General features: G+C 39.0%; 2 protein-coding genes across 3 annotated transcripts; one reads left to right on the top strand and one right to left on the bottom strand.

Annotated features, from left to right (window-relative positions):
• Positions 1-23,322: 23,322 nt before the first annotated feature.
• Positions 23,323-79,843, bottom strand: B3GLCT (beta 3-glucosyltransferase). Its single transcript, XM_029960908.1, has 15 exons — positions 79,681-79,843; positions 71,727-71,806; positions 69,345-69,384; positions 66,296-66,405; positions 53,207-53,283; positions 49,313-49,424; positions 44,910-45,046; positions 43,530-43,593; positions 37,710-37,841; positions 36,872-36,941; positions 32,618-32,731; positions 30,675-30,774; positions 29,588-29,707; positions 28,273-28,417; positions 23,323-25,127 (listed from the first exon to the last, which is right to left on the bottom strand). Exons 1-15 carry the CDS (start codon positions 79,841-79,843, stop codon positions 24,960-24,962), a joined length of 1,632 nt encoding a protein of 543 aa, XP_029816768.1. The 3' UTR covers positions 23,323-24,959.
• Positions 79,844-101,454: 21,611 nt separating this feature from the next.
• HSPH1 (heat shock protein family H (Hsp110) member 1) lies at positions 101,455-124,207 on the top strand. Of its 2 annotated transcripts, XM_008926146.2 has the most exons (17): positions 101,455-101,582; positions 107,474-107,614; positions 109,361-109,483; positions 110,715-110,814; positions 111,582-111,715; positions 112,212-112,456; positions 113,366-113,594; positions 114,494-114,600; positions 115,992-116,125; positions 118,155-118,360; positions 119,143-119,274; positions 120,015-120,152; positions 120,554-120,679; positions 121,208-121,315; positions 121,423-121,542; positions 122,702-122,863; positions 123,346-124,207. In XM_008926146.2, exons 2-17 carry the CDS (start codon positions 107,588-107,590, stop codon positions 123,544-123,546), a joined length of 2,292 nt encoding a protein of 763 aa, XP_008924394.2. In that variant the 5' UTR covers positions 101,455-101,582; positions 107,474-107,587; the 3' UTR covers positions 123,547-124,207. The 2 variants fall into 2 exon arrangements, with proteins under 2 accessions (XP_008924394.2, XP_008924395.2); XM_008926147.2 differs by lacking the exon at positions 119,143-119,274.
• The last annotated feature ends 19,972 nt before the right edge of the window (positions 124,208-144,179 follow it).

Genomic DNA, 144,179 nt, shown 5'->3' with positions numbered 1-144,179 from the left:
GGTCCAAAATTGTAAGCAAAGAAAATTAGAACTCAAACTACCTGGTGACATTGGTGAATACATATTACTTGCATTTCTGAAGTGTAAAGAAAACTTGTGTGTAAAAAGCACAAGAATAATAGATATCTTCTGATAATAATCCTGCATTTCTGACACAGAATTATTTTTCTTCCTCTAATATCATACAGTGAGTGCTGGAGGAAGCTGCAGCAATAACAAAGACAGAAGGATATATTCCACTAATTTAATTAAAAATTACCAAAAGAGATTGACTTTATCAATGCCAGTGCAAGTATAATAACTCCTGAAGGAAAAATCCTATATTTATTCTTTATGAAAAAAGAGAGACACAAAGAAAAAATATAAATTATATCAAATTAAAAAATTGATTTAATTTCTTTTTTTAAATTAAAAAAGGATTTTAAGAGTGGCTAGCTGGTCTTATTACAAATTAAAAAGTGGTGTTAAATAATTCCTATTTTTATTTATAGAACTCTCTGAGCAGCTGAATTATTTATACACTGTACCACTGCAGGATGTTATCCAGCCATTTTGCTCATGCTACAGTCTCATATCCCAAATCTGAACCCTATGACAGCTGTCTAACAGTCCTAGAAAATTTTTTGGCATGTTCATGTATTAAAGAACATCTCTGTCAACAAGAGATAGAAAAATATCTGCTCCCATAACAAAATATTCTCTCAACCAAAAAACTCACATCTACATTTCTCCCCAGTGCTTCCTCAGCCAAGAAAGCTTATGTGTGTGTGGTGTTTCAGTCATATTGTTACTCCCCAGGCTGTGAATCACCATAAATTGCTGATATTCAAGACAGAATAGGCATTCAGGAAGGACATAATAAGAAAAAGAAAAGCTTTCATTTGCACAGTGGTAGCAGGGGGTTTCCCGTGGTATTCTGATAAACACAGAGTACTCAGCACTGTGGTGCCTTCAGTCATCAATTTTTACAACATCATTTTGTATATTTAGGTATCTTTATAAATGCCAGAAATGTTCTTCTTTCTTTCTGTACAAGAGGGTTTGGGGTAGTTTTACTCAGTTCAGTAAACAGTTAAACAATGGTTTCATCAATCTCCAGTTAGAAGACCCTTTGCACAGTCCTTCCTCTCCACTCCAGGGATGGGCAGTTCCATGCATTATTTTGGGGACAGTTGATGTCACATCCTGACATGGTCTTATAGAAAGTAAATTATTCTGCATAGTTTATTTTGTGACTTTCTGGGATTATCACTGTTTTTTGCACTGGAATGCTGGGTCTGTAGTTCAGAAAATGTTAAAGCCAGCAAGGTTTTGCTGGTATTTCTCCACATTTTCAGCAGGTCTGAGTTATTTCAATTTGGTATTTTCTTCTTTTATGCACATATGAACAGAGCCTGAGCTCTGTCACTGAGCATTTGCTGTCAGTAAATGCTTCAGTGTCTGTAGAGGTAAATCCTAAAGAGGCTTGAAGACACTGAATGTAATAGACAAAAATTATCTAGTAGGCAGATGTTCAGAAAGACTTGGCATAGTTAAAATAGTGTGCTTTGAAGTTATTTTTAATAGCAGCATTCTTCGTGGCTATGAAAATGGCAAAACAAATTTATCAAGGTTGCAAGAACACTGCAAGACAGCACCACAGGCGCCCACCCAGATTTAACCTGAGCAAAAGTCAAGACAGTGTTTTTAACTAAAGTAGCTGAGAGAACATCCTGAACCAAGTACTGAACTGCTGTGACCGGTGCTGGAAAGGAGGACCAAAGCCTTATTTTTAAGAAGCACCTGGAAAATGTGTTTAACATACAAGTAATCACAGAAATGGCCATTGAAGCTGCATTTATAAGGAGGTTTGTTAGAACAGTGTGCCAATAGAAGTGGCCACCAGCATTCCAAGAGGATTGAATCTCCAAAGGACACAGAGGGAGCCAACCAGCAGACCAAGAGGATGGCATTGAAGGTACTAGGGAAAACACTGTTTCAAGATGAGCACAGGACTAGTTTTACAATGTGGTTGAGAGGAGCCATTTCAGAGGTGCTCAGGCAGAACACCAGGCAGATTTGGGGGAAATTCTGTAGGCAACTATAAGTGGCACAGTCTAGAACAAGTTAGCCTGCGGATGAATAGGAGGAAATCTATGGAGCAGTCAAGTTATGCCCTGACCCACAGGCAGATGATCTTCGCAAAATGCATTTTTACAACCAGACCAGGTTTTATTCAGCCAGGCCTGAAAGCTGGGAATAGCAGAGATAGAACGAGGGATTGATGCTTATTTTTGATGTACATCTGAACTCAGGGGAAAAGTGTCACTCATCCTGCCTTTCTGTGAATGGCAGGTGAGAAATTTGTTCCAGCTCTTTCATAAAGTCCTGCACAATTTCTCCTATAGCAGCCTCAACTCCCAAGTCATTGAGTTTCCAGCTGTCTGGAAAGCACCAGTCAATTTTTCATATCTACTCTGCTACCCAGGTAAACTACTATGTTAAGAAGTTTTGATGATCTATTTGGTCAACACGGACACGCCTCTGACACTCCTTCATTCCACCACATTTTTTACATTCTACTCTAGATGAAATAACCCAATCCATGGAGATCAAGCAGCAAAGAGACAAAGAATGACTCCTGTGCCCCAGTTCTCCCTTACTTTCCTCCTTTACTACTCATTCATTGAGAGGCAGACTGAGCTCTTTCATGTCCATAATTTAGTAACCTGATCTGTTGTAAATGCCTCTCATTCTTCAGGATTGGATCAGCAGACAATGTACTGAGAAATGGAAGGACCTGCATAGTTCAGACCACTGTGCAGATGGGATCAGGGTCTTGAATGTGGACAGAACTTGACATTTGTTGAAGTCAAATATACAAATAACATTTGGAACACGCATCTCAAGGAAGGGATAAATGCTTGTAAGAGCAAAGTTGCAGCTGTTGATTGAAGGTGAATTCTACAAAATCAGGTGACTATTCACCTCAAAGAGAATAGAATATGAAGTGAGCTTGTGAAAAACAAGAAATGCCCTTTGGAATTCAGAAAGTAGGAGCATAAAGTAAAAAACATTAAAAATGGAATTAAATCAGGCTTTTTGGTGGAGATTTAAATAGAAACTGAGAGGTTTTTGATCATGTAAATGAAAGAAGAAATTTTTGGGCTGTTCTGTAGTGAGGCAAGATTTATGGAAAATCCTGGACTATCACAAAGTGAAGGGGATGTCCCGTCCCAGCTGGGTTCTCAGGAAGCCAAAGTAGCGACTCCGTGAAACAGACTCCTTCAACTTCCGTAGGTGTTATTGATAGAATCATAGAACAGTTTGAGTTGGAAACTACCTTACAGATCTCCTACTCCTGCCATGGGCAGGAGTACCTTCCACTAGACCAGGTTGCTCAAAGCTCCATCTAATCTGGCCTTGAACACTCCCAGGGATTGGACATAAACAACTTCTCCAGGAATCTTGAATCAGTGCTTCACCACCCTCATAGTCAAGAATTTCTTCTTAACATCTAAATCTATTTTCAGTTTAAAAGCATTCCCCCTTCCTATTACTAAATGCCCTTGTAAAAAGTTCTAGATGTCTGTTTCACAACTGCAGTACTAAGTATATTCAATTTCAGAAATCATGTCTGTGTTCCAGGAAATAAATAAATGTCAGTGGTTTTTGTTTCAAGGTTACATCTATGCTGCTGTGAAGCAGGCTTGAGGGGCAACTCACTGACCCATATTCCAGTGGAGGTGTCTGCTCCAGGCTGGAGCAGATGGTGCCTTTTCTTGGAGCCATGTCCCTCCTGCTCTACGACAGAAGGCTCCAAAGACCAAAGGATGGCATAAGAGGAGATTGTAGCATGAAGCTGAGGATCTCTGGCTTGTGCAGAGAGGCCAAAACACTGTGCTACAGATCAGACAAAGACAGGCTTCCCAGGGAAAGAGGACTTGCCTAGGGACCAGGCAACAATACATTGCCTTTCAGACATGGAGTTAGCTGGAAATAAGAACTTGCCCTTGAGCACACCTTCAAGGGTGGGCAGGGGAAAGTTACACATTATGTACATACAGACACATGTATAGCAAAAAAAAAAAGAAATATTTTTATATCAATCTATCCGACCTAACCACTAATTTTTATTTTTAAAAATTCAATTTTTATTTGAATGATACTTGCCTTTTTTGAGTTTAAAAGGTTTCAGTCTTTTGAAGGGACCTTACTGTATGAGGCAGTCCAGAAAAAAACACCATGGAGTGCACATGTAGGCTGAGGGACAAATGAATCAGTAATACCCTGTACTAGTACAGACCTCACTATCTAGGAACATAAGGGAATCAAATTTTTGTAGGTAAGGATAACCGTCCTTCAGGAGACCATCTGGTAGACTTGGAAGACTAAGAAAATTTTGAGCACAGAAACCCTGTTTTAGGTTCTGAAATGGCACCTCCTGGCCCTTCATGGTTTTGGAAACTATTGTACCTAAAAACATTTTTGCATTTTACCTACTGGGCTAATACAGATGTAGTATTAACTTTACCTCACTCAAATAAGCCAGGCTTTGCTCCAGGACTCTTCTTATAGAAGATGCAAACATGAGCTTGTATTGGAATGAAGTCATGTGGTTTTTTTACACAATAGCCACACTGGTACAAGCAGGATGCTGCTGTTTCGATTAATCCTACCTTAACACACTGATGTGGCACATATTGTCGGGGAGAGCTGTCCTGGCCTACAGCCACACTAAGCTCTTTTCCAGCACAAGTTTTCAACGGCTCACTGAGTTGTCAAAGCTGTTGAAAGACCCAGTTGAAATTACAGGGATTCAATTAAAGCTATGACATATACTACTGAAAGAGTTTTGAGTTTTGTTTCTTTTTTTTTTTTTTTTTCTGAGTGCTCGATTGCCCTGCTTTGAGGTAAAAGCTTTGTGTTTCTAAGATGCAGAACAATTTTTAACAGGAAGAGCGTGGTGACTGTGTGCATTACCACCAATCTCTTCCATGGCTACCCTAGGGTGCTTGCAATGGAAGCACCAAAGCAGACAAGAATGTGGAGAGAAAGGTAGCCTTAGACCAGCTGAGGAAAAGATGATTTCCAGAGAATAAAAAAAGCTAATGGGAAAAAGCACTGACATAATTTCCTGAAAGTGTATTTTATTTATGACGTTGCTTAGCAAACACAGTATCTTTAATAAAATTAATTTGACTGTTTTACTTAAAAAGAGTGGACATTAATTGCGAAAGGTAAATGACAGGGAGTTTATTTGGGGGCTTAAAGTAATTCCTAAGAGCTGAGCACAGGTTTATGTTTGTTTAGATTTATGTGTAGAAACGGGGAGTCAACTTTGACACTGTCATGTGTCACTGTGGGGCTGAAACAGCATTATTGTGCTCTGGGGCTGCACAGGTCACATAACAAAGAATAATTTAGACGCATGTTAAAGGTAGCTCAAGCAAATGACTTTACACACTTCAACAGGATCAGCAGATTTAGTTGGATTAGCCAAACGATTGAGTGAACAGATTATAAACAATCCCTTAGAAATGCTGTATTTCAAGTTTCCTGACTGTTTACATTATACAGGAGATGCATTGATTATCAAAGGATGAGTCAGCTTCTCCTCTCAGCTAATGGAATATGTTGGGTGTAGAAGGATTGTGGGGGATAATACATTTCGTGCCTGCATTTTAAGATCTCTACCAGGAAAAATTGCAAAGGACTATTAGTGATTTTAAAAGGAAAGAGAGAGGTGAAAATGGAGGAAATGAAAGATCCTAAATGCCTTAATAGCAGTATGAAAAGTTTAAGAAGACAAGTTGAGAGCCTGCTTTCCTTGTGATGGCTGGGACTGCTGATGGGGGCCAGTGCTGGGTGACTTCCCAAGGCTTTAGGGGATGGATGTTCACAGTTCTCTGGGACACTTACAGAAAAGCCAGTATAAAACTGATGAATGAGATTTTAGCAAACATTGCTCTATATAAATTTATTTTCGTAGAATTTTCATTATTATTATCTTCATGTGAAATTGGGCAGCTGAGCTACTGGGAATCAGTTTGAAGGCATCTTATGCTTGAGCTAAGCATCTTGTCAGCCAAATGGAAGGGATGATCATGTCCTACCTGGTTTTACGCTCAGTATTAAAGACACGGACACTCGACAGGACACCTGACAGGACACCAGGCCCAATATACCACTGATTATATTTTCCCACAAGATTTTTTGTAATCCTGTAATAGGATTATCAGAGGCTTTTCTGATATTTTATGATTGAATTCAGTGTTGAATTCAGTTAGTTTCAACTGTTAGAATAATTTTCACACACTTTGCACCAGACATTTTGAAAGGTTAGATGTAATTGCTTATTTATGCAAAGCCAGAAATACTTGGTGAACATAACCAAACCATTTTAGAATATTGTTCATATGTTCTATTTTCTGAAGTAAAACAATTCTTTGCAGCAGTTTTAGCAAAATAGAGCCAAATGCAGGAGCTATAAAGTTGAGTAGAGGAGAATGTAACTAATAATTTCTAAGATTTGGATCTGTAGGATACCTTTTATAACTCTTGAGTCTGTTTTACCTGGTACTGTGCCTTATAGCACAGCTACTGGAAGTGTTGTAACTGAGACTTCTTACAAAGGATATGCTCTTCATGACATATTCAGTGACATTTCCCCTTGGCTAATTAGCAGCAAGCATTAATTCTTTTGAAAATACGCAGTCAAGATACTCTGTGAAAATGAGCTGATTTCAGATCTACTTCATGTAAAATATTATTATTTACCTGAACTTTAGTTGAAGAACCCCAGACCAAATTCTCAGTTAGGGTAGGTTAAATAAAAACTAAAGAAAAGCTCAGTGAAGAACCAATTAGATAGACTTGTAGGAACATTTTTGATCTGGTATTGTTAAGGATGTGATCTTCAAAGATGCTAAGCATCTATGCACAGCTCCCACTAACATCTTGAAAACTGCAAGTTATGGCTTTGCCATGGGACCACTGGAGTTGGCAAAAAAACATGGTCTGGGGCCTGCTCTTTCTTTCAGGAAATAGGAGGTCTTTTGCTTTCTAGAGTCTAAGTTTAAATTCTTGCTTTCAAACATTGACTCAGGATTTCACTTATCTGTGGATCTATGGATAAATTTTGTGTGAGACTGTATTCCTGTGGTCAAAGCTCCATAGGTCTCAGTCCTCTTAAAAGAGCTCTGCAGTAAGTGATCTCATATATTTAGGGCAGAGGGGAAAAAAAGAAAAACGACAGAAGGTCTCCCAAATCTAGCTGATCTCATCAGATAAATCAGACACACTGGAAACAGAGCTGCTGGATTTTATGAGAGGCCTCTCCCTTCTCCAGGAACACCAAAATTACATTGTCTTCACTTCTGGATCCCTGCCTCTGCCCCTTCTCCATCTCACTAGTCACTTCTATCCTACAACTAGCAGGTTCCCCTTCATTTTCACATCAACTGCATTTGTGACTTCACCTCTTACATTAACCTATCCCCAGTGTAGCTTTTCCACTCATAATTTCTTCCTCTTTTTCTTCTTCTGTCTTGCCTCAGTACATTTCGGTGGTTCTTGTTGCTGAGGAAACTCTGCCCTTTTCCTCAGACAAAGGGAAAACACCTCCAGGGCTCTTCTGATTTTTCTCTCTTGTGTCACTCAACTTCTTTTATTTCTCTGTGATGCTGTTTGAGGAAGAAAAGTAATAATGAGATTAAGACACTAGGAAAAAAAGTGAAGAAGAACACAAGACCAGAAGGCCTTGAGCAGCTGAATGTGTCCCCATCATTTTTCCAAGTCAGGTCCCGTGAAAATGGTGCCATGAGTTGCTTTCCCATCTGCTGGGAAGGGAGAGCAGCCAGCCTTGTTCCCTTCACCACAAGGCAGGACTCTGCCTCTTTCATGTTATGAAAGAGTGGCATGGTCAGACTCACCCTGTCAAAGGTTAAACCCCTGCTATACACTGCTATCTGTACAAGAATAAGACCGCAGATTTAGGCAAATAAACAATTTTTTCCTCACACAGCTTAACTGTTTTGGACATGTCATAGGATGCTAATTTGAGTAACTGAGTACAAGGATAATTAGCAATCGTGTCAGTGATAGTACATTTATTCAAATTAAGTCAAACATGAGTAATTTGTGGATGGTGGTTTTTTTTAGCCAGCAGAGATGAGAATCATTTAGCAGCTAATTTTAGACTTCTGTGAAAGAGAAAAACAAGTTCTAGAGGCTATTCCTGCTTTACATGTTAAGAAGACCCTGGGCTTCCCTGAATGATGTTTTAACATAATACAGGAAACTAATTTCCTCCTCTTGCTGTCCAGTTATAGAAGAAAAGGTTTTGATCTAAATGTTCTCCTACTTTCTTTTTCCTCCCACTCACTCTGTGGGTGGGATGTCTGCCCTCCACACCAAGGGTAAGGAACCATAGCAAAGCTTGTTGCAGGCAATAGACGCTGTTAAGTTTACAGCCATTTTATTTCCTGGACATGGAAGGTGCTTGGGTTGACATATGACCCTTAGTGAGATTTTTTTGGATAATGTTATAGTTTCTCACTAGCGAAATCCCTGCACATGAACTCCTGTGAGATTCTTCCAAGTAATTTTCCCCCTCATGTTTCACTGCTCCTCTGGCAAAAGGGTGTGGTGAACCCAGGCAGAGAAGTACTGCGGCTGTGCGGTCGATGGATGAACTCCAGACAAGTTCCTTGCTAATCAGTCTTCAGTTTGCTATGGGAACATGTGATGGTGATCTTCCTCTTCTCAGGTGAGACCTTTGTACCTGGCTTTTGTACTGACCACCTCCATCCAGGTGTACAGCCTGCTTGCCCTGGGTTTGCTGTGCTGTGCTGGTCCACGGTGTCTGCATGGATCAACAGCCTGTACTGGGGTTTGCACAGCATGGTTTGGAGGCCTCACACATGGCAAGAAACCCTGGCCCTGGGTGCACTTCCCAAGGCAGGGTGCACACAGCAGCCAGTGCCAACCTTGCACATGAGACCCCCACTCCACCGAAGGTTTCTTTTCTGCTTTCTTGATACCTTCCTCTGTCAGATCCGTCTGCTTTGCTGAGGGCTTTGGAGGGACAGGGATTCCTAGGGCTCTGGTCAGGTTGTTGCTGCTGTCTGCATGCCCAGAGTGGCCAGGGTGCAAGACCCAACTGCTCTGTTCCTCTCAAGAGCAGCTGGGACTAAAGACACACTTTTACCTTCCCATCTGTCCCCTGACTCTAATCTGTGCCCTGAAAACCACCTCCTGTCACACAGGGATCCTTCCTGAGGCACTAGGATCAGGTTGGATCTGGAATGAGCTGCCCTGAAGCTTTGCTCAGCTTTGAGGCAGAAACAAGCATCTTCTTCACTTAGAGTAACCAGTTGTTTTGTGTATGTGCCAAGCATTGCCCCAGGAATCAAACTAAAGAACACATTAGTTAAATCGAAAGATCATATAGCAAGTAAATTAGAATTTAATGAGTCCTATCCATTTACTCCTTTATAATGTGTAATATTCCCTTATAATGTGTAGTATAATAATATAATGAAAATAAGTCAATACAACAAAACAACCCTCTTTCAGGCAATGTTTCCAAGCAGAGATTTTTTCAAAGAGTTCTATCCACCCAGTCTCCGATGAAAACCCATGTGTGCCAATGGTGCTGGTACAGTGGGGACATAAGCAAGCTGAGGATGGTGTTCGGCATTGCTCTGATTTGGATGAAGGGGACAGCATGTCTTCTGCATCAGGACTGCCTCTGTCTGGTGTTCTCTCATCAGGTTCAGTTTACCTCGAGGGAAAAAACACTGGCTTTGTAGATCTTGGAGAGCTTTAAGGTCTCTTCCATGATTTTTCTTACAGGGTAACAGAGTCAACCTCTGTTCTGTATACCTCTATTAACTGCTTTAAGAGAGATTCACATCTTGAAAAGAAACACACAAAACGTGCAAACAGACATAGGTTATTTAAAGACAGATGCTTCAGTAATAACTATGTGCAAAGAATAACAGAGTCACAAACCCTAAACACCACATCCTCATGGAAGTCTCTGTGGATGTAACCCTAAGACCACATTAGCCTAATGGGGCTAAGTACATCCAATGGTTTCATCATTTTGCAGTCCAAAACTCACTTTCACCCTTCCTGTCCTCTGTTTGGTCCAGCCCTGGGAATTTTGCCACTGAGAACCAGACTGGCTCATAATATTTGGATCATCAAATTTTTCTGGGACCTTGGGAAAACTGTTACCACATGCACTGAGTTGCAGACATCTGACAGTGAAAATTTTGGATAGATTTGGCCTAACAATGAAAAAACACGATATCGGTGATGGTTTGTACTAATTAAATCTACCTTCCTAGAATTAGGCCATATGTGATATTGATTCATTCAATCACAGGGTTTCCTACTGCGGATATAATGATAATGCAAAGGCAGCAAGCTGAGTGGCTCTCAGCAGCATATCAGAGCAAAATACACAGCAGACACACACCACCAAGAGACAGAAGATTGCAAAAAAAGTGTTAGTCCGAGCTCTAGAAGTACCACTTACATGATCATGAAAGCTCCAAAAGGGAGTGCTTTGTGTGCTGTTTTAAAAAAGCAAAAATCTCTTCAGCTTCCCATGCCCAAGGCTCTGTTATATAGGTAATTGCTCACTGAAACCAGTGACTATTTCTGTTGCATTTTCTGGGTGAAACTGAAGACGAAGCAGTCGCTCAAGTGAGCAGGAGAAGGGCTGATCCCTGTAGGGGTCTGGGGAGAGACAATTTCTTGCATGCACAAGCTTAAGAACAGTGCCAGTGGCCCCAGGCACAGGCATTTATCACCCTGTCGGGCACAAGGCATCACTTCTCACTACGAAACCACAAAAGTTACATGCTCTTTGATAACTGAGCACTGGGAAAATGTCAGTGACCTTTAGAGGTTTGGATTCACTCCAGTTTGCACTACAATGGTGAGGGAGGATGTTGCAGGGATGCTGCCTCCTGCGCTGTTCCACCAAACTGAGCAGTGATGAGCTAGAAGATCCAAACTGCAGCAAATGCTGGCCTTAAACTTACGTTTGTCATCCCATTTCAGGGCAAAAGTTGAGATGTATAATTTTGATGGATGTCAAAATAAATCACTTCAGCATTTGCAGAATCAGAGTGCTTTGTTTTGTCACACTGAATTGATCTTGTTGCTAAGTTCATTTGATATTTTCCACTGCTTCATGGGAATTTCAGCTCAGGGCCGATGATTACCTGATTGATTTCTGTGGGCAAGAGGATGGAACGAATTCAGTGTGGTGTGCCCTCCAAACATGCTGTGTAGCATGTCCAAAGGGTTGTTCGCAGGGACATACCATTTTCTACAAACCCTGTCCCATGAGAGGAATGAAAAGAGAAAAGAAGCCAGGAGTCCCTGAATCCTGCAAACTCAAGACAGTTCATGACAGTTCACAGAACACTGTGAATTGCTTCAAATCTGTATAAAAAACAAATTTTCCCCAGGAAAACACTGGAGTTTTTCTAAGAATTATTTTTCTTTTAAATGCCTTTCTGATCAAAGTTTTCTGGTCAACTCTAGTTTTGAATTAAAAAAGTATAATAAGAAATTTAATTACTTGAAATCTTCATAGATTTACCAACTTGGACTTTCAAGTAAGGTAAGAAAATTTTTCTGAGGACAGAAACATAGGTAAATTTATGCCCATTTTCAAATTAATAATTTTAGATTTAGATAAAAACATCAACTGCTGCTTCCTTAGATAAAACATTATCTTCTCCCTTAGGACCAGATGAATGTACAGAAGTGAATAGGAGATGTGAGCTGCAAATGCATCACTAAATTTCCAGTAGTGCCTTAAATAGATTTAGTTTTGTGAGACTCTGTAGAGTTGGGTGAAGTTTTTCAGTGAAAAATGGCAAAAATCCCTTGCTTTTGTTCAGATTTATTGAAATGAGCAGGAAACCCGAGGAACCGTTGTGAGATCCACTTTCTTCCCATAAAGCATAACGTAAGAGAGACTGCACAATAACCCCAGAGCTTGAACAGCATTCAGAGAAAAAAAGGACTCCAAAGCTACCAGGCCATAGGTATTCTGCTCTCCTTTACTTGATTAAAGAGCTGTTTCAAAGCAACTCTAAGGATTTCAATAAATCTGCTTGCAGAGACACCCACAGGCATGAAGGAGGTTTCAAGATGGCTTCCTTAAGGAGTTCTGGTCCTGAGCTCATTCCCATTATCCCAGTAAGGGTGGAAGGTGGTTATTTAAATATGACATCAAGAGAAATTCCCATTTGAGCAAAACCTTAGCTTGCACGGCCCATAAAAGATGAACTGAACAGATAGTACCTCTCTCCCTTTGAACACAAATATGAGTCCTGGGATAGGTTTGAGATTTTTACATTTGGGGGGGGAACCTTACACACCAGCTCCTCAAAGCAAAGCATCCTCTGAGCCTGATTTTTGTTTGCCATAGGCCATGAGGTGGTCACAGGGCTGGCTCTGGCAAACAGCCTTACAATAATAGTGTGAGATAAGACCATCGGGCAGCACTGCCTTACACAAAGCTGAAGATGCGGCTTCTATCTATCTATCTTCCTTTCTTGCTTTGAAGGCAAACAATTCACCTCAGCTTTGAATCTTGAGTTGAAATTTGTCTTTTCTTAGCCTTTTGAAATATTTTAATCCATTTCTTCCCAACAGCCAGATACAATTAGAATTACTACTAATGGGTTACAATACATTAGGTTTTATGACTCAGTGACTGACACTCTTCGTATCATATAGGTTTTCATTTACATACATTCTGTTTGTCTCGATTCCTAAATCTCAAATTTATTAGCAAAGAAGAGCTGGCAGAGCTGATATAAGGAGCAGTATTTAAAATACATTTGTCAGCCAAAATGATTCTGTGATGTAAAATGCCTCTCTGGGGGTTTCACAAAAAAAGCCATATCAAAAAGCGTTTTTACAGGAGTTGTGAAATTACCCTTCTCATGTATATGTACACAAATGCATACGTGTACCAAACAAGTCCCAAGGACTCATCTATCATGCAGAAATAAAATTTACTTTAACCAAATGTACAGTTCTCTGAAGCTACAGATTATTCCAGTGGCCAGAAAACTAAGGTAAAATAAAATGGAGACCCACATTTCACTGAAGGTTTTTTTATTTCAGGTGTCTAGCTTTAGGTATCTATGGCTTTATTTTCAAATATACTGCAATCCAGGACTTTCTATGGATTGAACTATACTTTAACAACCATGAAACTGGGGTACCAATTGACATCCACAGCTATTCCATCTCACCAGGCACAAAGTAACTTGCCTGATATCACAGAGGGTTTTGCAGAAAAACCTCAGAACATATCTAATTCATATTCTCTCAGTCTCTGTGGAGTTTCATCACCTTTGCCAGGACTGCAGCACAGAACAGTGCTCTGGAAGAAGGTGATTAAATACCCCTGAGCAATAGGCACATGCAGGAAGAATTGCCACAGTCCTGGAAAATCATCTGGGAAGGCATTTTATAGCATGACCCAAAATGTTCAAGGAGACAGAGACTGTCTGGAAATCTGCAGGTGGAGAAGAGAAGAAACTTTTATGACTGAGTGCTATTAAGAAACTGTGACAAATGATAAATTATAACTGGGGCCTGGTTTTGAATGGAATTGTGCTTAGAGTCATAACTAAATCATCACCAAGAAAGGGATATCAGTGAAAGCCATCATGATGAAATACAATTGAGTATTCAGTCTTTGAATACTTGGGCTTATGTAAATTTTTTCTAATATTTAAGCATGATTTGGAGTAAAGTTCTTTATTTTATCTATACAGTAACATTTTGATTTATAAATGTCAAGGAAAGCCATGAACTCCAAGACATGCAGAGAATTGGTTTTGCTTTTTAAAAAATTAAATAGGTTGGTCCCTTCCTTGCTGCACTTTTTTTCTAAGTAGCCCTTAAGGGAACTTACTGTAACAACAGAGTAGCTGGTCTCACACAATCTGCCTTGGGGCTCCTTTTGTTTTCACTGCAAGTATTAGAGCTCCTCCTGCCCCTAAAGCACATATCCCCTCCTTTCTCTGCTTTCCATGATCACTCAGTCCCACAAAGTCCATGTGGGTCATTCACCCCTTCCCAGGGATGCTGCCATGTCTCCTTCAAGTGAAGTCCCATCTTACCCACCTCACTCTTCCCCCAGACTGTGCACCCAGTCCTCCAGCAGGGCATAGGGCTCTCATTCTGCAGCACATAGGACCAGACGGTAACTAAGTCCTTTCAGCCTTAAAGCCTATATGGTGATATCCATAGGGAGTAGACAATTGAACATGGGAATTTCATGTATGTTTGAGTACCCAAAGCTGCTGCGTGGCACCAGGCACGGCCAGGTTGATGCAGGGTCAAGCCTGAGCAGAAGGACCTCGGGGCTGTCAGTCCTTTCTACGCTCACGAATGAAGACAGGCACTTGGTGCACTGAGCTGGAGGTTCTCAGTCATAGCAGAAAGCAAAACAGCCTCATTTTCTGGGAAATGGATGTTAAAAGGAATTGCATTGGCTATGGCGAATTTTTCTTCCAGTTTTGCAGAGAAATGATACCACTGCAGTATGCACAGGTACTGGGTGCACAGGAATTAAGGAAAGACAAAATAGCATCTATGTGTTGGTTTTTAACAGCCTGCAAAACTCTCCCCTTTTCATTGGGTTTTTATAGCACTGAGTTCTGCCTCCTCCTGTAAAGTTCTCCAGCTCTGAGTGTGTTCACCAGGCATTGATAATTCTTCCTTCACAGTAACACTTGGGCCAAATCTCCTAACTGTGTTCAGCAGTTACATATAGGGACCTTAAAAATGGGTAAGGGACTGGCTATTACAAATACCAAAGGCAGATTTACAAAGACACTGCCAAGGGTCCAAGTGCTGGTAAGCAAGAAAATACCAAGTTTTTTCTTTTTTCAGAATATTCCTTGCAGCAGGCACCAGTGAAAGTGCTGACACACAGAGGACATGGGCTGCCTCTTTGCATTGCCCCTGTCAACAGATGCCACATCTGTCTTTTCCGTGGGAGCAAAATGTAGTAAAATACGCTGGGGGAGAAAAGCATTGAGAAAGAAAGGAAGAAACAGGAAAGCGCAGGGAAGTAAAATTTAAGACCACAGGAAAAAGAGTTTCCAAGAACCTTATACGACATGGGATTTGTTAAATACCAGTTCTGAGTGCTGAATGCTGTGAAAGTTTAAAGTGTTTTAGGAGGAACCAATGAACTTGCAATTATCCCTGCAGGATGGTTGAAATGTGTAGAGTTTTGCAGCAGGCCTGTGAAGAAGCCCCACCAGGTTAATCCACCTCTGTTGCTTCTACAGAACATTTCCCTGTGCCTGTCTGACAGGGCTGATCCACAATCCTTGACAAATATCTAGAGAAAGAAAAAATTATGTTTTTCAGCCTGTGAGTAAATCTCCCTTTTTATCTCCCTTATTCATGAAGAAAATTGAGACAATTGCCCAGCAACAATGATAATGTTTGTTATTAAATAGCTTATTGTTTAAAATTCTTGTTTCCTGCTGCTAGGAAAAGCAAACTCTCATAATTTTCTATTCAATAATCTCTTCTAGTGAGTGATTTAAACCTAAGTCTTTGCCCTGGTTTTGTTTGTTTTGTTAATCACACCATGGTTTTAGATCAGCTGCCAGGGCAGGATGGTGCTGGTCAGGAATGGCAGTGGCACACAGATGTCAGAGGCATGAGGCTTGCTCTAGAAGGGGTGCTGCAGGCACCACAAAGTCAAGGTATGGCCATTGGTCATCTCAGGGGCAGTTCTGCTCCCAGAGAAGTCAACAACATGAGCTCAGTGGTTGCTCTGAGGGAAGTGATATCTTGCTAAGTAATAAAGGATTCGTGGATAATGGTGAGATTTTGCCCAGGGAGCTCTACATGCCTGTGGGCACATACCTTGTAGTAGTATGCTGAGTTACACTTGGAAGTTTTATACTCCTTTGAACCTATTTTGAAAACAAATTAGAAGTTCACAAAGTTATTTGAAGCTATTTGTCTCCTCCTTTATAAATATTTAAATATATTTGGTAATTTCAGAACAAAGAGAGCTCTTATGCAATGTTTGGATGTGTACATCTTGAATAATTAATTGCACGCTGAAAAGGATGATTCAGTTAACTCAAATGTGATCTGTATTTGTCTAATGTGGGATGTTTCTGTTTGTGCAATAATCATTCAATGAGATAAATTAAAAAGAATGCATTTAAAAATAAATTCTAAGATGATGGAATTAAGGAAGTCTTGTAAAGTTCCTCACCATGACCTTAGATGTAAAAGCCTAAAATTCACTAATGAATACCACATTTATTTTTTTTACTTCTGGCTCACAGTTACTGTGAGAGGGGATAAACGGTCCTCTATCGCAGAGAGATGCTCTATGTCCACAGCAACACAAACAGAACTTTGCTAAACATTTCTCAGTAGAAAAGATGGGTAGCTGCAGCCTCGTCACCTGCATAGGGTCCTCAACTATCTTTATCTCAACAGCTACAGCAGCTACTCAGCCAGCAGAAAGGAAGACCTGGGATCTGTAGCCTGATTCTCTGGGTGTTTACATGTAAAACAGAACATCTTCAACAGCAACCTGTCCACCACTGCAGCTCTGTGAGTCCAGTGGCTTCAGGTAGCATGGAGGGTTTCTGCTTAAAGCTTAGAGATGGGTGCTCAGGCTCCCTCTCAGATGACTCCCCCTCTGAGGATGCTGTAAGCACCATATGCTTGGGTAATGGAAACTTTGTGTTCTGGGGAGTATGAAAATCTCTTATCATCATGAGTAGGTGCAGGATCATCTTGTGTGTAAACCCCAGGGCAGGGCTGAAAATCTTGATGTTGTCATACCATCATGATGCTCTGGCTGTTCTCACTAACAGGTACTTGAGTATCTGAATAGTTTAGACAGAAATAGTGGCCGTATGAAGTTGAAGTCTTGAATTTTAATGCTTGTATCCCTTTGGCGTGCTTCAGCACAGGTGAAAAGGGCACTTCAGAAAGGGATTTGGCCAACCAAGACACTGGGAACACCTGAGAAAATTATGCTGAACTGTATAAATCATTACGTCTATGCTCCTCTGTATCATACCATTATTTCCCACCCCAGGAATAGTACAATGTAAATACAGGATCTTAATGGTGGTGACTGTATCAAATCAGCTCCTCAGAGCTATTAACACTGAGGTTTGAGAGAATCATAGGTCTTTGAAATAGGTCATATAAACATACATATGTAGAAGAACATATATCCTCAAATTCTCTTTAGGCACACACTCCATAGAGATTGCAGCTGAAATTTTTTTATTTCTGGTTGGGAGGAGAATACATCATGATTATTTGTAAATCTGCAATTAATAACTATTTTTTCACTAATCAGGAGAACTTAATGGAGGAAAGAACTCTTCTTGCAAGCGGGCAGCAATTCAGTGCTCTTTTGCTGGTTCTGGTATGCTCTGTGTTCCGTGATGGAGCTGCTGTGGAACAAATCGTCTGCTCCTGAAGTGCTTTGAATTTAGAAACTTCAGTCCCACTGGGGCATTGCTGGAGAACTGTACTCATTTTTTTCTCATAATGGAAGCAATTTCGTATGAACACTTAGGGAGATATCTGTGTGAACCGGTCTGTTAGATGTTTTGAACTCTCTGCTCAGTCTCAGCAGCAAACACTTTTCTTCTATTCTTTGCACTGGGAGACAGGCTCATGGAGAAGACTCAGTGTGACGTCCCAAATAACCAACAGAGCAAAGTGTGCACTTCTACGAGCAGGCTGCCTGTGTGTGGCAGGACAAGGGTACTTCCACAATGGAGTGTCAGGGAAGCCACAGAGCAAGTGAGTTTTGGAGGAAATCTCTTCCCCAGCACCTCCAGTGTTACACCTCCACCATCCAAGCGATACAATCTCAAGGAAGGCTGCATAGATATAGCATAGATATTATGCTAGATGCTGGCAATAAGCCCTGCAAGGGGAAAAGTGTTAATTGAAAACTGACTCTCCTTAACACTTAGCATGCAAATGATTTAAAACCTGCAAATCACAGCAGAAACTGCCTATCGATTTTTGGTAGGATAAGGGCACCAGGAGGAACATGTCACATAACTAATCGCTGGTACTGGGGGACTGATGTGTAGAACTGGAGAGCTGGGTACGGTGATGGGTACCTAGAGGCAAAACCAAGCAGGAAAGTGAGGAAATAGGAGAAAGAGCCTGAGCAGTGATGTGAGGTAAGCGATGCAGACAGATTGAGCAGCTTCCCACAGGGGCATGATCTGTGGATAACCCAGCTTGAGGGAATGTGCCATGTGCAGGGTGACAGGGCACTGAGGAGCTTGTGAGGCTCTCCAGCTCCCAATGCTGCTGGCACCAGCCTTGCAGGGAAGAGAAATAGGACTTTGAGTGGGGAAATTGCTTTGCATAGCTGTGTGGGTGGGATGAACTCCTGGGCATGGGGACTCACAGAGGTTTTTGTGCTGCTGCTGACAGGAACTTTAAAAAGCAGCAGCATTTTGTATAAATGTTACATTTGAATGTCTTTGACATTTTCCCCTCAGTGCTAATTATTCCCAGCAGCTTCTCACCATGCAGCGAATGCCTGGCACTGTGACAATTATTAAAAACCTGTAAACAGACAAGTGGAAAGTGCCTGGAGTCACCTTGCCATGTTAAACTGTTAAACAAGTAAAAATAAATTGGATCTGAACCCCACTTCTGCAGCTTCAGAGGCTTCTCAGAGGCAGAGGCTCAATAAGTACCTGATGAGAAGGTACAGATTAGATGGCGCTGTCGTCTTCTTGATGGAGCTGAGTGACGGGACAAGAGGTAATAGGTACAAATTGAAACACAGGGAAGTTCAATCAAATATAATAAAAGCCTTTTATACTATGAGGATGGTCAAACACTGTCATAGGCTGCCTAAAGAGGTGGTGGGGTCTCCATCCTTGGAGACACTCAAAAGCCATGGTAGATCAGGAGGGCTGGACCACATGACCTCCAGAGGAGTCTGGGCTATTCTTCAATTCTGATTTCTCTGCAAATGTGTTGTTCTGTTGAGAAATAGCTCAGACAGGCACTCCCTGAAGGAAGTGAAGTACAAGGGATCTGCTCACCCAGAAGCAGGTAGTACAGTATTGGCTCCATTCTTCTCAGGGACTGTGTGATCACTACTGATGGTAGTCAATTAAATACTCGTCTGGAGTAGGTATTTCAGCCTAGCTAGAGCTGGGCTCCATCTTCCTTTTCTCAAGCCAGGAGCTATAGCACAGCTCTGTTCACAGGTCCAGCTGTAAAAGCACTTTGCAGGACATACAGAGAACAAGAGAAAATTAGAGACAAGACTAAGAAACTTCCCTTCTTTGAGCTTCAGATTTCAAGCATCAGGTCTCCCAAGAGCAGGGTTTGGACAACGGCGGCATTGTACTGGCTCAAGGCTGTTTCCACACAGCTACTTCCCTCATCTCTCTGTTTGCTGTGCTTTTAGTAGTAATTTACTAACTTTAGAGCCATGTGGCACCAAGAGTATCAAAAGACATCACAAACCCTGGGGAGAAGATATCACTTCTGAATTGCCAGAATTGTCTGAATTAATATTTATATCTAAATTCAAGTCTTATGGGCCCATGTATTGTCTGGACCAGGAGCTAGTGGAAGCATTGCTCCATGGACTATCTGCACAGGTCTCCTTGTGCCATATTGGCCAGAGCTGTGCTGAAGTTGCCATTTGCATAACAGCATTCAAGAACATTTGGTCTCAGCCAGATGTGTAGCCTAAAATGTCCATTCCTTTCAACATGCAAAGCCAGAAAACCATGGTATAGCAAAGCACAAGGAGGAAAAAACAGGAGGTGGGGGAGGTGGGGTGTGGAGCTCTAAGTCTTAAGAGAACTGGGAAGTTACTGCTTCTTTGGTCCTCAGACAGTCATCCAAACAATTTGAGTGATGGCAGGCAGCGCTTACTAGAGCACTGGCAACCTGAAAGGACCCTATGCAGTCCTGTAGGGAAGCTCAGCACAGCTTTGCCAAGCCCAACCCAATTCCTTAATACCTCTGGGTATACTCTAGACACTACTCTGGAAGCAGTACTTCACAGTAGCTCATCCAGGGGGCGCAGTGCCTGTAGAATTAGGACTAACACATGGTTCTTGCTATGAGGACCTTGATGGACTTCAGTATAAACTGTCTGATTAGGCCTTCATCTGGAGGATGTCCCAACTAGAATCCAGTGAAATGCCCAGTGCATTGTCCAAACCTCACAAGGCCCATCCCCTTTGTCTTTGCCCATGGTCTAATACTGTTACATTTCCAAAGGAATTTTAAGAGTGAATGACAAAGATGGCTGAGATCGTGTGTTGTAACATTGGCTATGGTTGGTGTTGGCTTCTTATTTCCATCTCTTTTCTTTCCACTATTTGAGTTAGATCTGAGTGCACAGCACATGTAACAGCTCACTTCATTAATATTTTCACAGGAAGAGAAGGCACCTTAACACTTCATCCCATGGCATCAGTGAGCAACAGATGTTCCTACAAAGTCACAACTGTTGGAAATATATCCAAGAGAAGTTGGTATAAACTAGTTGATGATGCACAATAATCTTCCCAGCAGATAACTTCCTTTTTTGGCTTGTTATTATGATAATTAACAAACTGCTTATACCATAATCTTTTTTTTTAAAAGTCAAGTCTGTAAAATATTAACAACCTAGTGTTTTTAACTTTTTTGGAGTTTTTCTGTGTAAGAGTCAGGCTCTTAAGCCTTCAGACTTAAAAACATTGCTTTAAAATCTTATTTCTCATGGAAATAGCTTAGTATTAATTTTTTTTAGCTTACAAAACCAGCATGTATATAGGTTTTCCATAAAGAATGTTCCACTAAACTCCATTGACGTAATTTCCTATCACTCCTCTCCAGTCTGTTTTCCAAACCAGTTCTTCCTTTCTTTGACTTTGAATCCTTTAGGCCTCTGTATGCATTTGCATAATGCCTACTTACCTTAAATAAATTATTTCTACTGTGTCTTTCCCCCTAGTTTCAGAACTAATCAGTGCACAAACACTCCACCAAAGCTGTTTCATTCTTGCCATGCAAATGCAGGTTCTGGCAGAAGAAATCTCATTAACTGATTTCAGTGGAGGCACTGCTGCTTCCTGACTGACAAGGGCACAAATAAACAAGTCAAGGGAATCTGCAAAAGCACCTAGATGCAAACAGATAGTTCACCTCTCTCTGCTTCCTCTAGTTCCACAGATTTCTTCCTGTAAGCCACCAGACTGAGATTTGAAAAGCATGAGGATTTTTCTTCTCAGGACAAAATATAAATCAAGTAGTTACACAATGGCTAGCGCTACGAGACTGTGTATGAAAAAAGCTACTCTTTATACATACACTTAACATGAAATAAATTGAAACAGAAAAATTGGTTACCTACAACTCAATATCAAATCTTTTTTTTTTCCTGAATGCAACAATTACTTAAAAGATATTATCTTCAATGTGACTGGGGAGGTAAATTTGTTCTATGCCAACACAGTAGATGTGTACACCAGTTTAGTGGGGAGAGTGAAACAACCATGCTGCTGTGACCTGGGACCTCAGAGTTGCACTGGACAGCATTAATGGAGCAGAATCAAAGTACTCTTAGTTTTCTCAGCAATTGTACGATGAGGTGACATCATCGAGGAGCATTTTGTTCAGAATTCTAAATTTCTCCTTTAGTTTCATATCAACAATAAGCAGAAGCAATTGCATTAAGGCAAAGTCAAATATACTTACTATCATGGAGTGCAATGAACAAAACCTCCAGAGTTTTAGAATGTTGCAAAAAGCAAACCTCTTACTACTTTTCCATGGTTTTTGGTAATGAAGTGGCATTACTAGCTTTGGAGGCACTTCACAGTAGACTGTTATAGCAGTCCTTACACTGTGTTGATCTCACCTTCCAGGAATCTAGTTGAATGGTGTCTGAGGCCTCTGGCTGAGACATTCTAGTTACAGTCATGATAACAAAAACCATAAAAAATTAAAGAACTGAAAATAAGGTAACTAAGACTCCTCCTCCAGTCAGTAGCCATTAGAGCTGTTTTTAGGGTAGTCTTCCAGCACAAAATGAAATTTACCCAGCTTGCAAGCTGCCTCAAGACTCTTGCCCATTATCCTAACTGCAGAGGAAGAGATCAAGGTCAGATCTTTTTGGGTCCCTCCATGCCTGGGCCATCTGCAGATGCAGGGAAGTAAAAACAGATTCAGAGTCCTCATTCTCACTTGTGATCAAATGTGGGCCTCAAATACTGCATCACTCATCATTTATATATATGCTATACTGAAGGCATTTGACAGTATTTCAAGGGGTTTTTTGGCTTCTGAAAGCAGATTAACCAACCAACCAAATTATCAAAAGAATTCTGTGAAAGAAAGATCCTAACACATGGCAATTTTTTATGTTATAAACATTAAAAACAGTCAATTTTCTTTTTTATGTCACAATCCTGGAATGTCTCAGAAAAGGAAACTTCAATCAATTTTGCAGTCCCATTTTAATCTGCCTGTTACGAAGTGAGTTGTGAATGCCCCTTCTATTGGTTTGCTTTAACATGACACCATTTATAATCCACTTGAATTTCATTAGAAACATCAGTACTGTTCAGGCTCATTAACACACCACTTTGTCTTTAGGTTTCAAGTAGTAATGGTCATCCTGAGTCTTCTGAAACTAAAGTTAATATAGAAGGTTTTACATCTTGTTTATAGAAACTCTTTGGGATCCTCTCCTTGAAAAAATCTAATTTTTTTTACTTGGTGGGCTAAAAGGTCTCTTTTGTCATGCTGCTTGTGTCAGGGTTGCATATAATTAGCTGTGTCTCAAAAGTCAGAGTTTTGGGGGCAGAATAGTTGAGTAAATTATGGCTTTGTTGCTTTCAAAACTGAAGACTAAAATCAGAAGTCTAATGGTTACTAATACCTCCTGAATCCTTGCAGTAAACCCCAGGGCTAACAGCAAGGGAAAAAATGAATTTTATGATGGCTACTATTACATATGTCAGATCAGAAATAAAAGTCCAAGTAAGTAGTCAATCAGTGAGTCAATGGTTCCCCAGCTTTAAATAAGACAGCAGCCTACAAGTAAAACACAGCCTGGACCCAAAGCTAATCATCTTTTGTTGATCTGATCTGCCTCTACCAGGTCCAAGGAGAGATTAAATATCACCAGCTGGAAGTTGGAACTGTCTGGACTGTGTTGCAAGACTTTTGGAAAATTTGATAATGACATATATTTTGTGATATCATCAAGATTCCCAATCACATGAGATGTTAATTGAAAAAGCATTTTCCATTTGCACAAAACCAGAGACTGAAAATTAACTTAATCTGGGGAAGTATGTCTGGACAGAACATGAAAAAAAAAAGTTGCCTTTCAGTACAACTGACAGTAAATACAATTAAAGTGGTAAAATTATTTCACAGGCGCTTAAAGAATCCTGTACTTGGTTTGCAAAGACAAAGAAAGTGCAAAAGGTTAAAGAATGTTTTTATTCAGCTTTCAGCTGTCACAGTTCTAAACAGTAAACATAATTAACAATTCACCCATGGTACTGGAGAACATAGTTCCGGTATCAGTAAAACGTCTACTGTTTAAGGCACTGATAGTGTGGGAAGAAAAAAAGCATGGACTGCTCCTACTTAACCAGAAATTGATTCTATGATAAATATGTGCTTGCTATTCAATGCTTAAAATTCCACAAGCTACATTTACAAACAAACGTGTATAGAACTTCGGTAATTACCAAAACTGGAATCGGTGGCTCCCCTACTTTGACTCTAGAGCAAGTATTGTTTTTCTTTGGAGTGGAATCAATTTTACAACCTACTAAAAGAAACCAAAACACAAGTTACTTCAGCAGTATGGCTTTAAGACCCTGTATTTGGTAACAATATAGCAAGCCAAGTTAAATAACAGCATATAAGTGTCATATACTGTCATCTTAAAAGAAGCAGTTTTACAATATAAAAATTAGTTCAGAACATACTAAAGCCAGTTTTTGTACAAACATTTTTACAAAACTGAATTACTAAAAAAAAATTCAAGAACATTTTAAATATGAATCACTCTTTACATGTTGTATGCATAAAATCACTTATCTTGGTGACATAAATTAGGAATACTACAAACTTTTTAAAGGTGTTATCCATATGCTATTGAAATGCACACATCAGAAATACTGAAGTGTTAGTTCTGAAAAAATCCTTAAGAGTCACATTTATACTTGCCAAATAGATGCACAGTGACTTAGGTTTCAAGAGGAGCCACAGTGACCTCCCGTGGCCACTTAAGAAATCCCGGTCCTTAACCTTTTTTTTTCCATTTTGTACAAGACATTCCACACAAATGCCAATAAACTTAAAATGTACAACAGTGGGTCGTGCCTGGTCCAACTACCTCAGAAAATTACAGTATTTCTATATGAAATGAGCATAAAGGAGCACAGCCTTCACACAATCTAGAGCCTGGTCACAGAAAAAAAGTCAACTTTTCTCTATGATTTATTAAGAAAATGTTTCAGAACATTTTAGAGAACTGTTTTCTGTAGGTCAGTGAGAGATGATGTTCAATAGATGTTCAACACATATTCAATGTTAGGCTCCCAAATACATAACTTCAGCTGTTGAGAGAATAAAGGAAGGAAATGTAAATTGATGCTGTCTGACCCAAGTCCAAATCAGAACACAGGTAAAGTTGTACAAGACATTTTAAATGTGTATCAAGTTCATTGATATACAAAAGCAAAAGAACCCCAAAGTCATTTAAGTGCCTTCTTCCATTGTTCTGAGGAGGTTCAACCAACAGGAACAAAACACTGCCTTCTTACGTCATGAACAGAAGAAGAAAGTGGAAACAAAACAAAAATCACAGTACTGACTGTCTGTCATCTGCAGAACTTACATTCTTCTACTGTTTATAAATCTTCTCTGTTATATCCAACTTTTTTTCCATTATGTGATTCTTCTGTGTTTGGTGCCAGCCATGTGAAATACACCTTCACCGGATCAATATTCCAATGCTTGTGAAATGATACCGGAATTTGGTGAGAAAGGTAGTCTTTTGGATAGTCCATTGGCCTTGCCTAAGGTGAAAGAATAAAGCAAAACCACTCATACTCAGTGATCAAGAATAATTTTAAAAAGAGAAAGTATCACCGTTCAGTGGCCTCTGTAACATAACAAAGTGATGTAGCACTGATAAAACATGCAAGATGGCAAGAAAGGGTTTTTTACGTCATTCTATTAAATCCATTGATAGGCATTAGTTTAAATCTTCAACTCGCACTGCAGTCATCACGCTATGAATGAAGTACACTGATATTAAATATGTCCTATTTCTTGGGATTAAATGGTCATCTATGAAAACAAGTGACAGTGTAGTTTGTATTGCATCTTTTTTAATAAGCAGGTTTGGCTCAGTAATGACAAAATAATTTTAAGTCATATTCTCTTCCTCCTCCTCTTAATGAGAGTTGCCAGCCCTGCCAGCGTGGTTGTAGGATCCTAATAAGCCCATAAACAGCCAAAACACATGAAGTTTTACGCTAGGTAAAGGTTTCAAATGTGGGATACATTGTGGTGCCAGAAAACTGCATTGTTATTCTTTATCAGGCTGTATCAAACCAGACAGAATTACAACACAACTCCATGATGCAGCTGCTGTCTAAAGGCACCATGAGTGTTTCATTTTCTCTGGCAGTTTAATGGCTCATAAGTGCATCATCATATAAAAAAGCCCCACCTTTATTGGCTCCTGATAAAATAACTACATTTTGTCATCATAAATAGAGTCTTTGTAAAGAGAAATGCACAAAAGGCAAACTTTTGTTGTTTTTTCTAGATGTAAAGTGCACAAAGAAAATCGAGTGATTTGGATACCAAATAATTGATCTAATGCCTAAGCTAGTAACTGATTCAATACTGCACACTTCACCTACTTATGGTGGCATTTATGAATTCTATATGCAGTGTTCTTCATGTAGTTCTGTATATACTCCAATCATAAAATTAGGCAACAGAATTTGACATTAAGAAATCTGAATGTGTTGCTGGTGGCTTTTTAAATTTTGATATTTAAACCACAGAGTGCTTATTTTTAAAAACTCCACTGGAGAAATCAAGAGGCAGCCTATATCCCTCAAGACTTTTGAAACACAATTTGAAGAACATGTAGGTTTCAAAAATCTGAAGAATTTACTTTGGATAAAGGCAATTTTTAGATATCTGGGACCAAAGATTTTTGCTGTTTGAAAAAATCAAACAGCTTTGTATTGAGCTGTACACAAAATTTTGGTGTTTTGTATAATTTTTATTACATTGCTCTCTGAGAATCATATAGCTTTATAGGTGGTTAAACTTAAAAGATATAAATTCCCTGAATTTCTTCTTATCTCCCTACACTTTGTGGAATCTATTATTGTAATATTTGCTCTTTTTTTCTTTTCTTTTCTTTTCTTTTCTAGAATTTGTATTTGGTATTTTAGAAAACCCATATACTTGTTCGTGGACAGACCGAACATTTAAGATCACAATCCTGGCTGCTACTCAACATGGGAAGGTTCTTGTTCTCTTTAAGAGACTCATCATGTCAAAAGCCTCTGGAACAAGTTACAGAACACATATGTATCTATCTTAGCATGTAGCCAACAGGAAAACAGTAGGAGTGAGCAAACACTGTTACATCACACTCTACGGACAAAGATATCTTTGCTTCTGTTTCATAATAAATATCTAAGAACAATTTCGAATTCATGTACTTCAAGGAACATCACACATCATATTTCAGTCAAGCCTCAAAAAAATTATTTTCTGGTTGACAGAAAATCCAAAATTGGTTTTCTCATTTTTTTCTCATTTGCATAATAGTGCAATTTGCAGAATAAGCACATTTAATTTTTATTCAGTAGTTTTCTCCTCAGGGTTAATTTTTGTTCAAGGTATGTCAAATTAGAATTTGCTATAAGCAAGAGTGATGAATTACAAATCAAGTGCAATTTTCTATGTGGAAAATCAAACTGCTAGGATTTCACTTTTACAGTGATTCAGTATCGATTCAGTGTCAATTCAGTATCAAATGCACACCAGCAAGAATTACAAGGAGGTGCTTTGTTTTTTTTATCTATAAAATGAGTTCTGTTCTTTCCAACTTCACTTTAAGTAGGTTGGTTTGGTTTTTTTTTTAAACATCTGTGCAAGCACAAACTATTCAATAACTGTTGATTTTATAAGATGCATTACATGCTTTCTTTTTATGCTTAAAAGAGTAAGCAATGATAAACAAAACAGGAAAGTAAACAGATATGATTTTTTTTTATATGGACAAGGAATTAAAGTATTGAATATTGTATTCTCAGTCTTCACATTTCTCTAAATAGAAAATGTAATCAGAAAGAGAACTTTACATAGGAAAAACTGGTAATTCAAATGAACACCCCCTCTTCCACTGACAGCTACGTGGAACCACATGGTAATTTACTAATTCTCAAGTAGCCTGTTATCTTAATCTCAGTTCATATTCAGATAAACAGGTCTTCCCAGTTTTTAAACTGGACCAACACTTGAAAAATACCAAACACTACACTGATTTACATGCTGATTTTTAAAAAATTGTGCACTTTAAAAAAAAAAAATCTTTAGTGCTTCTTGTTAATGCCATGGAAGGATTTGGTTGACAAGCCAGAAAATCTCTACAGGCCTCAATGTATTGTGTTTTCCACCCTGACACTGCAGTTAGCTTGTTAAATATTGTGGGATCTATCTTCACTAATGGGATATTTCAGAATAGTAAATATTGAATCAATAAAAAAGTTGGGTAAGTAGACAAGGCAGATTTATTGAAAAATTTCATGGTCAGTTCTCCATTACCTGAAGAAAAAAGTATTGTATTGTGTTTTTTTTTTCTTTTCTTAAAGGACATATGACAACTATTCAAAGCATGTGGCTCCTAATTCTATTTGTTTTTCAAAATACCCACCTCTGCATTTTTTATAACATGTAGTTATAGGTTAACTGAAATACCATAACTATTAAAGCATTATAGTAATCCATGCTTTCAGAATGTTCTTATCTGCCTGATCAATCTTGTTCTGCAGGGAAACAAGGTATAGCAGCAGCATCTTGGTTACTGTTATTACATATTATTCAAGTTTGCAGTACTTGTGAGTTCCGTTTTATATGTACACTTAAAAAATGCAGTATATTTTAAATACTTAGAAATAACTCTCTGACCTGATGAAAAAGTGAACTATGTGTTATAGGGACTCCTAGGCCACTGAAACACATCCCAAGGACCATATCATCAGGCGCGTCCATGCTGTAACACCGGCATTTACTAGCAAGTAGTTTCTGAACAGCTATTCTGCTGAAAACCATCCTGAATAAAAAAAAGCACATGAAATATGTAAGACAATAGCTATTAAAGAAGTCAAATACTGTAATTAATAAATATTGCTAAATGACATAAAGCTGCAAGACCAAATGTAGCCCTCTGATACAACACATTGGAAATTTTTAAATCTGAGAAGTCGGAACTGACAAACAGTGCAAGAGGCATTTTCTGAAAGATAATTACTTTACAGAATGTAAATTAATTATACAAATTATGCCAATTATAGTTATTCCAACGATAACTTAGCTATCCACCATTTTTACCACAGCTGATAATTCCTCCTAAATTTGGCTCGGATGCGAAAGAGGTGTTCTCTGTCTTACTCAAATGTACTCTCGAGTTAGTTATCATGTAGCCATTAACTGAAAAGAAGTTTAAACTTAGACTGTCATTCCCTGAATCATCTATTAGACAGATTTCCCTCCATAACTGAAAAAATGTTCCTTTAAGCCATTGCAAGGTTTTTCTGTTCATCCTAACTTTGCTGCTCATCTAAATATCAATGAGAGCCTAGAGCTGTTAGATCAGTATCACTAAAATAAGCCTTAAATAGATCAGGAACATGTTGATATCTTAAGTTCAACATCTGAGGGACTACAATCTTGTCTAGTGTTCCATAGATGCCTTTAAGTTCCTCTATCCACCCAGTCCAATCAGAATAAAGGGTACTCTAGCTACTACAAATAATATTAAAAAGATTCACTCTAAAATTGCTGCAGGGCTTCATGAGTTCATTCACTGCATGGTAATCCTTCGCTTGACACTGGGATATGGTAAAACTTCTACAAATACTGAATGCTAAGGCAAAAAGACTGACCTTAGAATATTGTCAGATTAAAGCAGTAAGAAACTTCATCAATATCACTGCAACTTTAAAGACTGCATATATAATAAAAAGAAAAAAACCAGAGAGTACAATAGGAAGTCGTATGAGTCAGCACAAACAGAGAGGGAACAATAAACTAGAGCCTGGGGGCAAGGGGGAAGAGTTGGGACTTGTGACCAGCTAGTGTTGCTACACAGGTGTGAGGTAAATTGCACACATTTGGGGGAAACATCACTGTTTCTATTGAAACTCATTTGTGTTGTAATTTAAAACATTTGCACTCAAAAGAGGAGCTAATGTAGATCTCAGTAGGAGTTTAAATAAATTACCCTCCTCCGCCAGTGATATAACTGTATCCTCCTGTTCCCAAGCCGTAACCATAACGCTCTCCAAGAAATACTGGTTCATTTGGGTCATAGCAGCTGAGTAATTTTCGAAGTCTGAAGATACTATAGTATGAAAATCCATTAAAAAAATCTTGTAAAACTTAATTTGTAAACATATTGCTAGCTTAAATGGCATTCTAGTAAGTAGCACAAAGATACCAGGAGAAATTCAGAAATTCTACCAAAAAATCCCAGAGACACAAACTGTTAGACATTTACGATGGATTATATAAGATATGACAGCCAATTTTGGTCAAGTGATGAATCAAGTAGCTTAAAATATTTTTCTGAGGTAGGCAAAGTTTGTCAGCAAAAGCGCACCTCATCTCAGAGAAAATGTGAAATTATTTTTTCTGATCAATGGTAAGATCCTTGCAAATTACCAATGAACATTTACAAACTGAAAAACAAAAGGTAGTTTTAGTTATATGAACACTGCTCTATCTACAGTTACATCCTCTTCCAAATTCTTCTGCCACATGATTGAATGTAAAGTATTGTCTTGAACTACTTATGTTCATGTCCATGTGATTCTGCTCATTGATCACTGTGCCTTTTTTTTGCTTATATCGCAGTGTCAGATTTTACGTGAATGGAATCTAATTTTCTAACAAAGAAAATCATTTTTTCTTTTTCTGAACATCATTCTGGGTAGCTTGGACAACTGCCCTAGCTTATGGAACCTTTTTTCTGCACATTTATGTGAGAAATACGTCTTATAAAGCATATTAGTCAATGACTAAAACCAACCGGCTCAGACACACCTATACTGAGGAACCAATGTGTAATCATATTCAGACTATATGATTACATTAAATACTAATATGCATAGTTTTAACCAAGTTACAAGATTACACTGATTTTAATATCTGTCAAAAAATGCTTAAGTGACAGTTTTTTTCTAGAAGAAATATAAAGATATGTAACTAATAAAACAGGTGTATCTCTTGAATACAGAAGAATAGATGAATACTGCTAAAACTCTTATTGGCATGAACAGTGGTAAATCCTGCAGTAATGAAATTTATACCTTATCAGTGTGTCATCATCCACTATGACTAACCAAGGGGTTCTGGGAGAGGTATGATTCAAAAACCTTTCCAAAATGGCAAAGGTTTTCCCACAGTGACCTAAAGAAAGAGAAATTAACAGAATATACATTTAAATAAAGTAGGATTTTACAATAAACTATTGTTAATTAAATAAATGTTCTACTGCACTATGTAAAACATTTTGGAAATGACTGCCAAAATATGGGAGATGCGAGTTTAAGTTACAATCTTTGTTATGCAGAATGGTATTTGTAAAAACTGCTCCAGCACAACCACTGCTTTCTATGCAGGAACACACTTTTGAAGGATTTAATTCTTTGAATTAAAAATAACCTTTATTCCAACTATCCTGTTAAGCTGTTGGACAATACTGGACAGATTGTTACTTTTAATTTCGAAAACTGTAAAATTAAGAGACTATGATAGAAACATGTTCTGCAAAACACTCCAAGATATTTTCATAGCATTTCATGATGCATCAGGCAGATCCATTGCCTTTATATAAATATTTAGATCTATATTAATCTACCGCATTCATCACTACAACTCAGGTCCTGTTAACTGCCCCCCAAGGAAAGGTCTTAATATTTATCACAAGACTATAATGAAGCTGGAGGGGTAAGACACCCTTTACTAGCAATGAAACACCCTTGTTCAAAAGGAGCAGGACAAGACAAACAAGGAGTTTCAGATTTCTACTGAATGTTCTTTAGATCTCGGAAAAAACTAATTGCAGTTAGTCTTAACACAGCTGGCTGTGTAAGCAATTGTCACCATCAATATTAAAATTAATAAACATTAAAAATAAGGATAGGATATTATATTTGAAGCTATTTCCAGTTTAAATGTTTTTGAGAAAATGCCGTAAGGAATGCTTAAGAAATGAAGGAAGTCCTGGCTGTGCTGATTTTATGAAACTGTGAACTTAATGCAGACTGATGTATGTACATTTACAAAACTAGAGCCAAGATTTCTATATTTTATTTCATCACAAAATGTGGAAGGTCCCTTCCCCCTGGCATAACTAGAAATACTGGGCATGGCTTCTACAGATGATCCACATACGCCCATCAGGCCTGCTGCCTCCTGAAAACACGCTCTGTTTGCATATGTCCCACTGCACCTGTGCAAATAGAAATCCGTGCCTATTCTATTTCTGCTTCTAACAGACCCTGTGGAGGACAAAAAAGAAGGGCAGAAATAACCCAGAGATCAGAACAATTGACCTAGTGGGCCAGATAAAGCTAACAGGCCACTGCTTGGACACCTCTAATTCAGAAGGTACAGCCTGTAGACTACAAGCCTAAGAAAAATAGATCAAATGAAAGAAAAAAATCAAAATTAATAAACTCACGAAAGACACCATATCCGTAGTATTTTTTCTATTCAAACACAAAGTACATTAATTTAAAACCCCACTATTTGACATACAAACATTTAAATCTTAACATTTAGTTTTTGTGCTTAAACCAAGACATACTAGGCACAAGAATTTAATATTTGAAAACCACATGGCAAGCAGTTTGCGCTCAGCTGGCACTGCCTAAGGTCTTTTGAAATAAATTTATGACTTCTGCTACTGTTGATGATCTTACTCAAGATCATCAGTAACTGAAGTTATTACTCTTACCCCAACTAATAATACCAATTTTTTTGTCTTGGAGTATATCAGTGTACCATGTTTTCATACTCATGGTATTTAGGTTTTTACTATAAAGAACATGTTACCTACACAGGGGAACTCCCAATGTACTCCCCATCCATTTCCTGTGGCAAAAACATTCTTTTTAGGCTGCACAGATGCGCCACAGACATAATTTCTAAATTACATACTTTACATGAAATACACAAAGCATCCATAAAACTTAACTTCTTCAGACAGTTATTTGTGCAAAACTGACAACAATAGGTAATAGCTCACCTCTGTCAGTATTAGGTATGCCTAAATCTATAGTAGGAATGGACATGTCTGCATAATCACTGTAGTATTCAATAAGGGCGGCTTCTCTTTCCCAAGTCTGCTTTACAACTGGTACTGCAAAACAATGATTGACATTGAAACACAAGTAACTTGATTAAAACAAGTACTTGATCAAAAAATTTATGTTAACCATTTATTGTTAACCACATTCCTTTGCATGGTAATAAAAATGCTGTTTCAAATACAGCACTATGGTTCTAAATGTTCATCCTATTTTCTTTCCCATAATACTTAGAACCAATTTTATATCTTTATGAAAGCCAATCAGGACAGTTTTATATACATGATAAAAAATTATTTTAAAATATGACTACAGTTTCACATTACATTGAAAACTGTGATATTTACATTTTGGCTAACCAAAGCATGGAATTCATTACTTTTACACTTGCTATGGTAGACTTCATAGCACAAATCAGCACAAACACAATCAGAAATCAATCCTACTTCCAGTATTGAAACTGCCACATCTTAAAAACAACACATCCAACTGTACAGCGTATAAAATGTTCTGAATTAGAAACAGACCAAATACGCATTTGGAAATGTTACATTTGTGTTTTACACATCCTATCTGACAGCAATGTCATATTAATGCTCAAAAGTACCCATCTATGGAGATACACTCACAGAGCATTTTATAACCATTCCTGTTATAAATGTATAAATATTTATTATTTTATTTATAAATAAAAATATTTGCGTAATTTATAAATATCATACAACCAATTTTGATCCCATGGAGATTCTGTTCAAAGGAGGATTGCTTAATGCTTCTCTACAAAAGCAACCCTTTTCTTATTAGTTTGGCATTTCACATCAACATTTAAAATTGATCATACAGAATTCTAACAATGGAGCTGTGAATGTTTAAATTACATCCAGAAGTGAATGTAACACAAAAAACCCCCAACCATCTGCAGGGTGTTTGGAAGAAAACTATCAGATTAAAATAATGATCTCTTTTCCATCTTAAAAATTAAGTGGTCAGACCTTAGATGAGTAAGATTGTGCATTCTGCTGTCATTGTTTCTATGCTTTATGTTCTCTGACACCATCCAGGAGGTCTCACTGGTAGCAGCTAGTGCTCTAAATGGAGGAAATATTCATATAACTTCCCTTTGCTGTTATATAACTTTGATGCTTGTGAACAATTCATTTTAGTCTCTTGCTAGAATCATCCATCGCCTAATTTGATGTTTGCTGCATACCTACTTGCTTACTTCCCTGTACTCTAACCACACAAGAACTTGAAGGATTAATTACTCTTGATTGACCAATAGTCAGTTTGATAAGTTATCTTTTATTTCATTTTAGTGTTAAGACAGAGTAACAGGAACTCAATGCACTAATGGAAAGGCTTTAATATTTGGAAAAAAAATCACTTCCGTAGCAGTGTGCAATGGTCCATCCCGCTTTTAAAAGTTTTTAAAGAAATGTAAGTGTTCTCATTTTTTTTCATTAAAAAAACAAAGGGAATTATGTACAAAAAAATGTACTCATACAACTTTATAGCAGAGTTTTTAATGCAAAAGCAGGAATTTCACAAAGCATTAACTCTACCTCCTATGTAATAAAAAGTCACATTACATCATATAACACTGCATAATCAGGCACTAATTGGCAGAGTAAACTTTTTTTTTCAACTAGATTAAGAAAACAAGTAGGCAGGAAATTATTTTCTTATTTTGTGGAAATGTTCTACTTAAAAATGTCTCTTAGAAGAACAAAACCCGAAAGCTTTCAGAAAACAAGGCGCCAGCACAGAAGTATCACAGATATACAAAAGTGTCCAACCTTCACCTGGTAGAAGAGACACATCTGTAAAGGTTGTTTTACCTTTCTCCAAACAAGGACCAGAAACTCAACAGGGTGCTTTAACACACTGAAATATTTGCTATTACAGACTGAGCCTCTCAATTTCTTCAGTGGAGTGAGTCCCCTTCTGCATATAAATGAAGTATGTTCACTGAAGCAAGGACTTGAACCTCACCTCAGTTAAATAGTCTAGCAAGGGGGCTACTAGCTAAAATGTCTTTCTCTTTTCCTTGCTTGTCTTGATGGAAGTGTCACCACCAGACTAATGTCTACTGTAAATTGAATCCCACAATACTTCGTCATTTCTAGCAACTTGTATCTTCCAAAGGAAGAACAACTATATGAAATTTTGGGCTAGATGCTAATGCAAATATTTATCAACGTATTAAAACTTGTGATCACACCAAAATTTTAATACCATTAGAGATATTTATAGAAGGTCAGCTCTATGCTCTTAATGACATTTTATTTGTGCAGTTTCTAGAACCTTGATCCATGTTTGCAGTCTTGAAAATTTCTTTTATAACTATGTATGCTATGTGTAAGAAGAGCTGTATCTGAAGTAAATTCTGAGGTAAAATTTAGTTGCTTTTAAAAGCACATCAATTTCCAAGCTTAAAAGCTGCACTAATGTAGTTTTTGGCATACAATAAAGAATGACTTACCAGGTAAAAAGAGCTCTCTGAAGCTGGCATTCATTAATCTTTCAAAATCTTGAGCAAGATTATCCTCTATTGCATAACACTGGAAGCTGTGAGGAAAGTTCAAGAATTTTCCTCAGTCTTCAACAGCTGTTTCCTGAAGGATGTTTACGCTATCTTTTTGAAGCCTTATGTTATTGTCTGACTTTCTAGGTTGTTTTGTTTTGATTTTTTGCAAATTTTGATGTAAGAAAATAAACATGGATCCAGAAAGGAGAACTCTTCAGTGAACTCCGATTACAGGACAGTCAATTTTGTTTTGTCAAAAGCTACTTTAAAGATAGCCTAATGATTAGGTTATTAAAATACTACAAATGTGTCTTCAACTGCAGTAGTATTAAAAATAATTCATTAATCTTCTTATGAAAAAAAGCCATCTGCTTTTAACCAGACTTAGTTAAGAAAAGAGTTTTTCTCTTCATCCTGTCCTCTGACAATACATGTGGCAACCCTCCCCCCCAGATTTGGTACAGGTACTAACCATTACTTAATTTTCAATATTTTTGTCAAGTATAATTACTTTAAATTACGCTTATAAACAAACTAAGCCTAATGGTGACAATATTATGCACCTGCAGTATTAAAGAGCACACAAAACTCAAACTCCTGGAAATAAATCTATTCCTGAATTTCTTTATTAACAAATGTCTAGAAGTAAACTAGAATGCACTGGTAGGTGGCATCTAGTAAGTAGAGTGTCTTCTGCTAAATCAGTGGATTTAGAATTTAGTATTTTTCCTGCAATACTTGATCTAGCTTAGCTTATCTGAGCATTATTGTGTATTAGCTGAAGCTGAGTGTCTCTCTGTGTCTTTATTTTCCATGCCTATGAGAAGGAAGTTAATGCTCACTGCATGTATCTTGTTGGGTGGTGCTAGGTTTTCTTTTTGTTGTTCTTAGCAGGGATATCAAAGTCCTATTTTTTTGGTGATTATCATTACTTGTATAACACTACAATTTCAAAAACATGCCATAGCGTTTCACACACTTGGGAGATTCTTAATCTGGGTCACAGGTTGGACAAAGTACTGCATATGACCAAATATCTACAAGAGACAAAATTTCCCATTGGAAGCATTATAAAACACATGTGCACATCGAATTGCATAGTGTGACCACAGCCAGAAGGAATATGACAACATAAGCTGCTCAATCTTTTACTGGAGAGGAGGGCAGTACAAAAGGGAGGAGGAGATGAGGGACCTTTCACCTTGTTCAGACTTCTAAATCAGTCACCATAGAGTTGCACAATTGTCACTGCTAGTACAAAGGACAGAAGTGAACCAATTATCTGGGGCAAAGTCACTGAAGGATATTAATAGCTGCTATATTAATTAATATTGCAAGAGCTCCAATTTACAATTTAAGCTAACTTCATGCATATTTTAATTTAGATATTAAATTTCAAGTTTTTTGCCAAGAATCACTAATGATGAAACATCAAACAACTTTTCATCTCAAATGTTTGACAGCACTCCTGAGGACTCTGAACAGCAAAAAAATTCTGTCTAAAGAATAAGCTGTTTATAATTCTGAAACTTTCCTGGTTCCAAGCTGATTTCGCAAATATTAGTCCCAAGAGCTACAGAGACAGCAAAGATCAGCTTGTTTTTCAGATATTCATTTAATGAACTATATTGCATAAATCTAGTACCTTGACCATTCAACAACTTACTTCTGTCATCATGAAATTTTCGACATGTTTTTACAGCAACAAAAATGTCTTCCTTTTTCACTGGTTCTCCCTATATGAACAGAACAAAACATAATCTTTAAGTGCAGGCTCTGCCTGTAATACTTTACAGGATATGCATGTCCATACATATAATAAACAGATAATATCTTTTCATTGTATAGCATATCAAACAGAAAAGTGTACTAGTAATACATTAGGAAGTACATTTTTATCTATTGAAAAAAAGTCACTGGTTGCTTAAAATTCCTGAAATAACATAATTGAAATACATTTTTCATCGATAAAGAACTATGAGAACATGTTAAATTGTATCACACTTGGAAAAAGTAGATTAAATGCTACACACTAAAAATCTTTTAATTTTCTCAGTTGTAATAAACCATTTGACCACTTTTATTTATTATCATTTTTGGCACCTAGAACTTCTCTCTCCTGGAAGCACGGAACACTTTTTGGCCTCTAGTAACACTTAAGTCATAATAACACCAATGTATTCTCCTAGAGGTGGAAGAGATGGGTTGTACTTTAGGGCAACAAATACTGTATTACAATCATCTATACTTCAGTATCTCACAGAAGTGCAAGGGTAAATACTTTACAGATCATGTGCTGATCAAACATTGTGGTAGAAAGACCCATTAAAGCATTTGCAATATTAATTGCTAGGAAATATCCAGAACAAACTACTTTGTTAAGTCTTTTTTAACTCATTGAAAAATATTTTCTTAAATTTTGAGATTTCTGAAGTCGAGTATTATGCATTTTATTACGAATTTTACATTTACTAAGTGAATGATATTTAAAATATGGTACTTACACAAAGTGGTAGAAAATTACTGAATGTTGTTGCACAATAATCAACTTTATACGAGTTCATATCATCTGTGCAGAACTCAGGCACTGGAGTAAGATGTGGTCCTTCCCCTTTCTGCCAAATGTACAGGGCAATCTGTCAAAATAGGTAACATTTATATCAGTAATGACACTGTATAAAAATATTCAGGGCATGCAAAGAAATCATATTACAAGGCAAACTTAACAGGAAAAGTGAAGAATATGGAATGCTGTAGAAGACTTGTCCCTTGGTCAATAAACTAGTTGCATATCTTACTTCTTGCTCATGTTTCTAGAGCCAACACGTAATATTTTTGCTATAGAAGAAATTCTTTAAGTTGTTTTAACATATACTCAAGATGTAGGAAATCTGGTTTCCAGGTTTACTTATATCTAACTCAACTGGAATTTACAGGAGGAATGACACTTCTCCAATGGAGCAAAATTAGTCCTGGGTTCTATTTTCTGTTTCTCATACTATTTACACATATTCCCAATGGAAAACAAGCACAGTGCTCCTCTCTAATATGGTGCCAGACCCAGCACACACTAAAAGCAATGAAAATGAGTTTTCACTGTTTTATGCCTACTTAGGAACTTTTAGCTTTAGCCCCCCAGCCTAGGGCCAGAATTCAACTCCTCTTTTAGTAAATAATGTGATCATTATGCTATTATTAAGAGAGCACAATATTTCCTTTTCCTCCTTGTTCAGAAGAACCAAGAGCATTAAGTATGGACTGAACAAGCCCAAGTCATCAAAGCAGTCACAGACTTCTAATTTATAGATGATTATTTTTGACATCCCTGCCCATGACATGGAGGTTGGAACTAGATATCTTTTAGGTCCCTTCTAACCCAAACCACTCTGCGATTCTATGATTTTCCTGTCTGTCTCATTTAGGTCTCAACAACCTCAGAAAATCTCAACTACCTGCCCATAGTAATTTCTGGAACTTAGAGGGAATGAAATAGAAGGTCAGTTTGTTACATGCCCTGTTAGGACTGGGTCAGGTTTAGAACACAATTATGTATTTGAAACAAGCTTCTAGATTTGAAAGATTTTCAACAGGGCACAGTCACATAATAGAACACAATTAACTGATGACTTTTTAGTAAGTTGCTGATTGTAGCTGTGCTGTTGTAACTACACATACACCCTTTGACCACCTCAACTGCTAAGTAAAAACATTTAGTTTGATTGCACTGAAAAGAGTTTAAATTACTGTATTCTTCCTTGCAATTGAGCAGATGCAGGCTACCAGCAACTGTGAGTACAAACATTATTATTCACTAATAAGCAATGCTTCTGAAAACACAGATGAATCCAGCATCACATGAGTTCAACAAAGTATTCAAGGGAAAGGACACTATATGGAAGAAAACTGACACTCATGCTTATGCATTAAGACAAATGCTGTTGATCATGCTTGAAGTAGAGGTGGAGTAGGGAATTGGCATGTAAGAGATACGCTCACTGTAAGAAGCAGCCAATAAACACATGTAAATCTCCAAATTTATCATTTTGCCTTGTCACCACATTCACCTTATGGAATGTAAGTGGTTCTTTATCCTATCATTTAGCCACACACAACAGCAAGGCAGGACCTGCCTTTCACAAACCCATGCTGGCTAGGCCTGATCCCCTCATTATCCTGTATGTGTCACATGATGGCACTCAAGATGATCTGCTCCATCACTAAAGTCAGGTTGACAGGCCTGTAGTTCCACAGATCCTTCTTCTGACCCTTCTTGCAGATGGTGTCACATTTGCTAACCTCCAGTCCACTGGGATCTCCCCAGTTAGCCAGGACTGCTGGTAAATGATGGAAACTGGCTTGACAAGCTCTTCCACCAGCTCCCTTGGTACCCTTGGATGGATCCCATCTGGCCCCATCGACTAGGGTGTATCCAAGTGGTGCAGTAGCTGATCACTGATCACTTCCCCTCCTTTTCCCTGTCTTCCCGCTCAGGGGGCTGGGTACCCTGTGAACAATTGGTCTTACCATTAAAGACTGGGTCAAAGAAGGTATTAAGTACCTCTGCTTTTTTCTCATCCTTTGTCACTATGTTTCCCTCTGGTATCTGATAAAGGGTGGAAATTCTCCTTAGCTCTCCTTTTGTTGCTACAGTATTTATAGAAACATTTTTTGTTGTCTTTTACAGCAGTAGCCAGACTAAGTTCTATTTGGGCATTTCTTCCTGCATAACCTCAAGATATCCTTGTGGTCCTGCTGAGTTCCCTGCCTCTTCTTCCAAAGGTCTTAAACTCCCCTTTTTACCCCAAGTTCCAGCCAAATCTCTCTGTTCAGAAAGGCCACTCTTCTTCCCCAGTGGCTCATCTTTTGGAACATGGAGATGACCTGCTCCCGCACCTCACTATTTCCTTACTGAAGAATGTTCAGCCTTCTTGGACTCGTTTGCCTTTCAGGACTTTCTTAAGAGACTTTCTCAACCAGTGTCCTGAACAGGCCAAAGTCAGTAGTTCTGCTGCCCCCTCTCCTTACTTCTCTAAGAATAAAACCCATCATTTCGTGGTCACTATGCCCAAGAGAGCCTCCAACCATCACATCACCCACCAGTCCTTCTCTATTCACCACCAGCAGGTCCAGCAGTGCTCACTCACCGGTTGTGCCAGGAAGCAACTTCCTGAACTGTTCCCTCTCTGCTCTATTGTATTTCTAGCAGACATCTGGTAAGTGGGAGTCCCCCATGAGAATGAGGGCTAGTGACTGTGAGACTTCTCCCAGCTGCTTACAGAACATTTAATCTGCCTCTTCATCCTGTTTGGGGGGGTCTGTAACAGAATCCCACCAGAATGTCTGCCTTGTTGGCCTTCCCCCTGATTATTACCCATAAACACTCAATCCTATTAACACCATGGTCAAGCACTTGATAAGCCCTGATCTAGAGGGCTATCCCACTGCCTCTCCTTCCTTGACTATTCCTTTTGAAGAGTTTATAGCCATCCATTGCAGCACTGCAATTGAGCCAGTTATCCCACTGTGTTTCTGAGATGGCAACTATGTATAGCTTTCCTGCTGTGCCATGACTTCCAGCCTCTCCTCTTTGTTGCCCATGCCATGAGCATTCATGTAGATGTATTTCAGTTGGGCTATTGATCCCAACACTTTTTGGAGGGAAGAACCCTAATTCCTATGTGACTACTCTCAGGTGCTTCCATGGTTTCTAACACACAAATAATAACCTTGTGTCATTGCTGCCACATGGATCTCCATCCTCTACCTCCACTGAGACAGCAGACTGGAGGACCTCACTAGCATACTGTCCCTCAAACAGCAGTGTAGTGCCCCCAGGCCTATCTCTAGTGAACCTGGTTTTATCCCTTTCCCCCTCCAAATCTAATTTAAAGCTCTCTCAATGATCCCTGGTAACTCCTGGGCAAAGACCCTTTACCCCATCTGAGACAGGTGTACCCCATCTGTTGTCAACAGCTCTGCTGTCATGTAAACTGACCCACAATCAAAAACCTCAAACTCTGCCACTGACACCAGGCTCAGAGCCACGTATTGGTTTGCTGGCCCTTCCTGTTCCTTCCCTCATCGTTTCCTGAAACTGGAAGGATAAAGGAGAACACATCACTTGTGCTCCTGGATCTCCTTAACCAGTCATCCCTGTATTAGTTCAGAATTCAGCTATTCAGAGTTAAGTCTATCGCATGAACCAACAAAGAAGCAGTGCTCCTGCAGCACAAGGTATATTTAACAACTGTAACTTAACATTAATTATTTATGAAAATTCACAATACAATAAAATTTCACACTGGAAAATGAAATCTGCAATAGAAAGCCTTTGCATGGTGTAAAGCTATTTGATTTCGGAAGTGAGGTCAGAGTGCTATTTTGGGTTATAGTGCAGATGACACACTGTTACTAGAACAATGGAAATGGATTTACTATAAAAAGACAAGAATAGTCTTAGTTCTAGTTCAAATCTAGTGTTAGACATACAAAAAAATCAATTTTTTTCTTCCAGCTTTGAATAAGCATCAAGGAACATGCTAGATATTATATAGTTACAAAAAGTCTAAACAGTAACCTACAAATGAGCAGCATGACAAAAATCCTTTACTGCATCTGAGAGATAGGGAAGTGATATAAATGTTATGGGAAAAAAGAAAAAGAAAAGGATACAGAGCACAGTAAAATACCAAAGACTAGAGGCATATGTTATTAGGACTCTATCAACCTAAAATATTTCTTAAAACATTTCTCAAAACATTTCTCATCCTTCATAAACTTAAACATTACACACAATCATTAAAGATAACAGATTATATCCTTTGATTTGTTGTCAATCTTGATTCACACAAGAAGGACGTAGAGATAAAAATTATTTAAGAGGGAGAAGCTGGTGATTTATAAAATAAATGAGGGGAAATGGAACTGTTTCTAGGGAGACGAGGCTGTGCAGAAAGAATAATTACAGGGCTGAATTAGGTTATCAATGGCAATAAATTTTAAATGAAACATATGCAAAAACCTGCTAACAGAATGAGAAGTGGGTGGAAGTAATTTTGCTGGTCGAGTGATCAATTGTTTTTCATTAAGCAATCTGTGGCACATAAAAGCGAGGTTTCTTAATGATCTTTTTTATGACACTGTTTAGAGACTTTGTCAGTGCTGAGGTAGACTGGAATATTGGGAATATACGAATTACTTTGTCTTACAAAAAAAAAGATTAAGAGTGTGAAGCCCGAGGTCTTGCATTTAGAAAAAACTAACAAGAGGAAAGAAACAGCTTTGTTGTCTTGTTTATGTAGCAAAATGAAAGCTGAGAGGTCCTAATGCTAATGAGAAATATATCAGTCAAGAAGGGGAAACTATGTGAAAGAATGGTGTTGCCACAAACCCAAATTCATTTAAATATGCTACAAATCTATACTCTATAAATACACTGTAGATTATGTTATAAATGAGGAGGTTTATAACCACTACAAGATCTGAAACAGCAGCAGTGGTTTTAAGCAAGGTGGGTTTTCTTCAGGACCAGAACCATAATTCATAGCTGACTTTCAAGAGTTTTAAAATATTTAAAACTAATTCAGTATCACCCAATTTCAGGCCAAAATCAACAAGCTTATTCCAGATTCATCCTCCTCTTCTATCCTGGTTCAGAAGTTCACTTGGGTGAAAAAACTAAACACAGTACAAACCCCTGTGCTACACAAATATTCTGAATGCAGAAAAAAAATAAAAAAGCTTCAGAAAAAGTAGCACTGATACTCTTCCAGATCCACCCCCCACTCCTTTGTTCTCATGTTTCAGTCAGAGTCTGAAATACCTAGTAACAACCTGTTGAAGCTCTTGCAAACCAGAGACAAAAAATAACAGTTGCAGACTTCCATGCTGCAAATTGCAGCACTGATTGTTCACACAACAGTTGGGATCCTCAGACTGTTTAGGGCAAACTCCACCATATTTAGCTCTGAGAATCTGATTTAGAAAGTGAGTGAGGCTGGCTAGTACCTGAGATACTGTTCACCTCAGCTTATGCTTCACGAATTGCAAGTCTCTCCTTTGTTACAGAGCAAGCCTTAGAATATACCTTATTGTATACAATCACGCACACATTCATATATGAAAGCAATTTTATTAATGAATTCCTCTATGCTTAAAATATAATTTTAAAGTATTACAATATTTTAAAGAAAGGGAAAGAAATCAAACATGCTATTGCAGTCAAACTTTCTAGCAATGTTTAAGAAAAATGGTATATTTCCATTTTGATTTATCATCATTCAAATATATAACTTTATATATTTTTTCATCACATCACTGTTTACCTCATGCTTTAAATCTATTGTAAAGTCTGACTTCAGTGGTTCGCTCTTCAACTTCTTCGCAAGCCTGTACAATTAAAGATGAAGAAATTTACTCAGACATATAAAAAAAATCAATCACTAGTGTTTGCAGGAAAATGTATATTACTGGAAAATGGTATATTACTGACCATTTTATAAGTGGAAAAATAATAAATCACATTTCTGTAGTTATTGCCTCAAGAAGCAACTTATATTTCTTTATGGTATTAATTTTTTTTCATCTGAGCCCAGTGCCATGATGTTAATATTAATTTTCAGCACACACATTTTGACACATTTTTCCTGCCCTAAAAAAAAGTTCTCACCTGGAGTAGATGTACATTCTCAACAAATTAAAAGCATCAGTACATTTGAAGCTCAATATTTCTCAGCATCTCAAACTTCAGACAATATTCTCTTCTCTGTGTATTGCAAAGAATAGTGTTCAGGCACTTTCAATTTTTGAAAACATCAATCCTTGCTACAGTAAGGTGCATTCAACTTCTGAAATCTATGAACTTGAAATCTCCTTTGAAAGCATCTAATGTGAAGTAAACACATAGTTTGTCTCTACAACATGGGAAACACTTCTAGAGGGCAACGCAGTCACTCTAAGATCCAGGAATAAAACCACTGTCTGGGGGAGAATACATTTTTTAAATTACAAAATATGGTATTGAACTAGTTGAATAACTAGTACTGGTCAACTATTAACTAGATGACATAGGCAGAGCAAAGCAAAATAAATCACATGCACAGAAAATCTATTTCTGTACCTTTGTCTAATAATGACTTCTTAAGTGTTTATAATAATTATGCTTGGAATATATCAAACAATGAAAAAATGCAATTTTATCAAAGTAGCATTTTCTGGCTAAGGTTATAGTGGGAGCACAAGTCTATGTAGGCATGCCCAGAGCTAGTTTTACATTACTGTGCCTGGCTGAATGTCTACCTATGCACCTTAGATCCTCAAAGCAGACTGATACATATCAGTGTGGGTGCTGTTAATACAGGGGGCAGCAGCAGCAAAAGTTCAGTGTAGGCTCTGAAGTCAAAGCCATGAGAAACAAGTGCACCAGCGTGCACTGGTTGAGTACATCCCAAGCTGTCACAGTTAAGCTGCAATCAGAATCTTCAATTCAAAGACAGTTGAAAAAATTTGACTCTGCATATCTACATGATCTGCAACAGATCTTCAACCTTACTGCAGGAATACCTTCATCTTTTATAGAAAATATCAATCCATGTGAAATCATAACACAATAAGATAATATTGATTAGCATCTAGAAAAATTGTATAAACCAAACATTCTTAATAATTATCAATAAGTAGGAAGGGATTAAAAATTCAGTTCTTACTTGTTAACAAGTGGAATGCTAAGTGCCCAACCAGCAGCAAAATCTGGAAATTTAAAGACTGTCGGATTTTCAGCAAAGGCATAATGGTGAATTATTGTAGATTCTTCATCATATAATGCTTTACCTAAAAACCACTCCTGTAAAGGAAATTAAGAAACAATTTGGTTCATCTACAGCATCCTTTTAGTGAAGATGATGACTGCATTCATGCTGAATAAAGCAAACCTGAAAACAAAAACAAGGGAAGCATACTGTTCACAATAAATAACCTGGAAAAAAAAGTACTTGGTAAGAAATGAAATTAAAGGTAGTTCTCTGAATTCAACTATAGGCTGTATTTTCAAACTCCAGCATATGCCCTTGATTTCACTTGTTCAAACAACACTGAAGTCCCGGAATCATAGAATAGTTAAGGTTAGAAGGGGCCTCTTTAGGTTGTCTAGTTCAATTCCCCTACTCAAGCAGGGTCTGTCAAAGCAGGTTTGGGCAACTGTTTTTTCCAGAAAACTCCTTCAAGGCATCAGCACAGTTTACACACTTCACATGAAACAAATAATTTACACAAAATTCAAGACAAAAGTGAAAATATTCAAGCAGAAGTACTGTAGAAACATCTGATCTAAAAAACCCAGTCTAACCTCAAGAGGATCTTGTGCCTCAGTAGCCAATCTAAGCAGATGTTGCTATATAGACTAAGTTTTATAGCTCACCAGAGTCAACAAGAAGTGACAAATGAGATTTAGCCAGGGCACAGCAGGCAGCAAACAGAAGAGAGGTCTGTGCACCAGGAGACACCTCCAGCCAAACTCAGCTGAGCCTGGCAAGACTATGGCTGTCCCATAGGACATTCAGCCTGGTAACCTCCCCGTCAGTGAGCCAGGACAACCTGGCTCCCCAAAAGGCAATAAAAGGCAGCCCTCAGGTGCTACCAGGAATGCTTGTCTTGCCACACACACCAAGTCAAAGCTATTGGGTGCTGCCTGCTTCAAGAACCCCCACCTGCAAGGATGGTCAGGACCCATATAAGCAACATGAGCCAAAAATATGGGATGCCACTCCTGCCAGGAACACTGACTCTCCAAGGGACTGATGCAAGTGTAACGTGTATATATGTGTGTAATGTGTTGAGTGCATTTCCCATGAATTCCGCATAGTTCTGCCCTCTTCTTCGATCGGCTACTCTCAATACAAGTCAAATGTATCTTGCACTTGACTAGTGACTTCTTCAGGTAACATAAATGCTGAAAACTTGTTCCTATGTGCCTCCTAAGGCTGACAGTTTCTGCAATTTATTGAGGAAACAGTAAAGGTAAACTAACACTACGCACATATTGACATAGAGGAGATAAAGTTGGGCATTTTTTTCCACTGTTTTCTTAATCACTTTCATGGTGGCTAACAAACCTTTCTATGCAGTATCTACACACAGCCTATAATTTAGATCTTCAATAACAACAGGCTCTGTTTTCTCCTTACTTCACTGAAGGATTCAAGTGTTCACTACAGCATTAAAAGCAAACAAAATGCTGTGAGGCAAATGAAAATGGGCAAACATTAATTTTTATGCACAAAGATGACTGCCTTGAAAGTATTACAAAAATTCCTTAGAAGCATTTGTGCACACCATTTTTTAATTCTTTTAGGGCCTCCAAGACTTCAGAATGTTCATAACACAATCATACTGTTCTGTTTCAGAAACAGTTAATAAATAGTAACATTTTAATACAATGATACCATCTGCAGAATTTTTTTTCTGGACTCTTCCAGTCTAATTTGTTATGCTACAGAGTGAAAAAAAATTTTTAGTTATCTTAATTCTGGGTGTTAATTTTTACATGAAAACAATCTATGGATTAAAAAAAAAAGACAACCCTACTTTCCTTTCTCTGTAATTAAACCCATACATACACACTCCACAGGCTTTCATACAGTATTATTTCTGGCAATTTTAAGTCACATATCACTGTGAAGACATTACAAGTTACAGCCAACGCTCTCCAAGCTTATTGGTTCCTAACACTGTTTATTTACTACCCAGATATGTAGGACAAGTCAATCTGTGCAGGCTGTCTTAACAAGATTGGATTAGTTATATGCAAATGAACTTATAAAATAACTTAAGGAATTGCAATAATCAAATTGCATAAAGGGAAAAATGTGAATTAAAAAAAAGTACATGATTTCCATTGTGGATAACTACCATCCACTGGATCAGTTAATATACTGTGTTTCAAAAACGGTAAAAATGACCTACCTTGAATAAGAGCACTCCAAAATCTTTAGAACAATTTAATAGCTGAAGGAACGTGATGCAACAAATCTCAATAGCAGACCTCAGGGAGTGTAGAGGTGACTTTACCTAATTTGCTCATCGAGTTGATTCTACCCACTCACTTTTGGATCCACTTACTCAGAAATACTAAGGAAAGTGTGCCAAACTCAAAGGGTCATGTCTGACAGAGAGGACAGGAGACTTCAACTGTCACAGCATTGCTGTATATTAGTAAGATATTTTATGAGTTCTTACGCTTCTCAAAGACAAACTGTCCTTTAGACAGATCTTTTATACCCTATAGGTATCAACAGCTAGTAAGTCATTACTGCCCATCAACTTGGTTTACTCATTCTGGATGTCTTTGGGGCTGTAGTCTATCATCCTGCTAGGATGCCAGAAAGAGGAGCGGCACATACAATTTGGTTTAACCTTGCCATCTTCCACTATGAAAGCACAGATTGAATCAATCTGCTGTTGAAACAAATAAAGGTGAAGGGACCTCTGGGGATCACCTGGTCTAACTTGCCCTGCTCAGGCAGGTCCACCTACAAAGCAGGATGCTCAGGACCATGTCCAAATGGCTTGTGAGTTATCTCCAAGGACAGAGACTCCTCTTTGGTCAATGTGGGCCAATGTACAGTCAGTGTGCACAATAAAAATGTGTTTCCTGATGTTCAGGTATAATTCAACATCTGAATGCTTGCCTTAAAGTCTTTATGCAAATAAGATATTCCTCCCTGTTTTTCAGTTTTACTGAGTCAATAATGTTCTTGGTTATCAATGCAAATCATTCTCTTAACATTCCTCCATGGTCTCTTAAGAGGCTTTGATATATCTGTTTTCACTCAATAGTACATTCAATATTACATTCGTATCAGTCTCAATAGCTCTGCTACTAATCTCTACATATCTAGATTGAAGAGCAACAGATTCACCACGTATTCACATGGCCATTGTACACCTTTTACTGAGATTAATGTATACCAACTTTTTATTATGGAGACTGCTGATATTTTAAAACAAATAATGAATGAGTTTGTTCTGGTGTAACTCACCTCAAATTTTGTGACTGATGGACTACTATTGTATATAAGGAATCAGTTATGGACTGTTACACTAAGATGACAATTACTATGTACAAAAGCAAACATTTTAGTTTCCTTTTAATTCAGGTTGGAACATAATTCAGTATTTTAATAGAATCTGCATGTAACACAAGGGAGAGACTAAAACCAGCAAAAGGGTAGCATCTAGAAAAAAAGTTCATTTTTCTATTCTGAGAATGTCAATTAGGAGTAGGTGTTTCTGAAACAGGAAAAAAAAAGAAAAATGGATATTTCAAGGGTCTGAATATATTCAGTCAGCCATTTTGAAGGCCAAGTGTTTAAAAAGATAAGATCTTTGAATAATTATTATTCCCATTTTAGAAAAGAATTGTGAGAAGACATTGCAAGGCCATGTGCCTGCAAAAGAAGTAAATATGCTAAAGTGAGTCCTGAAGCAGAGTTGCAATAAAGAGGCAGAAATATTTCACAAAGGAGATTTTTGTTTCTTTTAATACAGGCTGACACCAAGGTGATTTTTTTTCTGAACACTGAAAATTCTAAATATTAACACCTTTCATGTCGGTTCCATTGCCAAATTTACTTTGTTTCTTGGTAGCTACACTTTTCTTTTTGTTTTTCAAATCCTTTGGTGTTGTTTTGTTTTCCAGCAGGTACAGAAAACTTATCACCAACACAGTTCAGAAACAGAATGCATACAAAATACCTTACTATATTAGATGAGAGACAGACTAACATCAGTCATTCTGTGTGATGATAATCAGAACTGATGACAGACAGGAAAATGGGGAGAGGGAACCACACAGCAGACTATATTCATCTTTTTATTGATGGTACATCATTTTCAGGCTACCCACAGAAAAAATGGTTTCTCTGTTTGATTTTAATAGTTCTTCAACAGCTAGACAAGCATTTGTACTTCTTCATGTTAAATACCTGGTTCTCAACCTCAGCAACAGAAATCTATCTCCCTATTTTAAGCTGTTTAGATATATGTTTTCCACTTGGAAAAACTCACCCAACCACATTCAAAAGAAAGTTACATATCTAAATTTTTATTTCACCTTAGACCTGTCGAATCTTCCAAGTATTTCTAGCAGTTTTACAACTTGTATTCTTGTATCTTCTTCACAGAAGAAAATCCATGAGGAGTTCCTACCATAGGTAACAGAGAAGCTAAAAACAGAAATTAAAATTTTACCAGTGAAGTGGCTAATGAACAAAATGACAAATTCAAGGCACATTCCCCAAATATAAGTACTTTGCAATCAATTATTCATTTATATAGAAACAGAAACTTTTACTACTAATTTAGAATTACATAATAAAGGACTACAGTGAATGGATAAAGAGAATGACTCTGCTGATATCTATTTAAAAAGCACCAGTTATTCCAGAAGAAAGGGAACAGGGATACATAAAGGATGTCTACTCAGAAACATACAGGTACTATAGATCTAATAGCCACCTATGAATTCAGAAGTTCATAGCAGTTTAAGTTACCTTCCCCCCTGTACCTCAACTTTCTTCCAAGGGGTCCCACCATTGGGCATCTAACAGCACTGCAACAATCATGAAAACGCCTAATGACAGGTTTTCTGACAGCTGTTGGACACTGACCATTCCCAACCTAAAAGCTTCATTAGCTTTTCCAGTACAGTGAAACTATAGAGACTGAAAGGACTACCCTACCTTCCTTGAGGCTAGCAATAATCTCAATGCAGGATTCCTGACTCCTTAAAAAAAAGTAATTTCTTGTTTTTTTGCTCCTCCTGGCTTAATTCTTCCACTACTTATCAGAACAAAGCCTTATTTATTAATGACAACCTAATGGAAAAAACCACAATCTTTATTTGTCTAGTTTCCTTTGCATGGCTTTTACGTGGATTCAATTAAACAAATTGTCTGAGGAGAGGGACAAGAAAACTAGTACCTATGAACATCACATTTTGCTTTCTCTATAGCATTTGCTACTGATAAAATCAGCAATGAAAAGAAACAGTAGAACTGTTAAGTCAGCAAACAAACAAATCCCCTCAAAAAGCCAAACTCACTATCTGAGAAATACTTCAGCTAGAAAATGTGATACCTGCCTCTGCAGGTATTTTAATTACATGCTAGAAGCACAAGATGGTTGCCAGGTGTTAAACTAGTTCAGCCTTTTTTCATCTGGGATAAGTCATTGTGCTGATTTGGGCTGGTTACTGCTAAGCAGGGCTTACACAGCTTTGAGGCCTTTTCTGCCTCTCATCCCACCCCACCTGCGAGTGGGCTGTGGGTGCATAAGGAACTGAGAGGGGACACAGCCAGGACAGCTTACCCCAGCTGACCAAAGGAATATTCCAGACCACACAGCATTATACCCAGCATATAAAGCTGAAGGAAGGGGACACATTTGGAGTGATGGCATTTGTCTTCCTAAGTCACTGTTACATATGACAAAGCCCTGCTTTCCTGAGGATAGCTGAACATCTGCCCATGGGAAGCAGTGAACGAATTCCTGGTTTTACTTTGCTTGTGCACATAGCTTTTGCTTTACCTATTAAACTGTCTTTATCTGAGCTCACAAGTTGTCTCCGTTTTACCCTTCCAATTCTCTCCACCATCTCATCACAGGGGAGTCAGTGAGAAGCTGCATGGAACTTAGTTGCTGGCTGGGGCTGAATCATGACAGTCACCACCCTGAAAAGCTACCTTTCCTCTGTGTCTTGCAACAATATTTTATTTTTCACTGCTTTCTTCTTAAGATAATCTGCTAAACTACAATAGCCAGAAGAACTCATGATCCATTCATCCTTTTAGTTCATAAGAGCATATACTTGGTGTCTAGTCAACACTGAAATCCAGGCAACTCTGACATTCAGGCAAGCAAACAAGATAAAATCAATTGGGAAAAACAGCTGCCCCCCTCTGAAACTTGCCAAACAAGTACAGAAAGTGCATCAGATACCGTCGTGTTTTTAAATATGTACAGTATTTAATGCCCTGTGAAGACTGCAGGCTTTTCTCTCACACTTTAAGGCTCAGCTAGAACTTCAGGAGAGAAATGCCTGGAGACACAGGAAAGCAGGTGGGTGAAAGGCAAAGGGAAAACACTAGAGTGATCCCCACAAAAAGAATTATGGAATCTTATGAATACAGCACAAATAAGTTCACAAAAAGAATGATCTGTTCATCTACCTATTGATGGACAATGAGAATTATTTTCAAGGCTAAGCACTTAAGGCCTGCAGAGAGTCTTATGTAGACCTCATAGCATACAACTTTGGAGTTCAGACTGCAAGGAGCCATTGGAACTACTCAGCTAAGATACTGTTCTGGATAATAATGTTTTAAAAAGGGATTTATTCTCTGCCTAATGAACATGACTACCGAGAAGAAATGTAGTGGGCCTTCTGGACACAATAAGGGTACTGTGTCATAAGACATCCACTGATTACATGTAATGAAATTACATACTTTGCCCAACTTATATACTTTGCCCAACTTAACTTGTGCCCAAGAACTAAAAATTAAGAATTGTCATAGCTGGTAAGAGGCTTACTTAAAAAATGCTGACAACTACAGAACTGAGGAAAACTGAAAACAGTTTTCTGATATGAATGCATCTTATATCACAATTACAAGCATCACCAGCTGTTGCAGAATGGGCTAAACTCCCTTTTTCCTCTATTGTCCATTGAGAAAACAAAACCGTAAAAGCCTCAATATACTCCTAAACTATTCCATGTCTTCGTTTGTCAAAAGCAGTAAGCGAAAGAGTAGACAAGAAAAAAATTAATATTCCAGAAGTATTAAGATGGCAATCCTCTACTTAAGATTCCCCTTCTGATTTCTGAAGAATTTTCTTCTGCTTTCTCACACAAATGAGCATTTCTATTTTTCATTCCAAGTTTTGCTATCTTAGAAAAGCTGTATCTGTAAATCCTGTCACCAAATATAAACAATTCAGAAGAGGAACTACTAGGTCATTGAAACAGGAATTAAGAAGAAAAAAAAAAGATGATTGATAGTCAGAACATCATCTTCCAGTTTTTCATTTTAGTTCAAATCTCCTTTGTTACTTTTCACAGTTTACATATATCTCAAAGACGGCTACTATACAAGCACTATTTTCATGTTCCTACACACACAGAAAGCCATGGAGAGCAGAAGGAAAAGCATCTTGTCCTGCAACCACTCTGATAGAAAAACCTCCCCCTGAGTAAGTCTAATAAATTACATTGACTAAATTAAACCTCGAGAGGCTGCCAAGTCTCTGGCACTGATTTCGAATACAAGCTTCAAACAAAAGATAGCCCTCAGTACCATGGAGCTTAAGGACCTTCTGAAATAAGAATCATTGCTTCCTGACAGTTTGCAAGATACTACCATAAATGCAGCATGTCTTCCTCAGGCTCATCGGCATAAGCTAAAACCAAAAGGTATTTGAGACTACCTGCCTTCTCCTATCAGACTAAGATGAAAATTGGCCAGATAAGCTTCTAAAAAGATGCCGAAACCTACAGCTTCTCCCTATAGAGGCATACCACCTCTTATAAACACTATAAACTGTAACAGAGAGAGACCCCAAACAGTATTATCTATTTTTTTTTAATGAATCTACTTCATTCAGTCAAGTAATCTGAAAGCTCAAAAGTTCTGAAATACCTCACACCTTATTCTGTGAGAACTGGGAACCAAATAGGAAAATGCACACTTAAAAATATTATTTCTTTTGACTAGTTTACTTCCCTGATAATTTTAAAACGCACAACGATTCAAAGAAGGTAGTTGGTCAGTTACATTCTATTATTACTTAAAATAGCTTTCTCTGATTTAACCAACAGAAAATTGCTTTGGAAAACCAAAAAAAATGTAGAGTAAGAAAGTGAAAATATAAGGTTGCAACTCTCATGCGAAAACTTCTGAGAAAAGAGGTCTGAATTCCCAAAATAACTGGCATTCGTTACACTTACTCTCTCATTAATGGCAATATTGTCCATGCACCTTCATGACTGTCCATCTGATGAATAAGCAGAACCGTAGGGAATTCCTTTAAGAAAAATAAAAATATTCCCATTAAACTTGAATTATATGTACTTTTTTCCTAAATATCAACTAATCTTAAAAAAATTACTCTGGAATGACTTTCATTGTTTTTGACTGGCAAGTAGCCTTGAAGAATAGATGACTTAAGATGGTACGAAACAAGGTGATCTGCAATTTAGGGGAAGTGCTTCTTCCAACTCATAATTTCTTAATTCTCTGTTAGTTATAAAGGTTACAGACTTCAAATTAAATGCTTCGTATAGGTCCCATGTGATCAATATATCATAGTAATTTCTTTACCATACCATTAAATCTTATACTGTAAAGAAATACTAATAAATAACGTGGGTTATTCTACAAAGGCTTCCATTGGACAATCCTGTTACACACATCTTAGGTAACAGTTCTAACACTCTGCTTTGAGTTGAGCTTTGACCTGTTGCACTAACGTCGTGACAAAAAACCATGGGTTCACACAAAAATCAAAATGAGGAGTCAGTATTTTTTCTTTCTGAAATATCAAAGAAGATTCCTACAAAGGAAAATCTTTTTCATAAATTTCTTTGCTCTTTTGTTACTTGAAACCTCTTTGATGTGGCAGATCCCAATGTCTAGCAGATAAGCTATCATTCTTGAGTAGTTTCTAAGAAAATACCATTTAAACATGGCCTTCTGATATATCAAACTGCATGATTTATAATATATGTAAGAAGTTGGAGATACATAATTCCCATAATACATCCCCTATATAGGCAGTGTCTTACTCCATTAACAAGTACAATCCTACACTGCAGCATCATTCTGTCTAGGTGATGGCACTCACCAGCTAAAGAGAAGGGAAAGGCTCCCCACTCACCTTACAGCCTGTCAGGGGGTTACTGCCCACAGGGACACGGGGCTCACCACAGGATTCAGGGGAAGAGCACTTTGGGATGGCACCAAATTTTATTATGAGATGTTTAGGAAATGGGAGGTCCCAGCTTCAGGAGATCCTCTGGGGAGCAAGGGTCAGCTACCAGGTACCAGAAAGGCCCATTTGCATGTGTGTGTCTGTGTGTGAGGCCAGGGGTCAACTACTTCATGCACTGAATATAAAAGCTACTGGGAGGATCCATACTCTGTGTGTGTGTGTGTGCGCGCGCGTAAACGCAGATTCACAGGAGGAGGGCTGAGCACCAGCAACTAGAATGGAGCAGGCTTTCATCCTGACCAGCCAGAGAGGTGAAACAAGGTCAGGCCACTGCTTCAGTTTCTGTTTGTGAGAGTGCTGTGGTGTCCACGTTGATCTAACTGGAAGACCACGTGTATATGTGTACATGTAATGTGTTGTGTGTGCGCGTACACATGTGCCCAACTGGAACACGTGCTCAGCCTTGCTGCTGGCTGGACCTGGGGACACAGAGCTGCAGAAGCCTCTTGCCTCTCTCAGCCTAGTGGGTTCAGAGCTCCTAAGACAAACCACCTTGCTCTCTCAAGGCCCTAATTCCTTTCCACTTTTCCACCTATGACAAACGTTGTTTGATGAATGCTTTTTGTTAACAATTCCATTAATATAAAATTAACATGTAAACATAAAAATAATTTATCTTCTAAGAAAAGCTGTAAGGTAAAGTTTACACTATCTGCTGACTCAGTCAAGTTTACTTTAAATCCTTTTTAAAAGCAATTAAGCACAGCACCTAGAAATACATAAACCCTCCAAATTTCATACATTCAAGAAAACACCTCTACTGCTCTAAGGAATAACTGTCTCAGGAATGCATCAACCTTACACAAAGATAAAGATGTACTGGTTTTGAAAATATTTATGCTATTTGGCATGACCCAAATTGAAAAGAAATAATATCAAAACTTTAATTTGGAACAAGATATTCACTTGCATCTCATGATTTATGGTTCCAGTTCAAGCCAATCTATCAAATATGTTTCTGCTTACTTTCAGTTCACTGCAAAAACCAAAGAAGTCCAGAGGTTTTTTTGTGGAAGTGGCAAATCTTAGTCATAGTATGCTCAATATCTGGTATTTGACTAAAATGTAACCGCTTCATGGTAAAACCATAAAATTATGTCTGCTTATGGGATTGCAGATAGAAACATAAAAAAGCAGACCTCTGTCTTTACAAGAACATTTTTTTTACAAACACACAAACCTTGTAGTTATGCTAGTATTTGTAGGTAGCCACATATTTCATGTACAATAGGATCCAGACAAAGAAAAAAGTAGTTAGTAATAATATATTCAGTGTCTATATCACACTAAAGGTTGAAGGTAGGTTAATTTCAGATTAAAAAGAAGCGTTTGTCCATGAAAAAGGTACAAAGTAAATTACATAATCTAAGTAGCTGTAACATATGCTCAGGTATCTAACAAAAAATGCCCACCTATTTCCTTTGTGCAGATAAAAGGAGTGGTTATAAAGAAAAAGCACTCTCTCTTGAGCTAATCCAATACTTTTAGAAGGTATCTTTTCTCTTTGGCATTCTCATAAGCCTGTTCTTTTTCTCTACCCAACTTCCTCTAAAACATGAAAATACATGTCCTTCATGTTCCTTTGCTTCCACTCACCTCTAACAATGCATCAATTTTGATTTAATAAAGGAGATGCTTAAAACACACTGTACAGGTAAAATAGCCTCTTTCAAAAATACAGGATGATCTCTGTTGCTTTTTCTCTCATTTTATGTATTTTCACTCTGAACCTAGTCAAACACGGCTGACCTATTCATTTATTTATTCTATCTTCAGTACATGGATGAGGGAAAAAAGGTAAAAAGTACCTGATGTCAGCTTTGAGCAGTGGAAGGGCACATGCAGGTGAGCTCATCAGGGGATGGCTAGACAGTCAAGGTAGTAATATGTGACTTACACACTGTGTCTGCCTATCTCATAAAACTCCCCTACAAATGCATCCATAGCCTGTACTGCATTCAGTAGTTATTCTATCTTGAAACTACTGTTTTCACAGTTACAGGGCACATATGTTTTCACACGTATCAACATTTTATGTATGGCACAAGCAAAGTATCTAATAATCTAAATAAAATAATTTGTTACCCTCCCCACTTTCACAACTAAGCTGACTTTAAAGGGCAAAACCAAAAAAATGGAATTGCTTGTGGTCTGAAATACAATATAAGACATTTTTACTCCATTTTTACTATCTACTCTATCATCACAGTGAGATCAGCAATACCTGCTACAGATTGCAATTTCAAACTCTACATAAGCAAAAAACTAAGTGTGAATAAAGGGGTTAGATCCACTTTTTCAAATCAATTCAAAAGCTTCATTTGTACCTTTACAACCATAAAGTATTATTTATGCAAGTTGAAGATGCTAGCAGCACACTCAATTTCACAGCAAATCATCAACAGAACTAAAATCAAACTCTGGTTCTTGAATCTGAACATTGGAAGTCCTCTTCATTAAAATGAAAAACCCTGTGGGAATAGCACATCCAATAAAGAAAAAGATAATTCAGAATAAAAGAATTTTAAACAACTAATTAAGAGACTTGTTAACCCAAAACAAGTATATGTATTATTTCTGCACTACCTGCAATTTCATATTAATCTACCAAACCCTATATGAGAAATGCACAATTTACAGAGAACAAAACAGTACAGCGCAAAAACAAAGATTTCATAGACTAAAGGGCTAAAATGGGCCTCTGTAAGCACCTAGCATGGCAGAGATCATCCCCATCTAAAATAGGATATCCAGAGCCACAGCTAGGTCATATCCTCTATGACCCACTAGCACATCTGTTCTTGCTTTGTTTTCCTACAGAATAGAGTTCACTGAATTTCATCTAAGCAGAACTAAACCTTGCAGTAAGTGTATTGTTTTGTGAGAACATGCTTTATTAGAACATAATTCAAACTAGATCTTGCTCAGCGCTATCAATTGTATGTCCTATGTGACATGTAAGAAGAGCATAAAAACAGATGGGGAACTGTGACGAAATGTAAAACATTGTAGTAATATTTTCATTGTTGTATTACTGAGTCACCTGACCAGAGCAATTGGCAAGCTTGTAACACATTATAGAAAAACACAGGAGTGTATAGGAATCTGCTCTTAATGAGTCCCATATGCCAGTATCTGCAGGTGTCTTGCATATATCCCCGTGCTTTGTAATTTTAATAAACTACTCATGAAGCCCAGAGCTGAGAGGCAGGAGAAGGGGATCTTAAACCCTGGACACTGCTGTTCAACTGCACAGCTCCAGAGTTAGAAATGTTTTCCTAGTCTCTACATGCTCTACAAGCACTTAACAACATCTTCCCTACTCTCTCATCTTCTTTTCAGTAATCAATCCTAAGACACATTCAGAGCTAGCCTACCTACCCTCTTCTCAGCCTTCCCTTGGGAGGTTAAATAAGCCAAGCTCTTACAGTCATCCGTTATGACTATTTTGAGAATGTAGAGCTGTGGAATACATATTGAAGTCTCCCTACAGCTTTATTTTCACAAACATGCCAATTCTTTAGATATCCTGAAGGATTTCTAAAATTACACAAAGTAAGAGCAAATCTCCTACCTCTAAACCCAGTGGGGCAGACAATTTGCTAGGAACTGCCAACGTCAAATATTAAACTGTACAAGATGTCTTCTCTATATTCTAACAATTTTGAAAATTACAATACACATTTCAAATATTTTTCATGTTTTAAAGACATAAGTATCAATTTTATCAGAGCATTATGTTCAAGAATCCAGGACAACATATTATTTCAATATACTCATTCAAATAAAACCCACAGATGATTTAAAGTACTATTTTACAATACTACTGTAACAAAAGAATGTTGCTTCTGTTTAACAAGTCAGTTATTTGGGATCTTCTCCAAAGTTGCCTTGTCTATTTTAATCCTTGCTCTATTTCTCCCTTCAAGCTGCACCCATAGAAGAGCTTGGGTCGGATAGGACCTTTAAAGGTCATCTAGTCCAACCTCCTGCAATGAGCAGGGACATCAACCAAATCAGGTTGCTCAGAGCCCTGTCCAGCCTGACCTTGAATGTTTCTGGGGGTGGGATATTTTTTCTGGGCAACCTGCCAGCATTTCACCACCCTCATTGTAAAAAGTTTCTTCCTTATGTCTAGTCTGAATCTACCTCTTTTAGTTTATAACCATTACCCTTTTTCTAATTGCTACAGGACCTACTAAAACGTCTGTTCTCATCTTTCTTATAAGCTCCTTTTAAGTACTGAAAGGCCACAATAAGGTTTTTAAAAACTCCACAACAACAAACCCCATGTTGCTAATAAGGCATAATATCCAATAATCTTTTGCTCCTCAGGAAGCCTAAAGTAATAAAATATAATCTACTATTTTCCATTAGAGAGAATCTCTATTTCTGTTCTACCCTCAGATGCCTGGTTATCATTTTAAAAAGGAACTGAGTTTTCATAATATATTATGTGTAATTTCAGAGAGTTCAGGGAAAGGCCATAGCAGTACCCTGCTTTCATAAATCAAGATCAAGTACTTTGTGCATGTCTGTCATCAAATGATCTTACATTAAAGAGAAGACCAAAGCATTTACCTAATTGTATGGAAGTAATAACTGGAGCTTAAAGTAATTTGGAGTGTTCCTGACTCTAACTACAGATTAGAGGGAAAAAAAAAAAGACATTTTATCAAAGAAGTAATTTTAATCCTTTTTCCTACTATACGTTATATCAAAATCCTCAGAACACAACTTAGCTGCCCAAAACCATACCTGAATGCATAACCAAGCACTGACTCAAGTGCTTGCATGCTAGAACCAACAACTCATTGCCTGGGAAAACAGTTACAATAAGGATTTGTATCTGATGGGACTTCCTATGCAGCTAGCTTATGTAATAACTTATTTCATCATCAAAAAGAAAGCTTTTTACTACCATATATTTCTGTCTCAAAAATCTATAATTATCATTAATGTAAGATTTTCATGTGGGAAGGATGCTGGCAGCCACCGACTTTTTATTTTACTGGGTTGTTCTTTAACAATATCGGGAGTAAATTTCAGCAACATTGCCAGTTCCTAACATGCTGCCTAGACTTCCAACAACTCGAAAATCAGGAGAAGGTCCAGTAAGGTTTTTGTGACCCAGAAATAATTCACCTGTGCTCAGCAGTAATCAGAGTTAATTTGATTTGCATTATGTTGATGTGGCATCACAAGATTTTCCTCAACTACTGGTACAAACAAGTGCCCTGCAGCAAACTGTCATACAAAGAATTTATAAATACACCTACGTTTTCCATTGTCAGGAGGAAAAAATGTGTCAACATCAACACAATTGCTCCCAACCTCGGAGGTGAAAACCTGAACAGATCGTAATTCAGATGACCAGGACATAAGAAAACTCAAGAAACTACTAAATCGAAAATAAATAAATAAATATTTTTCAGCAAAAAAATATGTTCATCAACAAATCAATAATGTGCCCCACCCTCCAGTTAGTCAAAAGACATAGAATACCTTTAATTATCTGGGCTACGTGTTTCAAAGACCAAAAGGAAGTTTTCTGGAGTATTCAATTAGTGCTTGCTGATAGATTTGTCAACTCCTGACCTTTCAAACGGAGCAATATAAAAACCTAACCAATTTCATTCTTCTAATTACTGAGATGTGAACAACGTTCAGAGATATTGACACATTTCAAATTGATTATCATCATTATAAATATTAATACCTTGTAAGAAAGACTTATTTACTTAATAAAATTCAAACCTATCAGTACAATTGAGACCTTGACCAAAAGCAGCTCCTACTGGTTCCTAGCACTGCCTCATACAATCAGTACAAGTTAGTCCACTTTTGTGCATTTTTTTCCTTCATCATTGCACTATCTTGTGCATCGTTGGGTGCACAAGTTGTATTTCTTTGGGATGAAACTAAACCAAAGGATGTGCCGCAACTGCTAAAAGACCTCCAGTTCATAGAGTCAACTCAGAACTAGTCCAAAGTAAAGCCCTTTGCAGTGACATGTAAAACAAGGGCCAGCTCCTCAGCAACAAGTGCATTGCTCTCCAGGTTTGCTCCTACTGTACAACACTACCTGCTAGTATAGAAATAGTCCAAATAAGAGTATAGCATATGTTATACTTTCAGTTAACTGGGATTTAATAAAATAATAATATAATTACCTGTATTTTAAGCCAGTCTAACATTTAGTTTAAGCAGTAGTCTGAATTTTGAAAACTAAGACTATTAACTTGCTAAATAAAAATGTAGTTTTGGAGGAAGAAACTTAATCAGTATGAAAGTTATCACCAATTTAGTCTGCTTTTAATTTTATTTTTCCTCCTCTAAGATCCCTCATCTTCCCCCTAGATATCCCATATCTTCCCTGTTCTGTTCTTCTGAGAGCTAGTGATCACCAATATCACAAATTAAATCTTATTTTGTAACAAGCCAAATAAAAAGATGTGGAAAAAATCTGGATTTGTTTGAAGTGCTTATTATAATAAATGCTACCACAGGTGTGTATAATTAGACAGTAGCCTAGAATGGCAACAATGCATTGTGGTAAAGTGTCATTTGTTTGCTTTTCACTTGTGTGAATAAAAAGCAGTGAGGAATACTATCTTCACAGCTCACGCTTTACAAGAATTCTAAATAAATGCAATCACACAAAATACAGACGTGCTATACAGTACATTTCTATTATTCATGAAAGTAAGAATTAATGGTGAACCACTACAATTATGTTGCCAACTGATGTAAGATTCTTTGTTTAAAATGTAAGATAGGATTTTAGTATTGTGAAGTGAGTTTTTACTTAAAAGTAAAATCCTTCTCAATCATAACTAATGAATAAAAACATTTCAGGCTGGATATTAGGAAAGATTTCTTCACTGAAAGAGTGGTTAAGCACTGGAATAGGCTCCCCAGGGAAGTGGTGGGCACACCATCCCTGAAAGTGCTCCAGAAATCAAGTAGACATGACACCTCATGATATAATTTAGTGGGCATGCCAGTATTAGGTCAAAGGCTAGACTTGATGATCTCTGAGGTCTTTTCCAACCTTAATGACACTATGATTCAAACAATGAAATTAAGCAATTTATGAGGTTCAGTTGATTCTTTTAATATCAGCAGGATTGGCAATATAAGTAGATTTTTATATTTAATGACAAATAAGCCTGAAGCATCTTTCACTGACAGCAAGTTTGAGGCAGTCATCTCCATAGCTAACTTAGTGTCATACATGGGGCAGCAGGTCCCTCCCCCCCAACAGTCTTACCAAAGACCTAAAATATGGTTTTTAACTAAGGAACAAGGGAAGGAACAGCAGAGCAGAAGCAGCTTCCACAAGGCAAGAAATTTGGTAAATGTATTTTAAGGACTTGTACAGATGCTCAGGAGAACTTAAAACTGTCAACAGGTACTGATTTTAAGGGTTTAAATCTGATGATTTAGTAATTCTACTCTCATGTATACTTGAACACTGTTCAAAGATGACTGAGCAATTTTAATACAGCAGTCAGCAGTCACAGTGGAGGAGGAAGCTTTATAGCAATTTCTTATTCTATACTAATAAAGATATACCTTAGTAAAACTGTTTTATTCAAATCCTATTAGGTATGCAGAAACTGGTGTAGAAGAGGCTGAGAGAAGCACATAGCCTAAAGCACTTTAAACTTCCAAATTTCTTGTATATATTTTGCCCTGACATGACAAATCATCTCTGTGAGGTGACAGGTCCTGTCTTCTGCATAAAAATTCAAGGCAATTACCACATATTTGTGGTATATGATGTGTAAGGCAGGGCTGAGAGGAGCCCATTTATCCCTACTAAAACATTTAAAAGATCTCATTAGTGCAGAATTATCTGACTTCTACCAATTCCTTCAAATCTGCTGGGTATCTATCACAGGAAAATGATCCTGTTCACCTTCCAGCACTACAGTGTAGGTAACTTTTACACTTTCAATAGTTAATGAGCTAGACATCAATTTTGCTGATAATAAAACCTGTCAACTGTCAAAAGGACGCCGATACCTTTGCAGAATGAGAAGCAATGGCATATCAGAAAGTCAGAGTTCAAACAATTAAAACAAAAAGCTGAGAGAACAGCTGGAGGAAAGCAAAGATAAAACAAAAGTCAGTCAAATCTGTAATGCCTTGCAAGACAATTCAAGCCCTTGAAGACATTCAAGACAATTGTGAAATAAGTTTGCAGAACTGAACAGTAGCTCTGTGCACTTTTCCTGGAGTACTTTCAAAAGGTTGTATTTTGAAGGCACCTCACCCTTCAACAAAATTGAGTTTAGATGTATTTCAGAACTTGAGCACCCAAATATTGAGGCTCCAGAATGAGCAGTTGCATTAAGCATTTTGGAGACGAACTAGGGACTCAACAGGAAAGAAAATGACTAGAACATGCTGATATTAGACAATGTATGTAGAGCAGAATAAGTAACACAAGATAAAACAAACACAGATGTTAATACGGATAAAAAAGTGGAAACAGGAACTTCACAGACTGACCACTTAAATGCAATCCTTATTAGGGTTTATACTGCAAGCTCTGTCCACATAATATAAGTGAAGTTTTATTGACAGATTTGAAAAATAAATGTAAATATAAAAGTTTTGGATGATGTTACAAACACAAGTCAGGCAAAACAAAAGCAAAGCAAAGGGAGAAGAAAGATTGGTTAAAATGAAGTTCCCACTAAACTTTATAGAGTAATCTGAAAATGAGGCCATCTGAAATGCTAAATTAGTCCACCAATTTGTTCTCTATTTTGAACAAGAAATCTAAATTACCCAAGGTACAGATATGCAAGTTTAGGAAAAAAATTCAACTAGTACAGCAATATTTAGGTGTTCATTGTTTAAATGCGAAATACTGTTTTAAGGGGGAGGATGATGGGACAGAAGAAAGAAAATGACAAAAAAAATCTTGTTTCCAGACTTTTCTATTCATAAACCAAAGATGATACATGGATTTTAGTAGTTACTGGTAGTATAATCTGACTTAAGCAATACAGACAGAAAAAAAAGCATTACAAGAGCAACACATAAGAGGTACCCAAAACTTCTGGACAAAGATTTGTGTGGTTTCAGGAGGCCACTGAGAACAGCTGGAACTTCTTCCTCCCTCTCTTTCACCATAGTTCCATGTTCCCTAATTACTCTAATTGCATGAGTCCTCCCATGAGGGATCTCTGCAGGGACTTCACTTCTTTGAGAAAGAGGTGCCAGATGCTCCATCAGCATCTCTGTCCTCACCACAGAGAAGTGTAGGCCTTCTTGTCATCTCAGCAAGACACCTTCACACATTCAATTGCTGGTCACGTATCAGACTCATGACTTTGCTGTGGAAAGAGTCTTGCTGATCAGTCAAAGACTAGGAGGACCCGAGCCAAGAAGAGTGGGGTACAAGACTAACAGCACAGATGACATGACAGTATCTTCCCCAACAGCTCTGGTATTGACTGGCATCTTATCTCTGTACGAGAGGGAAAAATAACGGAAAGCTAAAGAAGAAGGTATGCCAAAGAACCTTGACAACAAAAACAGTCCACTGTCAGACAAGATAAACTCTTACATCTTAAGGAATAAGCACTTAAGAACTGAGCTAATAAGCACATTCCATGAGGCTACAGGATTTATTTACATTAATAAATTCTTGCAGAAGAAAGGAAAATTGATGCGAGGAAGGAAACAGAGGGCACACTAACATTTTACAAAAAAGAAGAAAAAATGGGGGACTTGATCAAATAACACTGAGAAATCAAATAATTTAAAGCTTTTGATGTTACAACATACTTGTTTTAATTAAAAAAAAAAAAGTTGACCTAGAGATTGTGGGAAATCTTGCCATAAAGACAATCTATAGAAGACATGGAGATGGATGGGCAGGTCAGAATGTAGCCCAACGCTTCACTTAAATATAATCCATTAAGCCTTGTTAAAACTGCAATATCCAAAAATGAATCATCTGATCAGTCTCAGTTGGAAAGCAGCTTCTGTGCAGTGGGAAGTCATTAAAGGAGGGAAAGGAGGAAACAAGGTTTTCATCCTAGAATCTAGAATTTGAGCAAGTAATCTGAAAGTTGAAACTACAGGTATATGATGGATTACATTGCATTTATGGCATTAATTTTGAAATGTCTCAAGCAAATTACGTCTATGGATGTTTTATCTAAATATACAGATCAGTTTAAAAACAACTCAGTTGTCGTGAAACAGCTATTTTCCCACCAAATTTTATAACAACAACATTATTAACTTGCGTGTGAATTTTACAGTCAGGTAATGGTTCAGACCTACTCCAAGAACCATTGGGAAATTTTAGCTATAGAGCTTGTTGCAGGTCAAGAAGAAGAATGTATGCCCATTCATTTGTGGTAAATGCAAATGCAGGATTGCAGAGATCATCTGGCCCTTCTCCATAATTAGTATTATTAGGTCATGCCTCACAGCGACATTATGAGTTGACCAAAACAGTCAACACATACCAAGTACCTGCTCGCTATGCTCCTTTTTTTTTTCCTATACACTGGTGGCTTTCCCCTTTTCCCAGATTTCAGACATGAGATTTTTGGTGTGATATATTTCCACCACTGCTTCTCTCAAAACACTATGACTGCATTTTAACACTTACCTGTTAATATTGAAAAAGCATCCCATTTCAGCATTCCCATAAAGCAATCTCCTTAATTAGGCAATAAATTTTTTAAAAAGCCAGGTCAGTTTCAGGTACAACTCTGATCACAAATAGATTTTATCTCTCTCCCATAAAACATGCCTATATTCCTGCCTCACTGAAACTATCTGTACTTCCACTTATTGACCTCTTCATTACTATTCTGCAACATCAATTACAGCACACAACTAAAATCCTTGGTTTTAACAACTGACACCATAATCGCCTCAGCATACATTGTATCTGAACACTTGTCTCAATTCCAAAGAGGACCCCAAAACAGCAGAACTCTGCAGAACAAAGGCTGTTCACATGACTGATTTCATTAAGGGATTAAAAACTGCATTCAGAATGGATTTAATTACAACAGGTTTGATAAGGTTGGATAAATGAAGCCTAAAACATCCAGCAATATGATTTAGGCACTCCAAGACTAAGATACATAAGACAATTTAAATCTTACTTCTTTTTCCTTTACAACAAAGAATGTGGAAATGAAAAATAGGTCAAACAATCTCACAGCAAGCTATTTCACATCAGGGGATGTATGCAAACGGTAATTTTTTTTTATTTTTATTACAAACAAAGAAAATAAAGCATTGTTTAAGTACATTGAACTTTCAGTGTAAGTTTCTTAAAAACCTCTTCTCTCTAGGCTAAAGCTTTACAAATAAAATTTCAAATTAGAGTGTTAAGTACAACATGCAGCTCCCAGGCCAACAGGTGAAGAACAGCATGGTCAGTCTGCAGTGGAGTGGAAGAGGAACAAGGAAGAGTTAGGGAAGGTACTGCATGATGGAGGGACATGGGCAAGAGAGGTCTGCAAGAGTAGTGCTGTAGGAAATAGGGAATCCTGTGTTAGGATTTTAATGTCCACACACATTTTTCATTTACTGCCACAATGTCACAACTGTGCAATGAAATACTGACAAAATCTACATTACAGCACCTTCATTGGCTCCAATAAAATATTCACCTAAAATTATTCTAACTAATACTTAAATTATGTTTTTCACTTCACAAAGAATGCATCCTTTTTTTGTAAATTTTTTAAATGCTCTACAGTGGTATTAGAAAACTGTATTCTTTAAAGTCTTTTTTATCACTTTTGCATCAAATGCCCTCCAAACAAAACCAGCTGTTACACAAAAAGGTTGATAGTTGAAATTAAAAATATTTAGGGATAAATCACAGCCTATAATCAGTACATACCCACTGAAATAGTTTTCTTGTAAGCACACAGAAGACAATTAACAAAAGGAATAAAATGGATTTCAAAAAAGGCACAACAAACCCCAGTATTTTTGGTAAAATGCAGTAACAGCAATACAAGGTGTACTTTATATTATCTCAACATACCTTTCCAAGATCTGCAGCCTGTTTTAAAATATCTCTTTTTAAATCTTCTGCTCTCTTGGAATGAAAAGAATTACTTTGACTCTGGATGACAAATACAATTTCTTTTAATTCTGTAAACGAGAAAATAAGAAGATTTAAAGACAAAAGAAGTTATTTTCTGTTTTGCTCCAAAGCTAGTGAAAACACAGATGTGTGGGGGAATCTAGTACACAGCAAGCTACTTCAGCTATAAAAACATTTCATGAAATAGTAAAAAGGCATAATTAAACACACACAAAATTCCAAAACTGTCCTTTTAAGGATTAACTTATAAAAAGCACGGCATGAGTACAAGATGTGCAGCAGATCTTACATGCCCACAATGAACAGTAGCCACACTCACGAAGTTGCTTTTTCTCCAATACACCGGTACTCCTTATTACTATAGTTAAATGCTGTTAGTCACAGACCAGCATCTCCCCTCACCAGGCAATGCACAAACATGAAACAGAAAAGATGCTTCTCCAAAAAAGAACTTAAACCCCTACCCGGACACAAACATCAGATGGAGAGGCACACATATGAGAACAGTGAGGTAATACCCTTATCTAATAGGACAGCACTAATATCTCACATATGTTTTCACAGTGTTTAAAGGTGTCGTAGTTAAGAACTATAAACGAGAGAAGTGTGATAAATTTATTGATATATTTAAAAGAAAATAATGAAGTAGATTTGCAAACATTTATGGAATTTTAAAAAAGTGCTTATTAAAAAATGCAAGTAGGTGACAAAGTAGGTAGCCAAATTTTCTTGATGACAGTAGATAAAACAGTCCCTCAACACTTAGAAAACTAAGAGAAGCAGGTAGATATGATCCCATTCAGAAGCAGAAGACAGCAGAGGACAACAAAGGATGAGAAGATGAAGGAAAGTGGACAGAGGCCCTTTCCAGAATTCTTAACAAGTTTGATCTATGCTGTATAACTCTCTCAAGACCATAACTAAGTATCAATCAATGCCTAAGATGAGAATCACATGATACTGCAGTTACTGTTTGTTTGGCCAGAAAAAGTTGAACTTTACAGATACTATGTAGAAAGTATTCACAAGAGGTAACTCAGAACATAACAACTTGAGACAGTACCAAAAGGAAAGAAATTAATATCCCATGGGATCTGTACAGAATGTCAAAAAACGTGGAGAAGGAACAAAGTTCACACCAAAAAAAAATTATATGCTAACTTGGTAAATAGAGTAGGATGAATGCAGAAGAGAAGAACAAAGGTGAAGAAAAAAACATCAAAATAAGGAAAGAAATAGTCACAAGGAAAAAGAATAAAACTGAACACATGAAGAAGGATCACAATAAAAACCAGTGCACTACCACAAACATCTTAACTAAGATTATGAGAAAACTGCAGTGTCCAAGACCTGAGGATCAATTACATTGCTTTGCTCCTCTGAACAGTTACTTGATAATTTAAACCTATGACAGCTCAAACCTGTAGTTAAATGTTTTTCTACTTTTCCCTTATTGTTATTTTCCCTTAATTTATTAGTTTACTCACCAAGATAGACTCTAACATTGTCAAATTGTCTGAGGTTTCTGGTGATATATTGCAGAGATGGCATAAGCACTGGTTTAGATATCAGTTTTAATTTCACATTTTTCCTACACAGTGTAGGAACGAACAGTGTTCATGCTCTGCACCACCAAACAAACTGCTTAAAAAACCCATGCATAATAAAACCTTCTGAATGGCAATTATTTGCTGTCTAGTAAGATCTTTGCTAGATTTCCTGTGCAAAAATTAAAATCACTGCAAAAATCGAAACTACACTTCATTGATGCTAATGACAGTCAAAGGGCTAAATCTACATGCACAACACCAAAAACATCCCCAGAGATAAAAAGCAAACACCACATTTCTTTATGTAATTACTGTTTTAGTATCAGTATGTTTACAGATATGGAAGTATCTGAATTATGCTCAGTTTCATCTACAGTACATTTAACAACAACTGTGATAATCCACAACAGAATACTTTCTAGGAGTAAGCTAACACCTACTTTGATATTACTGCTTTAATCCAATGGAAATAGTTTCCTCTGTTATAGGGAGTTTAAAATAGTTGATAAAAAGACATATTCAGTCTATTAAAATGTCAACAGAAAATAGTTGTAAACACTTAAACTGTTTCTCAAGTTGAGAAACAGTCTACCAATCAAAACAAAGAATGGAGTCTTTTCAAAGATTAATATCTATCTCAAAAGAACTAAATCTTCCTGGTATTCAGCTTTAATGTCAGAATGAACTCACAACTACTCAGAAACTACTATAAGAGAGACATAATTAAGCTGGTTCCCTTCAGAACAAGAACAGCCAAGTCCTGAGGGTTTAGCAGAATGAGAAGTCCAGGGTTACAGTGCAGAGAATGCAAGTCCTTATCTCAGGTTTGTTAACTATTTGCCAGAAGGACACCACACTTGTCTTCAGAAGAGGCAGAACCCTGCAGAATTTTTATTCTCATTATTTATCACACATCTCCATCAGCAAAAAAATTATTTTACCACTATTTTACCTTATAACGTTTAACATGCTTCTTAAATACTTACTTCTAGATATTACAAAGTTATTATGATTTGTTACAAGAAATTTATGATAACTCTAGTTATTACAAGTTCCATGAGAGCCTAGCAGAATGGTAAAACCGAGTTTCATATTAAATTGTTACAAGAACAGCTACTAGGTATCATAAAATTTTATTTTAAAATACAGTGTACTACAAAAAGTAATTCATGAGTTTCATAGTGGAAGTACACATGTTCAGAAAAGACTTAACTATAAGAACTGCAAGTGCAGTCAAAGATTCAGAAGTTTCTCTTTGATGAGACTACATGAGCCAAAGGAAAAAAAAAAGGTATTTATGAATCAGCAATGAACTAATAATGCTGTTGAGCATTTAGGCACTGTTCACAGAGTCACTTTACAAAGCATAACTGTATTTTGTTTATACTAAAAAGGCAGTCACGAGTGAAAACAAATACAGACTATACAGTACTTACCTCTGCTTATTTTACTGATTGTTCTACTTTCTTCAGGTTTCTAGAAGAAAGGAAGAAAAAAACCCAAGTAAGAATACATATAAACCCTCAAATATTTCTATAGAAAAAACACTGGGAGTCAAAGCATTCATCAGATTATAAATGTAAACATAGAGGTTTTAACTCAAAACCTAATAAGAAAAATAAAAAGTTTTTCAGCATCAAGAACTGCAACAGATATCCTACGTGCTTGCATATTATTACTCAGAAAATATAGTAAGAGAATAAAAAAAAGTTTTTGCATAACTCAGTTTATACCAGAGCTCTTTAAATTAACACTAACAATAACTATTTTTTTTATTTATTATGTATCTCCTGAGCACTAGGTTTGGAAAATGGAACTCTACAATGCAAACACACCTGTTCAGTATGTTAAAAAAAAAACCCAAAACACTCATTCATTTCATCCACTATCAAGCTTCTATGGAAACACAGTTCTTAAAGGAAGACTCAGAAGCAATTTATATCAAGACAAATAAATAAAAAGGTTGCTGTACCTAAAATGACTTCACTGAAATTTACTCAGGTATCACATAAGTTTGTGACAGTTGGAATTTTACCAGAGTGCTGAGGAAGAGACAACAGTGACACTGCATTTGCATTGTTAACCAGGAAACCAAGACACACACATAAAAATATCTTAGGAACATATTCCATTGCTTCTAAATAACAGAGGTTGGGTGGAACTGTGTTGCTTAAGAGAGACAGGACTGGAGAAAGAGCTCTGCAATTCCTACAAAAATTGTAGGAAGGAAAACAGAGCCTTCATTTAATGCACAACTTCTCCCTGGTGATAGCACTCCAGTGCTTTGATATCTCCAAATATAAAATAAAAATCATCTTTACTAATTGCATAAGAATGTTGTAGGATTTACCTTGGTTCAAGTGCTTTAGGACTTTCAGATAGAAATGCCATACAAGACAATTTCTATTTATAGATACTTAGCCCCCTCCCTTTCTTTTAATATCAGATCTATGTAATTCTTTTAGCTCTACTTGCATCAGATGATCTCTCCTTTGTACAGGTTTGACTTTTGCACTGAAATGCATAAGCTCTAACTTCCTTGGTAGCCATCTGTAAAACCTTTTTAAGAATGACTGCATTGCATCCATTTTTATTATCCTTTTTTGCTGACTGGGTCAATAAATTTTAAAAAATTTCTTATAAGACTAAGTTATTTTGGTGACTCTATACAGCACTGTTATTATATCACACAGTAAGTTAAATTCTAAACTAACCTATATCAGAAACAACACAGATTAATTTTCTGTGCAAACAAAAAACTGTGTGCCCTGTGGTACACAGTGGAAAAGCAAGCCATATTTTATAATTACTTTTATTAAAAGACAACACAAAACAATTATTGCCTGTTACATTCCTGTTAATGTTACTATTAAAAAAAAAAGACGGAAAAAAAAGATATTTTGGCCTGAAAAATTCTAGGAGGCACCTCTGACTTCAGGGAAGGTTTTGAACCTCTAAAATAGTAGAAAAGCCTTCATAAATTATATCCTATATAAGAATGATAGCATAAACAGCTGGATTGAGATAGTAATGGAATTTAAGAAAGAGCAATTTATAAGTAATGACAACAGAATGAGATACCAAGTCTTATAGATATACTGCAGCAGATCAGCAATTTGCAATAGAGATCTCTTTAATTTATGAAAATTACTGTAGATATAGCAACCATCATCAAAACCACAAATTATTTAGAAACGCATACCTCTGACTATACTTCTATTGCATTTGATGTGAGATCGCTGATCTAAATGGCAGTTATAGATTCTAACTCCATTCATTCCAGTACTTTTATTTTCTTCCCTTAAATTTCTTTTACACACACACAAATATCTGTTACAAATATAGACAACAACAAAATGGTAGAGAGAGGTCTGTTAAAGGACATACATGCATACATATCTAACACCCATTATGCTATTTAAAGCTCGGGATAGCTCTGACCATCAGTTCTTCTAATCTGTTAATTTGAAATTTCATATGCAGGCTTTACTTGAGCCGTGACTTGAGTAGTAATATGTAATAATGCTAATTTAGCAGAGAGGCAGCCATTTCCCTCTCAAGGTATTGCATATATAACAAAACCAAAAAGAAAGGAAAACCTGTCTCTGAAACAATAAAGATTATATGCTCAAAAACTTTTCTCAAAAGGAACACCACCAACAACTTATCTCTTACATGCCACACTGAACAGAAAGACATGATACAAGTACCACTAATGTCAGTGACCCAAATAATCAATGTCACAGATATTAGGCTTTCTGTTCTGGTCTCTTCTAGCTTATTTTATAATGTCTGCTCTAGCAATTAAAATTTATTACCTGCAACACTGACAGTTCAGTCTCATCTTCTGCACCTTCAGGAACTACACTTACAGCAAAAGCTGAAAGAAAAAGCAGACCTTTTTCATATTATAGGAGCTCTCTTTCACAACTGACAAAGTTCTGCAGGAAAAAAAACCAAAAAAACAACAAAACCCATGCCAACATTTAGGTATATTTTTCACATTGAATGATACCATATTAGTAATAATCTTTGTGAACATGAGACAGTCTGTTGTCATGGAACTTATACATTTGCTGCCTGAGAATTCCCATACTATTGCTGAAAAAAAATCACTTTTTGATGTGAAGCCAATTCATCTTGCCTTCAAGGCAAATAAATCCCTTTAGAAAAAAAATCTGTTCAATCCAGTAGTTCACTTGGTAAAAGCATAATGTGCTACCACATGGGAGACCAGCAGTCCACTCTGTCTTTAGGTAAAGTTTGGATTACCAAAGCTTCACGTGCAGCCACAGAAACTGTCAGCAGCTGACAGAAATTTCTATCAAACATGAAGATGGCCATCATAGGCTTTGAACACCATCTCTGAACAACAGTCAAACTTGTTAATGTATGAGGCCCAAATAAATGTTTACATAAAGAATAGAGAACCCACAGAGGTAATCTGCACAGACCTGACATTATCTTAAACCCTTTATAGTGACACCGCCCTATGCATACACTTCTAGTTTGTATTAGAAAAAGAATCGTAAAAAGGATTCGGGTGCTAGGGGTTTTTTTTCTTGTTGAGGTAGTCACTTAATCAATTTGTCTCAGCTTGCTCATTTGTAAAAGTAGTACCATTTAACATAAGAAAGCCCTGCTAAGACTCTTTGTAAGAATTTTTTTTCTCAAATGTACTAAAGAGATGCAAATGAAAGAAAATTGTTATAATTTGGAAGGGATTCAAGGTACTATTCATCATGGTCAGATCGAAGGTTTTCTTAAAAACTGGGATGGAAAGTAGATCCAAGTGGATTGTTTAAAGCAAATTTAAATTACTTATTGCTTGAAATTGATTTCAAAGTGAATTGCTAACTGCTGTCATTCCTTTGACACACAAGAAACCTAGAATATAGCAAAGCAAGACCACATTGTCCAAAGTCTGTGGTGCTTCATCTCCCATTACCTACATCCCTATGCTCCTTTAGTGGAGATCAAATTTCATCAAGTGTCTAGGAGTTGAAGTTCACAATGACATCTCTGGTCATGATTAACTTGAATCTCAAATCACAGCACTACATTCAGACATCCCAAAAATCATTCTAACACAGTAGACTCATGCTGATCATAGACACATTTCCATACGGCCTTTAGCCAGGAAGAATAAAACAGAGTATGAGTGTACCCCAAAGTTGTCCTCAAGTAAATGTTTTACACTTCCAGTATGAAAGTACACTGAAAATGCCTCAATCTGCCTATTATATCCCTTGCTGACAGCATGTTCTGATCATTTTCCTCCTTCTCTCCCAACATAACAGTACTTACAAATTCAGACAAGGAATCCTTTCCCCTGAACAAACCAGATCCACACCTTCTAATTTATACAATCCTAATTACAAGAGCAACAAAAACCACACTCATTCTGGGAAATGTATTAATTATGTAGTATTAACCTGAAAAAGTATCACCTCATAAATTCGGCTTATTCACAAAACTGACTACAAGCATAAATTTCATCACTTCCAGTTTTTAATATGCACCTAAGGAATGACATCTGAAGCCTGAAACAACTGTGATTGACAAGAGATGATGTGTCTGTCACTGTAGCAGATTCAATAACCCATGCCATGCTGCTTCTAAGCTTTATAAAATATTAATGCACATGAAACAAATCAAACAATAATCAGATCACCTGGGAAAAAAAAAAAACCAACCAACCTATTTCCCACTTTGAGAGCACAGATAAAGCTCATCAGGGAAATACTTACACAACCTAGTTCATCTTGGTATGAAGTACACAGAATTGTTGAGGCTGAAAATCCCTAACGGTCATCTAGTTCAACCCCCCAAAGCTAGATCCTCATGACCTTGTCTAGTCAGGTTTTGAGTGTTTCCTAGGACAGAGACTCCATAAGGTCTCTGAGCAAACTCTTCAAGTGCTCAATCACATTTGGAGTAAAAAAAAAAAAAAAAAAAAAAAAAAAAAAAAAAAAAAAAAAAAAAAAAAGAAAAAAAAAGAAAAACAAACAAAAAAGCATTTATGTTCAAATGGAATTTCCTGTATTTCAGTTTGTGCAAACTACCTCATGTCCTGTTAAGCGCCAGTCTGTTCCCCATCAGGTATTTACAAGTGTTGGTACGATCCTCCCTGAACTTCTTTTCTCCAGTCTAAACAGCCCCACCTCCTTCAGCCTCTCCTCATCTGTCAGGTGTTTCAATCAATTAATACTCTTCATGATCCTTTGCTGGACTCACCCCAGTGCATCCATCTCTCTCTTGTACTGGAGAGCCCAGACCTGGACACAGCACCCCAGATGCATCTCACCAGTGCTGAGCAGACAGGAAGGATCACCTTCCTTGCCCTGCTGCCAACGCTTTCTCTAGTGTAGCCCAGGGTGCTGCTGGCCATCTTTGCCACAGTAGCACACTGCTAGTTCATGATCAGTTTTGTGCAAACCAGGACTCTCATGTCCTTCTCTTCAAAGCTGTTTTCCAGCCAACGTACCCCCAGTGTGCAATGGTGCATGGGGTGCCTCCTTGTCAGAGGCAGGACTTGGTATTTCCCTGCACTGAACTCAGTTTCTTGAGCTTCCTGTTTGCCCACTTCTCCAGGCCGCTGAGGTCCCTCTGAATAGCAGCTCAACCAGCTCGTGCATCAATCCCTCCTGCTCATTTTGTATATTCTGCAAATTCACTGAGGGTGCACTTTATCCCATTGTCAATGTCATTATGAAGAGGTGGAACCACCATGCTACTGATCAGAGTTCACGAGCCCAGCAAGTCAGACAGCTTTCTATCCACCTCACTGTCCATATATACAGTCCACACTTCATCAGACTGTATGTGACATTATAGGAGACAGCACTGAATTCAAACTCCCTGCTAAACTTGGGATAACAATATGCACTGCTTTCCCCACATTCATGAAGGCAGTCATCACAGAAGTCTTTTAGGATGGTTAAGCATGACTGCCCACTCATAAAAATACAGTGACTTTTCCCAATCACCCTCTTGTCCTTTCTTATTTGGCAATGACATCCAGGATTATTTGCTACACCACCTTTCTAGGGACTGGGATAACACCAGCCCACTTACAGTTTCCCCAGATTCTCTTCCTTGCCCTCCTTGAAGATAGGGCTGATATTTTCTTTCTTCTAGTCTTGAGCAATCTCCCCCAGTCACCATGACCTTTCAAAGATTATCAAAAGTAGCCTGCACTGAGATCATCAAACTCTAACAGCACTTGTGTGTGCCTCCCATCAAGTCCTGTGGACTTCTGTATGTCCTGTTTGTTTAAACATTCCCTAAACTGGTCCTCCTCCAGTGACAGTAACTCTTTCTTGCCCCAAACCTTCCCATGAGTTTCAGGGGCCTGGGATTGCTGAAGGTGGGTCTTCATAGTACGGATCAAGGCAAAGAAGGTTTCGAGTTCCTCACCCACTTCTCTGTCCTTCTTTTAACCAAGTCCCTCCCCCACTGAGAAGCAGGCCCACATTTTCCCTAGTCTCCCTTTTGCTAATACACCTGTAGAAGCCCATTATCTTGCCTTTCACAAGTAGAATTCCTCACTAGATTCAGCTCCAAGTGGGCTCTGGCTTTCGTAATGACATACCTGCACTCTTAGACAGTGTCTCTGTATTTCCACCTCTGGAGTGCTTCCTTTTTATGACTGAGTTTTGCCAGGAGCTTTTTGTTCATGCATGTGGGCCTTCTGCCATCTTTACTTGCCTTCCTGCATGTGGGGATGGACCATTCTCGAGCTTGCAGGAGATGAACGTTGAAAATCAACCAACTCTCTTTGACCATCTCCCATATCAATCCATCTTTATTTTTGAGGACAACAGCTGAAAATTACTTTTGTTGCAGCTACCCTGACACACAATGCAACTTCAGCATGCAGACATGTAATTTATTCAACAACCAATACCTGTAATGAATGCTAAAATCTCCCTCTACACCATTATTCTTATCCCCTGTGATTGCAGAACCGCAGTGTCCACTTCTTTTTCAACAAATAAACACCTTAAAATTACTTGATATCCTTTACATTAAATATATCAGGAAGATTTTTTCCAGCTAATACATTTTAATAAGAACTGTACAGACTATTTTTAAACTACTGAAGAACCATTCAAAAAACAGACTAGTAGACCCCTGAAGACACTACAAAAAAAGCTTCAAGAGACTTCACCCAGTAATCAAGCTTTTCACTCACACAGGTTGTATAAATTTATCTTAGCAACACTCTACTACCTTATTAGCAAATCTGTTATGCACATATATTTGCTACAAATAAAGCAGTCTTCAGGAGTAAACTGGGGCCAAGACTGTTCAGGCTAAGCAACCCCATCTCTCAGCCTGGAAATAAATATCCTCTTCTAAGGATTTACTGGGAAGAGGGTGGCAGAAGAAGAACATGGTAAATTTAGCTGGCCTACAACATATCAACAAAGGGACCACAGTGTAGGTAGAAAATACAGTGCCTGTGCACAAGTGGACATCTCCAAGGTTAATTCATCCACCTGCAATTCAATCCCAAGAGGTTTCTGAAAAAGGTGTGCCCAGGAATGGACCACCCACAGAAAAATTCTACGTACACATGCAGCTCATGACCAGGTCAGTTGTACAACACAGGTAGAAAGCATAAACTCTCTGTGGCAAGGATATCTTTTTGTTGTGTGCAAAGTACACAGGCACAAAGAAGGATGACCTCTCTCTAGGAGCTATCAAATGCTACCATAACAGAACATTAACTTTTCACACGCAAACATCATTATTAATTCGGACATACTTCTTTCAGCGTAACTCCCTAAAATACAGATCAATCTCTAGAGCTAGAGGTACCTTTGCTAAATCCAGAATTTCCTCTAATCCCTTTGCATTTTCTGATACAATGCAAGCATACCTCAGGTGGACCGCTGCCTTGCCATAGAGCACAGAGAAAATATAACAAAAGAAGAAACTTATTAGATGGTAAAAGTTCAAGCTGTGTAGGGACCACAGTAACCAAAAGGCCTAGGTGATTAACTGCGCAATTTCTCACAAACAAAGCAGAAAAAAACCACAGGCAAGCCAGCAAGGCTCCATCTTAAATCCAACCCGTAATTTTCTATTTGTCACTTCATTATTTAATGTACTGTGTATTCTGAAGTTTGTTAATACACTTCGTGCATTAAAATCATGTCCTTTGGCATAAGCAGATCATGTCAATTGCTAGTCCTCTCCTACTTTTGCCCAGATGTCCGAGAACTGAGGATAAGAAAAGGAAAGAAATTTCAGAAAGACTTTAAAGCTCTTTATTATCGTCAATCTATTTTTTTTGAGAACAGGACTAAAACATTTTTGGATCCACTCAAAACCTGGAAATGTAATCTGAAAATGTAATGGAAGCAGCTTCAATTACTAATTATTTTTGTCAAGTGTTCCATTATTTCCATTAAAATTTTGATGACAACACTTGCTTATAACACCAGAAAGTAAAACTCAATCCTTTATTTTCATTGTGCAGCAGCTGAACCACAGGAATATGTGCCAACAAACCATTAGAAAAATGAATGTAAATACTGCAGTGTTAAAATACACTGTATGAATATATATAATTGATATAATACCACATTTTAAACATAGAAGCAATTCTTTCTTCAGTACTACCCTTTCAAGCATAAACAACTTCCAAACAGTTGCAATTATATGTCCTTAAAATGCAAAGGATGGTAAAAACTGAGGAGTTAACTCTTTTTCTTTCACAGACAAATCTATCTGAGACAGAAAGGCAACACCTCTTGTTATCTTACTCTTTTACAGTTTGATTTTACAGACTGACCCCAAAGTCAGTCCAGCCACCTCACTGGACTCTGGGTCAGTTTAAATGAGCTACAAGAAACTTACAATTCTATGACAATGTATGACAAAACCATGACTAATAATAACCACTTCAAATAATGAAGCCAGTGATTACGTTGCACATAGTAGACAAAACATTTAAAATAGAATTTCTTTATACTTCTAATAATAATTTAACGAAAGGCCTATTTTTGTTTTGTTTGGGATTTGGTTGTGTTTCTTCCCCCTCCCAAGTTTTCAAAGAACATAAGATTCTATGGATTGACACGATTCCAGAGAAAATCTGCACTGATGCTGTCAGTCAAAGAGATGGGATGTTCCATGAGCACTAGCAAGCAATATAAATTAGTTTCATGTATTTACATGCAAGTTTTTATAATATTTCTTCATTGTTGCTACTCTATCAGCATCAAAGACACTGGTCTAGCCAGATAAGAATGATTACGGATTTATCAACACAAAATGGGAAGAGAGAAGGGTGAAAGAGGAAGAAGAAGGGGTGATGCAAGCAAATTTACAGCATCTGAAGCTTTTCATAAAATAAAAGCAACTAATTACATTTCCTTACACATATGGGAAGAGGGCACCTAAACCACTGAAACGTCTAAATGAGTGCTGTGTACACCAGTATCTTTATAAAAGGCAAGCAAAGAAAAACAATAGAAGAAAAAGCATCATCATTATCCCTTCTGATTGTCTAGAAGTTAGACCATACAAAATCATCTGAATACATATTCCCATTCTGTAAGCTGCCACCTGCAAGCTGCAATTTATGAAATTACTTAACTACCTACAGACGTTTGCTTCTGTGAAAGGCAATCCAAATTATTTGGTTTCCAAGAACAAAGCTGATTGTTTCACAAACTTACTATCCAGGCCATCTCAAAAGCATGGGTTATTTAGGAAAGATGGACTCTTTAATGTAAAAGGATATTCAAAAAAAAAAAAAAAAAAAAAAAAAAGAAAACCATGATACTGCAATAACCTTCTGGTGAGCAAATCTCACACAAGCATTAATCAAGACCTATTAAACAAGAACACAAGTGTTTCCATTTCTGCCTTCTAGTTGCATGTGAGTATGTACAATAAATACACATACACACAGAGGACAAACTGAAGTTGCTATTCTCTGTTATTACAATCTGTTCGAAGTTATCAAGTGCTACAGTACCTTGCTGAAGCACTAGAGCAAAACTACTCATCCTGGAAAAAATGAAATGCAGCTTTAGAAAGAGCTGTAGAGTATGAGGATTCCTCCAAAAACCAAGTTGTGTCAGTGAAAGGAAAAGTGTTTCGCAAAAGAAAAACCAATATATCAGTTTTACTTTGCTGAAAATGGGATTTATTAGTACCAGGTTTCCCCTGCATGATTTTGGTGCACAAGACATAGCGGGAGAGAAGAAATAAATCCAAAGGCTTACAACAAACTGACAAGTCTACGCTGACAGAGATGGAAACATTCACGAACCGAAAGAATGAGAAACAAAACAGATATAAACATTTATTTCCCTCTCTTACACTCATAGCAGCAGCTCCCAACTCCAGGAGCCTGCAGCAACCCAACCGCAACCCATACTAGTATTCCTTCTCCTTTAATCTTCTCCCACCTCACTAGACACATTACAAACGTCTCGGATGGCATTTTAACCGGGCAGTTTTACCTTCCCATCTGCCCCCAGCAAAGCCCCCCTGTCAGCGCGGCGCTGCTCCAACACGAGCACAACTCCGCGCTGTGTTCACCCGGCTGCTCCACGAAGATGTTCCCGACCTGAGGGCGGGTTCCCCGGTGCAGGCTGCCCCTGCCCGCACCGCCCCATGCCCCGCACACCGCCCCGAGGGCGGGAGGCGCTCCCGGCGGTTCCCCTGGAGCCGGGGCCGCGCAGGAACCCCGCGCTGCCCGGCCGCACTCCAGCCAGGCTTCCTAACAAACTTCGGGGGAAGGGACACCTTCGCTCTCCCGCCCGCTTCCCCCCGCGGGGCGGGACGGAGCGGGGAGGCAGCGGCTTCGGCGCCCTTCCAGGCTCTCTCCAAGCGCTCCGTGCTTCTCCTCCCGCTCATCACCATCCGCGGAGGGCCCGAGCGTCCCGGGTCTCCTCCCTTCACTCGCCATGGCGTCCCGGCCCGGCCCCGCCACTCACCCCGGTGCGGAGCGGCGGGAGAAGGAAGAAGAGGTGGGCGCAGGCAAGCGAAGAGGAGCCAGAGGCTGCAAGCAGCCCGGCTGCCCGATACATCTCTGGCGGGGGCCCGATGAGCCCGCGGGGCATCGGAGCGCCCGCCTGCCGCCCCTGGCGCAGGATGCGCCGGCGAGCGGCCCTCTGGCTGGTGGCGTGCCGCCGCCGCCAGCCGCGCCTCCTACTTTCTTCTCCTCCCTTTCCCCTTCCTCGCTCCCCTCCTCTCCCTGGCAGGACGGCCGCCAGCGCCGGAGGAGCGGGAGCGGAGCGAGGGGCCCCGGCGCCTCTCTGGCGGGCGGAGCGGCACAGGCGGCGCCCTGCGGCCCCGCGCTGCCGGCCCTCAGCTCTCCCGCCCGCCGGCCCTCAGCTCCACGGGACACTAGGCGCTCCTAGGGCTAGGGATTAAATATCTAGCCCAGTTAATAATAATAAATAATTAAATAATCCCAGGGAGCACAGCTCCTCTTAGTCATTAACTCTCCTTAACCACCCATTGGAATGGGCTGCCCAGGGAGGTGGTGGAGTCGCTGTCTCTGGAGGTGTTTGGGGAAAGACTGGATGTGGCACTTAGCGCCATGGTCTTGTTGACGTGGTGGTGTTCGGTCATAGGTTGGACTCGATGATCTCAGAGGCCTTTTCCGGCCTGAATTGATTCGGTGATTCTGTGAAATGTTACCCAACACACTTGACAGGAATCTGGTCTACCCTAAAAAGTGGCCTAATTCATCTCTGAAACAATCTCACAAACTCTTACCCAAGAGAGCACGTGGCACCTTCAGACAGCCTTTCCTAACTACCTATGTGACCAGAAGTGGGGACATGGTTAGCAACAGGGAGTATAGGCATGTGACCCTGGGCACAGCCTTGGCATTGGCCAATGCCTCAGCCATATTTGGTCAAAGATATGCAGACATGGAGCCACATAAAGCTGGTTTTAGGGGTAAAGCAGATTCATTTATGCTTATCTAACATGCATAAATGTCAGTGTGGACATTATGGACAGAAAATTTGGCTCCAACAGAGCTGCAGACCAATGAAGAAATATCAAGAGTGTAAAACCTTGTTAGCAAATATGAATTCTGGAGCAAGGAAGAAGAAATCATCTGCAGGAATGTCAGATTTGTCCCAGTGAAGCACTCTACACTCTGACAACTTGCTATTACACTTCCTATATATCCCAGAATGAAACTGCTTGCCTTCAGACCCAGGGAAGCCACAGAAAGACAAGCAGTAATAGGAGTAGAAACCCAGCAGTGTGTCTAAAATTTCACTGCACTGTTATTCTTTCTTTTTCTGTAGCAGTTAGATCTGTATTCATAATTATTAGAATTTTCACATTTCAACTATAGTAACAAGAAACGAGAAAGTCTTGGTGTATAACATATAAGGCCTGCTTCCTCTTTGCCTTAAACATGACTCTGAGTGACCCTAGGTAATGATTCCTTACATGCTGGGTACAGTGAATTCCAGCCAAGTCTATATGAACACTTTTCCCATCAAATACTTTCCACACAGACCCCTCCTACCAACTCGACCATTCAGTATGCACTGATCTCACTGGACACAAATGGTCCAGTGTCCAGGTCAGCCATAAACTATTTTTAATCCCATAAGGCAAACAGCATGGGACCCAAACTTGGACCTGTCTTCAAAACTCTGCTGCTTTTAGATCTACGGCATTATTTTCCTGACAGATCAAGTGGTTACAATAAAGTACCTTAAGTATGCAAGAGAAATGATTGTGAAGGTGAATGGAAACCTTTTCACAGTGATAAACACTCACTCCCACTGCAAGTTCAGGCAAGCACATCTATATCACAGTAATTTGGTTGTAGACCTCACACTTTCCTTTAAAACTATCTCAATAGAAATGTGTTAGCCAGACTTGCTTGGAGTATTCAACTTGCTTTATGTATTTGCTACACACACCTGATGTTGCAGGTGGTTGAGAGAGGGAAAATGAAGCACAAGTGTGAGCAACCACAGCTTGTTATTTGCCTTACAGAACAACTGCTTGTTGTCGACATTCCAACTCACTAAATAAGTTATTGGCCTCAAGAATAATAATTCTGATGCAAATGAAGTAGAAACTTTCATACTATAAGTCTCTTTCTGATTTTATGTGCATGCTCATTACCAGGAAAAAAAGAGAAATGTCAAGTTATCCTTCCATTTATAGAACTATAACAATATAAAAGATATGACACCTTCTACTTAACATGTATATCTGCATTTGCTTGGTTTTCCTTCTAAGTTTCAGCACTGTTTCCTGCCCTTTCTCCCATTTTTGTGTTTTGTGCTGGTTTCCATAAGTATTTAGGTCACAAAGATCATGCCCACAACAGGGCTAAACATAAGACTTTTCACTTCCAAAATGGTTTGAGATATACCCATGTTCAAACATTTCCCCACACAGCAAGTCTGTAAGAAAAAAAAAAACCAACTTTTTGCTGAGATGTAATAAATATTTTGGCTTCTCACAAATATAAGAAAAATTTCATGGTAACAACCCCCAAGATATACAGAACTCTGCCATGAAAGCTAATGTTCTAAGATTGCTAAGAAAAATAGCACTGAAGTGTTTTAAATCTTATATTCAGGGCTGGGAGGATGAAGTAGGAAATAAAAATTTTTCTGGAATTCTGCTCCACATACAAACTCAGGTTGTGTTTGTTTGTTGTTCTAACTACCACATTGAGAATTTCCAGCTCAGAAAGGATGAAAATAATGAACTTTCTGGTGAGGAACACAGAGGTTTAGAACACCACCAATCCTCCTTTCCTTATAGTATTACATATCTCTTACATTCATAAATAATACAAATGTAGCACTGTTGCTGTCCCAATTCTCAGATTAAAAAGGGGAGCTGCAAATACAAAACAATCCTCTCATATATATATATATATAAATATATGTATGGAAAGTTATACATATCAAATGCAAAGGCTGGTGTGTGATTCAAGGGTACCCTTTTGTACAGGCACTGCAGCAGTGTCTTACTCTGATGGGTCTGCCATCTGTTCCTGTAGAAGGACTATAATATGGGAAAAGACAGAAATTACGAACAAGATACAACAGCAGTTACTGAGTTAGAGAACTTGACTGCAACTACTTAGTTATATCAGCTGTTTGAGAAATGTTTAATGAATCCAGGAACAACAGAGTATTTGTATAGTTTCTTTCAATAGAAAGGTCTTTTTGGCAGAGACAGACCTGCAAATCACGTGAGTTGAGTTCCAGCTCTTCCGCAGGCTTCTGCAGTTGGACCTCTCTGTCCTACTCAGGAAGTTACATAAGGAGAGGCATAACTTTAAGCTATGACTAATCCTGTGGAAATGAGTAAAACCAATCCAAATGAGTTCAGAATCACACAGTTACTTTTTGAATCACAACATGCATTTGAAAACAGTTTTTCATCTTTCAGCCACTCAAGACAGTAACTCAATTATAGTTCCATTAATATATAACCTAATATACTAATACACTGGGAATACACCTACACTTGTCAAACGCTAGGCAATGAGCTTGAGCATGGAAGCTCTGATAATCTGCATCACTCAGATCTGAACTACATACACTTCCTTGTCCCCATTGGAGTACTCTAAACTGCTCTCCCTGGGAGAAATCTGCAGTAGTGAGGAAAGCCCCAGGTGCTCTAGACATGGCTCAGTCAGCGACACTTGGTCTGGGACTTGCCCCATCTTTTTAGAAGAACTGATAACGTTGCAGTACCAGCATGCACACGCTGTAAGCCTGACAACCAAACCATTGAGCACACCAGTCAACCACTATGGCAGCCTGTGGTGTAATCTGAGTTTAGTCTCCCTTCTTCCTGGGTTAATCTGGGAAGTATTGCCTCTTAATTAAAGTTTGAGGACTCCAAAGTTTGAGCTAAGTCTTAAAGCCTTCAGTCAAAGCGTTGTAGAGAACCGGTCTGGGGCTGTAGCAGAGAGTCACGGGAACTGAGTTCAATCAAGAAATTTCTCATGATAGAGACTGCTTTTATTAGATTACACACTCGCTAGAAAGGACCTGGAAAAACACTGGTCATGAAGCAATCAGTCACAGATTCTTAGAAGGTTGTAAAAAGGATAAAGACAATTACTTTCCTATGGGGCAGTAATGACTGCTTAATTGTCTGTGGCAGTCAGTTCCTCTGTGTCATCTGCCACAGAAACAGTGAAAATACCTTATGTAGCATATTTTCTGGAGCTCATTATGGGATTGTCCAAGAGGCAAAGTATATACACTCAGAGGAGAGGGCAGGACAGAGGTATTTCAACATCTCTGAACTGTGACAGACCAAGCCACTGATGAGAAACAGATACATCAAACTGTGGAACTTGACAGAAGTCCCCAGAGTTCTGCTTAGATAGCAGTGCTTCAATCTCCCTTACATACCTCAAAATTTATGATCAGATCATTCCTGTAGGCATCACTGAAAATCTGCTGTCTCCAGAGTGCAGATCCCAGATGTGGTTTACCTTCTGAAATGCATAATCTCAAAGAAATGCCATGAAGGAAACCAAAAATACATGTTGTTCAGGTAGCATAAGGAATATAACTGATAGCTGTAACTTTGTCAAATCTGTATTTCTTAAGTTTTTGGTTTAAAACACACAGAGAGATGCAAGTTTGGAATCCTGAATCCTTTGGCAGGTGAACCTAGGAAGTGAATGCCCTTCCTCCTCCTTACTCTCCTTGAAATCTTTCCTACTTCTTTTTCCACTCCAGTCAATAACTCAGCTATCCCTCCTTCCCACAGGATCGCAGTTTAGTTGCAGAATCTATTTCTTTCTTTTGTCTTGTTTCTTGTTGTGTTGGTTCAGACATTAAATTTCACTGATGAGATCTTAGATCATCCTTAGATGTTCTCTACAGTTCTTTGTTCTCCCCTCGGAGTCGCCATATTGGCTTTAGTCATTCTGTGCTCCTGAACTTCTACCTCCTCTTTGGCTTTGTTCTATGGTATATGTCATCTGTCCAAAAAAACCCTACTACGAGATTACAGAATCATAGAACTTCAAGGTTGGAAGATACCTTTAAGATCATCAAGTCCAACTGTCCCAGCACTGCCACTGTAATCCCTAAACCACTAAATCACGTCATTCAGCACCAGATCCAGATGCCTCTTAAACACCTCCAGAGATGGTGACTCCACCACCTTCCTGGGCTGCCTATTCCAGTGCCTGACCACCCTAACAGTGAAAAAAAATTTTATCCAGTCTACCTGAAAATTGCTTATCTCTCATAGAAGGAATTCAGACTGTCAGAGTCTTGAAGAAAGACTTTATTATCCCTAAACTAGTATTAATATTTTGTAACATTGAACTGTGTGCAATTATAACATTTTACTTTTCTACTTTTGGAAGCTGAGTGTTGTCTCCACTTTTAGTTTCTGAGATTACTTTTTCAATTAAATAATTTGATTAGAAACTTATATAGGTTCAGAAGTCACTGAAATCATGTAATACCACATGATATTGTCAGGAAGGTTCAGTTATGAACTATTTTTAGCACAATATTCCTGAAAAGCTACAGTATAAACACTTTTCAGAATCAGTATCTGCAGACAAATAGCTGCTCGGTTAAAACTAGGGGGAAAAAGTATTATTTTGATTTCTTGCAAGGTTCTGGTGATGAGATTGCGAGATGCTCCTGTCTATTGTACTGCATAAAATCAAGGAGAAACAAGGGTAATACTTCTACAGGCAGATGTAGAGGACTGGAGCTTTCCAGTACTGATAATAAGCTAAGGGCATATTGCCCACTCCTTTGGTCAAATGAACAGCTTGTCTAAAGAACTGTCAGACTCACTGCTCTCTCCTGTTTGGTCTCCTGCTGCTTCCATCTGACATAGAACTGTCTGTATGAAGCATATCTGAGCTCTTTATATTTCTCCTGTTGAAGTGTAGCTATTTGAAAAGACAAAACATTAGTCCTAAACTACCTGATAGTGTCTTTTAATCAATTTATTAAAATATTACCTTGTCAACCAAAAGTCAAAGTATAGATGAACAATAAGAGATTTAACTGAGCAAAACCATGCAGGAACAAAATGCTTCCGTGTGTTTCAAAGAGCTTACTGGCCATGTTAACTACATTCCCTTGATTTCATTTCCTACATGAAAAGAAATAGTGTTACAAAGAATCACCTACCCTTCTCAACTGCATACAAAGTCATAGTGGCAGGGGAAAAAACAAGGCAATCTGCTCAAGGAACACTGAAGTGGATGGTCTAATAATGTCCTATGAATTTGTCTTTAATGTTTCTGTTGGTTTGATGGGCTATAAATAATACAATCACTCAAGCATTGACTGACCTGCATCAGCTACTGGGATCACTGCCTCAAGATGTCCTATATCTCATAAATAGCTTCCACATATTTCATTTTGCCTTATTATAGCTACATTGTAAACCATGACAGTTCCGGAACCAACTCAAAAGTTGTTATGACATCCCAAATTGGCAGCCAAAAAAAAAAAAAAGAAGAAAAATCTTGGAGAGTGGAAGAGACAAGTAGTCACAGCAACATCCAGAGATGTTCAAACAACATGCAACATCCAAACCAGGTTTTAGAACCTCGAAAAATTCATCCTATAAGATGGTGACATCAAACACTTTGGGGTATGTCTGTTTTACAGCTTTTAATGCCAATAATCTCAAGAAGTGGAGGAGGTTTATACTTAGATGCAAACATCCTAAACAATGGCAGAAACGTAACAGTTAGTTTCTTTAGCTGAAGTAGCTCTCTTGTGAACCTTGGGTGTGCACAATAATCATGCCATTGTACAAGCAAAGTTGGAAAACTGTGCCACTTCATAAGTAGCTTTGAGTTGATTTTTGGCCCAGGTGACCTCGAAATATCCTTCCCAGCCTAAATTATTCTCTTATTCTGAGATGGTATGTACTCTGACATCCTTACAGACAAAATCAGTCTACAATTTTGGGCACGTAAACTAACTTCAAGAGTAGAAGTTGGCATTTGCTGCCTGTTGAGGCCTCCCACTTAGGCAAAACATGAGCATAAATTCATTAGATCACTCATTATTAAAGGTAAAATGATTCAATTCTGAGATTACCAACTATCTTTGCTTACAATTAGTCACCTAATGACCATCCCTTGCCATGAACAAAAGCACAAAAACCGTCTTCTGTGCAATAAAAATAAATTTAATTATGTCTGAAAGGGACTTCTGCATCCTGATCTTCTTTGCTCAAAGGTGGGCATCTGCCTTGTCCTTCTGACTGGTCTAAGGGGAAACAAGGGCTAAGATAGTTAGCTGTATGAGTAGCTTATTGATTAAAACTGACAGTAGGAACCAGAGCACTCCTCATTCTAGAAATTTTCGAATGTGGAGTGGCCCTTAGGAGCCATTACAGCCTGGTGTCACTTCAGAGCAACTGCACTCATCACAGCCTGATGAGCCTCAAAGCAATTTTAGATTACGTCCACTAGCAATTGTGCCCTTAGGACTATTTCATTCTGCTTTTGACATAGAAAGTCAAAGAGAACTGGATCAAAAAAACCACAGAAAGCCACATGTTGCAGAGAACCATTCAAATACAGCAGTATCAAGTCAACATGACACAGAGAAAATACAAAAATCAAAAGAAATTTAGGAGATTAATGGCATCATCATACAGAAAAATATTTTCCAAACCCCTAAAATACACAGTCCTAAATCAAAACAACTCAGTTAAGAGACTGGAAAAACTGCTTTGTGGGCAAGCAGTATAGCACACTGAGCGTAGCAGCAGTAACAAGTTTTTATATAGCTCTACAGAAAACACAGCCCATCCTAAGAAAATGGCCATGACATACACAGCAAATGTCAATTACAAGCTTTGTGCAGACAGCATAGAAAACAACTAGTTCGTTGAATTTTACCTAAAAAGCTGTAAAGATTTAGTGTACTGGTTCTGGCCAGGATGGAGCTAACTTCCTTCATAGCAGCCTATATGGTGTTATCCTTCCCCAGAAGTTGAGCAGAAAGTTGTGAAGGACACAGCTAGGACCCAAAGTGGCCAAGGCCATATTCCATGCCCTATAAAGTTATGGTCCCCAATAAAAGCTGGGTTAGAAGAAGGTGTGTGTGGGGGGGGAGGGGGTGGTAATTGGCCTCCAAAATGGCTGATATCTGGAGATTGGCTAGACACTGCTCTGAGAGATGGCCAGTGATTGCCTTGGCATCACTTGGGTCTTTCCTTCTCTCTTTCCTTCATTTTTTAAAGTGTCTTTATCTCAACCAACAAATTTTGCTCTCCTTTTACACACCATCATGCTGGGGGAGGAGGAAGAGTGAGCAAGCAGCTGTGGTGATGCTCAGCTGTTGACTGCGGTCAATGCACAACAGTCAGTAACAGTCTTCTCTAAATTGGTGACAATATGGTCTTGTCATCACCTTTACTTGGCAGTGAGTTTACTGTAATAGATCTCGGTCTGAATAGTAAGTTTGATAGACAATTTTTTTTCAGCCAATTTATCCACTACAGAATGTACAATGTTAAAATCATGGGTGGGATTGAATGGGACTTAGGAGGAAATTTAAGAGGTTGTTTCATATCTGCTCCCAGCAGGATCCAGGCTGCCACTCAAACCATGAAGACACCTGTGGCGGGTTGATCCTGGCTGAACGCCGGGTACCCACCAAAGTCGTTCTATCACTCCCTTCTGCAACAGGACAGAGGAGAGAAAATATAATTAAGGGGGTTTGAGTTGAGATAAGGACCAGGAGAGGTCACTCACCAATTACTGTCATGAGCAAAACAGACTTGAAATGGGGATATTAATTAAATTTATTACTAACAGAATCAAAGCAGGATAATGAGAAGTAAAATAAATCTGAAAACCACCATTCCCCCACACTCCCTCCTCAGCAGTGCAGGGAGATAGGGAATGGGGATTATGGTCAGTTCATCATCCCCTTCTCCCCTTGGGGTCCCTCCCATGGGAGACAGTCCTTCACTAACTTCTCCAATGTGAGTCCATTCCATGGGTTCTTCACAAACTGCTGCAACATGGATCACTTTTCCATGGGGTAGAGTCCTTCAAGCACAGGCTGCTCCAGTGTAAGTCTCCCACAGGGTCACAAGTCCTACCAGGAAAACCTGCTCCAAAGTGGGCTCCTTTCTCCACAGGTCAGGAGGTCCCTGCCAGGACCCTGCTCCAACATGGTCCTCCCACAGGGTCACAACCTCCTTTGGGTATCCACCTACTCTGGCATGGGCCTCCTCCACAGGCTGCAGATGGATCTCTGTACCTCTGTGGTCCTCTATGTGGGCTGCAGGGGAACAACTGCCTCACCACGGGCTGCTCCTCACGGACTGCAGGGGAACCCCAGCAGCTTCAGCCCCTACCCTTCCTTCTCCACTGACCCTGGTGTCTGCACAGTTGTTCACATGTTCTCACTCTACTCTTTTCTGGCTGCAATTTTCATCTGCACAACAACTTCTTTTTCCCTTCTTAAATGCATTACCACAGAGGCATTACTGTAATTCCTGATTGGCTTGGCCTTGGCCAGCAGCATGTCTATCCTGCCATTGATTCTGCAGGACATGGAGGGGGAAGCTTCTATCAGCTTCTAACAGAAGTCACCCCTGTAGTTCCCCCACAACCAAAGCCTGGTCATGCAAACCCAATACAACACCAGAAATCAAAAGTATCTTTCATTTGTGCGAGGCATTGACTCCCAGTTTCTGGCTGACACTGAACTCCGAACCGTGTTGGACCTAACAGGAACAGTACCAGCTGAGTAGCCCCTATGGAAAGAAAAGACAGTACAACCCAGCACATCACTTCAATCACAGTCCATAGTCATCCTCCATCTCCTCTTTCCCAGTTGCAGCCAGAAGGCAGTGAACTGGTCTAAACCATTCCGATAGTTGTTGAAATCCCCAGCATTAGAAGCTGCTATGTAGAAATCTCATACAGTATTTACTTCTCATCACTAGAATGCTTCTTTCTGATGTCAGACTTAAAGCTTCCTTGCTCTAATTTTAGGACACTATTTCTCATCATATCCTTTATAGGCCTAGAAAAAGTCCTTACCTAGCTTTTCAGTACTTGAGAAATAGTATCATGTTTCTTTCCAATTTCTGTTACTACTAAAAAGAATAAAAAAGTAGGATGCTTCCAGTGTTAGATCACTGATCCTCACCATTCTCATATGTTTAAAGCTTCTATCTCACTTTTCAGCTTTGAAACTGAATTATCTGTTACTCCAAGTTTACTTATGAGGCTCTAAAAGAAGAATGAAAGATCTTGAACTTGAAGAACTTCACTGCGATCAATTCTGGAGCGATATAAACAGAGAGAGCTGGTCAGATTATGCAAGACAAACAGATAATGCAAGAAATTTATTTTAATAATCTTTTCTCTAATTCGGCAGTTGGCTCAGATTCTAGAGAACACATTCCTTAGAAGGCTTAACAGTAGGTTAGGCAGGTAGCAGGTTCATAAGCAGTTTATAGCAGATACTACTGACATATAATTTGGTACTACTTCTGAAAACTCAACTGGATGGCAGCATTTTCAAACAATAAGAAATACTTCTATGCAGATTTCTATTTAGGCTAAGCTTGTATATTTAGGTTGAACAGGGAACAAGGTTGATACGTGGAAACAGCGTTGGGGTTTTTTTTTAATTAAAAAAACCCCTCACTATTATTCTTCCAGCTTTCATCAGCATGTCTTCCCTCAAGTAAGTCAGTACTGACGCTGATCTGTGTAACTTCAACAGTGTGCCATGAAACTAATTGAAACAACCACAAAACTTAATTCTGCACTTTCACCTCAAATACAGCCATAAAGTAAAAATTAATTGAAACACTGTATTCCTGTTTACTGGCTCATTCACTTCCACAGTAGTAACCCCTCTGTAACTGGTCAGACAGTTTTCAAAATGCAGTCTCTGACAGTCGACTTTAATTAATTTCATGGCAAAATGCTATTAGTTATCTAGTATTCGAGTACTTTGCTCTGTACAATAAATTTAATGAACCCTGGAAAAAAAATTATACCAATAACTAAAAGATGTATTTGTTATATGTTTTTATACCAGTCTTCTAATCTGGAACAAACTTTGTAGCTGCCAGCAAGGAGATCAGGGTCCAATTAAAAAGACCTAAATACATCTTAGAAGTAAACTTAGAGGAGATCTTGCAGTTACAAAAACACATAATGGTATCTGATATGTCAGTCCTGTCACTGACAGAAATCAGTTCTTAATGAAAAAAATAATTTTAAACTGAATTTTATTAAAAACAATAAAACACACAGGTGCTATTCTTGCTTTTTACATTAGTGCGCAGTTTCATCACAGGCTGGGGTACTCGCACACAAAAGCAATTTGGCTGTTCAGAATATCTTCCCATTTTAGCACTTGAAATCAAAACACCAGTTCCTTAAACTGAGCAACATCAGACCTTGGTCAAAAATGCATTACTATTTAAAGCAAGATGATTATTTAAAATCAAACTAAAAAAAAAAAAAAAGAAGGCTAATAGTTCTGCTTTCTCACTTGCCTTATATAGTTATGCTAAAGGAAAAAAAGAGAGCTGAGCCAACACTGTGATACTTAAGCTAGGAGGCATCTATATGGCAGCTTATATGAGGCAATAGTGCCACCTAATGTCCAGAAGTTTTACATAAGCTTGTTTTTCTTTATTGATGCAAGAGCAAAAAACCCCAAAATCCAAACTCAACAAACCATATCTAATATTAATTAATAATCATAACTGTATGCCAAGGCTCGGCTCAGGCTTAAGGTTAAGAGATGTGGCAAATTTCCAAACAGGCAAATAGTTCATGTTCCTTTAGTTTCAGCTTGAATTCTCTGTAAAATGTATATTAGCACAGCCCAGGTAAATCCAGTCATGCTATCAAAACATTTTCACCAACATTTTCTTAATTTCTTCATTATTTTAGTTTCTCAGATTTGAGCCCACCCAGCTGAGGCCTCTCACAGGGATTAGTCTTCAGCATGTTCCAAGCAGTGCATGGACTTTACTATTGCACTACTAAAATGAAATCCCTTGCATGACAATCCAGTTTTGACACATGGATGAATCTAGCCTGTGTTCAAAGTACAGTAACTTTTTAGAAAGGTAGCCACCCATTAACTATAAATAATTTAAACGAGTTTATCACATTGAAAAAATTCACCAGGACATCATTAATGACAGTCACTGTTAAAAGTGTACATCTCACTTTTGGTTTGAATTTTTCCCTCATTCTAGAGGAACATTACATGACTAGGTCTAAAATAAAAAAAATGCTCTGATAAGCATAGACCTCTTTATTGTGTAAGTAATTCTAGAAGTAAATGTAAATGTTTATTTACACCACTTTGCAGATTTTACACTATAAAGCATTCTGCCAGCTTGTTGAGCTACCTTCAATTCTTCCAAATCATCTGTAAATGTACATACAGGAAACTACACACAGCAAATCATGCATATTTACAGAAGCACCCACACCACAGAAAGTTTTACTGTGTTAAGATCTACATCCCTGTATTAGAATGCTCTGATATTTTTTCAAATATTACTTCTTTCTTCGTACTTGCTAGTCCTATATACAAGTATATGTTTGGGCTGCCTTATTTTCCCTGTATTCATAACTGAATCTTATGGTCACATCATCATCATCATCATGGCTGGGCTTTGCGAACGAAGATTTGGGAAAGGTCTCTACCCACATTTGTCACAAGCGCACTGGTGGCGAAAAAGGCCAACACGAGACAGGCATGTCCGGTTGCAAAAGGCACAGTAGAAGGATTCCTTAGCTGGTAAATTCTGCAGGGCACAATTCTTTCTGCGTTGTCTTTTCTCCTCGAGAGTGATCCTGCGTGCGTTCTCAAAGGCATCAGCAGCGTTATAGATGGTGTGCCTCCAGACCTCCTGGTTGGAGGCCAGAGTAGACCAGTTATGTTGATCAACGTGGCCAAGACAAGTAAACAAGCTCCCTTTAGAGGACCTTAATTTCCAGAATACACATGGTATTTCTTAGTCAAGCATATTGAATTTTTGTTCTTCAAAAAAATAACTTCTGTAGTGTAGGATACATAATTTTTGAGACATTTCTTGAAAAGAATTTTGAAGTTTGTTGACTTACTAATTATGTGGCCGTTGTGTTGATTTTTAACTCTCAGTATCTGATTTTCCATCCAACAGACTTTACAGCTTTCATATGAAGACAGTTTGAAGTTTTAAACTCTCAGAATAAATTTTATTAACGGATTTATGTGGTAGCATGTTTAAGATAAGTAAATATATATAATAGTTAATTTATTCTAAGTGTAGCTGTAGAGATGCTATAGACACTCAAAGGAAAATTTTATAGTCCTTCATTTGTGGCAATTGTTGACTTCATGACAATGAGAGTGGGAAAATAACACCCTTACATTTCTTTTTAGAAAAAGGAAGTGTTGGATTTGTGTATGCATAAGCACAGTGTGCAATGCACACACACTTTTACTAGACACTTTATTACATGCTCTTTCAAAGCATGCTTACTGTAACCTGTAGTGTGTATTATCTATGTAGTTATCTTTTCATGCTGTCCAGGCCTAACTTCTCAGTCAGTAGATTTTTGGAAAGTTAAAAAGAAAAAAAGAGAAAAAGAGAAAAAAAATAAATTCACAGAATCACAGAATATTCTGATTTGGAAGGGACCCACATGGATCATCGAGACCAACTCTTAAGCGAATGGCATCTACAGGTGCCTAACTAGACGCTGTTACTTTTTAGTCTGTGCTTGGTCCAGCCACCTGGAAGAGTCTGTTCTTTTCCTGCCAGTTTATGAGAAAACAAGAACTGATAAATGGGAACTTTGTTCTTGAAGGAAGCATCTTTAGCAAACTGAAATTAATTGGGGCCTGGCTATTGGCTGATGGCTCTTCAATGACAATTGAAGGAGAAAGTGAAGAGGAGGGTGTTGAAGTAAGCCCCCAGACTCATAGGAAAGACCCTGGATGTGCAGCACACATACGCAGGAGGAGTATAACTTACGTAATGGGGGATGGGGCTGAAGGCCTCTAACTGGGCAGTGCCTCTAACTGGGCAGCTCTAACTGGCACACTTGCCCAGGTAGACATCCCAGATTAACTGCATAAAAAACAGGTTTTTTTCTTTGGGGGGGGGGCAGCATGCTTGACATTGGAGACCAAGTATTCCTTGCAGGGATGCCTGCCAATGTGTTAAGCCTACTGACGCCCCAAGAATGCAGGAGCTCATTATATTGAGAACATTTTGGGGTCAGTATGTACTGCAACTGTGTGAGTAACACCTGAGCACATAGGGGGTTGTCTTGGGGATTGTTTCCTTTTCCTGTTTCTTGGTTTCTCGTTTTGCGTGCTATTTCTTTGTAATAAATGCTGTTTTGTTGAACTTTGAGTGGTGTTAATTGTTTCACCTCGGTAGTCTCCTTGTTACAACACACCTGTGAACTTGGTGTTATTAGCATCATGCTATAGCCAGCTGAGCTAATTCTTAGTGTCTGTTAGGGTTTTTTGTTTTGTTTTGTTTTTTAATAAGTCAAAATTTGAACAGTCTTTGAAGTGCTTGGGATACTTTCTAGTGGAAAAATGGCTTGGATTACTGTCAGAAATTCATAACAAGTACATGTCATATTAATATTGCAAGTGATATTTTTAAAACACTCTACCAGTGTTGAAACACAGGGAGTCTGCATAATCCGTGCACATCTAATTAGCACTGAGTCATATAAATGATACATAATGATTTGACAGCATATTGCCAGATGGTTTGCTATCAGATCAAGTAGTAATAACTTAGCTTATTTATCTCCATTCCCCCCTCCCTAATTTTCATTTTTATTCATTGTCATTTGTCTAATTAAAAATAACATTCAGTTCCTTTCATTTCATATACAAAAACCAGTCAAAACCCTACTGATTTATTTTTTTCAAATCCAGTCTGCCTAAGGAGGCTTTGCAATGTTTCTGCTTTTACAAGTACATTTATTTTATTAACTGCACTTGGGCATTGGAGAGTTTATACAATCTAGTTCCATATTTACTTAAAAACCATCAAAGTCTTCACTTCTTTCAATTAGTGATGTGCAATTCATCACCTGTACTAAATTTGTTTTGCACTGTAATCCTATTGTCTGATTTTTTTATTTAAAACACATCTTGTGTCTAAGCAACAGCAAAAAAGGTTATGAGGGAACTACAAACATATAATCACTCAAGTTAAAGTATTTGAGATGCATGAACACTTCAGTTTTAGTATTATCTGAATGTTCCTAAACTCCATAATTTTGGATCTTAAAGCATTTATGGTATACTTGACTTGCTGCAATAAGTTTATTATACACAAAATAAAGTGTAAATGTTCTTTTGCCTAAAATCTTAACATTTTCCACCATTTTTTTAAGTGAAAGGATTAAAACATCTGTACATCCAAAGGAATAGAACTACAAATTTCACAATAACCTTGGCACTATAACTTCTAAATTATCTTCTACACCTTTGCATTAGTTTTAGTTTTAAATTGCATTTTTCTGTATCCAAATAAGGCTTAATCAACATCAGACAGTAATGGTAGTTTCCCAGCCATCGAAGCAAATATTTACAGCAATAGCTTTTGAGGAATTCATGTTAACCTCAAAAACAAAGTCCGCTCCATTTTAACTTATTTTTTGTAAGCACACAGGTCTATTAATAGGCTTGAAAATGAAAAAAAAAATCACAGGAAAAGGACATCCTTGTATTCGGATTAAAAAGTTACTTTTGGATTAAGAGTCTTATTCAGAGTGTCAAGAAGATAAAGCATCACCCTGCTGGTTACTCTGGGATTTGGACCATGTTATGCTGCGCGTTAAAGTATGCTGATACATGGCCAGAGCCATGAAGAGTCACATTATGATTTGCCATGTGTGAGGCTTTTATCAAGAAGCATGCAAAAATCTATCAAGGAAGTTTATCTGCCCTGCCTGCGAGGCTGTGCATTTTGTTTAAAGTGAATATTCCCCACAGTAGGGATGCTCTGAACAGCACAGCTCAGATTTCAAACCTTTAGAAAGGAGTTCCCATTGGTTGCTATGCTTCAGGCTGCTTACACTACTGCATCAGTGACATATCCTCTTCAATTTTCCTCTCTTTCTCCAGGATAAGCATGCAGATGGAGGTATTAACAAAGATAATACTGTATAACATTATCATTAACACTTATTATACAGAAGAGACAAAAAAAAAAGGCTAAATGAAAATACAAGCATGATGTGTTACCTATTGCTTCATCTAGTTGCATAGACATTTGGCAATTCATACTATTTTCCTTATCATTATCCTCTTTTTCACTTGATTTACAAAATGTTTATATACATGAAAATAAATATCATAAAGTGGTAACATAATGGTATGAAAATCAATATAAAACAAGAGCTGGAATACAGGACTGTACAGCAAGGGTGAGACTACTGGAGCTGCCTAGTGAACTAATTCACATTTCCAGAGAACTATGGCTTGATAGGAATGTCAATCTTTCTTTGGAATAAGCAGTGACCTCAAATGCTCTTTACCCTTTAAAACTTGGCTGGGAACCCAAGAACAAATGAACCCTAATCTCATTATGTTGCATTAAAGACCTTCTCAAATGATGAGAGACAGAAATGGTGCAGAAGCTAAGACCAACCAGCATCCCATCGTGTACTATCCGAAGAGCCAGCTTCTCACAGTTACAGAGCAGCAGCTGCAGTAAAGCTGGCACAGGCAACTTCTAAACAGATTAGAACAATAGCATGGGTGGGCTGGAATGCAGCTCAATCCCTCAAATGGAAAGTGAGAACATATATAAAATCCCTAGATAAATGATAGAGACCTATTTGCTTGTAATGCAATGTTTAGATGTTGTTTGCATATACTGGGATGGGTTTTCCCATTTTCTGTTTTAAATAAAATACAAAGATCATGTACAAAGAATGCTGCTTCCACTGTCCCAGCAGAGCTCCTGTACATCTCTGTTTGGGCCTCCGGCAACATAGCAGAAATGTCAAGTATTCAATAGATTCCTATGTTATGTCCTGTGATGCTTGGCCTTTCACAGGGACATTAGCCCATCCTCTTCAGTTCATTGAGGTCATGTTTAATAATGGTAACATTCCCTGTATAGACCCTAATGTCATTCTACCTCCACACCTCACTGTAGTTTACCGACGTTAGGACTGTTTTAACAGATAACTCCTGTTCCCATGTCAAATTCAGTTTCTCAACACCCTTATTAATGCCTTGGTAGAGGCCACAGTACCAAATATGAAAATAATTTTTAAAGGCCTGACCAGCTACCATTTTAAAGCATTGTTTACACTGAAAAAGGTCAGAGTGCTCTTTTCTCCAGATCAGAATGCGGACATGTTTATAGAAGCCCTTAACATCACAGACAATAAGAGCACTCACAGAGCTAAACTCCCTGCACATGCTTGAGGAGTAAAGGAAAACCCACAACAGATACTTTTTTGTCACCAAACTCACTCTTTATTTGTCATAAGCTAAACACTGAAATGGAGAGAATATTTGGGTAGACTGAGCAACACTCATCCTAACTGTGAAAGGCAACCTTAAAAATTTGAAAAACATGGGTCAATCATTATATTTTGGTAACAAGCTGCAATAGCTGGTGCATTACAAAAACACAGTGGTTAAAACATACCACCTCCATGCAAGAATCCAGTTTCCCACTGAAGGATGAGAAAGCAGGAATAGCAGAACCTTATTCCCTTCCCAACAGCATTAAAATCCCAGATTACTTGATCGAGGAGAGCATTAACGGAAATGTTACATCAGGTCAGCATGTCTGTCCACATGGTCATCCAATAAAGGTTGATGTGACAATCAAAAAGAAGGGCAGCACATCAGTTAGTCTCAGTTCTTAAACTCACAAGCTTTCCAACACTAGTAAGCACCAGCAGAGTTTACAGTGTTTCCCCACCTGTCTGTACAAGACAGTTAATAGTCTATATATAACCCTTCCTATCTCTAATTCAGAAAGAAGACACTCAGAATCTCCACATCACTGGAAGAAAGAACCAAGAGTTTTCAGAATTGTTTCCCAGACTTTTAAAATAAAGTTTACCATCTCTACAGCCTTTGCTAAATCACTGTTTTAATTATTCCAATCCTGCTGGCTTTTTCCAAAGTATCAGTCTGGACAGATAGATGCAAGTCTTCTCACTACCAGGCCTCACCAGTGTGTTAACCTTAGCCAATCAATGCTGTATCATTTCTTGATGGCTCTTTGATCTTGTATTTGTTGGCTTTCATTGGTGATAAAAACCAGATGGTTCTTATTCATTTCACAACAGGCAAACTTGTTCCTTCACAGAGCACTTCCTGGTGGTACACAGGCTTTGCTCACAGCCACAGGGTTTCCAGCCTACAGATTACTGGCGACGTGTACCACCAGCCATAATCCTTTCAGAATGGCCCTCACCCCTGTGTCAGCTGCCCCAGGCCCAGATGTAGGAACCATCTCTAGCAAGCATCTTACCAATATTATCTCCCTCAGCAGTTCTTATCTTCTCTCTACTCCTCCCTGACATCATTTACAGTTCCACAGTGGGAATTCACCTCACAGATAGCAAGTCACTATCAACATGTGCCTCTGCTCTAGGCCAAGTAAGAAAAACTTTATTCCTATACTGGGATTCGAGTTCATTGAAGCCATAGCTCAACCACTGCACTGCACCATCAGACAGATTATGCCAGCAGAGTAACTTCCAAATTTGTGGCTGAGCTTTTTCTCCCTTTAGAGAGCAGCTGCAAATCTGGGCAAACAGTCAAGCTTTCCTTATTTCCATTCAAGGATAAACAATTTACAACAAAAGAGAAAAAGCAAAAAGAATGTTTGGTATCTACTTCTATCATCTATGGCGATACTTATACTACTGGGCATGCTGTATGTCCATAATTTGCCACAACAGGATTTTCTAAACAACCTTTGAAAATATTAGGCACCCAACTTCTCATCAGATAGGGTGACAGCTGATACACAGGTGAACTGTTAATAAAGACAGTGGATTTTTACCTTCAAGTCCTAGAGAAGTGTTATCCAGGATGCAAGGACTTTGGACATTCACGAAGGCAGCTTTAGTATTTTAAGCATTTCTGTATCAGGATATTTAAGTACCTAAATATTTGAAGAAGTCTATCTCCTCATTTAAAATTGGAAATGCATTATCAGGAATATTTACCATGTCAAGTAGGGACAGGAAACCTCATCAACTTACACACACGTACCTTAGTTTTGGGCCAACCTATCAGCTTATTCTGAAGTTAGAAGCTGCATCTTCAGCTAGTCACTCTAATCTCAATGGATTTTTAAGCTCTGTGGTTCCTCTGAAAGAGGCAAACACTATTTCAGGGACCAAATCCTTGCCATATACATTCAGGAGGGGTCACGAACCAACAGAGCTGAATGTTACTCAACTATGAAGCAAAGCTTTATCAGAAATTGCTGTACCACTGTACCTAGAAAGGGAGTAGGGGCCAAATATTCATATTTTGCCTCTTCCACACAAGGAAACTCAGGACTCTGAATACTTTCACCTCTCCCTGCCCTTTTTAACAGTGATGACCTGAAAGGCAGCATCTAATATATAGAGAGGACATAGTCTTAAGCTGCACCAGAGGAGGTTTAGGTTGGACATTAGGAAGAATTTCTTTGCAGAAAGGGTAATTAGATATTGAACTGGACTACCCAGGGAAGTGGTGGAGTCACTATTCCTGAAGGCGTTTAAGGAAAGACTGGATGTGGCCCTTAATGCCATGGTCTAGTTGACATGGTGGTGTTCATCCACGGGTTGGACTTGATGATGTTACTGGTCTTTTCCAACCTAATCGATTCTGTCATTCCATAACAGATGTACTGCTGACAACTGAAATCAAGGTCTGTGTACCTGCCATACCTCCCCTCCCTATGGAATGCAGGAGGTTAAGGCCTACTTATAGCAGGGAATGGGGTCTTGAACAAACAGCTAGAGCTAAACAGCTAGGAAGCAACAGGGCATTTGTGTTATAGTGGATTGTTGCACTGGGCACAGAGATAAAAGCCCTCTGAAGAGAACAAGGGATCTATAGCGTTAATATATTTAACCTGTGCTGTTACCCCACAGCACGGCGGGGAGATACCAATAACAGCGTAACAGTCGGCTCTACACAGAGGCTTCCCAGCGCACTAAAGTACAGGCCCTGCCACCGATACCCGTTTATCTCCTCTACTCCCACACACCCAGCCTTTCCTCCCCGACCGCCCCCGCCCGGCCCGCCCCTTCTTCCGGCCCCCTTCCCGCCCCTTCCCCGCCCCTTTCCCGCCTGCCCCGCCCCCGCGGGGCTGCGGCGTCCCGCGTCGCCATTGGAACGGCGCACGCGTCACCGCGGCCGCGGCCGCCGATGCGGGAATTGTTCGAGAAAGGCGGCCGAAGGCGAAGCGAAGCCGCAACGTGGAGCCCGTGAGTGGCTCCCGATGCAGTTTTTCTGGAAACTCTCGCCCTCATTGCATATTAAAGCAGCGGCGGCGCGGCGCTGCTGTGTCTTCCTCCCGCTCAACCGCCGCCGCACGCTGCCGGTCCGGGCGGCCGCAGAGCGCCGAGCCAGCCGGTCCACAGCGCGGGCCTCCGCCCTGGCGCTGGGGGCATGGGCCGGGTGGTGCGGCTTTGAACCTTGCTTCCAGAAGCTGCTCATCGCCGTGGCGCGGGCCGGCGGCATCGAGACCTGGCCCAACCGAGTTCCAATCGACTCGCTGCAACTAGCCCGTGATGAGGCCTGGGTAAGGGGGGCGCGGTCCGGGCGGTGCGCCGGTCCGTCCGGCCGGAGCGCCCAGCGGCCGGAAGGAAGGTGCCGGAAGTTTCCCGTGGGCGTGGGGGGTGTGATTGCCGCTGTGTGGGGCTGGCCGCGTTCCCCGCGCTCGCCGCCTCCGCACGGGCCCCAGGGGCTGCCGGTGGCAGGTGCAGGCGCGGGGCACGGCTGCGACCCTTGTGCCCCCGTGTCCCGACCCTCTCTGTGCCCCCATGTCCCCACCTGACCCGCTGTGTGCCCCTGTGCGCCCCCGCCCCGCAGCCGGGGCTGGAGCGGGTCCCTTGGGCACTAACCTGGGGATGGAGGGCAGTGCGGAGGCTGCTCGGGGCGCGGTGCGGCGGGGTGGGAACGCCGGCGGCGAGTCCCCATTGTGGCAGCCCGGGTTAAGTGGGACGTGGAGGGAACACGCTCGCACGCTGCAGTCGGATGGACTCTGCCACCTGCTCCAGAGCAGCTCTCCTCTACTCAGAGGTCGGGTATAGAAAGCCGAAAGCGGGAGTTAGCTGCAAAGTTAAAAGGAGCCGTGCACGGATGGGGAGGGTGTAGCATGGATGTGAGCTCTGAGTTGTGATCATCCCGTTTTAGCGTTTTGATAAGCCGTTGTGAGAAGTCCTGGATTCGAGCCAAGGCTTTAAGATGGATAAAAGTCTTGCTGAAGTTTTTTACGGCAAACTGCAAGAATGGCACTTCAACAGAAAGACTTTGGTGTTTTACTTCCAGTAGTAGGAGATGTATCTGTGACAGATCTCAGTCATGTTTGTTGTCAGTACTGGGGTTAATTAGCCTGTTGTTCTTTTCAGATCGGTGGTTTCGTTTGGCTCTAAAAACAGAGCTATTGGTGTTGCGGCTAAAAACCAGGTAGGTCATTTCCTGTCGAAGTACCGATGTAAAGAGAGTTGGCTGGGAATAGTTAAAACCAAACAACTTCATTTTCCTTGTCAAGCCTTTTATTTTAGAAATGCTGCACTATGATGCCATGCTTTCTTCAGAGAAATGTAGGATATTTTTGCTAGAATGTTACTGCTCTCTCTTTCATTAATGTAATATTTTCCCATTGAATATGTTGCTTTTCTGACAGCTTAAGGTCTCTGGGTTCCTTTTTTTAACAGTTGTATGTAGGCTTTCCTTGCACTTGAAGGATAACATTTTAAATTTTGTATATAGTTTCTTAAAACTAGTTGTAAGGGGAGAAGTTTGGCTCAGATTCTTAAAGCTATTAGGTAGCTCTTGTTTTGAAGTCATTTTTGGGGGTTGTTTGTTGGTTTTTTTTTTTGATTGAGGTGCTCTGAAAGGTTGAATGTATTCTTCATTAAAGTCATATTTTCAATTTAGAAGGAAAGCTTGATTCCAACGAGACTCAGAATAATGTAATGTAATGGTTAAATAATCCTTAGGTATTTTAAGTTGTTACGTAACTGCTGCCGGTGGAGATCAAGCATGCAGCCTCCACTGGCCTGTGCATATCTCTCATAGTAAAAGGACTGCAGTGAGTTTCCATGGAGAGAGCACTAAACGAGGCTTTTTTCCACTGTAATATCTCCCCTCTTAATTTTGAACAGCTGAGGTAATACAAATAGTTTACATCTTTACAAGCACATGTATGCTCTCAGTTATGGGTTAACATTTGCAGTAATAAATTAAATGTCTATGTTTGTGTTTTTTTCATTTAGTTTTGTTTTAACATTGGTTTTGTTTAGTTGACTGCTTCCACTGAAACTAGTATGATTCATCAGTGTGCAAAAAATGAGTTGTTACTCAAAATGCCAAGTGATCTGAACCTATGTACTCTTGAGCATGTTTCAGTATTGTTGGATTATTCCAGTAAATGCTGTGGAAAGCATGAAGCAAGCTGAAAGTGAAGTAGATTCCATCTCTCAGAATGCATTTACAAGTGTGTATTTGCAGTGATGAACACCTGTGACTTAAGGTGCTTTCAAACTGACCTGTATGATGTTACTATATTGACTTTTTCATGCTTGGTTGTCCAATTAGCAGTTGAAGGTAAACATTTTTACCAGAAGAAAGTGATACTTAAAAATGATAAAATATAATAGATCAATTATTTGTCTTGCTGTAAGTGGTGTAGTTTGGCTGATGACCTGAGATGTAAATTGTGTTTCTTTTGTAAATATAGAAGTTTCTTGACATGGACAATGGAGGGATACATTTTTTGTGTCCTAGGGTGTAGTTGCTACTTAAATCAAGGAGTACAGTGATGCTTTTCATTTGAATGAGTTTCCTAGATAAAAAAAAAAAAGGCAATCAAAACAAAGCAAACCAAGAAAAAAATCCCACCAAAAAAAAGAAAAAAAGCCTGCGTTTTTGACTGCCTTCTACAATGTGATTATATGTGAGAGAGCTCAGAGGTGCTCTTTTTAATATTTGAGAATCTGCTGCTGGAGCAAATTTTCAGAGAATTTCTCTTACCTTTAGGTAAGTCTGACAGCATCAGAGATGATAACAGTATGTTAGTTAACAGACCATAATTCTCAGCTTTCGTAATTGTGACTAAGCAAGAAGATATTAAAACATGCTACAGACCTAATGGCATACAATTACTCTAAAAATATTTTAAGATTGTTCTCTTAGAAAAGGCTTCTAGGTTAATTCTAAATTAGGCTATAAAAGCTACCAGTGTTTGCGGTTCTCTGTCCACTACATGGTAATAATTCTTGTTTCTACAGCTGTACAGCTGTGAATTACGTAGCATTCAACTACTCTGAAGCTGTGGGTATACAAATAAATGAAACCGTGCTGGGCAACAATCTTAGACACAGGAACCTAAATACTCAAATGCATTAAAGGACTGGAATAGTTCCTGGCATGATTTTTGTCCTGTCCTAACTCGTGCTCTCTTACTATTAATTGCTGAGTGCTGTTTGGTGATTAGAATAAACCAAGGATGATTCTCAGTAGGGAATTCAAGTGTGACGTTTTTCCACACAGCTGTCTGAAAGTTACTGTTTGTTAGTACGAGTACAGCCTCCTTTTTTGTCAGGGAGCTTTTCTGTAGGAGAGCTGTCCTAGTTGCATAGTTTTCTAATATAAGATGTAATTCAAATTCTTCTGTTTCATGATGGAAAATTTTACATGCAACAGGGAACTGATGCTTTCCTTTGAGGGTAGTGAATGCTAGAAATCTTCCTTGGTATGATCAGCATTTGAGTTGTTATTATATAGTCTATGCCTACCTAAATCTGTCCTGTGGAGAACAATATACTCTTATAATTTCTCTCCAATAGAATAGGATTAATTTTACGCTGAGATACTTGCAGTATCTCTTTTGGACTGGTCTAGTTGTCCAGTTTCTGTTGTGCTTTGCATTCCTGATAATGAATGCTTCCTTAGGTAATTTGTGTCTGTGGGGAGCTTGCATTATAGCTTAGCATATACTTCAAGCTGATGTTGTTACCAAAAAAAGTTTCAAGTTTTTTGGTGTTATCTATGCACTTCATCAGTCTGGTGCAAGAATTTGAGTTGCTGCTAGATGAACATGGACAAGGAAATGATGTGATTTAAAGGTAGTGCAAGAGGAAAAAAGTAAGTATTGAAATGCATGGGGACACTTAAGCTTGACACTTCATAACTACAGAAACAGTTGTTTGCCTTAATGTAATGAGGTTTAAAGTGGAGGTGGGATGGCTGGGGTTGGAGTGCCAGTTTACAAACATTGCAACTACTTGTGAAGCTGGTTTCTATCTTGAATCATTTGAATTTCATCTAAATTCTGTCACTCTGTTGCCAAGGTAGTGGCTCTGGTTGCTGGCATGATCAGTAGCAGAGTGCTCCAGTGCTGCACACAGCGGGGAGTTTCCTGGAGTGGGGGAACATCACAGGGAGCCAAGAGCTGCCAGAAGCCTGTGGCTTGAGCCGCAGTGGCTGATGGTGCCTAAGTGGGGCCAGGAGCAACAGCAGCAGTTGCTCCCAAATATAAAATAAGCCCTTAGGGGGCAGTTGTGACCAGGGTGTGGCACAGCAGTTTGCACAGAAGGGTGCTGAAGCAGTGCCAGCTCGACCAGGGAGCAACGGTATTCACCTGGCAGAAAGCCATGGCCTCACTGAGCTCCACACCCAGCACGACTGACACAGCTGCCCAGACAGCTCAGGCGGGAACATGCTACCTCCTAGGTGCTCACCTGCAGGGTGAGCCCTGCTCTTGTGCCAGTACCAGGTAGCAGCTGTAAGCACAGCTGTGGGAGTGTGTCCAGGTACAGGAACTCTTCCACTTAGTGATAGAGCTCTGGGAGGAAGTAAGTAGGTGAAGAAGTATTGGAGTGCAAAAGAGAGAGATGAAGTACTGGAATTGTACCCTGCCTTCCCTGGGACAGGCCTGGGAGGCAGATAGGACACATGATAGAGAGGATTCCTTACCCTCCTCTCCACCTCTCTGAATACAGTGTCTTAAAGGGATGGAGGCAATGGTGACAAGTTCCTGGGCAGCACGGCAGACACATCTCTGTGAATGCCCCACTTCGCCAAGTGCCCTGCACTTGGGTGTGAGGCTCTGCAAGTGGAACTGAACAATAACGAGGATGGTGGTTTGTCCTGCATGAAGCTGTCACCCAGGTTAAGCCAGTCTATGTCAAAACTGCTTCCATAAAGAAAAAAAGAGATGTTGTTGGCATAGGAGACACCCTTCTGAAGGGAACAGAAGGCCCAATGTGCTGGCTGGAACCACTTCTTAGAGAAGCCTGCTGCCTCCTTGGGGTCCAAGTTCCTACCATGGTATGGCCCTCAGATTATTACCCATTATTGTTTTTTCAGGTTGAAAGTGATGATGTTGCATCCAGAAGTCCAGGGGCAATCAGGAGAGACTTCAGGGCCTTGGGACAGCAGGTTAAGGGATCAGGAGCACAAGTAGTGATGTGTTCTCCTCTATCCTTCCAGTTTCAGGAAATGTGGGAAGAGACAGGAAGAGCCAGCAGACCAGGCTCTGAACCTGGTGTCAATGGCAGAGTTTGAGGTTTTTGATTGTGGGTCAGTTTACATGACAGCAGGGCTGCTGACAACAGATGGGGTACACCTGTCTCAGATGGGGAAAAGGATCTTTGCCTGGAAGTTAGCAAGGGTCTTTTAGAGAGCTTTAAATTAGATTTGGAAGGAAAAGGGATAAAACCAGGTTTGCTAGAGATAGGCCTGGGGGCACCACATTAGTATTTGAGAGACAGTGTGCTAATGAGGTCCTTCAGTCTGCTGTCTCAGTGGAGGTAGAGGATGGAGATCCATGTGGCAGCAATGACACAAGGGTTATTGATGTGTTGGAAACCACAGAAGCTCCTGAGAATGGTCGTGTAGGAATTGGAGCTTCTTCATCCCCAAGAGTGTTGGGATCAGTAGCCCAACTGAAGTGCATCTACATTAATGCCTGCAGCAGGGGCAACAAAGAGGAGGAGTGGGATACTGTTGTGCAACAGGAAAACTATGACACAGTTACCATCATGGAAACATGATGGGATGACTGACACAGCTGGAGTGTACTCTTAGTTGGGTGAAAAAAAAACTGTCTGGACAGCCAGGCCCAGAGAGTGGTGGTGAATGGAGTTAAATCCAGCTAGTGGCCAGTCACTAATGGTGTGCACCCTCAGTCAATTTGGAGGTGAGGCCAAACTGGGTGCAAGTGTTGATCTACTGGAGGTTAGGATGGCTTTGCAGAGGAACCTAGACAGACAAGATGGAGGGGCTGAGACCAGTTTATAAGGTCTAATAAGGCCAAGTGCTGGGTCCTGCACTTGAGTCACAACAACCCCCTGCAGCACTACAGGCTGGGAGAAGAGTGGCTGGAAAGCTGCCTGGTGGAAAAGCACTGGGGGGGTGCTGATTGACAGTAGCTGAACATGAGCCAGCAGTGTGTCCAGGTAACCAAGAAGGCCAATGACATCCTGGCCAGTGTCAGAAATAGTGTGGCCAGCAGGACCAGGGCAGTGATTGTCCTCCTGGGCACTGGGCACCTCGAGTCCTGTGTTGTGTTCTGGGCCTCTCAGTTCAGGAAGGACATTGAAGTTCTGCAGTGTGTCCAAAGAAGGGCAAGAGAGCTGGTGAAGGGTCTGGAGCACAGGCCTTATGAGGAGTAGCCTAGGGAGCTGGCGTTTTTTACCCTGGAGAAAAGAAGGGTCAGGGGAGACCTTACTGCTCTCTGCAACGATGTGAAAAGAGGTTGTAACCAGGTGGAGGCCAGCCTCTTCTCTCAAGTAACTAGCAATAGGACAGGAGGAAATGGGCTCAAACTGCACTGGGAGAGGTTTAGGTTGGATATTAGGAAAAAATTTTTCATTGAAAGGGTTGTCAAGTATTTGAACAGGCGGTCCAGAAAAGTGGTAGAGTCACCATCCCTGGAGGTATTTAAAAGGTGTGTGAATATGGCATTTTGGGACATTGGTGGGCTTGGCTGTGTTAGGTAAATGGTTGGACTCAACAATTTGAAAGGCCTTTTCCAACATAAATAATTCTCTGATTCTAAATTAGTTGACTAAAGTAGTAGGCACTACAGATCATGTCATTGCTCACTCAGTTGCATCAAGGCTTCAGAGATACTTTTATAATCCTTAAAAAATAGTGGTCTGCTAGTCTTTTGTAGTAATGAGCTGATAAAAAGTACCAGATAGTAATTACTGGTGTTAAAAGAAACAGCTGTGACAGGGGAGCAGGTGGTTGTCTGAAAACTTGACCTGTGCTGGGGGGCATACGGAACAGCACTGAACATTGCAGGCTGATTAAGAGTGGATTTCTAAATACCCTGTATTTCTTTACAGCAAATTACTCATGCCCACAACACTGTATCTAACTTCAAGAGATTCCATGGCCGTGCATTTAATGATCCTTTTGTTCAGAAGGAAAAAGAAAAGTTGAGCTATGATTTGGTTCCCATGAAGAACGGTGGAGTTGGAGTAAAGGTAAATTTGCAGTGTATATTTCTGGGTGTTACAGCTAAATCTGAAATCTTATATTTCAGCACCTAGTCATGAAAATATCGGTTTCTTTTAATTACTCTAGGGGGTTTTTTTAGTCTTTCTGTTAAAGAAGAACTCTTGTATGAATAGACACCTTCATCTTTAAATAATGAATGTTAACTATCAAATTAAGGCTCATTTACAAGTAATTGCTGAAATGCAAGTTTCTGTGTTGGTACACTACACGTCCTACTCAAACATACTGGCAGAAAAACTGCTAAGATTATTTCAAGGTCGTATGGTATGACTTCAAAGTATTAACCTTCTGTCACTCTTGTGTGAAATATGTTGCAGCAGTATAATTATGTGGTTACAAATTCCTCATAAGGTAGTCCGAACTTTTCTTTAGAATAGTTGCTATAAACGAGTGATACGTATCTTTAGTGGACTGCCTGGAGTAAGTTACTTGCAAACAAGGGTTGAAAAACAGTTTGTACCACATTGCAGTTTGGGCTATTGCTTACATTTCAAGGAGTTTGCTGATACAATGTCAGCTATTCGTGAATAGGTGCTGGTAATAACATTGTATCCATTTGTAAAACTATATAAAATTATTGCTAATGAAGCCCTGCTGGCATAACGGAGGATGTTGCTTCATTAATGAAGACCCTAGTTTGAACTAGTGCCTCAAAACTTCAACATAGATCAGTCCTAGGTAATGAATAGATCACAGAAGAGATTATACATTAGAAAGAATTCTGACTAGAATAGTAGCCAGGCTTTACAAAAGAGTAGATGCTTTTTCTTCTGCTGTTTGTGACTTGTGAGGCTAACAGATAAATTCAAACTCAAATTAATGGTTTCCTTTAATTAATGGGTGTAGGAGTCTTTTACTATATGAGAAAGCCTAGTATTGGGAGAACACTGCTGTCTGGTATTCTATTTTTCTCAGGTTGTTTGGAGAACAAATTAGTGCTTTTTTCTATTTAACTGTGATTAAAAAGTTTTAACAACTGATTCAGTAACATTCAGTTTAAACATGGGATATTTAGAGAACAATTTTTCTATTAAAACCAAAGTCCTTAATTTTTCCCCAGATTGTACTGAGGTGAATAAAAGGCAAACACTGCTTTCAAGAATCAGTTATAACATGATCCTTCACTTCATCGCTGTCATGTATTCTAATGCACAGAAAAATGGTGATTCAGTAATAATTTTTTTAGTAAGAGAGCAATAAGTAAACTTTTTGCTGAGCTTTATCTTAAGCTATTAATTGTTTTATGTGCATAGGTGAACTGTGTTGCACAGTTCTTCATGTATTTGAGCAGACTCTTGATGTATTTGAGTAGAAGGATAAAAATGCCAAGGGAAAATAGCCAGCAAGCAGTTCTGGGCTTTTCTTTTGCATTTGGCAGTAGTTTGAAAATCGTTGGCTATTTTTAGATTTTGACTTAATAGTGTGTGACCATGTCTAGCTTCACTCACATTTTAAACTTGTGTTACTTTGACCATATCCTAACCATTTTCTTCATCTATAGAGTTGATACAGTTCATGATCCTTTAAGAATTTGAGAATGGAATTATTGCTTCTGTAAACACTCAACTGGGAAATTAAACTCTAAAGTGAAGTTCTATAATGAAATAATTAAGCATGTCATGATTGATAGAGTATTAGCTAGTGTATCAAAGAACATGAAGTAATTTTTCCTTCAGTTGAAATAATGGAATTATTTTACCTATTCTATCCAGGTCATGTACATGGATGAGGAACATATCTTCAGTGTGGAACAGATTTCAGCTATGCTATTGACTAAATTAAAGGAGACTGCAGAGAGTAACCTAAAAAAACCAGTGACAGACTGTGTTATTTCTGTAAGTAATTGTAGCGCACAGGAACATTATGTCTTTTAACTTCAGCTACTGAAGGCATTTTGTTTCTATTTGTGTAGAGTGAAAAAGAACTCTGCTAAGCACTTACAAAGAGATTAATCCCAACTAGCTTTAGAGCTTTTGACTTAAAGAAATCCCAGAGCTGCTTCCATATTCCAGACCCTGACTCACTTTGTGAACTCATTCTCTTAGAAATTTGGACCCAGAACGTTTCTGGTATCCAGATATATACCCTTTTACTACAGCTTGTTTCCATGACTAAACATCCTAATCACTCATTAAAGTAAATACTTATGCTTGTGTTTTTTCCTTAAATTCAAAACAATTTGATAACAACTTTGATAAACAATTTGTTAACCAAAGATTGCCTTCTGGCAGCTGGAAGCCTTAGTTTCTGTCCTGTTTATGTTTATCCTTTCAGCAAGTTTTGGGTTTTGTTTGGGTTTTTTTTTTTTTTTTTGATTTTATGACTACTAAGAAAATGGCCTCAGATCAATAACAGTCATTCCATTGCAAAGCCCTGAATATGAAATGACACCTGGCTCTGTTCTCAATGACTGTTGGAACAAGTCTATCTTGTGTTGCACCTAGGGATATTCAACTCTGTTGTTATTAGAAACGTTTATTCTCCAGTCTTTACCCAGAAAGTTAGTTCTTCATGTGTCCCTGGGCACATCAGAAGTCGCTGTCCAATGCCAATGCTAGACAAACATAAAAAATTTTCAATGACATATTCCTTCAGAATTTCTTACCACTTCCTGCCTAATTTCAACCAAAATAGATTCTCTATATTTGTTATGCCTTATTTTTTTCATCTCTCACACCTGTAGTATTGCCATATATTTTTTACCTTCCTCTTTGCTTTTTTGGACAGGAGTACAGCTGCTAGTTCTAATTAAGGTATTCCATGTCTGTCTCCATAATACCAAATTTCACATATTGGCCCTGTACTTAAGGTTCTTAGCACTTGTATACAAATACCTCACTTGTTTCTTTCTAATGTGTGCTTACTGATGCTTGTTTAATTGCATCTTTGATTGAATAGAATAGTTGAAGTCTCAGTTCAGTATGGTAGTTGCATTTTAGAGGCTTGCAGTGAGCATCTTCCTCAAAGAGAAGGAATAGATACAGTTTTAAAATTAACGCTTTCAAATAAGCATTGTGATGTCTCATTTTCTAGAAATAAATTCCTATTCTCACCTGCTCTTTTCAGGTTCCATCGTTTTTCACAGATGCTGAAAGAAGGTCCCTTCTAGATGCAGCTCAGATTGTTGGCTTAAATTGCCTTAGATTAATGAATGACATGACAGCAGGTAAGTAGGGTAAATGAGCAGTTTCTGTAAATGACAAGTTGGATAGAGAGTGCATTTGGTTACTCCAAGAAAAAGGGCTGACTTGAAAAATTAAACATGAGACAAAAACATTTGAAAAACTTTTTGCTCTTTTCTTAGGTTAATGTCTTCTGTGTGAAGGGGTAGACAAGATCAAACTTCAATGATAGTTTTCTCCCTGAGCACTTATTTAGGTGTCACTGCAATGCCAGTACTTGTTCATTTAGTTTACTGCCCAGATCCACAATTGCAGGATTTAGGCACTCTGAAAGGAAGTTCCTTAATTAAGCATCAACACCTCATGACTTCCAAGGCTTTTTTCAGTATAATTGTGGTTTTAAGACACACACATGCAGCTCTGCTGACCATTTATACAACTCTCAGACAAAACCTTCCTGCCTGGGAGATACTGATTGTAAATACAAAACTTGGTTTGGATTTTATTGTTAAAATGTTCTATGCTTTCGATTACTAAGAAAAGCAAAAAAAACCACAGAAAAACAACAACAAAAACAACCAAACAAAAAAACCCTCAAACACTTAGAGAGCATATACATGTCTGAGGGAGAATGTTCTGCTTCTCAGATCCTGCAACTTAATCGAATAAAGCTTCCATGAAGGTAAAACCTTCCATCCGTGTATGTCTGGATTTGTCTTGATGCTTTTGATCCTATGTCTTAATATTCACAGGCATGTGATTGGAAACTCACTAGAGATTGCACAGATAATATCTGACACTTCTTTTGCAGTGGCTCTAAATTATGGAATTTATAAACAAGACCTTCCAGCTCCTGAGGAGAAGCCACGGATAGTTGTCTTTGTTGATATGGGACATTCTGCATTTCAAGTATCAGCCTGTGCGTTCAACAAGAGCAAACTGAAGGTAGTAAGATTAAATGAAAATAAAAGGGTTTATGAGATACTAGAATTAAATAGCCTGCAAATCTGTCTTGTTCTTTAAATTCTGAAATAAGTGCATGGAAAGTGTCAATGAGTCAAAAGATGGTTTTCATCAGTGTCCTTCATTTCATTAGGGTGGTTTCAAACAGCAGTTGTAAATTCCTTGCAATACACAAATGTAAGATACATAATACAACTGCTATAATTTAATTTTTTTTATCTAAATGAATGTGTGTATAGATTAAAATTTTGAATAATTAGGATTGTCACCTAGTTACTTAGTCTTACTCCCACTGTAAAAGTGAAGAGCAATTTTTGGCTGATGTGGTTAAATGAAGTACTTAAAGCCTGTGCCTTGGAAGATAGGCTGACCTGTCCCCAACAGTTTTTTGAAGCAAAGGCTTACTTATATTGGAAGATTGCTACTCCTTTTGATTTTACTGAGTGTAAGACTAAATAATTGTGTTCTTTCAAACCAGGTACTTGGCACAGCATTTGACCCTTTCCTAGGTGGGAGGAACTTTGATGAAAAGCTAGTAGATTACTTCTGTGCAGAAATAAAATCAAAGTACAAACTAGATCCAAAATCCAAAGTTCGAGCTCTTCTTCGTCTGTATCAGGAGTGTGAGAAACTGAAGAAACTGATGAGTTCAAATAGCACAGACATTCCTCTAAATATTGAGTGTTTCATGAATGATACTGATGTCTCTGGAAAAATGAACAGGTGAGTTCTGTACAACACCAAAGCATTTGCTTTGGTGGCCATGTTTTTTAAACAAGTGTTTCTTTCTGTGTTAGAAGGAAATTTACTGTGCTAAAATTAGGCGTAAGTGCAGAATACCTGTGGTATTTTCATAATGCTACAATAGCTAAGGCTGTTAAATGGAATGTTCAACTACCTGAGTAAAGTTTCAGTGCAATAATGCATGCATAAGAAGCTTGGATTCTTTTTGTACGATAACATGTTTTTAAAACCATGGATTGGTGTATGCAGACTGGGGCGATTGGCTGCATATTTAGGCCTTCTGCATATTTTAGGTAACCTAAATCCCATACTGATCTTAAGATAGCAATAATTGCAGCTTTGTTCCTTTTTTCTGTTCTAACTGTACTGTGGATATTGGTTTGAGGAATAGAGGACAGAAACAGTGCTTATGAGGAATGACTTGATTATGGTCTGAGTGTAAATGAAATCTGCATCTATCTGTCTCTTGCACATGCTCACAAGGCATGACTTCATTTATTCGTTCTGTAACTACTGCCAAGAGTGATGGGGTTTGTTTTTTTTGGTTCCCACCAGTATTTAGGCAATGACTTTGTTGTAAAGGAAATATCAGTGTTTTCTGATTTCTTATCTGTAATCTCTGCTAAAAGGCAAATATATAGCAACCGCTCAAATGATACCTTTATCTTAAATAACTACATTGATAGTGGCTTAGGAAAATCTGTAAGCAGCTATTTCTGTACCACCTTGTCTACAGTTGCCACTTCAGCCTCCTCATAGGAGTTCAGCTTTAAGTCTCTTCGCGGTGTGGTCAACAAACCTAGTCTGCATCAGTTTGGAAACAAGAATATCAGCAAATGTAGTGGTGGGACAAGCATTCTTTAGTTAATTCCATGGTTTTTTCCTTAGGTCACAATTTGAAGAATTGTGTGCTGACCTGCTGCAAAGGATAGAGATGCCTCTGGTTTCATTAATGGAACAAGCACAACTGAAAGTGGAAGATGTAACTGCTGTGGAGATTGTGGGAGGAGCAACCCGCATTCCTGCTGTCAAAGAGAGGATTGCTAAATTCTTTGGCAAGGATGTCAGTACAACACTGAATGCAGATGAAGCCATAGCTAGGGGCTGTGCTCTGCAGGTATAGTACTGGCAACACTTGATGAACTTAAGTTATATTTCTTGAGATCGCTTCTGTGAAGAATTAACCAAGCAGTTATGAAAAATGGTGGAAGTGGTCCGTTTTAAATTATGGAAGGGAACATCGCTAGGTCTTTTTATGGGACTGTGCCATTTAAAAAGTCCAGACTACTCCTCTGGTGCAGTCCTGTATTGAAAGTCCTGATGCTGGGTGTATTCTGTAAGCAGTCCACTCTGCTCTTCAAAAGAACAGGATTTAGGGATCTTTAATACAAAAAATGTTAAGTTGATGTCAAGCTGAAAGATATTTTTAATCAACAAGGTATGAGAAGTATCTATGGAGATCCCAAGCTACCGCAAGTTGGTATTTTCTAATATCCAACTTTCCATCAGTGTGAAACAGACTTTTATTCTGTCTCCCTCCCATTTTTACAATTTCCAACTTGTGAACTACATTTTACAAGTAAACCACTCGTGTTCTTTCTTTTCTCCTATAATCTATTGTCTTATTTCATTCTTTTCTTTGTTTCCTTACTCCATCTCTCTAACTGCTTTCCTTTACTAGCAATCAGTTGTGTTCAGGCAAGGAAGAAGGATCCTTAAGATAAACACCACTTCTTTTAGGCCTAAGCAATGCAGCATTTCCATTCTTTACAGTCCTGGTATTTGCTTAGACTGTTGCCTTTGTTCACAAGCTACAGAAAGAATGAGGCCAAAGGGCCTGCTAAGACAGTGTAAACACACTTCTGTAGCAGATTGCTGTCTCTTATGTACTGCATTGAAATCAAGCAGTTTGCGTAGTTCTGCTTTAGCTAAGGCAACATAGTTCTCTTGCTTGTCTTGGCTAGTGGAGTAGAACAGTTAACCAACTTCATTGCATGTCTTTTTTTTTTTTTTTAGTGTGCCATTCTTTCTCCAGCTTTTAAAGTGAGAGAATTCTCTGTGACAGATGCTACCCCTTTTCCAATATCTCTGTTGTGGAACACTGAAGCAGAGGACACTGAAGGGTAGGTAGCTCAAACTACAGTTCTGTGAAGCTTTTGACCTTTGTAACTCAAGGATGATGTTCTTGCTTGCATTAAATTAGGATCTTGACATTCTGATACAGAAAACCCATAGACTATGTACCAGAGATGGTTGACAGTGAAGATTGTATAGACACTTTATTTATTTATTTAATTTATTTATTTTATTTCCATCTTAATGGAAATTTTAACTATAGTTCCTCATATGTTAAAATATAAAGATTTAAAAAAAACCTGTGAGTAAATGGGGTACCAATTAATATGTTGTCTTGCATTGGCCTTATCTGATTGTCAGGTTTTAGAATACAAAATTAACCAGAACAATGGCTGGATCCTGATCCCACTTTTTTCCCTGGCTTTCTATTTTTATGTAAGGTATTCCCACCACCTATCTGAGATTCTTGATTTATTAATAATGTTACCAACTGTATATATTTTGAGCTTATGTGGATGCTATTTATCTGACTGAAGCAAGAATTTAACTCCTAGCAAGAATATAACTTCTGTAAGAGAAATTTCTTTCAGTTGCAGTGTCTTACTAATTTCTCTGCTATTAACTGTGCCATGCCTGTGGCAACAGCAGTTGCTGTCCAGGATGTAAAAGCCTAACCTCCAAGTTCATTTTTTGGAAAAATTGTAGTTCTAGGGGGACCTGTTCTTACTTTACTCATGTTCCTTGTAATTCTGCCTTTTCTTTTCATGTCTGTTTTTTGTGGAGATGGAGAACCTAATTGTTTTGTCACATACTTCTGAGAGCAACCTGTGGGTTCAAATTCTAGGTAAAGCTCTCACTTTTTCACAGTTAGGTTACTAGATGAGATCTTCCACAGTTAGGAGACAAAACTTAGTTGGAAATTAGACTGGCATAATAGTGGACAGACCTTAGAGAAAGAAAGTGAAGTAATGCTGCTTGTCTTTCTGTCATATCCAGGAATGAAGAATAATCTGGTGTCAGGGTTCTCAACTGAGCCATAGAAAGTAAGTGAGTAAGGAATTAACAGGGCTATAATTAGCCCTTTGAGACTGAGGAAGGGTGCAAATTACAATTAAAATTATGCTATTCCAAGCTCAAAATTATGTCTTTGCAGGAAACCAATTTTGGTGATCTACTGATAATCTGTCACTGTATTGTTACCTACATCTAAACTTGTTTGCCTCTGAGATGGAAAGTTAGTGGAATAGGACAATTTCCCATCACAACTGAGAACAGTAGTTTTTTTCCTTTGCAGTACAGTAATGAAGTATTTCTATTGAAACTGTTCAGAAAGCCATATGTGTCAAAACATGGTGATGTTCCTCTGAAGAGTTCTGACCCTATATTAAAGCCTTTCAGCTTAAATACTCTGCTAAAAATATTTGTCCCTTGATTACAGAGTTCACGAGGTCTTCAGCAGAAATCATGCAGCACCTTTCTCTAAGGTTCTTACATTCTATAGGAAAGGTCCATTTGAATTAGAAGCTTTTTATTCTGATCCTAATGGAGTACCATATCCTGAGTCAAAAATTGGTAAGTAATTGTCCTGGAAATGATGTTGTCTCTTGTTGTTTGATCTTAAATCAGTTCTTTAGCTGTGGTGTGTTACAGTATGGTTATATGACAAAGAAATGAGGAAAAACAATAAATGAATGTCTAGGACTAGAATGGGGTTATCACTGCAAAAGATAATTTTATAACTTTTTTAATCTTCTTTTCTGCTTATCACTAAAGCAGGACTAATCACAAAAAATCTCCTACATATAAAAAAAGCATGTCTTGAATAACTAGTTATTGGTTTTTCCTATACCTTCTCGGCTTGACATAATGCTGAATAATTTTTAATCAAGGCAGCCTAAAATAGCAGCAACTGCAAAACTACAGTTTTGATTTGTCTATGCAACATTTCTATGCAGCTCTTTCATACTTTTTGACAAATTGCAACACTTGACAGTGTTGACACTTACAAAGAATTTACAACATGGTTAGAAAAAGATTGTGATGGTAAAGACAGGCCAATTAAATACTTGCTCTTGAGTTCCAAACGTACAATTAAATGTTGTATGTTTGCTTGTCATATGTTTTGTAAACCAGCACAAGGGAGAGGGACTTGTCGCAAGAGCAAGTAGTGACAGGACAAGGGGGGATGGATTTAAACTGCAAGAGGGCAGGTTTAGATCAGGTGTTAGGAAAAAAATTCTTCACTGTGAGGGTGGTGAAGCACTGGAACAGATTTCCCAGAAAAGTTGTGGATGCCTCATCTCTCTAGGTGTTAAAGACAAGGTTGGATTGGTGCCCTGAACAATCTGGTTTAGTGGAAGATGTCCCTGCCCATGGCAGGGGAGGTTGGAACTAGATGATCTTTCATGATCCCTTCCAACTCAGGCTGTTCTATGCTTCTATGACAATATTTTGAAGTTACAGAAACAGCACACTGCCCTTTGTGTTAACTCTTACCATTAAGACTGATGGTGGGATTTGTGAGTGTTCAATTTATATGGCTTTAACAAGTAAAAAGCTGTTTAACTGCTGTTCTGAAAACTTGTAAAATCAGAACTGAAGATCACACCGGTTTCAGCTCACTTGCTGACTAATTCTTTACTCAGAACAGAATTCCTAGTAGTACTAATGGGTGAATTAATAGTTCTGATGAGACCACCAAAAGGGAGGACAGGTCACACATCTCCAATATTATTGGATTTACAAGACAGAAAATTGTATTCCCTAGCTGTAAAATAAGCAGGTAAAAGCTTGTATGCTGTAGTTTAGGTCTGTTGCTGAAGGAATGGTGCATTCAAACCTGTGTATATCTGGCCTGTGATGAAATCAGGGAACTTGTACTTTGCAGCTAAACAAGCATTGTAGTCTTCAGGTCACTCTTTTGGCAATATGTGTATAACCATATAGTAGGCAGAAAACTGTCTGCTGTTAATGTCAAGGGTGTCTGATTCTTTATTTAGTGTTAAACTACTTGTCTGTCTTCTAGTTTCACAACACTTGTTTGAAGTATTACAGTAGTTACAGAACAATTAGATTCTGCCTTGGGTTAAAAGGTTATGGTAGACTCGCGTGGATGTTAGCAGCTTAAAAGAGTGCTTCTAGAAATACTGTTTCTGTGTTGGACAGTAACTTATGTTAAAAAAATACTGCTTAACGTTGGTGTTAAACTAAGTCTTTCTTTGTGTAGTTTTCTTTCAGTCCACTAGTAACACAGAACCAATTTTATATTTATTCTGAATTAGTAGTGTTAGGAGAACCTATACTAGCTCATGAAAATAATCATATTCCCTTTTGATTTGTAAACTGAAGTTGGCTGAAAAGCAGTGTACTTTGGTTTTGGTTGGGTTTGGGTTTTGGTTTTGGTGAGGGGGTTTTTTGTGGGGTTTTTTTGTTTGTTTTTTTCTGGTAGTATTTATTTCAGTTTGGGGTCCATGAGATTAGCACAGAGGCTTCATCAAATATTTAGAAAATGTGTTGTCTATGAAAAAGGAAGGTGTTTTCCTATCTCTGGAGTATTACCTATTTAATTCCACTGCATGAGTATTGATTCTTTTGGTTTTAGGTAGGTATGTTATCCAGAATGTGGCAGCCCAGAAAGATGGAGAGAAGTCTAAAGTCAAAGTAAAAGTCCGTGTCAATACTCATGGCATTTTCAGTGTGTCCACTGCATCTATGGTAGAACCAGTTAAAAGTGAAGAGTATGAAGATGTCAGTGTTGAGACTGAAGTGGAATCTCAGGACCAGAGGCCTATTGACAACTTAAGTGATGTAAGTTGACTTTTCCTGTGTGTGAATGTCCTCACTGAGCCAAGTGTGTTCTGCTGTTACATACTCTGGAAGAAAAATACTTCTAAGGAAGTGAAAAAAGATTAGTTTTAAGATGTGCATAGCTGTCAGGAAATGTGTCTTTATAAGAACAGGAGAGAATGTACACTATCTTGAAAGCGTGTGGATTTCAAAATCAGTTTTTGGGCAATAGCAGCAAGCGGGTTGCTTAAGGGTGGGATTACTTACAACTGCCGTAGTTATCCAACTGTTCCAAACAGGAAAACTTCATTTGGATTGTTAATCATCTGTGCTCTTTGTGTTAAAAGGATTTGTATGTAATCCTTCATATTAGTAAAGTGTTTTGAAACTTTTTGTGAAAGGGAAAGCTGGATCGTTTTCTACAGCATTGAAGGAGAGGGGAACGCTGGGGAATAATGCGCATTGCTATAGTTTACTTGATGTTTTAAGTTTCCTGAGGGGGAAAAAACTTAAAAGCTCTGACTCAAATTAAAAGCCACTTTTTGTAAGAGGAAGTGGTAGCACGTGCACACACGCACACAAGTACCATGCTGCAAGCTTGGCACTGTTAGCATTTTCATAAAGTCCTTCTGAACTTGCACCTAGTCTGTATCTCCATTAGTTAAAGCATGTGTGTTTCTACGTGTGCACAGAATGCTTCGTAGGGCACTTTGGACAGTATGTGCATCAGAAGAGAAGTGCCCTATAATTAAATGCAAGTGCACATGCCTTCTACATCCTTTGTGCCTGGGCTTTCATTTCAGAAAAATATCCAGCAAGAGAACAGTGAGGCTGGAACACAGTCCCAGGTACAAACTGATGGTCAACAAACGTCACAGTCTCCCCCTTCATCAGAACCTCCCTCTGAAGAAAACAAAATCCCAGATGTCAAGAAAGTGAGTGACCCTTTAACTCTGTTGAAAATGTTATGCTCTATAATGGTGGCTTTTAAAATGGTAACATATTCCAGGGAAAAGTAAGGAACTTGGTGCTCAGAAGCTTTTTCGTATCTTTGTTACTGTGAAAAATGTCTGTATCTTGTGATAATTTTTGTACAGAGTTTACAAAAGGATTCCTGCAAGAAATATCTCTCTACCACTTCCCTGTCTTCCTGCAGTGTTGTACAGCTAGTTTATTTGGGTTGCAGACTTTCCATTTGTTTAACAGCTGTTAGAGGCCAAGCTTATTAGGCCTACTGAGAAAAGTTGGAATCAGGAATTCATACACCTAAAAGGAAATAATCTATGTGAAAAACATGTGTCTGCATGTTATTGCTAATGGCCTGTGGTTTTTCATCTTTACAAGATGAAAAATGTTTTGGGTTAAAATCTTAGCCAATGTCAGCATCATCAAAGTGCTAAGCTACAGATGGACACTTCTGAAAAACCTGCAAACACATGATATCAAACATCTGAGAAACATCTTTCCTTTAACTCAGTACTTACTGTCTGTAAGGAGACTAGCATAGGAGGTGGAATTCCTGAAAGGAAAGGGCCTCATAAGTATATTTTGAAGATTTTGAAAGAACAGAGAAAAACCTTTACGTGTTCTTCCTCTGAATGTTTCTGTCATCATAGTGCTACTTCATTAGAAGGAAGTCAGGAAAATTATCTTATTTTTCTTCTTTCCAACTCAGACAAATGAGAAGAAAGGTGATCAGCCCCCAGAAGCTAAAAAACCCAAGATAAAAGTGAAGAATGTGGAACTACCCATTGAAGCTAACTTGGTTTGGCAGTTAGGAAAAGATCTCCTCAATATGTATATTGAAACAGAGGTGAGTTAGAGTGTGGTTTGGACTGCTTTCTTGTATGCAGTTATGAATCATTTGTCTGCTTTTCCAGGCAACCTCTGTTCTTTTACTCTAACCCTGGAGTGTGAACTCAGTTTACAGTGAGCTAATATAGTCTGACTTGTAACGCACAACTTACAAATGTTTGTCAGAAAGATTGAAGTGTGTTTATAACAATTAGTATCAGAGCAGTGATCCATGAATGATGTCACAGATTGGTATGAACTGTTGTTAAAATTTCTTCAGATGAGTCTACTGCGTAGCAATCAGAATTCCAGCAGTTAGGTGAGCCAGGGCCTCTGGGAGATTTTACAAGAGCTGTGCTTTGTAGAATGCTGTTTGAACACTGGTATTTTTTAATTAAAATATTTTTTGTGGTCATAAAGGGAAAGATGATTATGCAAGATAAACTGGAGAAAGAAAGAAATGATGCAAAGAATGCAGTGGAGGAATATGTATATGACTTCAGGGACAAGCTGTCTGGACCGTATGAAAAGTTCGTTTGTGAAAAGGTAGGTTATGGTTTTAGGAACTTCCCTTAAAATACTAATACCAAATATGTTTTGTATACCTTGATCAAGCTTACTCAAAACCACCCTGGAAATAGCTGCAAAACCAGAACTTGTTTGAATGATGGCAGCGACTGATCCAGAATTAGGTTTAGGCTTAGCAGATACATATCCCTGAAAATAAATTTTATCACAAATGGAGTAATGTTTTCAAATAAAGTTGGTGACTAGAAGGGGAAGCTGTATTGCTGGACACATAACCAAAACCATGAATTAGAACCACACTCCAAGCATTGGCCCAATGAAGGACAAAAAGCTATAGATGATACCTGTGTTGTAGATTAAGTTTCTCAGTTCAGAAGCTGGTGTGGTTTAAGTGACTTAATTAGGCAAAAGATGCAGTAGAAATGTAATTTTTATATTGTAGGCTAAGAATTAATGTGTATATTTATCAGTGTCCTGCTACTGCAAGACAAACATAGTCGATTGGTACCTATTTTGATGTTTGTGTTGAATTATATTGGCACACAGGATCTGCAGGGGTTCTCTGCACTCCTAACAGAGACAGAAGGCTGGCTGTATGAAGAAGGTGAGGATGAAGCAAAGCAGGTGTACATAGAAAAATTAGAGGATTTAAAGGTAGGTCTGTTAATATGCCCAAAACACAAAATTTCCAAAATACTGCACAAAACAACATTAAGGAATGTTAATGAATCACATAAACACACAGGAACTGCTTTTTCTAGAAATTAGGTACTCCAATTGAAATGCGCTATCAAGAAGCAGAGGAACGACCAAAGCTATTAGAAGAACTGGGACACAGGCTCCAGTATTATGCTACAATAGCTGGGGAATTCAGGAATAAAGTAAGTGGCCTTGGAGTACTTTTTTTTTTTACCACAGTGTTTCAGTGAGGCTCATTGGCTGGAAAGGCTTCAAATTCACTCAGATGAGCTGCAACCTACTTTATATAGGTCACAAATTTAACATCACAAATGTTTCCCAGTGCTCAAAATCTCACACAGTATGTCATTTTCAGTTTCTTCATACTTCTGGATGTTTTAAGGCTAAAGAGGACATTTTATAAAGAGTGAGGGTTAGATTTATGGTCAGATTCTTGACCTTTTAAAAGCTAATCTGACTCTTCTTAGAAATGCATTTCCAGTTCTCTCAAGAATGAGAATTATTTTATGGTGAGAAGCATTAGAGTAAAATCTACTAGTTGATAAAATAAAAGATCCAGTTTTATAATATGTGGATGTTTGGGGGTTGTTTTTTTGTTTATTGTTGTCTTCTCAATGGTACTTGTAAATTACTTTCTTGATAAGCATTCCTGCCTGAAAATTTACTCTTTGGGTTTCTACTTAAAAAATTTGAATAGGGCAGCTCACAACACTCATTGAGAGATGCATCTCAGTGCAATTCTCAGTTGCAAACAATTATAACCCCATAGCTACAGATTATGAAGTTGTCATTAGGTGAAATAATTAGTACTGTTGCACAGTCCTTAATAAGTAGCATCATTGAAAAGAGTATATTTAAAACTTGGTTTTACTTAAGAATTCTAAATATGGATTCATAGGTTGTGTTTCTTGGTAGGTCCTTCTCCTGATATCAGTTAATTGTGTAGCTGTGGTATTGTAGGGAATGCTGAAGTTGAAAACTTCGATCCTTTCTGCTTACATCAGAATCACACCGTCTAAAGTACCTTGGGCCCAGTTGGAACCTCCAGGAGGGGAGGGGATGTTTTTTGTTGTCAGCCTGGCTAAGAACGTTAAATTCTATTGCATGACCTGTTTGTGAAGCTTCTATGCCCCCTGTGAACTGCAATTTTTGTTTATTGGGCAAAGGAAGCCTTATATTAACGTCTGTATTTCTTGTTGTCACTTGCTGTAACAGGTCTTGCTTGTGGCTAATAAATATTTTGACCATCAGTAAAGATTTATAAATTGTAAATAAGATATAGCCTTGTTGACATAACTTGGTAATATTATTAACTAATATAAAATGTTTGTATTTGGGCAGGATGAGAAATACATCCATATTGATGAAATGGAAATGATGAAAGTAGAGAAGTGTGTTAGTGAAGTGGTAGAGTGGATGAATAATGCTGTGAGTGCACAGGCTAAGAAGAGCTTAGATCAGGATCCAGCTGTGCATTCAAGTGAAATTAAGGCAAAACTACAGGTAAGTACTGTAAGAAACTATCATTAGAGGTTGGTGCTAAAACTAGACTGGTATCTGTCCCCTTTGTCTCCCCCAATTTCATCTTACTGCTCTAGTGTTCTTAACAGGTAGAAAGTATAGAGATAAGGAGATTGAGCAGAAAGCAGAGGAGCTCCAGTGTACTGTGTACAATACTGTGGAGTTAATTGATATTTTATGTTTCTCAGTCACCTTAAAAAATCATGTTTTTCGGTGTTTTACTGGTAGTCAAAAACAGAATTTAAAAAAAACTCATGTGAAATCCAAAATACAAAGTTGAACTTTGCCCATGGAACATCAGTTAATTTATTTCAGGGTACAATAAGTATTTGTCAGTTTGGACTCAGGGGAAACAAATACAGAAGGAAGTTTGATACAGTCTTTTGGGTACAGGACTATTCACACTAGTGAAGCTGGTGACTCCTTAGTATATATTCTGACCACATCTTTTCCATTTCTTTTAGGAATTAAACAATGTCTGTGAGCCTGTTGTGACACAACCAAAACCAAAAGTTGACTCTCCTAAGGAAGAAAACCCATTAAATGAACGGAGTGATTATAAAACTGAAGACATGGGTGAAGATGACAAAAATTCGGAAATGCCTCAGCAAAATGGCGAATGTCATCCAAGTGATCAAAACACCATTAACATGGACCTGGACTAAACCACTGCACTTGCAGCAAGTTATTTCATCCCATGACAGAAGATGTTTTGGCTCTCATATGTGATGGGGGTGGGAATGCATTGTTTTGGAAACTATTTATATTTTTTTCTTAAGACTTGTCTGGGATATGTTGTATTACAGGAGGAAGAATAGTAATAGTGTTGGTCATGACTATCCTAACAGGAAAATTGCCTTGGTAACTTCCAGATTCCTGTGGAATTGTGAGTTCATACTAAGCTTCTGTGCAGTATTTAACCATTTGCATCACTAAAGATGAAAAGAAGCCCTTATTCTGAAATGTACTGCTCCTTCAAAAGGTTGTAATCGAAACACTCGTAGGCATTTGTAGATGCCAAGGTAGTTTTCTTTTGTCTGGACATCTAATTGGGTATGTCAGAAAAAGCCAGTGTCTGTCCCGTTTATAAGGACTTTCCAGAAGAAATCCTTCTGTCCTAAGGTTTTTGATTGTTGCAGTCTAAAGTATGTATCAGGTAATAAGATGGTGAAATGTGTTAGTAGCATGCAGAAACGCTTATGTTTCATCTCTTGCTAAACAATACATTTTTCATGTGGGGTACATAAAATGAAGGAAGCGCTAATTCTGTTAGTGTTATTGTGAAGCTTTTTAATGAGCTTTGAAATAAAGATCATTTTACTGGTATCTCCTGGCCTCTTGTTTTTAACTGTTTTCAGTACTTCTGCTGTAAGTGTTGCCTTTGTCATGATTTGACAGGCCATTGCTTTGTGTTCCTGTGCACGAGTCATAAAAAGGCTTAAAACTCTCACACTTTGCACAGAACAGTTGTGTGCCAAGAGTCTTTGCCCCAAGGGCTGTACACACCTGAAAGAACCCATTACTGCTACAGCAGTATTTTGTCTGGAATAACAAAACCAAAAGGAGAAAAGAGCAACTGGTGCCACTGAAACTATTGAAGAGGAAGAAGAGGTGAGAGGGACTGGTGCTTTCTAGGACCAGCTAATCCTACTCAAGGCAAGCGTTTTACTTCTAGTTGGTACTTCTAGCATCATCCTAGGTTTTCTCACAGCCAGGGGCAGGAGCAATGCTACAGTCTGTGCAGCTTCCCACAGTAGTGCTCAGTTTTCTGCGTTGACTATAAACAACTGGATTATCAAAATGCAGATCCCTGTTACTGACTGCTTTGAGCTGCCTGTTCTTCACTTCTGCTGATCCATTAGACGACTGTATGCAGTTAGCAAAAACAGGAATATTTTGATTGTTCCCTTTCCTTTTCCTAGAGCTAAGAGATAGAAAGTCAGACCAAACTTCAAAACTGTTTTAAGTGTGGAAGAGTACTTCTGTGTTGGTGCCAGTGGAGTGGTATCATGAAGGGTTAAGTTTTATTTACAGACTACTGCTTGCTTAGATTATTGCTGAAATGAAAATTACGATTCTAGCACCATAAAAGATATGGACTTACATTGCAAAATTCATAGGATGCCATAGCAGGAAGCTTAGCTGAATCAGAGGAGAATTTTGTAGAGACATTTGAAGTACAATTCTGTCAGAACAACTAGTTCTGAATCTACAAAAAGCAGCTTTTCTGACCCTGATGGATTGCCATGTATTCAATTGCCTCTATAGAAGATACTGCTCTAATTTTCCACTAATGAACCTTCATAAAAAGTGCACTGAGAACAGGCAAGTCTGGGGTGGATTTTTTTTTTTTTTTTGGATTTCTCCAACATTAACTATTTCACAGCAGCTAATGGTGTGGTAAGTGATTAATCCCTTATGACTAAGTGGCTTATTTAAATTTTTACAGTGGTTATGCTTTACCCTGAGGGAGGGAGAATGAAAAGAAGAATAAATCAGTGATTCAACTTTTCCTTCCTTCCCCTCCCGCAAGTTTAATGACCTTGCTTTCTAATTTACCTTTTACCGGACACATGTGAAAATCATGTGTGCCTGTTTCACTTTGATCTCTGCATCAGTCACAGTGAAGTGAGAAGGCAATTTCCTTCATTCTGCAGCATACCAGGAGAACACTTGGCACTGCCAGGCAGAGATTAATGGCCAGTTCAGTTTCACTGGCACTGCGGTGTAGGGGCCTTAATGTGTAAAATATTTAGCCTTACTGACTAAATAGTGCATGAGAGTTTGACTCTTCTTTTGGAAGGAAAAAATAACTTGATTCCTCTAAGGCAAGCTTTTGCAATTCTTTTCATAAAGGATTTTTGATTGTGTGTGTGTTGTTACATTTACATATAAGGTACTTCTTGAAGTTCCCAATTTTATCCAAGTCTTTACAACTATTTTGCTATAGTGGCATTACTAATAGGGAGAATTTGCATCAGTATTCAATGTACTTTAATTTTTGAGGTGTGGCTTTTCTCAAGCTATGTTCTGAGATTCTTGGGACTCCTTTCAAGTATCATAGAAAAGTGTCCAATAAAAATAAGCATTTATTTCTTATCCAGAAATCTGTGTGAAGTATACAAGAGAGTCAAATCCCCAGTAAAAATATTTAAAGTGATGTGAGTGGAAAACACTCAAAAAGGACTTATTCAGATTGCCTTATTGGGTCATTATTAACCTTAGTTACTTATATAAATATTCCTTAACTTTATCTTCCCAACATAACAAACTTGTGAGTTAACACTGTCTTTAAAACAAAGTTTATAAGTTCACAACGCACATCAAATTTCTTTAAATTCAATCTTCCTGTGATTCTGAATCTTAGATAACTCAAATTTACGTAAAATATGTGAAACTTGTCAGAACTGTTGTATTTTCCTTTGCCATTATGTTTTTTTCCAAAAGCTTTAGTGGAACTAAGAATTGTGAGATTATGCACAGTCTGAGAAATTATTTTTTAAAATTAACCACGAAGATCTTAGAACCACAACAGGATAAGGACAAAATAAATAATAAAAAGGGTAAAATCTAAAATTTATCTACTGTATAACCTCTTTCATACACATTTGATCTAAAATGTTTTGATGGACTAACAGTACATAAACTGACTACTACAAAAGTCCAAATGATGCATTTCAACATTAGATCAGGTATTTTGCCCCTCAGTGAAATGTTTCTTTTATTATTTACTGTTCCCATTATATAATACATTTTACTTTCTTCGTGGATGTATGTGATGGAAGTGATGGAGCCAAAATAAGCTAATCTCTCTAGAATACCAAATATTCTTCATATGTAATGAAGTTCTCATTTATCAGATTGTAGTCTAATGCATCTCACGATGAACTTCATTATTTTGGAAATGCGAAGACCTGCCCTAAGTGCATCATCTTGCTTCCCTCACTTGTTCCACTGGAATGCAGCCCTGGAGACCTTGTCTGTTGCACAAAAAAACCAAGCTGCTGCCTGTGCCTAAGCCTCAGGCCCAGGCTAACCCTGATCTTTGTGTTGCTGGTTTGAGCTGAGGACTTGCAGGACAGAAGATCCTCTGTCCAGCACTAGCTGAACGGGTAGGCTTTGAGGGTCTGTTGATGCTCCCTAGGGAACCCAGGGGTGTTTCCAGGAGGCACTAGTGGGGAACCTCCCAAGGCTGAGCTTGGCCAAAGGTCCTGGGGCAGTGGTGAAGGAGGGAGGGATGTGACAAGAGGACTCACTTCAAAGCTCAGCAGTAAAGCTGGTAGGAAGTCTTCAGTTAACTTCTGGTCAGAGCAGGAGCAGGAAGCAAGATCACAACATACACCTAATAGAAAGCTCAAAGAAAAATAAGTGTCACTGTTTTAAACAAACTATGAAGGAAGGAGGGACTTGTGAAGCATTTCCATTACTAATTTTTGGCTCCTAGCCCTTTATTCATGTTTGGGGCTACTGGTTAGCTCTGCAGAAAAGGATACTCTACTGACAAATGGGTTACTAAATCTGAGTAGAGATTTTAGATTTCTTTTACAGCTGAGCATCTGATTGCCAGGGTGCCTGCTGCTCTGCAACAGATAAAGTTTGTGTTCTATGCATATATTTATGTTTTGTGTCTCCCTGTGATTGTCACAGCACAGCTCTTTGAAAAATATTCCAAAAATAGATACATGTTTGTTTATTCCATGAATGAACCTTAATCAATTCCCCCAAACTGGTATTGATTTCAATGAATGTTAATTCAGAGAGCTTTCAGATGACTTTCAAAAGGGATGAAGGAGACAAAACTGCATAGAAGAAAACAGGATTTAAGCATAGAATTTCCACTTTTTGTTTGTTTTTCTTAAAAAAAGCCTAACAGCCATAATAAAACCTCTTAACATCTGCCTTTTTAGATTTTGGAGTGTCTTATAAACTGGTCTGTAGTTCTTCTGGCTGAAGGCAGTAAAATATTTTCTGACCATGTTCTTCCTCTTCAGAAAGTAAGTTGCACAGGAAAAATAGAAAAAGCCCAAAGGCATCCCCTGTGGAACAAAAAACCCTCATCTTGTCATGTGTAGGCCCCAGTGATTTAAAACACAGATAAAGACTAAAACAGAAGAGGCAAGAGAGAAAGGTATAGGTCTAAACACTAAGTGCAGTCCATGAATCTAAGCCATAGGGGCTCACCTGCCCATGGATCCAGCAGTAGGGTGATTAGGAAAGGCCACACTGGCTTCCTGCAGGTATTCCTTCCCTGCGCATCTGCTGTAGGCCACTTGCTTGCTTAGGCAGTAGCGTTACTTACCCATGTGTTCTCCAGCCGGACTCCAGGGATCAGCTCTGCCATCTATAGATGTGGACAGCAGGACTCTGCCTTTGCACATCACCTCTGATCTATCAAAGCAGAGGTAGAACAGAATGTAGATGCACAGGCACCTACCAGGAAACCTGTGACAGCATCACTCACAGTGCCTGCTCCTAGGTCAGAGCTGAGGTTTCCCGTGCTACCAGGGAGGATGGTAATTAAGTAACCTAATCACGTTGCCATTGAAAAGCACCCCGCTATAGGTCTGTGTGCTTTGTGGATGTTTCCACAACCCAAACTGAGCCATGACAGACCATACTTACTATATAACTGTGTTTATGTATGCTTGCCAGCGATACCTCTCTACAGCCAAATAAAGAATAAATCTGTAATATCCCATACAATTCACAGTTATACACAGAGAGAGGTCAATAGAGAAGAACGTGTCACTGAACAACATTGTGAAGAGGCCCCACTTTGTGCAGGGCCAAGAGCAAAGCCTGACAAATGAAAGCTGAGTAAGTGCCTCAGTAATGCTGCTTCAATGCAAAAAAAATGTTAAAATAGTTTTCATGCAGAGCATGAAACAGCCCCATATGAGTAAATAGCTCCCGCTAAACTGCAAGGATGTGAATGCCACAGGATGCTCTGCCAAAATCCTTGCTGAGATTTTGCTCTGTCCTTACCTCCCACTGAATTCAAAGTAGGTTAGTCAGCATTTAGCCAATGGGCCATTAAATTGTTTTACTTGAAATGCTACACAGGGGCAAACTTTGCCATGCTGAAAACAGGCCGCTGCAAATACCAAGGACAGATTTGTGAGAATGAGAAACAGGAGAAAAGAGATTAACGTGGGGGAGGAGAGGGGATTTTGATTTGTTTGGTTTATTGTTATATAGGGCAGGACACTGCTCATTTAAATCCTTATGTTCTCTTATCATATTTGCTCAGATGTTCCCACATCCATACAACCCCTCAAACAGTTTATCTAGGTTGGAGCAAGTCACATCACGTATGTTGTGGTGGTTCCTGCTCTGGATTCCCAAGAAAATAATACTTGGTGCTGTTGGTACGCACACATCCTTCATCATCAGTTATATGGAGAAGCTGAGCTCAAACTGAGATGGACATCCAGGCCAGTCGTGTGATTAAGCAGTAATTTACAGTCTGTGATAACACAGTATGAGCTGTTTAATGGACATACACTGTGTTGTGTGGAAGCCTGTGGCAAACTCAAAGTGGATGCATATCTGCAGCAGTTTGTCAATGGGCAAGCTGACAGGTGCAGAGCCGAGCAGGCTTCAGGAGTAGAAGGAACCTGCAGAAGAACAAATGGTGATGGCAAAACTGTTTCTCATGAATATCAGAACAGGAGTCTGTTGGGAGGGGAACACACAGGGGATGAAGTTAGAGTTAGAAGCAGAGATCCCAAATCTTCCTCTGCTGATCATCATGCTTACAAGATATTTATTTACTGGAGATCCATAACACAAAGAAGTTGCTGACTTTTGTCACCCAATTTGGATAAAATAAACCACTTATTCTTTGGAGAGGAAGCAAGAGGAGTGTCCCAGATAAACCAGCAGCTTATTACAAGATTTTTTTCCCCCTCATTCTCTCCTATTTCCAATATTGCGAAATTTGTTGAAGCCAATACATATGGTTTCAACAAGTGATAAAATGGTCAAAACATCTTTTGTGGTTGATGGCTGTTGATCCTCCCTAGGAGCTCCAGAACGAATCCTGGACCTCAGTAGGAAGGAGCAGGCCCTTCAGATCAGCACAAGTAACAAACATGTTTTGCCTCTGCATCCTAAATCTATTGCCACCACAGTTTGGATCCCAAGAAAACGCAGCTGAATGCTTCTCTGATCACTGGCAAATGCAGCTTTGTACAGACACACCCAGCTCTCTCAATTAATTAGTCAAGATAACCTCAACAAAATTTCCTCCATCTCTTAAAGTCAGCCCACAAACAAGCAATGGGGTGGTTTCCCAGTGGGGCAGAGAGGGCAGATGGCCAGTGTAACACCACTTCCCTTGTGGAAATATCTCTCAGGATTTATATATCTTGGGCACAGTTTTGGTTTCAAGCCCAAACAGCAGGTTCTAGTGGTGGCAAAGTGATTTTTGCTCAATTATATTTTTTACCAAGCTCTAAATACAGAATTTGGATTTTCATTTAAAACAATTTCACACTATTTTATACTAACAAATCATATCTCTCAGATGCAGTCTTCCTACTTAGAAAGCACACATTTATTCTTCTGTCCCACCCAACAGCCGCAATACATTCAGAAGAATATTCTGGACACAGCTGTGGATGTCTGATTTATCAACATACTTTTCCAAAATTAGAAAGAGATGTGGAATTTGCTCACTGTTAGTTCAAATACTCAAACATGAGCAAATTTACCCATTGGTCTCCAAAGGGATGGAATAGTAATGATTTCCTGCTCTTGGAAACAACAGAACCTCTTATTAATCCACTTGGTCCTCTGCTTAGTGCAAAAGGTTCTTACTTGTGTGAGATGCAAGACTACAAATAGCAACAGTTTAGCTGTCTTTAAAAGAGAACAAAAAAAGAGACAAAGAAAGTATGGATTTTGAAAAGTACCTCAAACTTTCCGCTCAAATTCATAGTATCATAGAAATATTAAGGTTGGGAATCCAACCCTTAACTTGGCAACACCATGTTCACCACTAAACCACGTCCCCAAATGCCACATCTGCCTGTTTTTTAAACACTTCCAGGGATGATGACTCCACCACTTCCCTGAGCAGTGTATTCCAATGCCTGACCACCCTTTCAGTGAAGAAATTTTCCCTAATATGCAATCTAAACCTCCCCTGGCACAACTTAAGGCTATTTCCCCTTGTCCTGTCATTTGTTGCCTGGGAGAAGAGACCAACTCCTACCTTGCTACATCCTCCTTTCAAGGTAGTTGTAGAGAGTGATAAGATTGCCCCTGAGTCTCCTCCAGGCTAAACAACGCCAGTGCCCTCAGCCACACCTTATACTTGTTGCCCTTCTCTGGATGCACTCTGGATGTCTTTCTTGTAGTGAGGAGCCCAAAACTGAACACAAGAATCAACATACGGCCTCAACTGTGCTGAGCGCAGGGAGAGGATCACTGCCCTGGTACTGCTGGCCACACTATTGCTGATACAGACCAGGACACCATTGGCCTTCTTGGCCACGTGGGCACACTGCTGGCTCATGTTCAGCTCAGGCCAGCTGTCGACCAGCATCCCTAGGTCCTTTTCTGCTGAGCAGCTTTCCAGTAACTCTTCCTTCAGCCTGTATTGCTGCATGGGGTTGTTGTGACCCAAGTGCAGGACCCAGCACTTGGTCCTATTAAACCTCATCCAATTGACCTCAGCCCTTTGATCCAGCCTGTCCAGATCCCTCAGCATAGCCTTCCTAACCTACAGCAGATCAACACTCCTGCCCAATTTGGTGCTGTCTGCAAACTTACTTCCCACCCCTCATTGCCATCTTCAAGCCACAGTTTTGTTTTCTCTTGAACAGCACAGATATTTTTTTAGAGCTCCATCTGACTTGCACATGCTCTGCAGGTGGGCAGAGCTGTCCATGGACAGCCTGAGCCTGCTCAGCCTGGCTGGGCAGCTCCATCTGCTTGCACTACAGCTTTGCTTGGGATTATTTTTATTATTTTCTTTCCAGAAGCTACAGTACACATTTCTTTCAGAGGCATACAAATATGACTAATCCCTCTGGAATGTCTCAGGGGAGGAACTTCCCACAGAAAAGCACAGTTACTTGCAGTATAAACTCCCACCAGATGCATCTAGCCCTGGGACAAGACTTACACAATGTCAGGGAAAACTTTACTTTCTCCTATTTGCCTCTGCATAGGTGCAGTCACAGGTCTCATCACACTTTCTTTCTGCAGGAAAAAAACCTAAACAAATCCACTCTTATTTATGTCCTTTAAATGTTTTTGAGTTTTTCAGAAATTTACAAAACTTTTATCCCTCTTCAGAGCACTCAGCACCTGTTGCCCTAATTTCCTCTCTTCAGACATCCATCTCTGCCTCCTGTAGCCAGCCTACCACAGGACTCAATTGCAGCCCTCTCTGCTGCAGGCACCAGCAATAGTACCTACAGAGGTGTAATCAATATAAAAAGAAATGTAGCTTCTTCCACTGCTGTCTAAAGTCAAGCAGGTGACTGCTGCTTCTCTGTGAGCACTTTTGAGCTCAAATAACTGCTTTCATATTTCAAAATCCCACACTTCAGATGTCTTTAAAGAAAATTTAAAAAAAAAGTTCAGACTTTAAAAAGTAGCTCAAAGGTCCTGCTTAAATTCCTACCCCTTGCTCCCACTTTTTTGCCACGGCTTTCTTTTCTGTCGAACATAAGAGAAAAGGCACGTCCTTAGCTCACCTTTACTGAAATCTCTGATCCCTGACCAATACTACAATGGGGCCAGAGAAGTCTGGATGGGCTCTAGTACTTAAAACCCCTTTGGATGAACTCGAGTCTATGTGTCTAGAGGCTGCATTTAAGCAGCCACTGCTGGGTGGGCAGCTGCCCAGGTCCAGGCTGTGTCAGCCTGCACACTGGTGGAAGTCACAGGAGAGGACAATCACCACATCATTTGCAGGATCTGCCCTGTGCCTGTGCTCAGAGCACATCCCACCCTCTTCAAATGAGGGATGGAGACAGTGGTGTTGCTAGCCATGTTTTAAGTTGATGTCCAGTCATTACCTACAGTCCCTCCTACAGAAACTGTTCCCATTTCTGTGGGAGCTGCTCAGACGCTTCAGAGGAAGGCTGGATGTCAGGTGATGTCAGGGTGAGGGGCTAAAGCCACCTTGCAGGGACATGAGAGCCCAGTGAGCAGCATGCCAAACCCTTTACCTTACTGGCAGTCTTCTAGGGTTACTCTAGTGGAAACTACTGTGGCAGTATCCAGCACAGCTGCTGAGTGTTATTGCCACTTGAGTCATTTAGCCGAGGGAAAAGCCACCGTGGGCTAGGGACCCACACAGTGTGATGGGAGTGGGAGCAGGAGAGGGAGCAGCATAAATAGGAAAGTCATGTTCCTGGGGGCAGCTGCTGAAAAGATGACTGGGATGTGCAGCTACATACAGTGTAGACAGTGGGGTGTTAAACATGCACAGCCCACATCTCCCACGCTCCCAAGGAAGGGAGGGAAGGAGAGAGAGAGAAACCGCTGGCCAAGCTGTGCATGCCCCAGAGAAGACAGGAACATGTGTAGCTGCTCTACATCGGTTTCTAAATACATTAGTCAAACAGGAGAAAGACATAGAGCTTCAGTGGCTCTGAAAATTGAGATAAGGGGAATAAGGCTTTTAGTCCTTGCAAGAAATGTGCTCCTTGTCTGCCCCTCATGTGGCACTCCTGTTGTCCATACTGAACTGTGCTCTTATAGGCTTCACACCTGCCCCACTACAGGCTCTAGGGAAAAACCACAGTGCAAAACACCCTCTCTCACCCCTTCTCCCCAGCTGCCTCTTTCCTGAATTTTAGGTAAGAGCAAATGTATCCACAGTAACATAAATGGCTTCTGTTCCTGCCACATAGAAGAAGCACAGAGTCCATCCCTGCTACTCTTTGTGCAAACCAAAAACCAGCAGGTCTGGTCCTCAGCAACCTAAGTCCACAGGGGAAAGAGAAGGAAGAGGAGTTCAGCCTGCCTGGGGAGCAAGGTGGGAAGTGGAGCAAGAAATGCTCTGTTCTTTGCAGCATTTTCAAGATACTACTGCAGAGACAGCTTCAACTCTGGCATTTCCCAGTTCCTGAGTATTTGACTTCAGATTCATAAATGTTCTTCTACTGCTGGCAATGGGCATGTGTTTATTTTTAACAGGTTGCATATGAGTTACACATTCAGATATTGGACTACTTCAGGACATCTGCATAGAAAGAGTATATATCAGTAGCTTCTACAGACCTCAACAGTGGACATATAAAATACTTTATAAAATCATTCTATGATTATATGATTTTAGCAACTTCAGATGTGTGAAGGTAAAAGATCAGTGCTGTATTGCTTCTGAGCTTGCCTGCACATAGGCTGAAATTTAGATAAGAACAGCTTCATGTTAAGCAGTTTTTATATAAACCTGTGAGTTTCTTATTCTGCCAAGTCAAATACAGTGGGCCCAAATTTATTAACACTAGTGTTTTGAAGAATGAAGTTGTCAGAGTTTTCTCAGGAAGGTTTAACCAGCAGTAGAATCCCTTCATTGAAGGAAGGCAGAGGTCCTGCAAGTGTTTGCCTGAAGAAAGCTGCTCTTCCTGCTAGTTAGTATTGCTCCACGGCTTCCTTGTGCCCTTTCTCTGCTTGCTGCCATCTCCCCTGCAGACCCTAATTCACTTGGATTCCTGGCATCCCCTCTCTGATTGGTACCTGGCAGATTTGTAACCATGTTTGCAAGAGCCTTGGTAGCATACAGTGATGCTGCAGGACCCTGCACAGAGAGCTGAAAGCCCTGTGTATCTGAGGGGCATCTGTGTGGGAAAAAACACTGTGTATTAAAAGATTAGGGATGAAGAACAGCTCCAGCCAAGCCCCTATTGAAAAGGCTTTGAGTTTCTGCAAAGCATTTCTTTATAGAAGTGAGTTTACTCTGAGGTTTGTATGAGCAAAGGGGTTGCAGTATTCAGAGGAATGAGCTGCAGTGCTGTGCTCTGGAGTGTCTGGCCATATCTGAAGCAATGCAACAAAGCCATGGTCCTGAGCTCATAGTCAGCAAAGACACCAGTGACTCTGTCCCCGCACTGACAGCTGGGACACCATTAGCTCTGCACCCAGCCCTGTGCTGGCACACCACAGCCCCAATCGGTCAAGTCAGGGACTGCCTGGTCCCCTCCTCCTGTCACAAGCAGGTCATGCTTCTTTTTGAACATAAATGGTTTTACTTCATTGAGGGTTCTGAATACAGTTTGGTCACATCCACCTCTCCTTGGAGGAGCTCTCATAGTCAGCCTCAAGCCTTCCTGCTGCCCATTCCTCTCCTTCATCTACACCTCAATCTGAGGACCATCAGTGGTGCATCCTGGAAAAACAGGGAAACCTTCCTAAGCATAGCCAGGCAGTTGGGGGGTCCAAACCCCTGCAGTACCGACTGCCTTTTGTGAACTCAGCATTGTGATCCTGAGTCACTGCATATTCCTTTTTTTAATTTTAGAAGTAGATAATTCCTCTCCTTTTTATCATCTCGATGTATTCCTCCTCTATACCCATAAGATTTCAGTTACTGAATTTCCCACCGACACAAAACTCTCTTACACTTTTTTACTGTGTGACCACAATCCCAGCCTCCTGGCTCTTTTTTCACTTTTCCTTAAGTGTATTGAAGTTTGTTGGTAATCCTTTTCCTAAGGAGCAAGGTGGACTGACTGTAGTTTTGCCAGTGTTTCTGCACATGCTGTTCATCCCGTTGCACAGGCATAAACTTGCCTCGTGCCAGCACTTTGGCAGCTCTGGGTGAGGGGGAGCAGATGGAGACAGTGTAGGGACCAAACGTTTCTAGGAAAAGTTAGAAATTTAGAGAAAAGCAAACAAGTCTCTCATCTTGCTCCAAAACCAAAATTGTTTTCCTACTACAGTGAAAGAGGAATAAGAAAAATTCAGGACAGCTTGAAAACAGCACTTCAGATGAAGCTGAGGACTTCTCTTCCCATTCTACCTTTCCGTGTAACTTGGAAGTTGCAGAGAGGTAGATCTGGTATGTCTGCAACTTGCTGTTACCAAGAGGATCCCAGAAAACGCTGCCACAGAGTTTCAGAGTAGAACAGTTGTCTATTATTAACTTTATAACCTTGAATCGGGCACATTCTTATGAGTGGTGAGCAACTGTATTGTGCACTCCTTGACTTCTATATTATTATTATTATTATTATTGTTATTGTTGTTATTATTATTATTATTATCATCCCTTCCTTTTCTGTTGTCTTAGACTGTCTTTATCTCAACCTGTGAACTGTACTTTTTTTACCCTCCCAATTCTCGTCCCCATCGGGGGCTGGGGAGGGGAGTGAGAAAGTGACTGTATGGCATTGATCTGCCTGCCAAGTTAAACGATGTGTGTCCATAGTCAGATCATGAAGTAAAGGTGTAGTTGTGACTGTGCCAGCTCTATAGACAACTTTACGTCTACCTGCTGTCTGGTAAAAGGAAACCATAGACAATGTGGTATCAGCCTTGTCTACAGTTACTGCATTTATGTTGAAAAAACCGCACAACCTTCTTGACATTTATTGGGTTTACAGTGTAAATGGGCCATTAACCTTGTGCATATTGTTTATACTACACCAATAATAATATTTGAGTAACTCACGGTGTTCTTTTAAGTAACAACTGTACTTTACTTTGAGGTCACTGGAGGGAAAGTGTTATTCCTGCATATTACTACAAAAAGTGATTTGGGGTATCAAAACAGTACCATTTTTTCTGCTAAGTGCCTGGGGATGGAAGGACATAGGGATTTGAATGGGAAGGGAAATACTGAACTGCAGAGGTTTTGGGTTTTCAATCTTCTCATGAAAACAATGATCTTTAAGAGGCATTGCACATGTGGTTAGGCAGCAAAGAGGGTCTCTAAGTAACTGAAACAAAAGGACAGCAGCTTCATCATAACTGTTTTTCTGATGTTGATGATGGTAAAGGATAGTTTAAGGGGGAAAAAATATAAGAAATATTGCACCCACAGTTAATTTGCACTATTTTCAACAAATCAGTTAAGCCTAGAGAAAATAAATATATGGGTTTAACCATGGTTGCTATAGAAACCAGAGGAGATTCTATAGTTGCTTGTGAGAGTGAAGGAGGTTCTGATTGATAAGACAATCACATTCAAATAGTCACTATGGAAACCCAAGGTGACCTGGAGGAGACGTGACTCCTCTAACTCTATTCCTGTGGGCAGATGAAGAGAGACTAAGTGAAGGAAGGTCTGGGCTAGGTGAAAAAGCACACTGTAGCGAGGCAGCACAGCACTCACCGTGATGCTAGAGGTGCTCAGTGCTTCACATTGCAAAGCTGTGTGAGCTCTGACCTCTATATCTGTGACATAAATTTATTTACTTACCCTTGATATAGGAGGCTTTTTTTTTCTCGTTGAAATCAATGGGAGCTTTACAACTGACTTCTTTGGGAGCAAAGCAGATTTTAGAGACCTTCCTATGTCTTCAGTGCATCAAAGTAAGGAAGCATATTTGCACATCTCCCATTGAGCTCAGTGTTTGGCAGCTGCCTGTTCTTCGCTGAAATGAGGTCATGGAGTTGCTGAGTACTTTTTGCCTTCACTAACAAGACCTTGTTACAGAAATAGGGCAGAAAGAAAACTGAATATGCAGGTCTTTTTCTTGTAGATTGGTTATTTAAGGACCAAAGTTGGTCAGCCTGCCCATGATATAAACCAAAAGTGAGTAGCTCAGTGATACCTCAGTAACTGCTTATTGTTTATTTCCATTTTTAAGACATTGATAGAATGCTAGATTAAAGGGCAAGTGCTCAGCAGTCCTGGACACAGCTGAAAACTAGAAAGTCATTCCATATGTTTACTTTTATCTTACTATCTTGTTTAATGCAAAGTGTTGATGCCATTGATATCAGCTCCAGGTATTTGAAATACCTGAAATACCTGAAATACTCACTAAGGAGTAACAGTGGGCCAGATCCTGCCTGGTTCCTCTGCCCAAGCCTAGACACACTCTTCTCCCATATTATTTAGAAAATTCTTGACTCACACTACCCACATAAGATCAAGCCATAAAGATATTAATCATCAGGGATTTTTATCTTACATTATTTCCAGTGAGGTGAAGAGAACTAGCTGATGGTTTCAGGCAAACACCAATATTTCCATAATTTCACCAAGTTTCTGTTGTAAACATGCAGATAGGAGGAAATGATGTCATTTGGAGAAAACCTGAGGATGTAGGCCCAGAGCATGGAGCAGCACAGCTTCCCTGAAGCTCTTGCTCCCCTGGGTTAGCTGCCAAAGCTGATAAGAGCAGCCAGGAAATTAGTCCAGCCCAGACGCCAGGTTGCTGCCTTTTCTAACCAACCTTACGGGTTTAGAAATTACTCTCCCATTAGAAAACCTAGCTATGCTTGTACAACAGGAAATCCATAAAGAAAAAAAAATTCAAAAAGAGAATACTGCTTCTGCTTTCACCATCAAAGGAAAAGTTTAAACCTGAGGCTGCTCCTAAGAATGTAGGTAGTACTGACAGCACCGACTGTGCAAGGGCTGGAAGCAGAGAGAACTTGTTGGACACACATTTTCTTGAAAGGAATTCCTACTGGTTTTAAAGATAAGCAAAATTGTTACCTATTATTAAAGCCCTTGACCTGTGGCTGGAGGTAGAAATTGTTGCTCTAATGGAGATGAAATGATTCAGCTGCAAAGAAGAGAGAATGAGATTAATATTGAATAAAAGATGTTCATGGGAAGGTGCAATCTGCTGGGCAAGTTTCTGTTCTGGTTTTGTGTCTGTAGAAAGGAAAAACCTAGGTAAATAGAAAAGAACAAGTTAAGCTCTTTGCACAGGAGCTCAATGTAAATGTATAGCTGAGCCTTTTATTCTCAGCACTCTGCTGCTCACACTCTCCATCACCAAATGACAGAGCAGCTCTGATTTAATTATTAGTTTTATTTCTTTTTAATCGGTGTAACTCAATCTTTGTGCACGTTTCATCAGATGTAAGTCACACTGGAAGAAAGAACAGCTGTAGTTGTTCTAGGAAAATATTTGAGGTGTAAAGATCTCCCAAGGCAAACATGGGAACCCAATAGCTTTCTCCACTCATCAGTGAGGATGGATAGTTCTTCTTTAACAGTGCTAGGAATGGATTGGGAAGATGCTTTTCTGAGAGCTTATCACCCTTTTTATTCAGGCTGAAGAGGTCTCAGAGCATCCCTTCTGGAAGCACACGCTGCTCAGTATTCCCTGTAAATCATCCCAACTTGAACTGGCTTCCCTGGGCCTCAGCAACCCTTTGTCAGAGGCATAACCTGCATCTTACAGCCTATTTCTGTAGGTTTCACTTTGAAACCTACCCAAGGAGATGGTACAACTTGCTCTCTTCCTCCTACCTTCCAGTTTTAAACAAAGACAAAACCTCCAAACAAACAAAAAACAACAACCCCCCCACCAATTATTGTGATAGTAGTAAAGCATTTTCAGAAAACAGTTCATGAAAACATCCAAACTCATAGGGGTTTGAAATCCTAAAGCTCTCAGTATTGTGGAATGTGTTTTGCTTTCAGAGCCCAATCCTTCAGCTCTCTGAAAAGTGACAAGTAGCTGTGACCCCTATAGCTTCTCCCTGGTAAATACCATAAACTAACTGCCAGATAAGGTAAGCTTTCTCCAAGGAGTGTACAAAGGCAGTAAGCACCATCTGCTGGCTTCAGCATGAAAGATGAAGACAGGAATTTTTCATTAGGTTGAGTGTCTCTTCAGATCTTCTGCCTCCAGTTTTAGGGCAAACTCAAAGTCTGGTCCAACAACGCCAAAGCAAAGCAACCAGGATGGACATGCCTAACCAGAGCAAGACTGCCTAGGGAACATTAGTTATTCTGCTGACAGATCAAGGGAAGATAGGACAAAGAGAAGAAAGTTAAATGCAGTGAAAATTCACAATAATTTTGTCATCATTCAAACTGAGCATCATTAAACACCCTGATTTTTCACCTAGCTTTGCCTTATATTTGAAACACAGATGCTTACCTCTGCAGAGATCATGAGCCAAATATTGACACAGCCCTTAAAAAAAGAAACAGCCAGGAAATGTTTTGCAAGAAAATTGTGTATGTAGACTTGTTGTGCCCCCTTAGTCCCTAATCTCAAATAAGGATGTGGGGAATTGGCATAAATAGAGTGGGGCAGTGTTTCTCAGATGGCTAATTCATGTGGTAGATGTTGGTTACCAAAGGACTGATGATTAAGCCAGTGAGAGCTGATGGCACACATCAGCTTGGCACAGCTGTTCAGCAGTTTGCAAAAACTTATCCCAGAGCACCAGTAAAAGTAACAAATATGTGAGAATTGCCAGATTCCAAATAACCAGCAGAACCAGCCCCAGCCTTTTGCATTCAGAGTAAGACAGAAAATGCCACATTTCTGGTTGATTCAAGGAAGGCCTAATCCTGCAGTACTGGGGCCCAAGACTATCGTACATCCCTAGTGGTGAGCATGCGGAGCCCCCAGTGCTTCCCTGGCTTGACCCATGTGGCAATGGTGCCTCCTTGGTGTGAAATGCCTTGTCCCCCTGCCATGGGGACAGCACAGACTGGCCAAGCCAGCACACAGCTGCTCAGGGAGAGATGAAGGGCATCCGTGTGCATCAGAGGAGATTTTCCCACCCCGTGATTCTCCAGGGTGCGCTGGAGTTTGTGCTAGGAAGCACTGATGGAGGAAGGCTTGCTCAGGTGCACCAGACCAGGCTTCCTTGTTGTACACCCTGGCTTGTTGGCTCTAACCAAGGGATGATTCTTCCTCAGAATATGTTCCAATAAACATTTGGAACTGTCTCCCCAGACCACATCTGCAATATGGAAATGTTGAGGTTTAGTTGCTTTAAGCCTACTCCAGCTTTTGACAATAAGATGAAGAATGGTGAGCAATCACGTCCTGACTAGGTTTCTCCTGCCAGACAGCCACGGGAAATGGTGGCAGTGGTTGTCCTGTGCTTGCATAGCAGGAAAAAATAGGAGATAACTTAGCACACTGCATTGCTGTGATCAAGTCAGCAAACTAAGAATGCAACATCTCTGCTCTCTGGTTGGATTAGAATGAATCTTTCAGAGTTTTGTATATTCACAACCTCTAACTTATTGAGGACAAGATGAATGGCAGTTGTTCAAGGTTTCACTTCGGCACAAACCCCTCAAATGTCTTATTTTAGTCTATAATTTGCAAATTAGAAAATGGTAAATGTTGAGTATGTTCATGTGACTATAGTCCACTGAGAATGCCTTACTCAAATGAGCTATTATTTCAATGTTAATGCCAGCATTCAGGTCATCTAATGCATCATTAAGTACACCTTAACCATACCAGTATCTTTTAACATTATTTGTCAGCAAAATTAAAGTAACTGCTAAAACATCCTCATTGCTCCATGCATGTATGTCCACAATAATGTGTTCATGCATCGAAAGGTTTACTGCTTTATCATCCCACTAACACAATCTTTTGTTTTACAAAGATCCTCCCTTTATACTTGTTTACAAACAAATAATACTAAGCTTAATTGCTTTTGTTTGCAATACTACATCTTAATATGGGCAGTTATTTGTAAGTACTTACTGTGTATCCTTGTAGTACCTGGTAATAAGCTGTGAAACATCATGTGCAAAATTAACTGGAACACGGCCTGTTAATTATAGAAGGTGCCATAAAGTACATGTCTCATTTAACAAAATGATTAGTTATAAATATTTTATTGCAACAGCAGGCTGTTTGGTACACCACACAGTAGTTAATGGAGACATTTTCTTGCATTGGGTCCAACCCTGCTTTTTTGTCAGTTGAAAGGCAGTAGGATTAAACCCACTTATCCAGTGCTCTCCTCAGGCAAATGGCCCCAGGCTCCTTCAGCAGAAGGCCAGATGGCTTTCTCTGGGAAAACAGAGAATAGCTGGACATGAGGAAATACTGGGGTCACTGCCTAAGCTGCTGACTGCATGGCATTGTCTATCACTGTCACTCCCCATTTGTACTGAAAATTTCTTGGTGCCAAATATTTTGGAGGCAGGTCCTCAAAAGCCATTACCTACATTTCATGTTCACTCACCATCAAGGGCAGGGCCCACCCGTATGTTACCATTTATATCTGACTTCAAGGCCAATAAACACCCCATCACATAATGTGGGTAGAGTGATAAAATTAAGATTATAATGAAGAGAGACAAAGTGACCTATTTAATGATATGGCTTCATATATCCAGCAGCATATTGTGGAGAAACATCACATGAGACTTTAATTGATGTCAAGGCCAGAGGGATCCAATAGTGCAAGCAGGAACTATTCACGCTCTTCCCAGAAGGAATTTGTTGTACTGTGAAGCAGTGAAATTCAGTACCCACTTAGGCTTCTCCTTGAAGGACTTCTAAAAAGCACGTTCCATGAGAAGACAGGGTGCTGCTGTCAGGTCTGGTTTCTGCACGAGGCTGCTCTCTCACGCCTCTGAGGGCTCACCTCAGACACCTGGCAGAGATTGAAGGCAAATAACATCTGACCCCCACCAGACTGAGTGCAGTGTAGATAGCATGCTATTAAATATAATGGAGAATGAAGAGCCAACAAATCCCACCCGGGATATGCACCTTGCTTGTCACTTACGGCACTGACAAATCTATTATTCCACTGATTAATCTATTATTCCACAACGCCCTTTTCTGATGGTGGGGTTGACCCTTGCCTCGTGTCTTCACAGTGCATTGGCAGCATTTTGGAGTGCCATGGTGAGGCTCATGTGGTTTTTGAAAAAGTGTCCAGCATGTGCTTATTGCTGCACAGGGAAAGAAGCAGGGGCAGCGTTGTGGATCCTGACTTTGGGTCCATTTGAGCAGGATTAGGATATTAAGACAATTTTCCTAATATCTTGCTCAATTTGTGCAAAACCCAAGAAGGAAGCTCAGATCTCATTCCAAGCAAACTCTCATCTAAAATAGAATGAAAAATTGCATTTTACAGAAGAATTTTAATGTGAAAATTTGAATCTCATTTAATACTTCCTCTCTAATATACTGTAAACCTTGACTAAAATCCTATTTATGAGCTTCTGAGGCTGCAGTTCTTATTCCTGTTTTTGTCGGAAAAAACAAATTAAAAGACCTTAAGGCTGTCCTCTATGCACACCCATCCACTAAATTCTTCCTGTTGCAATGCAGACTTTTTCATGAAAAGTTTTTCAACTTACTTATGGCTCTGAAAAGTGTGTATGACACAGCTTTGAGACAAACATGTTATGTGAAGAGTAATTGAATTAGAATGCTTTATTTTCATAGTAGATTTTTACTCAACTGGAAATAATAGGGGTTTGGAGTCTTTGTTTCCATGTTGGTTTCTGGACAAGTATCAGGAATAACTTTTTTTTTCCAAGTATGGATCAGATTAATACAATTATGGTTTATTTTACATAAAAATATCATATCTGCCATGACTGAGCAAATATGATTGTGGTCCAAATATTGTTTAGTTCTGTTTGTAGAGCTATCCTACATTCCTACAGTTTTTATTTAAGTCTAACAGCTCACCCTTGTGCCTTTCAAAACCATAAACAAGTAACCATTCTGGACATGGGGAGAAATTCCATGCTTAAAATATAGCTTTTCCATATTACATATTTTTAAATTTCTAATATTCAGTGTTTAAGAATATTCCGGGAAATTCAGTCTACAATATCTTAATGCTGTTGTAGGATCTCCTATCTTGAGGATTAGGTCCACAGAAAGAGCTATGCTTTAGAAAAAAAGGGTCTTGCTCTTTAGGCCTTCAAAAATTGTAGGTCACGGACTGTGCTATGTGGACTCATGCACCTCTTTATTATCCACTTGAACTTGCATAGATTTATAGCCCTTTTTTTTCCAGCTCCTGGCAATGGAAGAAACATTTCTGAGAAAGATTATTTTGGTTTTGCTTAAGAATCATTCATTACTGAGTGTGTTAATGTGAGCCTACACTTCTGGAAAATTCTCTTTAGAAATACATTAATTTTCTTAGATCCACCATGAGTTAATTACTCCAGTAGCTGAGAAAATCTAGCTTTGCATTAGCTTAGGACCTTGGGAAGGATTCTGTCACCTGTCTCCAGCAGATCATGGCAACTGTGCTTAAATCCTTTCTGCTTTTTGCAGCCTGTCTATACTATTCAATAAAATGAAAACCTGTTTGGCTACTTTTTAGTTATCTGGATACAGTGGCATAATTATTGTTGAATAATGAATGAAAACAAAAGCCAGGAAATAAGCCAAGGGCTTTCTCT

This window comes from Manacus vitellinus, unplaced genomic scaffold, assembly GCF_001715985.3.
Source record: "Manacus vitellinus isolate BGI_N305 unplaced genomic scaffold, ASM171598v3 scaffold_2_pilon, whole genome shotgun sequence".
In the NCBI taxonomy this organism is placed as follows: Eukaryota; Metazoa; Chordata; class Aves; order Passeriformes; family Pipridae; genus Manacus; species Manacus vitellinus.
This window is presented reverse-complemented; position numbering and strand designations above follow the sequence as displayed.

Bases quoted from the DNA above. Each gene is read 5' to 3' on its own strand.
- B3GLCT (XM_029960908.1), bottom strand. From the start codon at position 79,843: ATGGCGAGTGAAGGGAGGAGACCCGGGACGCTCGGGCCCTCCGCGGAT. The intron at 49,425-53,206 runs GTAAGTGTAACG...TTCTGTTTTTAG, and splicing joins ATATTGCCATTAATGAGAGA to CTTCTCTGTTACCTATGGTA. The intron at 45,047-49,312 runs GTGAAATAAAAA...TTTCCTTTACAG, and splicing joins GAAGATTCGACAGGTCTAAG to GAGTGGTTTTTAGGTAAAGC.
- HSPH1 (XM_008926146.2), top strand. From the start codon at position 107,588: ATGAAGAACGGTGGAGTTGGAGTAAAG. The intron at 107,615-109,360 runs GTAAATTTGCAG...TATTCTATCCAG, and splicing joins ACGGTGGAGTTGGAGTAAAG to GTCATGTACATGGATGAGGA. The intron at 114,601-115,991 runs GTAGGTAGCTCA...CCTTGATTACAG, and splicing joins GAAGCAGAGGACACTGAAGG to AGTTCACGAGGTCTTCAGCA.